This window comes from Calonectris borealis, chromosome 4 (genome assembly GCF_964195595.1).
Source record: "Calonectris borealis chromosome 4, bCalBor7.hap1.2, whole genome shotgun sequence".
Lineage (NCBI taxonomy): Eukaryota > Metazoa > Chordata > Aves > Procellariiformes > Procellariidae > Calonectris > Calonectris borealis.
In genome coordinates, this window is record NC_134315.1 from 8,697,710 (window position 1) to 8,840,590 (window position 142,881).

The 142,881-nt window shown below is 43.4% G+C and overlaps 4 protein-coding genes across 20 annotated transcripts; 1 reads left to right on the forward strand and 3 right to left on the reverse strand.

Annotated features, from left to right (window-relative positions):
- Positions 1–33,995: 33,995 nt before the first annotated feature.
- SLBP (stem-loop histone mRNA binding protein) lies at positions 33,996–42,493 on the reverse strand. Of its 2 annotated transcripts, XM_075148544.1 has the most exons (9): positions 42,149–42,491; positions 41,418–41,549; positions 38,888–38,992; positions 38,295–38,354; positions 37,900–38,031; positions 37,128–37,277; positions 35,702–35,786; positions 34,853–34,960; positions 33,996–34,526 (listed from the first exon to the last, which is right to left on the reverse strand). In XM_075148544.1, exons 1-9 carry the CDS (start codon positions 42,289–42,291, stop codon positions 34,497–34,499), a joined length of 945 nt encoding a protein of 314 aa, XP_075004645.1. In that variant the 5' UTR covers positions 42,292–42,491; the 3' UTR covers positions 33,996–34,496. The 2 variants fall into 2 exon arrangements, with proteins under 2 accessions (XP_075004645.1, XP_075004647.1); XM_075148546.1 differs by lacking the exon at positions 37,128–37,277 and having other exon boundaries at positions 42,149–42,493.
- Positions 42,494–48,356: 5,863 nt separating this feature from the next.
- LOC142081667 (uncharacterized) lies at positions 48,357–65,261 on the reverse strand. Of its 7 annotated transcripts, XR_012673421.1 has the most exons (13): positions 65,142–65,259; positions 63,232–63,348; positions 61,331–61,435; positions 60,476–60,607; positions 57,828–57,977; positions 56,872–57,009; positions 56,083–56,199; positions 53,548–53,655; positions 53,006–53,119; positions 52,589–52,702; positions 51,637–51,822; positions 50,908–51,105; positions 48,357–49,743 (listed from the first exon to the last, which is right to left on the reverse strand). XR_012673421.1 is itself a non-coding variant. In XM_075148539.1 (11 exons), exons 1-10 carry the CDS (start codon positions 65,204–65,206, stop codon positions 52,597–52,599), a joined length of 1,152 nt encoding a protein of 383 aa, XP_075004640.1. In that variant the 5' UTR covers positions 65,207–65,260; the 3' UTR covers positions 48,357–49,743; positions 52,589–52,596. The 7 variants fall into 7 exon arrangements, 1 of the variants encoding a protein (XP_075004640.1); XR_012673422.1 differs by lacking the exon at positions 50,908–51,105 and having other exon boundaries at positions 51,637–51,805; XR_012673420.1 differs by lacking the exon at positions 50,908–51,105.
- Positions 65,262–66,194: 933 nt separating this feature from the next.
- On the reverse strand, positions 66,195–85,675 carry TMEM129 (transmembrane protein 129, E3 ubiquitin ligase). Of its 6 annotated transcripts, none has more exons than XM_075148540.1 (5): positions 85,368–85,670; positions 84,254–84,728; positions 81,694–81,853; positions 70,268–70,527; positions 66,195–69,501 (listed from the first exon to the last, which is right to left on the reverse strand). In XM_075148540.1, exons 1-4 carry the CDS (start codon positions 85,570–85,572, stop codon positions 70,279–70,281), a joined length of 1,089 nt encoding a protein of 362 aa, XP_075004641.1. In that variant the 5' UTR covers positions 85,573–85,670; the 3' UTR covers positions 66,195–69,501; positions 70,268–70,278. The 6 variants fall into 6 exon arrangements, 4 of the variants coding, with proteins under 4 accessions (XP_075004641.1, XP_075004642.1, XP_075004643.1 ...); XR_012673426.1 differs by lacking the exon at positions 66,195–69,501 and adding an exon at positions 71,361–71,567 and having other exon boundaries at positions 70,449–70,527; positions 85,368–85,675; XR_012673427.1 differs by lacking the exon at positions 66,195–69,501 and adding an exon at positions 71,361–71,551 and having other exon boundaries at positions 70,449–70,527; positions 85,368–85,674.
- Positions 85,676–87,910: 2,235 nt separating this feature from the next.
- On the forward strand, positions 87,911–107,811 carry TACC3 (transforming acidic coiled-coil containing protein 3). 5 transcript variants are annotated; one of them, XM_075148534.1, is made up of 16 exons: positions 87,912–88,032; positions 91,764–91,944; positions 92,084–92,229; positions 94,629–95,723; positions 96,848–96,947; positions 97,401–97,593; positions 98,651–98,703; positions 99,606–99,739; positions 99,830–99,959; positions 100,649–100,801; positions 103,168–103,244; positions 103,334–103,377; positions 104,410–104,570; positions 105,912–106,018; positions 106,228–106,348; positions 107,637–107,811. In XM_075148534.1, the coding sequence occupies exons 2-16, from the start codon at positions 91,765–91,767 to the stop codon at positions 107,700–107,702; spliced, it is 2,760 nt and encodes a 919-aa protein (XP_075004635.1). In that variant the 5' UTR covers positions 87,912–88,032; position 91,764; the 3' UTR covers positions 107,703–107,811. The 5 variants fall into 5 exon arrangements, 4 of the variants coding, with proteins under 4 accessions (XP_075004635.1, XP_075004636.1, XP_075004637.1 ...); XM_075148535.1 differs by having other exon boundaries at positions 87,913–88,032; positions 99,830–99,941; XR_012673419.1 differs by lacking the exons at positions 106,228–106,348; positions 107,637–107,811 and adding an exon at positions 103,722–103,824 and having other exon boundaries at positions 87,911–88,032.
- Positions 107,812–142,881: the final 35,070 nt, after the last annotated feature.

Consider the following 142,881-nt stretch of genomic DNA (forward strand, 5'->3'; position numbering starts at 1 on the left):
ACACAGTTGCCTGCTTCTTCTTAAATTGAGCCATCTGGCCAGGATATACTTCGTTTTTCAGGGTATGAATTAGCCACAGGATTTCAAAAAGGGCAAATCAAGCTCCAAGCACTGAGCCAATACAGCATTGTTCTGCTTTTCACTGCAGTCCCCTAGGAACAGTCCCACTCATGAGAACTCTAAATTGCTAAGAGTTCAGCCAAAGCATCTTCTGCCTACTCAAGTTTCTAGTCCTTCCTACATACGTTTCCAAGTGCCTTGTTCTTTTTGCAATATACAGCACTTCCTTCCTAGACCTTCCCTACACTCGCCTGCTTTACCAAATGGCTTATTCACCTCCTGAGTGAGCCTTTTCTCAGCCCAGAACTTTTCCCTAACTTGTCTCTCCTTGAAAAAAACTAGGGACAGCAAAGGCGCATCAGTTACCTGCATCCTGGTGCAGCCAGGAGGGCTGCTTCAGTTCTCAAGTTCCCATTTTTTCTGCTAGGACAGGGCTTATAGAACTCTTGCAAACTCCTCTAATGACTTCCAATACAAGACATAGGGAAGACAGATCACTAACAAATAAATTTGATTAATAAGCACTGTTACGTAAAGCATGTTCTGCACAATGTATCCCACTTGTTATGTTTCACCATCCTTAATACAGAATTTCTGCATGAGCCATTTCATCTGCTTCTCATTTTTTATGAGTTGGGGTTTTTTGATTTTGTTTTTGGTTGGTTTTGTTTCATTTTGTTTTGTTTTTTTTGTTTTAAGGAGATAGTAGTTAGCACTGTTCTGTACTTTTCTGTTATTACTTATCCAGAAATCTGAGGGAGCAAGAAACAAATCAATTTTCCTGTGGAAAAACATTGGATAAGTACTTTCTTAGTGTAAGAATTGTTTATACCTGCATAGATATTATTTTCTTTTATTCTACCTCAAAATCTGCTGAGAAGTGGTGGAAGATGTGCAGTGGGCAGTGGCATTGTGTCAGGCCTTAATATCTTTTACCGGTTTCCCGGAAACAAAGATCTTTCAAACGTGAAACTTTACTGGAAAACAAAATGGTTGCAAACCAGTAATATCTCTATTTCACTTCATCTCATTTCTAAATTGACTGTGGTTAGATAAAGAAGGAACTATTTTAATCATCAAATCAAAACAAGGATTTAAGGGTGAATTTTCATTTGCATTTCAGCCGAGCAGAGTGATATATACCCAAGATTTTAAACATGAATTCTTCACATAGATTTGTGCATGCTAATCATCAGGTATATTCATGTATTGAAGGGTTTTCTTTTACATCTTGTATTTCTAGATAATTTCCCCTGCAAAAGGCAATTCAAATGCCTTGTTTCTACTCATGCTCTCAGACCTGCCTCCTCTGCTCAAACTAAAATTGCAGCCTGTCTCTCAGAAATCCCGTCCCAGATACGTAACTGACAAATTGAGCCCATTGTGACTCAGATAGAACTTTTAATTTTCTCTCACTTTTCTCCTCGACTAATACAATCTTGTCTCATTCATATCCATTCAAACTGCTGCTGCAATGGTTGTCTAGCCAGGTCCTTTAGCCACACTAGCCTTCTCCTTCTAACTCTCCACTGGCTTTATTTTTGTTCTATCAAACACACTCTCCCTGTCTTTCCATTCAAAGCCCTTCATAGCCTATTCCACCCCTACCTACCTTTCACTAAAGCAAAGGCAGCCTCTGCCTCTTGAGCCCCCCAGACACTATGAACTGCACTGTAAGATCACCTAGTGTGACCTCTACTCACCTCAGGCCTTTACTTTTAGCAAAGATACTCATATATTAAACCCAATGGTTTCAATTAAACTACGGCATTTTAGTTCTCAGGAGACTAACCTGTGTTTCACAAGCAGAAAACAAGAGCGATCACCATTGCTCGAGGCTTTTACGATGGCCCAAATGATTCAGGAGGTCAGCCGGGCCGTTGGCTGTAAAGGAAGGGGATAAAAATAGACAAATGAACCTTCACGTCCCTGCTCCCCTGACTGGGAGGGAAGTGTCTTCCTGACCCCCAATCAACCCTGTGCAAAGGAGCAAGAGACATCCAGCAGTCCTGTAGAAAGAGGGGTTTCCTCATCACTTCAAAGCACCCACTTAACTGCTCTGTGTTTCGAGCTACGAGACATCTAGGATGCTTCTGAAGAAGGGAGGAGATAATATTTGAGCTGATAAATTTTAAAAATCTGTTTCAATGAAAGCTGGTGTCTTTTGGATGTGTTTCAAGGCTGACTGATTAAGATGCAAGTCCTGACTGAATCTTTTTCTGCATTTGGGGTAGCTGAAAGCCTCACAAGTTTGGTTTTTTCCCTGTGTTCTCTGTTGTCTAAGACTGCAGGAGCTGATTAAGTGGCTTTGCCTTCAGTTGGAACACTTGTAGGGTGTCTTCTATTCAGCTGGCTACTTCCATAAATTGTGTGCCACCTCCAAAAGGCTTCTAAACCTTTACCAAATTCAGTTGAAGTTGTCCAACTGGTTTTAAATGTATTACAGCATATACAGATATGCATGGACAGGCACAGATGACACGCACTGGTGGCTATGTGTTGGGAAAAGGGAAGTGGCGGAGCCATAATTTCTCCCTCATCTCTGAAGCTGTTGGCTAAAGACAGGAGATTTGATTATAGCTGTTATTTTAACACTGAACTGGGATTGTTACAAGTATTTTGAAGGCTGTGCCCAAAGCCTTACTCCCAGAAAGAACGAACTGAGCAGGAAGACTATGATACAAGTACTGGGTTCAGGAAGAACCAGTGAGACCTTCCAGCCCCAAACCTAGCACCCACAGAGGCTCCATGGTTTCTTCTGGAAGCTAATGAAGCATCTCCTGGTTTAGTTTAAATCAATGGCAAGCACAGTGCACTGCTAAGTAAGCAGCAATGCATATTTACAATCACAATTAAAAAAATGTATGTGATTTCAAACTGCAGTATATCTAACACAATGGGGGCCACCAGAATCCATAATAAAGATCAGCCATGGAACCTCTGTCTTCTTATTAAACTACCGATGGACACCGCTTGGCTTTCTCCTGTGCCAGTCTTCAGGCTTCGGAGAAACTCCCTCTAGGTATCTGCAAGGTTATACCGTTATCTTTTCTCATATCCCCTCACAAGCTCTGATTTTGCTCTGAGATCTATAGAGGCTTGACAAAGCCTGGAAGTGGTGTGCTGAAGATGCTGCTAACCAGGCTGATCACCACGCGCATACTCTTTTCCTTTAACTCTGGTGGCTGCCTGCTTCTCTCCTCTTGCCTCATCCTTCCTTTGGTATTTCTTCAGGCAAGGACTGTATACTTACTCTGTGTTGGTGCAGTGCCCAGCGTAACAGGGACCTGGACCATCACTAGGGTTCCTAGGTACTTTGGGTCGATAAATAATAATGGTAATCTGCAAGCAAGAAATTGCTTTGAGGATTTGGGGAGGGAATGTTTTCTGTGAACCAAAAATTGTAGCTTGCCCTCCCCCCCAAATCAGTTAAAATATTACGCATACAGATCTGCAGATCCCAAATGCAGAGAGGCCACTGTAAACAGCTAAAAGAATTTCCCTCCCCCCTGCCCCGAGAGCTATCATCAAATATGTTTTTTTTGAGGAAGAAGTGCAATGTTTGAGTGTATGTTTCCTGTTTCAGTTCATTTTTAATGTCCTAAAGCCAATGGGTACTTCATTTATAATGAGCATCTCTAACTTTGTCAACAAGATAGCTGTTCTATTTTTAACAAGTGGTGCATTTTTAAACTCATTATATATATGTATGTCTGTTTGCTAAGGCCTTTTGTGAAAAAAATTAAAAGCAAACTTCACAACAGCAATGTAAGGCTCTGCCTGTTTTTTTCCTGGTTACCAACCTTGTACAAATTAAAAGCACATTAGCCACTTTGAAAATAAATCTGACTGCAGTTCAACCTCTTCTCTTTGGAGTTTTAGTTTGAAGATAGCAGTGGCATTCCACTGGCTAAGCCACTTGAGTGAATTTCCTGATTTTGCTTGGTTGCTTAATTTCCTGTTGGGCTCACATTTTGCCTAATTCAAGACAAAAAGACCCCTATAAATGGGATGAATGATTGAAATTGCAGAGCTGGACATAGTAATTTGATTGCAGTTCAGCATATGTGCCTCTCTGAACAGAGGTAGAATTTCTGAGACATGCATATAAGTAACTCTAAAAATGTCTTTAATTCAGCTTTTTCTCCCCTTATTGAATTACCCATCTATGCATCCAAATCTGTTATCAAAGGTCTTCTCCTTGTGTTCAGGCTTTAATGTGTGTCCATGACAAGTTTCCCCCTGTTATGACATCACTCTTAAGTCTCTAAAACAGGACAAAAATAAAACAATAGGAAGTGCTATTGTCTGTTACTCATAAAGCTCTCTAGCAGTACTTAGGAGTACATTTGAAGCAGATCTGCTTCTCTGCATCATTTTTCCAGTGGCAGGCTTTGCATTCAACTTTTAAATACTCAGGATTGTGAATGGGACTAAATATGCTTTAGCAAAAGCCTATAAATAATGGATACATAATACATACAATTTAAGTCTCTAACCTGATTGTTCCACAGATCTTACCTTTATATATTGCCTATCATGCTGTACAAAATTACTAAACTATAAAAGCTTAAAGTAAAACTTGGCTTTTTTCTGACGTTCCTTCCTCAGTGAAGAACACTAGCTATATGGGTTTATTTACCAGTTAGATCAGCGGAAGACTTTAGGAATTAAAAGATGCACTTTGCAGTTTTGTCTGAACACCATCAGCCTGGGCTCAGCCTGATCTGTTCCGGAAGAATGCAGTCTCTCCACAGCACTAGCAGTGGTCTGGGAGCTACCCAGCATATCACCTGTACGGGGCTGGAGGCTTTGAGGGTTCAAACTCTGCATAGATTGAAGCTAAACTAAAATCATGATGACACCCTGTTATAAGGTTATTTCTGGAATATCTGTTATTCAAGTGTCTTTTCTGTCAAGAACTTGCTGGTGGAAAGGGTACCGAATTATTAAGATAGGTGAGCTGAACACTCGTTGAAATAAAACGTTAGCTTGGCTGTGGATACTTGAGCCTGATGATTCTGAAAGAGCTGCTGTGAACCACATTTCCAGCAGCCTGATTTGCTTCAGACGTGACAGACGGATCCTGCAGGAAATGACAATGCTGTGTCTTCTTTCCTGAAAAATATTATTATTATTTTTAAGCATTACCCTTGTATGTGTCTTTTTTTTTCAGATGGTCTGGTAGTGGCAGGGATCTTGCTATGTTGTACATCTGGTTAATGGCCTAGAACATCATCACTGTTTACAGTTATTTCTAACAGGAACTGAGATCAAAGATCAAGTTAACGGAAGAAAGAACAATGAAAGATGAGAGCCAGTTCTCTGTTAGGAGGGACTATATTCTGCCCTTGCAAAGCTTTATCTGATAAGTATTTTTCCATCTCTGATGACTATAAGCCAGATCCTGTGATCTTTATATTGACCAGCTTTGTATTTAAAACTACATCAACAAGACCGCATTTAATTTGGGCACATTTTTAACCCACTGCCCTTTCACTTCTTGAAAAATCCATTTTACCGAGCAAGAGCTATATAATACTGCCTCTAAAAATACTGTGCCCAGGCATCCCTATGGCATGAAGCAAGCGTACCAGCTTTGTCATGATTATGGACTTGATCTGAAGGTTGCATCATCTTCTGGGTTCTTGCAAATAGAAGAATATAGGTTGAGACAGGGAAAATAGTTTTTCAGAAGAGCAGGTACGCATGGATCCAACAGCCTCTTGAAACCTTACAGACTAGGTAGCTCTGACACCGGGCTTCAGATTTCCATCTGTATAGCAGCAGATTTAAAAATGTGTATGTAACATAAACAGGGCGAAGGTACTGTGACTGATTTGGGTGGTTCTTTTTTTATGTTATTTTATTTTTAAGCTAGCTAGGAACAGCCATGGTTTAAATTAAACCCATCACTTCCACATAATTGAAGAGGGATTTACAGAAGATGCAGACGCTTTTCATGCCAAATGTTCAGCATGTACAGAATGAGAACCAACAATTACAATTAATTTCTGAGCCCTTATTCCGTACCCAGGAAGCAGCAATGTGCCTCCTTATCACCACAGAAGCATGGGGGAAGGGGTTTTGTAGGGTTTTAATGCATTTTTTTCAATGCTGTCAGAGCCTGGAAGTTGTGAAATGCCTCGGATTTCTTTTGCATGCATTTGTCCAGGCTGGCAAGAAGATGATCTATCTAGCAAGGTCTGCAGGCTGGGACAGCAAAGGGTCCAGCAGCATTTGAGAGCTTTAACTAAAAGTTACGGCAGACAAAAGCGGCGACTGTTGCATTCCACCTGTTATCTCTGGGAGTCAGCAGCGTTCCGTCCCCCTCCAGCTTCCCTGCAAGTCCTGGCAGCACCGAGATAACATTTCGTTCAAGATCTGCTCATGCCAGGTTATCGATAAAGTTAGGAAAATGAATACCTTGAGGGAGCAAGGCTAGATTTTCAGTTTGCTTAATTTATGGGCCAAGTCTAGTCTGGTACGATGGAAGTCCAGCTCTCAGTGTTCTTTGTCATTCAGCTTTTAGAGGATGTCGTTTTGTTGTGGCAGGACATGAAAGGGGGTTTGAAGAACACTTTGCAGTGATGGTGGCTGACTACTACGTTTCTGGTTACAATTAACAGCACATTCTCACCAACTCTCTCAGATTCTGCTTGTTCACAGGCCCGGGGCAACCGGAATATCTTTCTTTTGTCCCACACTCCTTCATCACCATGGCAACAAATGGGCAAATATTATAAATAATTTTTTTTTTCCAGCAAGTAGACTGGTAAGTTTTCAAGACCACACACACACGCAGAGTACAGGTAGTTCAAACTTGGGGATTAGCACGTTAAAACCGTGGGTTTAACCAGTAGCTTGGGCTGTGGCCCGGCTCCATGCTAATGCCCATGGGAAAACATCCTCACAAAGTCACATAGCTCATTGGTGACTACACAAGTATGTGGGCAATGCCCAATGTCAGCCTGTGGCTGTTGTCACCAGCAATTAAAGGGAGGTTGAAATCCTCTCCAGGACCACCCTGAGCTCATCCTAATTGTGCCACTGGTGGAAACAAAGGTCAGCCCTTGTGCAGGGGTTTAAAAGTTGAACTTGCACTCCCAGGGGGACACTGTCGCCCTTAGGGACACCGCAGTCACTAATCACCGTGGCCTGGGAAGCAAAGTCACCATCCGATTTAATAAACACTGGCCCCAAATGGAGGGGCAAAAGGAGCGACAACAGTAGCTCATCGTACACTGGGAATTGAGGGAGGGGATTCACCTCTGCCTTTGTGCAAGTCAAAACCCTTGCGTCACCCAGAGCCCCACGGGGCAATGCTCTGCTGCGCAGCAGCAATTACAGCATGGGGGCTATAGACAAACACGGACTTCTGATTTCTGGTTCGGAGTCTGGGAAGAGATCCTTGCCAGCTGCAGCTGCTGGAAGGTACAGTGTCTTGCCATGGTCATTAGACTGATGGATCGTCTGGCATCAGACCCGAGGAAGCTTGAAGGTGGTCACCTGCAGCCTCTGGATCCAGAAGCTAGCCAGAAGGTCTTGAGTCTCTCCCGAACCTGCAATTCGTTAAGCACCCTGCAACATCTGTATCACTAGGGTATTTCATGGGAAAGTTTTCTTTTTGTTGGTTACGTGTTGCTGCTTGCACATGTTTTTTTCCTCTGTATCTAGACCATCTATTCTTTTCAAGTGACAGATACTAAAAGTAGTAAGCTGTAAAAACATGTACCACCAGAGTTATAAAGAAAATCTCTTGGGAGACGGTAAAACAAACCCAGTCCCAAACACCCTCCCCTTGCCCACGGTGCCAAACCACCTCCTTTTATACCACCCTGCCAACAACTCAGTTCTTCCACAATACCTACAGGGAGGGAGGTGGTGGCAGATTAAAAAGCCAGGTTCCTCCCTCCCCGAGGTTTCCCAGCACGTATTGCCGGCCTGGGGAATACGGGGGAAGGGGAGAGGAAAGGCTGGCTCTGCCCTGCGTAGGGCCAAGCAAGTTTTCAGCTGTATAAAATATATTAAATTCCAATCTCGCTGGAGCCGGTGTTGAAAGATTTCAGCAAGGCCAACACTTGACCTTTAGCAGACAATAGCCCCGGCCCTAATTGGCAACCGCTCATTGTGCGTTTTCTTGTGTTTTGAACAGGCGGGTTTCATGCTCATTCCCCTGTAGGCTCAGGTCTGGGGCTGCGAGCGGGAAGCGGCGAAGGTTTGGTGATTTCTGATTGTTCTATAATGCCACCTGCTGACTCGAGGGCGACAGTGGCCAGTGTATCAAAAGTCCTTTCACGGAGCCCTGCTTTTAACTTTAGAGCTATTTATATTAATGGGATCATTCAATGCATTTCACTCATGTTCTGATTTAGAGTCCAAGGACAGGCCCGAGTTACAAATCCTAAGTGAACGCCGTAAGATATATTGGACACTAACTATACCGGCTTAGTGTGCTTCACTTGGGTTGCAACTACGAAATATAATGAGGAGGTGATTGAAAAGGTCTTGATACTCAACATATTAAAATGTCGTGTGTATAACGCACTATGTTTTTTCATGACTGATGCAAGCTGCAAGCATTTGTGTGCCAGCAATACACTGCATCTTCCCTAAGTAACCAAGATGATAGGAAGGGGGAAACGTAAGTGGCTACTTTACTTCCAAGGGAGGCCCAGATATTACTCCCCCTGCAAGGATGATTTCATCATCCATAGCATATTCATGCAAAGATGCATAGCATAGTAAAGAGGCCCCCATCCAGAAAAAGGCTCCAAAACATCTACTTTGCAAAGCCTGGGAAAGTTCAAATACAGATCTGGAGTGAATGCCACACCACTAATTTAATCTTTTAAAAACCTGAAAAATCATGACCCTTTTATCTAACAAAATTCTCACTTCCTGGACTCATCCCATTATACCAGTTGGTCCTTGTTCTTCACCACTTCCCAGACTCATCCCATTATACCAGTTGGTCCTTGTTCTTCACCACTTCCCAGACTCATCCCGTTATACCAGTTGGTCCTTGTGCTTCACCACTTCCCTGTCTTGACCAAAATCTGTTTTCACCCCCATGTCTGTCTGAACCCTTTATCGAAGTATCTCCCTTGCAGAGCATACGTGCTCCCAGCACATCTCAGCTCTTCCTGCTGCTCTGTCCATGCTCTGCTTCTCCCCTCACAACCTCTCATGTTCTCTTTCCCTTAGCTCCGGTTCTGCTTTTGCTCCTGGCACCAACCTTATTTGTCAGCTCCACAAATAACTATTCGTTCAGGTCTCCACCAGCACCCCCTACGTCTTGCTTATGAGTTCCAGGTTGATGCTCAGGGTACATTTTTCAGAGGGTTCCTGGCATGGGCAGCTTGATGCTCTCCAGTGCAGTGGAGACAGGCACTGCAAAGCCTTTGCACCACTCTCCTCCTTCTGGCACCTTAATGGGGTCTAATTTTTGTGCTGGCCTCCCACGCACTTAATAAAAGACGCACATTCAAGCAGGCTTTGTGCCCAGAACGCAATTAAGCATCCAACTGTCCGATCTGTGTGGCCAAATCCTCGGCGTTCCCGGGGGTTCTCAGGTGCAGGTTCACACTGGTTCATCAGGTTTCCACAGGGGGGAGGAAATGTAATTTAGCTCTTTCAGTCTTAGTCATTGAAAATAAAAGGGGAGTAAGTGAAGCTTGTCTTTGGCTGTAGGAATGGCAAACAAACCAGGCATGATTCTTTATCTTAAAGTGAAATTTGCAAGTGAACAAGGCATTATAATTGATGCAGATTTAAAGATATAAGGTGAGGCTATTCTGTGTTTAGGTTTAAATGACAAACCTTATCTCACTTTTCCCATCCCCTCCCTTTTTCTTCCCTTGCACAGCAGAATGCTTAACAATAATTTCTTCAGACCCAATCCTCAGAACTGCTGTTCCCCACAGCTCCAGCAATTTTTAGAACAGCTGGAGATATTTAGCAACCCTGAAAAAATCCCCCCCATCAAACCTCTCTTTCCACACACGCTGACCACAGAAATGTCATAATACCTGAGACGAGCAGTGCTCTGCGTCATTCTGTACCACTAACAAAAGGATTACATGTGATGAAAACAACCCAAAGCCACAACACAGAAAATAACTGGTGCATCAGCCCACATGGACATGCGAAGGGACACAAAGTCTGCCTGATGGATGTAAAGCTATAAATACTGAAGATATATCAGGTCTGTTTAATTCCAGAGCTGAATCAAACTCAAGCTCTGGACTAGTAATTGTGCACCCTGCTAAACTGGCAATGCCTTTCCTCGTATGGCTGTGGCCTGTGCTCATAAGTACCTTCCCAGGGAATGCCTGGCATGGCTTGGGGGATAGCAGGCATTCCTAAAAGGCAGAATGGACAATCCAGAGCCAGCTCTGGCTCCTTCCGTGGTCCTCCAGCACCATCTCAACAGGCTTTCCATCCTGAAGGATGTCTGGCCCTTCCTCGTGCTGCATGCCAGGGCTCACCGAACATACACACCCTCAGTTTCATGTTATGAAAACACCATCTTGATGGGATACAGCGCAGCCATTGCATTGCTTTGGACACTTTGAACCTCCAAGTGTGATGTCTTAGGCCCACAGGGCCACCACATGGGCCCAGAGAAGACCACAGCACCATAGACATACTGTATGTAGCCAGGCTGTGCCGCTTTTCTTTGGGCCAGAAAACACCACCTCCTCCTGTTTTATTTAGCAACGTAGATGTCACCAAGGAAAGGAACATTTCCACCTCCTAGGACTTACCGGGTGGCAAAGACTTATACTGTAAACTCTGTTATGAGTTTAACCCTGACTCTGAGACACTGAAAAACACCTCGGAAGACTTGGCCTCTTCTGTTTGTTTAAACAGTGAGAACAGGGAGGTTAGAAGACAACAGGGAATGACTGATGCCAGAAAAATAGTCTAGGACAAATGGAAAAGTAAAGAAAAATTATTTTATAATGGTGTTGCTAAATGACAGAGAGCCATTAGTATACAAATGCATCGCATACTTACTGTGTGAGGGAGGCTCTTCATCCATCCGGAGATGGATCCATCTAGAGATCGTAACCTTTATCTATCACTAATCACATCAGCTTCCTTTGCATGTAGTTGGGCATTGCCTTGATTTTGCCTCTCGGCTGTGACTAAGGAAAGATAAAGTTTGCAAAGGAATAGAAGCTGCAAAACCACTCCGACTTCAATGCAAAGCGAGATACCACAGGAGCTGTAGGTCCTCACATTTTGATTTGCATTTTCCAGCTGTTGCAGAGGACCTTGAAAATGAGCTATCATTTGACTGAAGACAACACTGTCCACTGAAATATTTGGCTGCACAGAGGCAGATCACCCTCTGATGAATTAGCTAAGGCTTGAAAGAGGTGCACAAAGAGGGAAACAACACATTGGAGAACAAATGGAAGCTAAGCACACCTTGGCATCCTGAGCTCTAGGGTTGGGGGTTTTTTTGCTTATAACTAGGAATTGTTGAAATTGCTGCAGAATTGTTGAAATTGCTGCAGGATTGTTCTGTTGTACATAATAAAAGGAATACCTCAATAACTGAGTGGGTCAGCCTTACTACGATACATACTTTAAGAGCAAGAAGAACCCAAGTCAGGTTGGGATAACAAGATTTGAAACAAGGTATCTAAGAAAAGTGCTTATTTTTGATCAGCGCCTTCGGTGATCGGTTCCTTTTGCACAAAAGCAGGAGGAGGTGGGAGTGACAGACAGTCAAACAATGAGGAAAGAGTGTTTCAGTATTGCATGGAAGTGTCCATTAGATTAGCGTTTCTCTGCAGCCACCTCTGGCACCATCCTTAATATTGCTAGATTCATGCAGGAAAAAAAAGGATGTTGCCCTCAGAAGCTGACCTGCAGGAACTGGGAGGAGAGGGGAGCAGTGGGGCTGTTGAGCAGGAGTTTTGCTGTAGCAGGTCTGACAGTGACAGAGGGAAGGGGTATTTGGAAGGCGGCGCGTGCTGCGGAGATAGGATGGCATGGCTGTCCTCTGCTGGAGTCACCAGGCTGGACAACAGTGACAGATATTGATAGATCACCATTCTCTTTCCAGAGAAGAGGAAACGCTTGGTAAAAGGGGAACCACCACCATTTTCCCATTTTTTTAAAAGGCTGGCAGCCTCTGCAAGGACGCCCAGCAGCTGCAGGTCGCACCACACTGTATCTCCAGCTTGCAGTTTTCCAAATCCTGTCCCACCTGGATAGGATATCCAGGTGGGATATCCTATATCCCTGCTGTCCCACCCTTTCATTTTACCCAGAAATGTAATAAACAGATCTTTTCTCCGCTCTTCTAAATCCTTAATAATAGTGCCAAATAAACCAAATAAACCAACTTTAGCATCCTCATTGACGGAAGCTAGGAAACACCAAGCCTGGAGTCTGAAGGGTTATGGGACAGCTACCCCACCTTAGGGTAGAGCAGATACCCCACGCAGTCGTACGTTGTTATGGCAGCAGGAATCTGACTCCGTTTCCATCTTCTCTTGCCCATTCCCAAGGCAGCCAGCCCTAAGGGTCAAACCGGCACTAAGTAGCTGGGCTTTTTGGCCAGTGCTCTTTGCCTCCTCACCAACCAGACTGAAGCCACTAAGCTTTAACGCAAGCGGGCAAAAATGACAGGTCCCAGCTTTGTGAGGTGAAGTGTGATCCCTGCTGCAAATAATACGAAGTGAGGGTATTTGATATTTTAAAGTGCCCATTAGGACTTCAATCACCTGGGCTAGACTTAACCTGGATACTCATAGGTGAAGTGTTGAACCCTCATTCAATCTTCCTCTTAATGTCGTGATCTAGCAGATGTTTATTCTGTGTATAACCACTGCAAGAAGCAAAAAAGGAAAGAACAGACTGTAAAGATTTTAAAGAATTCATCTTACGTTAAAAACTTACGTTTTTAAACTCACATACACTTCGGCATAGTGTATAATTACCAATCTGTGCGATATATACTATGTAGGTACATTTGCTTTACTGGGCAGATCTCTTCTGAGCAAACCACAAGGTTTTAGGTTTAATAAGGAGTTAGTGTTTAATTATATTTTTTATTTTATTAATTATATATTAATTATGTTTTCAGTGCTTGAAATGAGAGGGAGAGAGAACATGAGAAAAACTTGTTCTGGTTGTTTACTCTGAAGAACGAGAAGTCTGAAAACACACTTTGAACAAACAAAATTGCAGTAGTTTTTTTGCTTCTTTCTAAGATTATTGGTACAAATTAAAGCAATGCTGATATTTTCATTCCAGTTTGGAAATAAAGGCTGGACGAGGAATCACATTGGAGACCAAAAGTAACTACCTACTATTTGCAGCTAGATGGGATATTTTTCAGACAAAAGGGGAAGCACCAGTAAGGGACAGCCTGCTTACTTGCCTGGTTTAGAGCAATCTTAAGCCTTTGCACTTTGGAAATCTTCCCAACCCAACTCCAGATGTTAAGTCTGGCTGGCTGGAGGGAGGAAGGGAAGATACGCAGAAGAAAATGCACCAGATATCCAAGATTAGAAGTTATGCAGTCTCAGGCATTCGTAAAAGATGGGAGCTCGCCAGCTCTTCCACATATGGGACAGAGGTTTGAAAGTGGAAAACAGCTGCCATTGTCCTCTGCTACCTCTCCCAGGCCATGGAGGTTATGCCACTGGCCCACCACAGCTAGAGGTGGAGAAGGATCCTCAATAGGGAAACCCAGCTAGCTGGTAGAGTTAGAGGTGACATAGGACGATCTCATCATCTCATCCAGGAGAAACATCACTGACTACCAGACTACAGCTGACCTGCGATAATGGCAGCTGGGCTCCTATTACACCCACATCCTTCACTGGGGCAAAGAGCAAGTCATGTAGCTGGAAACTTTGGGAAACAGCCTTGAAAACAGTCAGCAGTGATGGACGAGGCATCACTGTGACTTACACAGAACCAGTGCCAGGCAGGTTGTGCTTCCCATCAAATATTGGTGAGGTCCCAGCGCTATGCCCGAAGCCTGCTGAGAAGCAAACTCTAGGTACCGAGAAACTTTGCAGGGCTTCTCTCTCTGTGGGGGGAACTGGACTGCCTGCCTTGGAGGCTCACTTACACTTCTTCCATAGTGGACTGTTGAATTCAGTGCCCCAAACCAAAGAAATAACCATTAACACTAAATTTTCAGGTCCTTGTGCAAAGCTTCTGCTAATTTTCCCTTGCAATTTATGTAATATAAATGTTACTATGGGAAAGGGAAGAAATGTAGGGTGGAAATTAGTGGCATAATTTATACCTATGGGAATGAAATGCTAGGGTGGGAGAAAGAGGACCTTGCATTTAAGACTTCCAGTGCCTTTCAGAGGCCTGGGGCTACCAAAATCACCGAGTTTCACCTCCTGAATAACACAGGACACAGGATTTCATGTAGCTGTTGTCACAGAAGCCCAAGAGAAAGATACCTTATATTGATTTAGAGACTCCAAGGGATTTAGCACGTATCTTGGTAAGCTATGGTCAGAGGTAGCCACCACCGCCACCAGTCTGTGCCTTAATTTTAATTAATTAATTCAGGTTTCATATCACCCAGCTATAGAGACCAATATATGATTGGGGAAGCTCTAAAAGAAACACCTTTACAGGGCATTGTGGATCACGGGAAGGAGGTGCTGCAGAAAGGCAACTTACAGTTAAAGTCAAGTCAGGAGGATCTCTGGGCTGGACAGAGAGAGGGGCATTTCTGCAGCCACTGGTCTTCGGTATCATTTTTGCAAATGCCTTAGTTGTATCCCGTTTCAGTTATAATTCATGTTACACAAGACAGAGGGAAAACTGAAAAAAGGTGTTTGTAGTTTGGATAGGTCAGCCAGAAGACTGACGGATTCAACACTTTCTTGGACGACTGACGAAGAGCTCAGGAGACATAACAGGAAAGGACGGACAGTTTTATGTCAAACAATGGAGACATTGAGAGGCTTTTAATATTTTGACTCCGCTGACAAAAAATTGCTGGTATTGACAATAAAATTGGGAAAATATTCCCTGAAGCGCAAAACCTGTTTTAATACTGAATGGTGCATTTTTTGTCGATAGGAATAATTAATACAGGACTTGCCTGAAAGAAGAGCAGCTCATAAGGCTGGAGAAGGTAAGATAGGATCTCCTGTCTGCAGACTCACCAGATAGTCGGTTCAGTTGATGTGGACATTGCCATGCCTTGGCATGGATGTTGACTTGCAGACTGAAGAGCCATGCTGAATTTGTCTCCTGGATCATCCCCTAATAGCTGCAAGCATTAGGTGCTTCAGAACAACAGGCAAGAAACCAAGGAGGATCAGCGTAACACAACCACAAGAAATGTTTGTTCATTTACAAACATGAGATTTATATCTCCTTTAAATTAAGGATATGAGCCACTGAGAGCAGCAAAACGAGACACTATTAACCTCCCCAGAGTGTTCATAACCAGCCCTGCCTGATTCCCTTTTTTTGAGAAGAGTTTCAATTGCAGTACTGGCTAGAGCTCAAGAGAGCTCTAAAAAAAACCCCTTATACCCTGATATTATTTAACAGGGCTATGGACAACTGATACTTCATCTTCAGTTTCTTCAACTATCTTTAAAAGAAATGTTATCTGAAATGCTTCCCAGATGATTGGATTCATGCAAACAGATGTATTAGGAAGAGTCATTATAAATGCCCCGTTGCAGCATGAACAGCAACGAAAAAAAACCAGTGCTCCAGCCACACCAGAACCACGTTGTTTACAACTGGCAGGAAAAAAAAAAAAACCTTGGTCTGTGGTGCAAGTTAAAATTCTTTTTTATTTATATTGTGGTATTAAAAAGAAGCATCTGTATTAGTTAAATATTTACTGCCTAAAGCAGAGGTCATTTTTGTCTTATAGATAAAGTACAAGGCAGAAGTGCAACAAGGGAAGCCGTCCCTGCCACGTCCCTAACCTCCCGTGAGACATCGGGCAAGTCGTTTCTCTTCTGTGCTTCAGATTCCCCATCTGTAATTGGGGTTGATGGTAACCACCTTCGTGGGGAAGCACCGGTATGTAAAACCCATGTATGTCTGTCACATGCATTTTCTCTGTACGGTAAGAGTTTCCTGAATCATTCTGTATGACTGATGAGATTTTACATTTCCCCAAACATCTTCAAAAGGAACGTGAGCCTTTCTCTGGCTGCGGTCCCATGTCCCAGTTCATTTCACAGGCAGCTCAGGCTGTTACTCTCTGCTACCCTGGGATGCTGAAATCTTGCAGCACACACTGCACTTTGATGTGGCATTGGCACAAGGAGGATGCTCCCCTCCAGCAACGCACAGAATGAAACCATGCAGTGAAATGCCGAGTCCAGGCAGGGTCAGGACAGATTCCACGGCTCTTGCGCTGCCGCCGCTGCCTGCTTTTCACTTTTCCCTTCCTGTAGCAATTACTGCTCATCAGCACAGATTAACGATTGCACAAGCAAACCCTCGGAACAAATGAATTCAGGGCCAAGGGCCAACTTTAGTCAGTGGAGCTTTGCCACCAACTTTAAATGGGATTGGGATTTAGCCCTGCAGCCTTCCCCTGTATTTCCTCTTTTCACCCATTCATGTGCTGCACATGTGTAGCTCGCTGGCAGCTCCCCCGGCTTTGGGATGAGGCACTCCCAGGTACGAGCTCCAAAAGTTGCACCCGTAACCTCCTGGCGTTCTTCTCCACCCACTCCCTGGCCCTGTCTTTCTGCTAAGAGTTGTTCCAGCCATTTTATGGTTTCTTTTAAAAGGTAGAAGAATAAAGACAAAAATAGATCTCAATTCATTCATACAGGTTTCTGTTGGGCTGTGAAGAATTTAAAGGTCCTCTCGCCTCATCTCTTGTTTATCTAGTAGCCTCAGGCCTCATCTACATGAAAGAGTTGCACCCATTCAACTGGATGTTCATTTAAACCAATTCATTAAACTAATACAAACCCCGGAGCAAGCGGAGGGATGGATGCTCCTGCACCGTATTAAAACCAGACTCCTATCGGTTTGCTTTAATCTGGTGAGAAACTAAACCAAAGTAAGGAGTGCCCATGGACAGGTTTGCTCTGGTTTTACTGAACATATGGAAAAGAGCAATGTAAATCACGCCAGGGAGTTCTCACTCAGCAGAGCTCTGCTGCTCATTCGCCTGCAGGGACCAAGTCATGACTTGAAACGAATGCCTTCTACTCCAACCCAGCTGTCTCTGGTGCAAGACTGCTTTCCTTTCTTGCAGAAGAGAAGCAATCTGTCTCCATCTTAATGCTTTAGAGAGGATTCTTCGAGGCGTTTGGATAAACCCGCTTCAGCAGACAAGCTCCAGCAGGTCTGGGAAGTGCTGCTGCTGCCCGCTGCCCGCTCCAGCCGCTCCTGGCTGGCAGCTCCGGAGAGTGGGCAGGGGGGGAAACGCGTCCTGGGCTGCTGGGGACACACAAACTGCCTTCACACAAACCGCCGAGGACAGGGTGGGAACTGAGGCAGCAGGTTTTGCAGGAGGTTGGTTGGAAAGTCGGCACACGAACTTTGCTGGAAGCGCCACGACCTTCCGCACAACAAGCAGAGGAGCGGGGAGCAGAAGCTTCTCGTGCCACCCCAGCAAAGTTCACCAGAGCTGATCTATCCGTGCCCTCGATCCTGGCCTCAAGCTCAGCCATTCGACGGAGATCTGGAACCACCGAAAAAATGGCTGGGAGCCTTCAGCATACACCCGGCTGCAGCAAACATCTGTCTTGCACTGGAGTGCATTGTGGAGGTCTGATACCTCTTACCCAACCCAGGGGCTCTGTTTCAGGTCTTTACTTCATGGCCAGTGTCCCTGCACGTGGTAATAAAGTCATAACAGTGTTTCCATACCATGGTAATGGGGGCTAAAAAAAAAAAAAAGGGGGCTGAAAAAACTGTGATGTCAGTGGGAGCCAAAAAAAAGGGAAGAAGTGCAAGAAACACCACCCCAAGGTCCCAACCAAAGTCACTATTCAAAGAAAACAATCCCAAAAAGGAAAAGGGGGAAGGATGGGACTGGAGCATTTCTGGTATACAGCTCTGCCCTCTTTGCAGTGGTTGGAAAGGACTAAATCGCCTGTTGTCAACATCTAATGAGGATTATAGAGAACATGAAGCCAGACCGCTCTCACAGGTGCCTGGTGAGAGGATGAGAGGCGATAGATCCAAGCTGCATCAATGAAATTCCAACGGATATTAAGAAAAAAATACTTCACGATGAGAGTGATTAAACACGAGGCCACAGAGATGGTGGTATCTCCATCCATGGAGATACTCAAAACTAAGCCGCATGAGGCCCTGAGCAACTCGATCTAATATTGAAGCTTTTGAGTGAGGAGGAGGTTTGACCTGATGGTTTTCTTAAGTCCCTGCTGACCTAAATTATTCTGTTTTACTCAAAGAAAATAAGGTAGAAATTGTTTATCTGAAGTCAGCTTCCCCCATGTTCCAAAGACCGGGGCTGTCACACAGCTGGTAAATTCACCTGGCTATTACCCAGGTGTTTGCTCTTCCTGAAGAGAGAAGACAAAAAGAATATTAAGAGAGCCAAGTGTCTGCAAAATGGTGCCAATCACTGCAGTGCAATTCCACAGAGTAACACAGAAGATTTTCCATCAGGAAGGTGCAAGCGGGAAAGTGGAAGCCTACAGTGAAAGCTCCTCAGCAGTCACCTACCTGCTGAGATGTCTCGGCTCTGGGGGCCCCATCTAGGCTAGGGAAGGTGCTAAAATATTTGCTGATGTTGATGATATGAGTTGGCTTTCCCCCGCCTTGGTAGGCACTGGGAGTCGGTGTAGGTGGCTGCGGGGTTGTGCTGGCACTTCAAAGCTACGTCAGTGAGACCTGCCCCGAGCAGCACTGCACCACGGTGCGTAGACCTCTAGTAGCAGCCACGACTCCTGAATTTCCATCATTGCAGGGATTCAAGGCAGGAAGAGAAACACTGTTGGGCAAAAACCCTTAGCGTGCGTAGGTAGGGGTGGTGTAAATATAATGAGGTTCTCATTATTTAAGGGGAAGAAGAGAAAAAGGGAGGAATGGTTTTGCAAAAAGTATGCAGATTTTACCAATATTTGAATATTTGGGGGTTTGTTTTGATTTTTATATATATATATTCCAGGAAAAACATTTGAAACTGTTGTTTACATGAAATTTTCATCATGCTGGAGAAATCCTGGTGTTTTCCACTAGAACTGTTTTTATATTACTATGGTTCTTTTCATCCAAGGATCTCAAATTATTATGCCAAAGTTTTCATGGATTCAAAGACACGATTAAATAAATTTGCAGGAGGAAGGCATGCCAAGGGCCATGAAACACGAAAGCATGATCTCTAACTCAGGAAGCCTTTAAGCCGCAGATAGCTGGAAGCTAGGAGAGCGTACCAGAGAAGTCTCAGAATACACTTCTGTCCTTACCTTCTTTTCTAGCATCCAGCAGAGACAGGATACTGGCTACCTGCCATCTTCATGTTCTTAACCGGTTCCTTACACCTTTGGTCAGAGGACGGTGATGATGGATACTCCCTCGACTGCACTCATCCATTCAGCCGAGGGATTGACTCTTGCAGTTTGTCCATCCTGCAGCACCTTCAACTCGCACAGAGGGTACAACCTCCCCTTTCTCCCCACCCCTCCCTCACATTGACCCTTTGCTGCGTCGATTCAGATCCCTTCGAGATGCAAACTCTTTTTTTATTCCCCGTGTGGTTTTCTGCCTGCTTAACGAGTTGATTCAACGTGTGCCAGAGCTGGCCCAAGGGAGAGGAAGGGAAAGCACAGCTGGAAGCAGAAGGAAGAAGAGCAAGATTTTCCCTCCCCATGACAAGCTGTTAAATTTGCTTTTGCTGTAACAGAACTTCTGCCTTCGGGCACAGCTCCACCCGACCTGAAGATCTCCGATGCATCTCCAGGGCGCTCTCTCAGCCTCCTGGTCCTTCTCCATTTTTGCACCGGCTCTTTTTGTGACCTTCAGTGAGCCAAATCAGCTGGCTGATCTACCAGTTATTTGGCTTACAAAGCGGCCTGACAACTACAAGAGATAGTACAAAATAAGTAGCAGGACCAGTGGTTGGCTGGAGATAAAAGGAGAGAAGAAAGAGTAGGAGAAAACAAGGTCCTCCCTTTCAGCAGCGGTGAGTTGTTAAACTGCTCATACATAACTTCATCTCCTTCTGTCTTTTGAGTATTTTCCCCTTTACAAGGGCCAGGATCTTAGCACGACAGCCCCAAAATCACTTGCTATTATCAAAGCAGCACCAGTCTTCACACAAAACTGCATCAGATCTTCCAGGCTTGAAGATTTCTCACACAAGCTGGAGAAGAGAGGCCACATGTACTTCCTGCGGGCACAAGGCAGGTTTGAGTACCATTTAACACCTTCTCATTTGGTCAGGATGGGGGAAGCTGTCCCACAAAAGAGATGAGCTGCACCAGGGACGGGCTGGTGCATCACGAATGGACATTAAATCACAGCAGCATTGCCAACCGTAATACTTTTGAACTGCTACGCTTTGCAAGAACCTAAACCATGGCTCTGGCAAGAAAAGAAGAAAAACATTTCCGTGTATAATATTTACTGCACAGAGATTCCAAGGGGCAAAGCACCAGAAATAGGTTATTAATAAATAGGTTGCAGACTTAACGTGCGAAGTCGCCTGTTTGGTGCATCTGTTAGATGAGTTGGTGGTCTCAGGACAACTCCCACACAGTAAGGTGCTTACGGTGTTTTCCAATATTCCATGCCCATGGTGGATTGAAGGAGAAGTAATTGGTTTAAAGTACCACAAGAAAGACGAGCATCTTTAGGAAGAGTTTTCATGATAGTAAAGATACTGAAGCACCGGAAAGGTTCCCTGGAGAGGTTTCAGAACCTCAGTCATGCATCTGGGGTTAGGAAGAGGTCTGGCAATGTGATGGGTGAAGCTGATCCTACCTTGGGCAAGGGCATCGTCTCGAGGTCTCTTCCAGTCTTAAATGATGTTGGGCATTTCCTAGACCTTGTTTCAGCTGTTGAATTTGACTCACCTCTTCCACCCCACTCCACAAAACAGATGTGGTTATAAATTATAGCCAGATTAGAAGAATCAGTAAAGAGTGTAAGTATGCAAGAGCAACCAACAGATTTTAAACTCTGTTGGGTTGTGATTTATGTAAACAATTTTCAAGTGGCTGTGACCTTCAGCACAACACAGTCCTAAGTGGTTGTGCAACAGGAACAGAAAATGAGTCTGCTCTGCTGCATTTCTTTGACAATACAATATAACTGCAAAGGATGAAGGAGCAAGTTCCCAGAGATCTCACAGAGCTTTCCAAAAATCTTTTGATAATTGCTGTGAGATGCCTCACAGACACCCTAATCTTGCCCCTAGCTGTTCATGGAAGATGCTAAAGACAATCAAATTACAATTGTAGATGCAAGAATTCAAATCTGACCACCCAGATGGGCCGGCTGGGTGCCTGGTGAAGGTCCATATTCAGCAAGTCCACAAGAAAAGCAGCCCAGCACAATTAAGACACTACTGTAGCCTAGAATAAGAAACCAGATAGAGGCAGAAAACCTGGTATAACACAACTTGAATTACTTCTCTGTCACAGGCGGTGTTTGTGGCCTTCCCAAACACCTGATCTGGGAGCCATTGGAGGTCAGCGGGAGGTTTCCATTTACTGCAGCAGACCTTGTATCAGACAAGTTGTCTATAAAACATTTATACATGAGTATCTTTCAGCCCCCGAAGTCTGTTGAACTAGCTACCTGGTCAAATTTGTACAAGTGCTGAAGTTACTTTCTAGTCCGAAGGCCAGGCATAATTGAGGGGAGAGGGTGCTTAGAGAAGGAATCTTAATGAAATTATTTTTAAAAGCATAAAAGTGATCCTCCTATTGCCAGGGAAACGTCATGATTTTTCAGACTCCACTGGTCGGAAGGCCAGTTTCTGTTTGCTCAGAAAGTGTTGCAGAAAGTTGACAGAGGCTTTAAGAAATTCTACTGAAACGGGTAGCATGGTTGTCACTGGGCTTGTCTTTTGTTCGGTTAAAGAGATTAGGACTCAGGCAGTGGTAAGCTTTTGACGGTGAAGAGACACTTTTCTTCAGATTTCTACACACAGTAGAAAATCTCGGTATTTTATGTCCGCTCCATTAAATATAGCCACCCCGATACAAGAGATTAAATCTTTGGACACAGAAGATAAAATATATTTCAATTGTATTTAACATATGGGGCAGTTATTGCATACTCACAGCTGTAAAATAAAGGAAAAAAGTGAGGATATAAACAGTTTCTTCCAGTCAGCCTACAAATGCTGACAGAAGAAACAAGAACTTGTATCTCATCTTGTTTGGACAGCATGGGAAAGATGGGGGGGACAGCCAGAGCAGCTGCAAATAACTGTATCTGTTTCAAATTCAGAACAAATCATCTCCTTGCTGTAATTCCCGACAAATAATTTTCTTGTTCAACAATTTTTAGGTTGATCCCGTAGGACTGCTGGGATAATCATCCTGACACTGCAGATAACAGGATTGTCATCATAAATCTTAAGATTCAAGTACGTTCACCATGGTTGAGTGACCACCAGCATTTTAAGAGAATGAGAATATTTTTCCCCTGAAAAGACGACAGCATGAAGGGCACATATGAAGAAAGTGAAGCCTCTGAATTACAGAATAATGCATCATCTTTATTTTCAATTTGCCACGCGCTCCTTATCATTTCACCCACATTCTGCCCACTAATCAAGGGAAGAAGGCTTGGCTGGTGCAACTGGTTCTGGATAGATCTATTTGTGGCTGTTGCTATTGCAGCAACAGCAAAAACGCCTTTTTTTATAGAAGAATCTAGGCTCTGTCCCAGAATATAAGTGACTTATTCTGAGAACAATTATTTTTGTCTACAGAGTGAAAGACCCTTTACTCCAGACCAGTCTTGTGTGGAGCTATTCCAGCCATGTACGTGTAAATGATGAGGGGAAGCACGCCTGTTCTCATTGTTTGGCCCCGGTTGGTACGGTTCTGCCTTCTCAGGTATTCAAGCAATATTAGTATTACAGAAATACGGAGCTGTTCTTTTCTTTAGGCACAGTGAATTTTGCCTTTTGAAGCTGGTTTGCCTTCTGCAGGCAAAATGAGAAAAAAATACAAAATAGCTCCGAGTTGTTTATCAATATAAAACACTCAGCTGATGAGATGCGCTAATCCACAGCCAAACCCTGGTAATGGCCCAGCTGACTCATGTATAAGCCACCACCTCACTACTCCAAGGGTTTTCTACGTGAATGCACTCAAAACCTTGACGATACGTACAATTTGAGCCAATTCTACAGTTAACCACAGTCCTACATATCCATGACGATCCAAAAAATTATCACCTTCCAAAATGTGAGGACTTTGACATTAATAAAGGCACGCTACACCCTCCAGGCAATACACTAACCTAGCAGACATGCCGCATCATCTCACTTGCAAACCAGCAGCAACACAGGGCAAGCACGTTAATTGAGATACTGCTGTGCAAAGGAGAAGGGGCTGAAGTCTGGATTTACTTTCTACCCCAAGGACCTCTCCAGCAACCAGGATCTTCTTCTTAAATAGTTGTCACGTACTGCGCATAATTCTCTTTTACTAGAAATACCTGGTAGGTCTTGTAATTTCTGTCCTAATGTTGCAAAGTGCTCTCCCCTTCTGCGCTCTGCGTTCTCAGATCACCGATTGTCATTCTCAGGCCACACAAGAGACCTTCTTTAAAAGAACACAAACAGCAACGGAGCTAAAAACCAGAAAAAATAGAACAAGGATATATGCTGTACTGCAATCTTAGCCAACGGGGTCTAACACGGGGTCCCCTTCGCTTCCATTTTCCCTGTGCTGCAGGCAGCCTGGTAAAGCAAACAGACCTCTGCAAACAAAGCACCGCTGCTACTTCACGGGATGCTCAAGCCTTTCTGGAAAAAGTTGGTTAAGTCAATGAGTAAACAGTTTTGTTCAGATTGCAAGGAAAGTGATTTGGAGTACAGTGAAAGCTTCTTACCTTCTTTCTTTGCAATTGCAAAGCTCACGCGACAGGACCCTTACACTCTCGCTGCATGGTTTATATATTCCACACGCGTGGGAGTGAGTGCTCAGGGATTTGGGAAGGGAGGGGGAAGGGGGAAGAGTCCAAACAAAACATTTAAATGTAATTCCTTTGATGGTGCAGCTGTGAGAGGGCAACTATCTGAGCCTATTCGGCTATGATATCTCAGAGGCTGCACGGTTTTACTGTCCTTTATTAAATATGCTCCAGAAGCAGCGTAGAAATCATGTTTCCACGGCCAGCCTCTCCGCAAGTCATCTCTCCGGTCTGCAGAGCGGACTTCTGTTCTACACACAACACCAACCGATGCTTCATTTTCCCCCTTTCTTGTGACCCCATCCGTTTCCCACCTTCTCTCCCAAACATTGCACCCAAGAGGTATTTCCTAACCAGTCTGAACAGAAAACCAAGAATGAGCCCTCTCTGTTTTGTGAGAAAACTGCACAATAGTCCCCAAATGAGAAAAATTAAGTCAAGGCGTTATGCCTGGGAATCGGGCAACCTGCTTCCTGGTTAATTCCTAATTCCTTTACGTGCCTCTATGCTCCTTTACATCATGCCTGACGGGTGCACCCCTGAATCCCGGTCTTCACAGCGCAAGGAGCCCCGAGCAGAGACGCCGCGGCTAAGGGCGATCCAGCAGCCCCAGGCGTTGGGGTTGTACAGCCGGATAACGCGGCCGCACTGCTCCAGATCCAAGCATTGCCGTGCACGGCGCTGTGCTGAACGACTCCTCCGAGAGCCCAGATCACCGCTAGCTTCAACGTGCCTACACCACGCTTCTGCACGGAGTAGGTATCTCCTATCAAATACCTGCCCCGTCAGCTGGGAACGACGGCGCTCAGTGACTTTACGGGGGATGTTTTTAGAACAAAACACACCGCAAGGCAGTTCTCTGTGCTTCGGTGTTCACTTCTGCGAACCTGCAACCCCTAGCTCACAAACTGTTCAACCCTTTCCCTCGAACGCGGGTTAAATCGGTAGCTGAGGTATGAAAGTTAAGGTTAAATGAGTAGCTAATGCAAAAGCGCTGCAGCACCAGGCGGGTGCCAGCGGACTGCAGTTTCTCAGATAAATGGCCACAGGCAAGGCGAGGAATCGGCTGCCTGCACTGTTTTATTGCAAGGGAAAGGGGGAGGCAGGGGAGTTTTTGCAGTTCGCTTTTCAGTTTTACCCTCCGCATTCAGTAACCTACATGAAGGCTTTTCAAGCTGATGCGCAGAAATCACTCTTCTAGGATAAATACAAGAGTTGAGCCTTTCCCGATAGGGCTAAACCCTTCGGAAACGTAGCAAAGAAACGCCGAGACAGACAGCGCAGAAGAATCTCCTCAACCACTAGCGCCTCGAACAAGCAGCCGTGTGCCACGCCTGACATGACCACAGAGTAAAATTTAAAAGCCCTCCCTCCCAAACCATTCCTTCTCATCTTCACAGCCTAGCACCTGGCTCCCTGGCTGAGCTGCCCGCTGCCTCTGCACGCTGGATATTTGCATCGTTTCCCATCAGGTTTGAGAAAACAAGAACCTTCTGTCACACTCTGAACTGCATCTGATAGCATCTAGAAGGGGGGAGGCGCGGGGGGGGACAGTGTTACCTAGGAGCTTCAGGATTTTCTCCGACAGACTTGGTTCATTTTCTCTGAAGCTTCTGTGTTTTCTTTTTTCCCCTTTCGCCCCACTTCTCTCAATGGTCTGGTGCCCTCAGAGAGTCCAGGAGCAGACACCAGCTGGCCCTAGCAAAGGCCACATCCCCCACTGCCTGTGTTGTTCTCTCCAGCTCGGCTATATGGATCCCTTAATTGCATGCATGTCTTTCAGGCTATTCTCCATGCATGAGCTGTCAGCAAAACCTTGCTGGAAACACTGGAATTTCACATTTTTCATGGAGATTTTCCATAGCAAATGGGCAGTTTTACATTTTCCATGAAATTCCTAATGACTGCAAAAAAAAATACGGCCACAGTGTTTGGAAGGACTGGCTCAGCTTGCCTTCAGGCACCATTTCAGTGTTAAATGCATGTGTGTGAATTTACTTAGCATATCATTTCAGGGATAGGATCGGAATATTTTTTTGTTGCAGATGACAGGAGAGAAGCGTGCATTCATCCATTCATTCATAAACCCAACTTGTGGCACTGCACGCTGGGGAAGGGATCTTTCGCATCATTTTTAAAACAGAAAGAGTGCAAAGCCCTGTCAACTGACAATATCCATCCAAGCTGTCATTGCCAATCACTTGAATGGACTGCAGCAGAGAGTATTTTCCACAATGAGATACCAATGGGGGTGACCATTAGGTCAGGAATCTTATTTTCTCAGCTCACCAACCCCTGCAAATAAATTCTCACCAAAAGGAGAGAAAAGCCTCATTGATTTGACAAGCGATCAGACACTGCAGTTGTCATTTTCCCAGCAGTTGCTAGCATATTTTTTGCCTGGTGTGCGAGATATGAATTTCCCAACTTAACCTATCAAGCTCTTAAAGGGATCATCCCTTTTTCATCAGCATCCGAGTGAAAAGCAGAACTCACGGCAATAAGACTCTGAAAGCAAAATACCTTTTTATTACCTCTGAAAGCGAAATACTCAGCTTTACTGTATCATTAGTTGATTTGCAACAAAGTTCACAGGGGGTCTACTTTGTCAGACATATTCGACCCGCAAGAATGTGGTTTTTCTTCATCAATACCCATCTTAATTTGTAAAACACATCTTTACAAAGTTCTTTTGTTTTTCTTTATGAATGCATCAAAACCAATCCGAGAGAGGCTATGGAAGCAAGAAAAACTGCATTCTTCGGTGAAAGAAGTCACGTTTTCAGGTCTCTGTGTTCTTAGACACATACATTGGGTTTTCATAACTTTTTAAAATACTGCACTAATATAAAAAAAAAAAACAACAACTTTATGCTGAATTCCAGCAAAGGGCCTAAATTCTACTTGTGGTTCTGCTGACACCAGATCGGTCCTGGAAGACAAAATATATCTTACTCCATGCTACCTAAATCCACTTCACCTCTAAGAATTATAGCTTGAAAATTCATGTTAGATTTGCTTAGGAGTTTTTTGGAGGAATATCTTAGCATCCTCCAAAATTAATTTATTTACTGATGTAAAAACATAGACAGGAAGGTTTTTCGGGTATATTTTGTGACCACAAGGAGAGCCTGGTTCCTCGCTGAAGAAAAGTGAAGAGCCTGCAGGGATGCGAGTCCTTGGTTTAACTGCCCTCTCCACGGCAGGCATGGCAAGGATCTGAACCCGAGTTCCCCAGAGCAACATCTTCGCTTTTCTCATTAAAAACAAAAGTTTGGTATACAGAAATTTTTCAAATCACGACAAGCCCGTCCCTGCCCAGTTCTAGACACTTTCTGAAGAGCTCACCGCCTGCCTGAATACAACTACTTCAACCAGCCCAGATTACAATTTGCAAAACCTGTAATTCCATCCAGCCATCTTTTATTTAGTTCCCAATAATGAAACTGCATTAGGTCTCGCTTAATCTCCGGCATGATTATTATTCAGAGAAATAATGGTATCCGCTAATACTGGAAGCACTTACGTCAACATTTCAGTAGATTTTTTAAATATTATATATTAAAAAAAATATTTTCATCCCAATAATTAATGGGTCTATATTTACTATTGGGAGGAAAAACTGACCAAATCAGAATGCTTCTTCGTACGCGTTCTAAAGAATGGTCAGAATGCCATTAGAAATAGATTAAGATCAGGTAAAGCCTCACCCTTCTGCTTTTACACTTCATGCCATACTTGGTCTAGCATAAAAATTGTTCCTGTGAGAAAGAGGGGAAGGAGTTTTATGGTCAAGTGTCAGAGAAAAATTGTAATTGATTATTTTGGTAAATTGGTAGTTTGATAGACTTAGTATCGAATGCATTTAGCATCTTCAGACCATTCTTTGTTAATCAGTACTGTATATTTTCTTGGTAGTCTTATCTTTGGAGTACACTGTTCCAGAAATTCTAGCAGCATATTGAGGCATGGATCTGCTTCCCGGGAGGCCTGGCTGGCTTAAAATTTCTTCTTTTTTCACTCCAGATAAGTGCTCAAGGACAGGGGACCAGCAGAATGACACTTTATTCCTTATGCATCGATTAATTCTAGCTTTGCCATGTGCTTGCATACAATGTCCAGCTACTCAGGCTATGAGCGGTCCCTAGATCGGAGTGACTGTCCTTCAATTACTTTTTCTAGTGTTCTTTCCTCTGTGCACCATATACGATAACCTTACCAACATCTTCTTTTCAGCTGTTGCTAATTCCCTGCTTTGATTTCACATCCAACACTCCAACTACAATGTACAATTTTAATTCATACAGCAATGCTTTTAAAGCACTGACGATTTAGTAGGTGTGAGAGACAAACACATTTTGACAAATGCCAAAGAATATGGATTCAACATTCAGGAATATTCTGAAAATAATTAATTGTGGATAAAATCCTGAAATTAATTTGCCCTGGGAAATCTCAAACCCTCAGGAAAAAAAATCAGTTTTCTCTATTCTTTGCAAAAGAAAAAAAAAGTGTCTTCATCAAGTGATTTAAATAAGCATTTTCAGATACTGCTATACAGTGGAAGTAAGGATTTTAAATGCAAGCAGGCTACTACTATCTGTCAGGAGACTTTCCCCTCCCCGAAGTCCATTTTTTTCCTCTGTCTGCTGTTAAGTTACTATTACCTTCCATTCCCTGTAATAATGGGCTTAAGATCAAGTGAAACTGGAAATGGAAAGAACAGTGAAAGATGACAGACTTGAAGGGATTTTATTGGAACTATGGGTTGCTCCTAAGGTCAGAATCAGTAAGTATAATTAGATTCCTGGCATTTACAGCAAATGTAAAGCAACTCTGAGATCGCTTTTGTGCGCATGTAATTAAACACGCACTGTTACTGCCCTCTGCAGTATTGCAAAGTGACTTTGATTCTAGCACATGAAAGCTGATTGAAAGAGCAGGCGCAAATCTTCATCTCTATATTGCACTCATATTTCTGAAAACAAAGCATTTTTCAGAAGAAATGGAACAGCCCCTTTCTAAAGAAACACAAAAGGGAACGTTGTGTTTGCTAATAGAGCCATGCCAGTACCTCCCAGCAACTTTCTCAATAGAAACTTGAATAGCTAGAAAGCTCCCAGCATAGACAGCTGAACCCCAGTTTAACCCACAAGGTTTTCCACTTAAAACTAAGTTATTTCTCAAGTATATGAATCAGCACTTTTTTGGAGAAATTAGTTTGCTCCTGTGCTGAAGCACAATCCAAGGGAGGTAAGTGGGAAGCTCAAAGAATGAATAGCACTGGTAATCCAAAAGTACAGTGGGGCCAGAAGTGACAGATGCTAGATCTTGATTCCTGGCATGTTTTGTATTTAGGTACTACCCAGATGCCACAAAATTAAATACTACACGTATAGAATAAATGCTGCTCAGCAATACTGCTTTCTCTCCTAACCAATTTATCATATACACTACATCCTAACTACATTGTTTTCTTTAAAAATAAAATGGATTTTTGACACTTCCCAAAGTAACTTCAATCTCTTAACTATTTATATAATATTTTGCCAAAATTATCCCTGTTTGTCAGGAAGCACTCAAAAAGTTATTCTTAAACAGTTATTAACCAATCTTCTCACATTTTGAGAAACCATAGAGAAGAAGAAAACACAGAAGAGTAAGAACTTCCAGGAAGTTCAAAATTCTTTCAAAAGGACCCTTTTACCAGTCCAGTTTTGATAAAGAAATGCCTGATCCCGCAGCAGGCTTCCACACAGATCCATGCTCAAGCATACACGGTTGCTCTGCCTGTGCCTTGCCTCTGTACCAGGGGTTTTATCTGCATCGGCAACGTGACAAAGCAGATAATCCTGAAAATAAATTTAGTAAACACACACGTGAACAAAATGTTGTTTGAATGGTATTTTTGACTTAAAAATGGATTCATGGAACAAAGATGGTTTTAGCTTGGCTTCCTTAAAGAGGCTTAAATCATTGTACTGTCAAGTTTTTTTTTAAAAACATCTGTCCTACCCCCTCTAATTTTTAAACTAGCTTTCCAGGTATTTAACAGAAGGGTACATATGTTCCTTTAAGCTTTATGTGACAACAGCTAAGTAATGAAGGAGGACCCAATTAATGCCCAAGTGAAGGAAAAGTTGGGACAGCTTAGCTCTTAAAACGTTCTGCTTGCCATCTTATCAGCACATGTATACCAACTATCCAGTTAAAACAGATGGAGCTTTAAATTAGCCATAGCTAAGACTACTGTCAGTTAGCCAGGCATGGTATGAAGGATGCTGAAAGAGGACAAGACTTGGTGTGAAGGGAGTAAGAGAAACACAAAACAGAAGGCACAAATCTATAAAAAGCAGGGTTGACAGGTTCTGCTGCCTACGGAACAACCTGTTCATTTTTATTTTTAAAGGAATTTAACCTAGTAAATGTAAAGTTTGACAGCGGTACTTGCCAATTCTCCATCTGAAGCAAACTCCACTGTATGCAACTATGCACAACTGAACATATGGATGTTATTTTTCCATAAGATTAGTCTATTACCAGAGACAACCTAGATGGATTCGGTTATCCCACATTTAACCACTAGAGGGTTTTATTCAATTGCAAAATAGTTGTTTTCCAACTCGGTGTTCAGCACTTTTGGAAAAACATCCAAGACACCATGAGCACTCTCTTTAAATGCAATCCATAAAAACTAAGTTCTCCAAGTAGTTGAAGCAAAGGGCAATAATTCATAGGATTAAAGATGCTACTACAGATGCCCAGCTGTTTCAGGATCAATTAAAAAAAATCTGAGCCTGTTTCACAAACAGCTACTGATCACAGACCAGCTACATTTCTAGGCTGAAATGTTTTATCAACACCACCTAGTTCCTTGCTGAGCACGCGTGCTGAACAGCACCCAAGGTTTGCTTTTAACAAAGCCAGCAGAATTAAGTTCTCCAAGCTAGCCGAAGCACATTAGAGGAAAAGAAAACAAGGAATAAGCACAGAAAAAGGAACAGTAACATAGGACCTTACACTCTGAAGCAAAAGTGACACAACATAGCTTTGAGAGGTGAGAGGATGGAACGTAGATTGAACTGAGTGCAGCACAGCGAAAAGCGACACTAATCTCAACAGGGCGGACAGTTGTGTATGCAAGTGCAACGCTCAGGTGGCATGCAACGCCAGGAGCAGGATGATCGTACCCCAAGGCCTATGCTGAAAATCTTGGCTGAGTAGTAGCAGGTTAGTTAACTTTGTCTCAAACGATATATAAGTTTATGGACTAACCACTGAGAAGTTACTCCCCAGAAATTTAAAAGCATCTCCCCCATACCTGGATCTTTAGTCACAGGAAGACTCCTATATTTCCTCCTCCAATACAGATTCCAAAGAACACAAGTCACAAAATCATAAGGACTGGTCACAGAGAACCCAAATTACTCAAAAAGGTCATGTTTTTGTTGTTGTTGGGTTTTTTGTTTGTTTTGCTTTGTTTTTTTTTTTTAAAAATAGTATTTGTTGATGTATTATCAACATTATCAATAGCTCACCATATTAACAGTCTCAGATACCATGCCAAGATGCTTTCTGGAATTAATGTTTTTTGTGAAGTTATGGAAAAAACCTAATAAAAATTGATTTTCAGAGACAGACATTTTACAGACTAGTAGAGTAACAAATTATTGTACAACAAGCCCTGAAATGTATGCATCTCCTTTAGCTATCTCAGTAGGTATTTACTGGGTTCAATATTCTTATTAAGAAACCACGTGTAAGTAACCTTACCCTCTGGAAGCCTCTAAACAATCTTCTGAATATTCCACTGATCCAACCTGTTTGGCTAGCTACAGTGGCATAGAAAAACTTTTTTTAAAAAAAAAAATCATTCTACTGGCTGTTCTGATACTCAGGTACAGATCAACCCCTGCCCCCCCCACTCCCCCTTAAAAATCTCATCTAATTGTTTCTCTTCTAGCACAGGGACTCCAATACTGCCTCATTCTGGTTCTCCACAAAAAGGATTAGAGTTGCTGATTCACTCCAGGATTATTTAAGGTGGTATTTCATGGCTCGTGTTACTCAGGAAAGCAGATTACATCTGTTAGTACCTCAAGACTTAAGCTCATTTAAGATATCCTCAATAGCCTGGGTGTACCCTTAAAAAGTTCTGCCACTTTATTTGTGCAAAATTTAGATGCACCCTGAGGTTGAGAGCAGCGTGAATAGAAGCCAATTCACTGATCACCTAATTCACTGCATAGCCATTCCAGTATACCACCACCAAACCAGACAGCTTGAGTATTACTACTGGCTACAGCAAGTCTATAAGCAGCACAAGCCCCTGGTGTCTCCTGATAACATGCAAACTGTGACATATTTAAGTGTCAACTACTAACCTGCACTTCAAGGTTATGAAGACAGAATCAAGTTGACACAAAATACTAGTTTCCAGGTATGCAATATGTAGTCTTCTACAGAAATCTTGCCTTACTCATTTTACATTGGGGAGAAACACATCCTTTAACATTAATACTTTATTCTAGACTGTTCAGCTGTGTGAACTATTCGTAGCTTATTTAAGACATGAATGGTTTTGTTCTTGGCTTCATGTTACTCATGACTAAACCTTTAAAACATTGAGAAGTAACATACATATTCGCAAAACAACATTCTTATGAAAATAGTTTAGTACCACCAGTTACTAACGGTCAAGTGGCACAGAGACAGAACTGCGTTAAGCTTTAAGTGGCTGACTCAAATTAGATGCATTAACCATTAAAAAACCTAATAGTAAGTAGCCATGACTTGAAATAGTGTTCCCAAGTAGCTTCACATGCAATTGTCTGTCAGGCCTATCATCAAAGTTAAAAACTGAGACCTCAGAATAGTTACTGTGCTACCTGGGAAGTCTAGCTTAAACCCCTTTCCGCCTTTATGTAGAAGCCTTAAGGCATCAAATGATTCTAGTTAGACATGGAAGAGTTTGGCTTGACCTTAAGACCACTTTTATTGAAGGGGATATAGGAAAAAAGTTCAAAAGCAAATTGCGGCTCAAGCTACAATTAGGCATTAAACAAAACCACTTAAGAACAACCAGGTACAGCGTGGCCAGAAAGTGTGCCGTGAGAAAAGCAATCTGGGGAGGGCAGAGAGGGCTTACTGCAGGTAGTAAGCAAGACTAACTATCACTTTGCTGCCTTCTCTGGAAAAAATACATTTTAGGAAGACTGTCGCCTTAACACTAGAGCATAGCTCCATCCTTGTCCCTATACCACTGCTTCCTCTTGGAAGTTTCCCCATCAGATCAATCTACCAGATTTTAAGAGTGCCCAACAAATTAGATAGCCAGCAATATTGCTTGCAGCTAGGATACTCGCTTGAGTTGAAAAGTTTAAGCGTCTGCATTGAGCCTGACAGTGTTATAACACCAACACCCAGAAATTCCATTTGAGAGATAAAACCAGGTGAGGTGACTTTAACAAAAGGTGCTGTATAGTAAACAAGACTGAAGTGTCCACCTAGCCCTTCTAGCAGTCTTTCTAGAGAACAGCGCTTGGTAACCAGCGAATGGACCTCTACTGAACTAAACTGCTTCTAAGCAGTCTGCAAAAGGTCGACAACAGGCTTACCCATTATAACTAAGTCTTAAATTCACCCCAGTGGCCTGCACACAAATAAATAGTTTTTAAGGTCTCCCTCAGAGGATGGTGCTAACACACACATATCCTAGCCTAGTATCAGTCTCAGATACGTGGCTTTCAGTATGTTCCTCTATTTTGTTATCCACAGAACATCACTAGCAGGAAATGAAGTTGAAGAGTCGTAAGTAAATGCAATTCCATTTATTTTCCAGCAACATCCCATACAAAAGTAATGGAAACATTAACTGCTTTCAGCAGAAAATCTGTACAGTGTTATCATTTACAACAGTTTTACATTTAAAATCAGCAAATTAAAAAGAATCAAGCACGTTACCTACACATTGTTTTCTTGACTGTATTAACAAATGACTCATGACTATTTACAAATTTCAAATTCAGGCTACTGCTTCTTAAAGCGTTATTGCCTGGGCTTTAGCATACTGACCTCCAATTTTTTGAGAGTATTTAATTTCCAATCAGTTAAATTTCTGCAAATAAAAAGTATCTGCTTTTTTTTTTAAAAAAGGTAAGGCAGTTTAATCTTACAGTAAGTAACTGCAGTAGATGAGTTTACAAGTACTAATCAGCAGTGTGGTTCAGCTACCACCTGTATTACTTTAAGTCAGATCCTTGTAGTAATGTCAGATGGAAAAGCAAGGTAGCATAGAGATGCTCAAAAATATCTCCCTACTTTGCTCTTGATCTGCAGGTGGACAACTGAAATTATGGACACAATGAGAAAAAAAAATCAGTAAGATCTTGCTGAACTATTTATAATTACTTGAGGATAGCATTGCCTTTGGCTCTTTTTTTTTTTCTATTGAAAGGTTTTATAAAAAAATCTGATATACATAAATTAAAAGTTAAAAAGAAGTCACACAACTGTATTTTTACATAAGTTTGGTCCAGAGAATATGCAGACCAACCACAACTTAGAGAACAAGTCTTCAACTTTGCTTAAGCTTTCTTACTATTAACAGCTAACCTCTCAAATTTAAAAGAAACTTCCTCTAAAACAGCGTGCACAAGACTATTTAACTCACAGTATCGAAATCTTTAAGTGGTTCACTCAAACACACTTCCAAGTCAAATTCACCTCCTGCTTGATAGTCAACATGTCTAACTTTGGTGGGGGTGCCAGCACAGGTATCCTGGAATACAAAGGCAGTTAATAATTAGCAGCTAGGTACAGGTTTAGTTATACAATAATTCAGTTCACTTCTGTAACTTGTTTAGATGACCCTGTAGCAGAGGCTTACAAACACTTTACAGGCCATATAAAACCCCAAGGCTAGTCTTAAGACTGAAGAGATTTAAGAGAAGGCTTCTGCCCATTTAACCACATTCTAAGATTTCCTGCAAATGTTTTAAAGATCTATATATGCACACATTAAAACATTATACAGATCCAATATTCACCAGAGAAACAAATCCGGTAAGAAAAACATTACTACATCTTTACTGAAGGTTACTGCTCAGCTGTACTAAATGCTTTCTGGATATAAAAAGAGCCTACTTCAAGAAGTCTGAGTGTGCCAAGAAAATGATGTCCTATTTTAACATTAGATATTGCAATCTAAAGTAGTATTTTCACTGTATGTCACAGTTCATAACTGACATGCTTTAAACAGATAAATTTTCTTTTGCAGGCTATGAAGAATGAGATACCTGTCATTTGAGATGGTCACTTAAGTTCTCTCTAAACTCAGACTACAGCCAGATATTGGCTATAGCTGGGAAAATGTCCGAATTTAAAGATAGCTCAACTTTATAGACAGTCCCTAAACACAGCAGATTATGAAATTTCTCACGTGTTCAGACTACTCAGGATCTAATTCCAAGTAATGGACCAATTATTAACAAATATTTATGCAAGTGACAGATATGCTTACATCATTATCTTGACAGCTTGTTTGAGATTCAGTAGAATTGCTTCCGACAGATTCTGTCTCCATCTCACCAAGGTCGACAGGACTACTGTAAAATAATTACAAAGCATACAGCTTAAAACAAATGCATTTTTTTAGTAGGAAGTTACACTTTGTAGGTGCAGTTCTGAAAACGATGGCCAAACAAAAACAGGGACAGTGGTAGCAAACTGCCGAGACCAAACAGAACAGCAGGTCAATTCAATACAGCCAAAATGGATGAGGACTGAAGTCTTGAGATTGAATACTGCAACTTGTCAAAGACAAATACCCAACACTCAAACAATGCCTCAATACAAATGATGACAAATGCTATGGAAGAGCAAGGAATTTCTTTTCTTCCAGACACGGTTTCCATTAATTTGTTTTGCAACGTAAGATTTAATATCCACTATACACAGAACTAGACCCCAGCATCTGAAAATAGATTTGTATTTCAACAACAACATATACAGTAGGCTTCAGGCCGAAATACCAACTCTCCTCACATCAATTACAAGTAAAAGGAAGGTAAAAGCAAGCCTTTGCTTTTAGATCCCATTGCTGTTAGGGAAAAACAGTAGTTTATTACCACAAAACTGTTTCCTGAGGAATTAGTTACATCTGTGTCCCCTTCATTCTGTAGTCCCACAGTTTTATTTTGGATGTTCCCTGATCAGCTTTATTAGTTTCTATAGAGGGAAATAACTAGCTGCATTATTCTAGATCTTCTAGAGCAGAATACCACAGCAGCCTGGACTGTGAACACTTTTCTCCATGCTTTTGATTTAATGGTACCTTGAGATGATTTTACACGTACTTCTTTCCTCCCATCTGCTCAAGAAACAAGATTTTATACCACTGTTCTTGAACTAGCCAGTGAGATGGCTATGAGGCAGGTTCTGGTATATTGTATTGGTCCAAGCTCAATATTCATGAAATCTGTTAATTAGCGAGGACTCCCCAGCACTGCTTCCTCCACAGATTAATCTGCAGACTGCTCTGAAAGAATCAGTTTGCCTCGACGGTGTGGTATTTTCTTTTATAGAGCACTGCAGAATGAGCTCTGATTTCACCCAGTGGACATACATTAAAGAAGTGGGGGATATATATGTATACCCTTGCAAGGACACTGGGTAAATCTAATCCCACCAGCTAGGTCCAGAAAGCTATTAGATATTCTGACTGAGAATGAACTGAATAGCACTTAGTGCGGACAAGTAACTAATGAAAACATTCAGCAATCACTGACTTGTCTCAAAAAGGGCTATGCTGGGCTTTTTTTTTGTTTGGCTTGGGTTTTTTTGTTTGTTTGGGGTTTTGTTTTGGTGTTTTGTTTTGTTTGTTTGTTTTTAAGATGAGATTTTATATATTAATTTCTATAAAGGTATCTTGAATACTGCATACATACATTTCTTGCAGATCACATCCTTCTTCAGTAGGTGGATCCCAGGAATGCAATGCAACTTTCCATAGTTTAATTTGCTGGTCCCATGACCTACGGCTGTATTTCTTAAATTTATTTGGAGTTCTGGGATGAACTCCTGGTATACGATGGCATCTATTCAGATATTAGACACGAAAAATTCATTAGTGTTTTTTCACACATACATAACATGTATTCTTAAATGTTAAGACTGATGGCCTGCTACACAGACTCATTATAATGCAGCAAATTCTAAGTTATTGCATTATTTATGAGAAAATAATACTGTGCAATTCCAGCACGCAAGTGAAAAGTTGTCAGCTCCATATGAACTTTTTAGTTTTTCTGTCTTCAAGTCAAATGAAAAAAAAAAAAGATCAATCATAGGTCTGAAAACCTTATTCCAAACTTCAGAGCAACTGTAGTCCATTTTGTCTTTTAGTTTACTAATGAGGAAATTGACTGCAAAAAGCAGTTTCATTTCTTCTAGTTGACAAGCACAACCAAAAGAACTTTCACTTCTGTTTCTGCAGCATAAGAAAGTTTGAAGGAATATTCCTCATGTACCAACTAGTTAAAAAAAAAATCCACGTCTCATTTGACTTATCAGTTAAAAAATGTCTTAGAAAGTTTAATTTCTAGATGCCTTCTATTTGAATGTGTCTCACATACCAAGTTTAGTACATTAATATGCTTATAAAAAACAGGTATGACTTATAATCAAACATTTAGTTTTCCAGAAACTCAAGCAGCTTACCTAGGAACTTCTTTAATGTATCTATCATATGCAATTGTGTTTTTTCCATAGTTTATCTGTTTTTGTCTTCTCATCAAAACCACTTCATCTGTCTCGAGTTCTACTGTCACAGTGGACTCCTTTGAATCAGAACTAAAGAAAAAACATCGTAGGTTTAGGGCTACTAGAAAACAAGCGACACTCAAACAAACCCACATGTAGAAGACTATAAAGAAACATGTTTGTCATGGTTTAACTTTTCAAATGAATGCTTGGGATGTTACTGAACTATGATGTTAGAGCAGACTTGAGATGAACTATTTCAAACTGAGCATTTTCAGAAGCAACAATGGTATATGTGAAAATTCAGACATATTGTCAGGATTTTCCTCAGCTAAGCTAGAAATTTAACCTACCTTCCAGAGGAGGACTTCCTTTCTCTTGAAAATTCATTTATCAGGAGTTTTCTTCTATATCTGTAAGAGTTCAAATCCACATTAAGAATATACACAAAGAGAACATGTAAGGCTGCACTGTCACAGCTCACAGTTGATTTTACTTCAGTTTTGAAGAAGTCAACCCCGACACTGTAAACACCTTTCCACTGTGGAACTGATGTTTCAGTTTTCCCCTAAAAAAAACAGTTTTCCCCTAAAAAAAAAAAAAAATCTGAGAACTTTCTTTTCCTAAGTCTTTTCCCTAAAAATCTTTTTATAGCAATAATATGCAAAACCAGTAATTAGTAAAAGGACAAAGTAACTTAATCTAAGAGATTTAGGAAAGGATTCTTCCAAAAGGGAGATACTTAGTGATACACATCAGCTCTCCAGAGTATGCTATGACATTCCTGCAGGACTTAAGCCAAAGCTGACCAAAGCAGCACAAAGAAGCTAAGGTTGGTCTGTTTTTACTACAATGGTGAATTTAAAATGACAAGTCAATACAGATTCTACAAGACAACTACTATTTCCCCTGCTTTCCCCACTTCATCTTAAACACCCATGGGTACCTTGCAATTTCTTTGTTAACACTGGTCCTCATTTCATCTTCTTCCACAGCAGTTCCCCAATCTGAACACCGGGAAAGGGGTCCAGGGCCTTCTGGTGTTGTAAAACTAGAAAGAAAGAGAGGAAAAAAAAAAGGCCTCTACATTACAATTTTATTTTATTGTACTTCCCACCCCACCCCCAGCATCTCCCCCATTCACAGCTTGATAGCTATTTAATATATTCATTTATAGTACTCACAATGGCTGTGAAAATCTTGTATTGTTCTATTAAAATGTCATCATTATAAAATTAAGCATCAGTTGAGAGATCCACCTTGAAGTTGTGTGGTTTGGGGTTTGTTTCCCCCCCCCCCCCCCCCCCTTAAAAAGTTTATGTAGGTATCTATAGAAACATACCACTGTAGCATGTAACCTAGCCTACACTTTCAATAACTTTAAGCTGGTGTCCTTCAGAAAATGGTATGTGAAATACCAACTGTACTCATTTACTCACTTATTTTCACTCCACTAAATGAGTTTACAAATATTTATTCTTTCATGATTGCAGACTCATTAGCTATATAAGAGACAAAAATTAGAACACAGAATTCAATTGTACAGTTAATTAATTAAAATTACACGATAGCACCGGGAGTTTCTCCATGTGAAAATATACCTAGCAGGGAAGGCAAAGGCACAAAAAAAAGCGGTCAATTTTTAGCTAGTAAACTGAGATTTGCCATGACTTTACAAACTGGTATTTAACAACTTTATTGTAGCCCATGAGCATCACGAGCAGATTCAGACTGTTGCAGGGGAATAAGCTTATATCCCTTCCCAGCCAAGAATAGTTGACTACATTCAGATTACTGAATATGCTTTCCAGTTTCTGTCCTCCTGATGACCGATTTTCCTAAAGTACAAACTCAAAACCATATCCTACAGACCAGAGCTTTTTCAGTAGATCTGGAAATGCTCTGAAGACTTACCAGGATTCTGCGCAAAGAAGTCCTTGAAGTCAGGGAATTAGATCCATCTGCGCGAAAACCAGTTCAACTCCCTCCCTGCTCCCAGCTCAGAAATCAACTTGCACTACTTTGAAGTTTTTGTTAAATTCAAACTAGAAGTTCTTTTTAGATGAAACCCAGTTACCAACTCAGAAAAATTAAAAACCCATAGTAAACAGTACAGGTCCCTCTGCAAATACCTGTCCAGCCTCCAAGGATTTTTAGCATTTGCTTGTATTGATTTCTAACATTGCAGAAAATGCAGGCCACATTCAATTATTGCTCGTCCATGGTAGAGAACAGCGCAATCCCAGAAGTTCCCGGTTAGTCCCACCATCTGACCTTTTTCCTCAACACTGTGTCATACTTTTTTATACTTGTTTGATTCTGTACCTCTCGATTAATTTGCTCTGTGACAGTACTGGTGCCAGACATACTAAGCTTAGCTGTCTTTCTTCAGACCCTCATCCCCACATGCCATTTCACACTTGGCGAGAAGCTCTGGTGCTGTGATAGGACGGCAAATGGTGCTCAAACTCTGCCAGAGGTGCAGACAAACAAGGCAGCAGCCCCGCCCCAGACTGAATCTGTTGTATGACCCAGCCTCCATCCTGATCCTCTTCCCATTTTAAAATTTTATTTTGACAATGTTGAATTGGCATAAACAAAAAGTAGTTTTAGCGCAGGAAGAGAACCACTTCAATCAGAGCTGAATCCAAACTAAACCAGAAAGTACGCCTGTTCAATTCAATACTGGAAGACAGACAAAAGCATTGCTTATTTAGGTGGAAACTGATGAAGCAAATCTGTAAAGTTTCATCTTTGTACTTCTATTCAAACACACGTCCTGAAATTAATTCTGGATATTGTAATTTGAGCCACTGACCAATGCCTTCCCTGCTTCTTATCAGCAAAGAAAAATGGGTAATTACAGGGCACAACCCACCTCTTTCTAGATTAGAAATCCAGATTCAATCAACAGGGCTGCAGGCCACAACTCCCATCCACTGATAAAAGGGACTAAAGGGACCGTGGGACCGCAGATAGCGATACAAAGTAAGATACTTGCACTAAACTAAGTTTACCTGTGCTGGGAAATGGTAAGGAAGGCAGCGAGCAGCGGTATGAACAGAGTGAGTGACCTCAAAGCAGACCCCACTTTTCAAGGTGGTCTGTACCGCCTTTGGAAATATGAAGGCAGATGACATTTAATTTTACCACGACAGTACGCACAGCCTATATCCACAAACATAATTGGCTTGTGCAGTTACTGCTTCATGATAAATGGCAGTAAGCAAGCATGAAGTAAGACAGAAAATGATGAAGAATGTAATTCAAGCCATAATGAAAAATGTTTATTCTTAAGAAGTGACTCCAGTATAAGAACACTGCACTTGATCCTTTTCCCTCCTTTCAGACCAGCTATTTATGGTCGACAACTGATTTATAAACAGCCAGGGCTTGGAAAACTGAGGGCGATAGTCAATTCAGCAGCTCCTGATGAACGAAAGAACAGAGTTGTTTCCATTGCGAGCACTGCCTACCTGTCCAGCCTGTTGTCAGAAGGCCTGTACTTGTTTTCATCAAAAACAGATGAATCGGTTTCGTTCTGCTTTCTCCGCTTTCCATCTGCGCCACGTTTCCGTCCCTGGGACCAGCGAGGCGGGGGCTGCGGGCTGGCGGCAGACAAGGCAAGACAAGGTGAGCACGCCAGGTGGTTTCAGGTTAATTAAGCTCTTTGAAACATCCCCGCGCGCAGACGTCGCAGCCTATTGACTCATTTTACTTCAACACATCCAGCTGAGGGACACAAGCGGCGGGGGGCCTCAGGAGTCCCTCAGAGGGAGCCCTCCCACACAAGGAAACCCCGCCACTCGCGGCCCCGCAACCTGCCCCTCACCGCCCGGGGGAGACAGACCTTCCCCCCGCCGGAGCTTCCGCCCCGCTTCCCTCCAGGCGGCCCAGCCCAGCTTCGCCTTCGCTGGGGGACCCGCACCTCAGCGAGGGGCGACCGGCTGCCCCGCGGGCGAACATGGCGGACCGCGGGCGGCGGCCGCGCAACGGCCCCCCTGGGGGCGGGGAGGCCGCGCGCAGGTGCGCGCGGGCCGCGGTTGCCCCCTCCCCGGCCCGGCGCGGGGCCCGCCCGGGGGACGGGGAGCGAGGGCGGCTGGCCGCTGCCCGCCGCTCCGCCACCGGGGAGCGGGGAGGAAGGGGAGGGAAGAGTGCCGGTGCCGCCGCTGCCGCCGCCCCTCGCCTCGGCCCGCGGCGGCCCTACCTGCTCTTCGTGCCGCCGTGCGGGCTCCTCTGGCGGAAGGACATGGCGCGGGGTGCCCTCGGGAGGGAGAGCCGGGCGGCCAGGGGACCGGAGCGGGCTGCGAGGGAGAGCAGCTGCCTTTCCTCCCGCTCAGCCCTTCGCATCTCCCGCCGGCGCTGACTGACACCGCCCGCCCCGCCTCCCCGCAGGGCGCCTGCGCCGGCCCCTCCAGGGCGACAGGTACGCGGGGGGGGAGAAGGGGGAAAGCGCAGCCGCCAACCCGCGTCCCCGCCCCGTCGAGCCGAGCCGAGCCGAGCCCGCTAGTGGCCGCGAAGCAAGCACGCTCCCCGCCGCGGACGGCCCCGAGGACACTTACCACTCCCCCCCCCGGCCGGTGTAATGGTTTAGCCCGCTCCCGCCGGCCCCGCCCAGCCCCGCCCCGGGGCGTGTTGGCGGGAGAATCGAGCGCGGCGGCGCGCGGTTTTGGCGCGCGCTAGCTGTGGGGCGGGGCCAGGGTAAGCGGCGGGGCCCACACCACGGCGAACCTGCGGCCCGCGGCGTGGAAGCGAAGCGTTGCCCATGTTAAACAACAAAAACTAGCCAAAACAAACGGAAAAACGCGAGTTCCCGTGATTTAAAGATGGAGGATTGCAGTCGTCAGCAGGGCCCTTTAGTCCACGAAGAGCACACGGTATTTCAACGGCCAGTTCAAACCCTACAGCAGACTGTAATGACATAAATTTGTACTTTATGAAATGACATGGCATTAAGTAACATTTCATATCGATATTGAATAAGGTTGGGTAATGCCATGAGGTTGCTAGGCTTTAGTAAGTGGAGTTTTCAGGTGGTTTTAATTGCAAGTGGATGGTGTTTCCACAGACCTGGCGTATACTGACGTTTCACAACAGGAATTTAGAAATGACTTGGAGAACTCCTGCAGCAGAACACGAGCGCAGCTTTAAATAAAGTACCTGGACTGCAGGCTGGTGGGACTCTGCAGAGAGATGCATGCCAACCGGGCAGCCTTTTCTGCTGCCCTCGGCACTGCTTCTTGGACACTGGACGTAGCTATCGCAGTAACAAAGGCACAGGTGGTAAAGTTACCTCTAGGTAAAGTGATTTTTATCTCCACAAGCAAGCAAGAATTCATATTTAGAAAGGCATTAGATTAGTTTTGGAACGTATGTAACGGTCAGGTTTCTGCAGGAATGAGCAATGAGAATGGGGTGTTTCTCTTGTAGAACCAGATTAGAGTTTTCTTCCTTTTTTCAAGAGGCATTTTTCTTGCTTCTCAGACCAGCACACATATCAACTGTTGTCAGATTAAGGTTAAAACAATCAGCGAAGAGGTACAATATTCTTAATTTAATAAAATTTATTGACATTAGTAAGATATAAAGCAAAGGAAATAACACTGTTCTCAAAGTAAACTTTTGTTTTGTTCTAGAATTCAGTTTCTAAGGTATGCAGTTACCCCTGCGAGTGTTTAATTATGTGTTACATTTCTGCTTGTTCAGATGCAAGCTTTGCGTATTCTGATTCAGCTTTACAGGAGAGAGTCTGTTTTCAGTATACTACAAAAAATCTGTCGGGATGCCTCAACTGAAACCTTAAAAATTACGAAAAAGTGCCGCCTCCTGCTTCAGTTCACAGGAGCAACATGCGAGAGGAGAAAGCTCACAGTCAGGATATTCATCCTTTTTTCCTCTAACAAGAGCCCCAGCCTATTTCATTGAATCAATTTCTTCCCAGCACACTTAGGTAATACCCCTTCATCCTATACTTTCTGGTCGTAAGTTTTCTGCTGTCAAAAGTTAAGTTCTCAAGAATTACAGGCTTTGTAAGAGCTATTGTCACCTATAGCCATAGTAGCTCTCGCTTGCCATAGCAGCTGGCACAATTTTGCATTAATGCTGATAATGCAGTTTCTTCTAACCACATCTCACCTGTGTGTCATGAACTGAATCATCTGTTGCACTGGCCCAGCTGGCCTCTCCATTACTGCCATTTGGTTACTGCCTGTGGCATGCATTAATTTCTTTTCACTATCAATATCTTCATTGCCTCTTCTTAAAAAAAAAAAAATTACCACTGTACAACAGCTATGATAATAAAAGTTCAAAAAAACCAGAGCAGAATTATTGTCATGCTATCAGGATACAGAAAATAGGATTTTAAACTTCGTTTTAGCAAGCTTTCTTCTGGATCATACATGGTTTGCATGTCAGTCTGCATTTTTACTGAATCAGCCTCCACTTTCTCTCACAGGTAGCAGAAAGCCAGCAAACCTTGGCTCTGGTTACTTGACAGAAAGGCAGTTACACACTCATACCTAACCTAGCTCATGCAAGGTAATCGCATGGAGTCAGTGTAATTAAGTTACTGAGCTCTGAAAACAATACAAAAATTCTGCGGGTTTCACCAGTAAAGCTTTCTAGTGCAGATGTGGCCGTAGTTCAAAATACTTCTGATATTTAGGGATATAAGACTATTTCAAAAGCTGCAATTAGGTATTTTTTTTTCCCTTTAACTTGCACATTTGTTTAGTAAGATTGCAATAACCACTGCAGTTCTCAAGAATCTCTGCTTTTTGGCTCAAAGACCAGACACTTAAACAGCAGTAAGGGAAAATTTAACTGTCAGCTGAGCAGGTGCAAAGCAGCCCTGGAGTAGGTATTTGACAGATTAAAGAGCATAAACCCAATGAACCTGGGTGAAGTGAACCTAACATTCATTACTATGACAGGCTGTATTTCATCAGCAATGAAATGTGTTTGATGGATGGCGGAAGTACCAAACAAAAGGTTGTTTGTTTTTTGTGGTTTTTTTTGTTTGGTTGGTTTTTTTTTACTTTATTTTATTTTTAATTTTGAGCAGCTTAACAAAAAAGCAACTACTAAAGCCCAGCAACGATTTTCGGAGAGACTTTCTGAGTACATATTGACAGGTGGTGTTTTGTTTTTTTTTTTATGAAGATACTTCACGCATAGCAAGGTTGAAGTGTATTTGAGAGGGAGAATTTGCATGTCTACTGTAGAAATGAAGCATGGTTTCACAAACTACAACTTTCTCATGTAATTATTTACAAAAATGAGAGATGCCTGCTACTCCGACTTCTTTCAGGTCATCACTTACATAGAATTGGAGCTCTTCACAAGTTGAGTAGAAAGGACATAGTCACCAGGCAGAGCGGGTGGCAGTACACACCTTCATGTGCTAGGAAGAAGGAATTGTCCAAACAGCGTAATTGCAGCTGAAACATACATTGCTTTGGATCCGTATTATTTAAAGTAATCAAGACAGTCATCAGAGGAACAGGACCTGCAATATCCAATACATATCTTAGTCTTTCTGCCTCTTCTTCACCACATGGTCCCATTAATTCCAGGTCTCTAAACTCAAATCTTGAGTAGTTCCAGGAACACATTTAGTTTCTTCCTGTTTCCTGATTAATCTTTTTTGGAGAGTTGAATAGAATGGCCTACAGGAACATCCCAGCTGAAGTCTGGTAAATAATCAGGCATCCCTTCTTAGCCCTTTTTCTATTTGCAGATACAAAAAGGGGCTTTCTTCAAGGCTGTGCAAAACCATACAGCACAGTATCTACATCTGCTTTTAACTCTGGGCACAAGAGCAAGGGTAAGAAGGTAGAGGTCAGATATGGGTCCCAGATCAGCAGAGTAAAAGCTGCTGAATTTTCTTCTACCAGAGATGACCACAGTATTACCTATGTGGTCTGGAAGGCCAAGAGGAAGCACCTGTTCAATGAAGCTCAGGGTCGCTCATATGTGTTGAAGATCCTCTTCATGGTGAATTCACAAAGCTCATTGCACATTGTCTTGTTAAAAGTGGGAGAAATTCACACTATTTTTTCCAAAAAGGCACAAATACTATTCAACCACTTGGCTGAATTTTTTTTTTTTTGCAAAGCTGCACCAGGCAACGGATGGATGAATACACACAGACACTCACACTAACTTCCTAGCAAAACTAACAGCTTCAGAAGTGGAAAGAAGACTGCTCTCCGCAAGCCTGCCTTGGGAACTGCACCAGGCCAGACCAAGACTCTTCAGACAATACTTTGCAATGGCTTTTAGAAATTAAACAGTTGGAAAACTCAGCAGCTGGCTTACTTTCTATTGATTTTTTTTTGCATTATTTTGCTTGACTTCTCAAGAGTTTTACACTTTTTTTCCCATTTGTGAACGCACTGAATTAAAATGTTTCACTTCTACAAAATTCTCATTATATGTATGTACCTCATTATATGTACGTATGTATTTGGAAGTGGTGTTTTAGCTGTTTAATAATGCTTTTTGGGTGGAATGTCTACATACCTAATGCTCCTGGCTGAAATCAGTAGTATTTTGAGAAGAGGAAAAGGAGAACTGTGTTCACTTTCCATCAACTCGTTGGTTTTTCCTCAAAGGTTGTACACAGGTCCTGTACTTTTCTCCTCAGAGATCTCTTGTAGGATGTCTCCAAAATGGCTGCCTTTGGCCGATAACAGTCGGGCTGGCTCTATGCTCAGTGAAACACTAAGATCTGAAAATAGTACAATGTAAGGGATTTACCTTGGAAGTTCCTTTCCCTTTGCCTGGCCTTACTGTAATTGTACAAACTCACACATCTTCTGTGTGGCATCTGCATACACATCCATGCTCCTGCAGGGAAGTTTGCTACGCTAGCACCTCTCCTTTCCCACGCACTGCTATGGGAAACAGAACTGTGTTCTTGTGAATGTGAACTTGAAGTTCAGCATAGGTTCAAAACACGTACAAACTCCATTTCCTCCAGCTTTGCTCTGAGATAAGATGGCTTGAATGGCATGTTTACCTCAACACATCCAAGCAAGCCAGATAGAGGACAGCTCCAGCCTGAAAGCCACGCAGTACTTTTTAGTGTAACACTACGTACAAGTTAAATTCAATTTATCAAGCGGAGTTATCTGCTGTAACACAGTTTAGGGATGACAGCTGCCTCACATCTTTCTGTCCTCAGCAGCAGAGAAAATCCTTCAGAAAAGCACTTTCACACCACAGTGGGAATTTTAAGGGGAGGAGGAGATATCCTCATCACTGTGACCTCAAAGGAGCAGTTTTAAAAGCAAAACAAAGTACACATAAACAATGGCATTTCACAACTGCTAGTGAAGGACTGTTCTACAAGCACAGATTATTTATCACCTGTAAGGAGATTCTCCAAGTGGAAGCATGCCAGTAGAAGATACCTGTCACTTCTTGGAAGAAATACAGACCTGGCGTGTGAAGTTCAGAGTTTATTTTGGCTTAATTACGAACTGAGCACAGATTTATGCAAACTGGATTTAATTAAAATAGGTAAAATTAATGGAAGGCTATCAAATACAAACTGGGGGTGGAGTGCCAAACTTCAGGTTTGCTTACCTCAGTTGTAAACTCTTATGTCAAATAGCCTTAGATAGATAAACAAATGAATGGATGGATTTCATTCCAGTTTTAACTGATCTCTTTAGACTGATGAGGGTACTGTTACTAATTAGAAGACGTTACAATGGCTGCCATTGTAGTGGCAGCACTGCATGAAATAACTTTAGCAGACCTCAAACCTCGTCTGCTCAGTATCATTCCTTTCCTTGTGCTAGCATAGCTTGTCCAAGCATACAAAACCTGGATTAGGGAACAAATCTGCCCAAAATTTAACTGCTGCAGGCAGATCGTTTTTTCTATTTCTAGTCTAAGTTATCTTCAATCAAGAAATAAAAGATCTTTTAAGGACTGCTAAATTTCCAATCCTATGGATTTGTGTCCATAAATCTGCTGCAGGCCCCATCCATCGTAGGCAAAAGCTTAAGGGCTCTGACAGCTGAGCTCAAGTATTTCATGACAGCCTACTACTCTCACCTAACAGCTCCATCCTCTCCAGGAGGATGCATTTCTCATGGCAGAATGGGTGCTAGGGCTTCAGCTGCTCCCTTCCACTAGGTTACAGTGCACTAAATACAAGTTCATGACAAGACGTCAAAATACACTAAGGGGCTGGACACAACCCAAGCTGTACTGTAAACTCCCTAAAAGAGTTCGATTTAATCTCCAGAGAGTCCTCCTTCCTCCTTTTAGCAAGGGCTAAAAAAACCCCCAAAGTAAACAAAACACCCTAAAACAAACAAAAAAAGGGCTACTGAATCCACATATTCCTTTTATAATGAAACTCTGATGACATAACAGCAAAAGCAGACCAACAGGGATTTTTAAAGTTAAAGTCTTTAATTCTTCTGCATAAAGACAAAATGCCAAAAATGTAACACATTCCCTTATTTACAATCATCATAAATCACATGGAAGCATGCACAGTGGAACAAGGTTCTAAATATTACTTCTTAAAAAAGTCCTGTACAGACGTGTTCCTTGTATACACACACTCCATGCTCTGTGGTGTGTGACTGAGCCACCCTTGTGCTGGGACACTACCGAACCCCATGCCTGAGCATGTCTGGAAACAACGTTTTGGAAGGGACTGGGAGTAGTTTCTGGGGAAGCAGCTTGCTTCCACTTCAGTAGCACAATGGGCTTTTGGCCCTTGGGTACACTGCCAGACCCACAGCAAGGCTGCTGTGTGTTATCCCTAGTACTGCCACAGTTCTGCAGCGGCCCTGTGAAGAGCCAAACTGAACTACTGCAAAGAGATAATTCGCAGCTCTAACAGACATTGCTATCCCAGTACATGCTACATAAAATGCAACAAGGACTGTAAAAAAAAAAAACAAACCAACTTGTAACTGACACATGAATCTGGTCTGAACTCCACTGTAGCCTCAGCCCTCACTTTGACCTTCTGAGCACAGTGCTAGAGTAAAACAAAGGAGAGCGTATCTCAACACCATCACAACCCTTAGCCTGGACACCTCATGCCCAAGAGCAGCTCCAAACCTGCAAATACTGCTGCTCACCTCCAATTCCTGTAGGAACAGCAGGCACTGAACTCATCCTCTCAGCAGCAGATTGCCTCTTCGGGTCAGGCTCCAATACACATAAAAGTAAAATCCAGGTATTTAGGCTGTGTTGCCATTCAAACAGTCACTCATCCCGTTAAAGAGAGGAGCTGATTTTGATAAACCATCTGCCTTTCCTTTCTCTTTTCTCACTAGGCAAATGCTAGCTTAATACATCTTCTCTCAGAGAACAGTAAATAAGCCAAATGGATGATCACCCAATTCAAAAGCTAAGAACAGTTTGTCTTTAACAACTGGAGAGAGGTTGGAATTATCTACATTATTTTGAAGCAGTTTTCAGGTTGGATGTACAATTCTGGTCCAGTAGAGGAAACAGGGTTTAACACCTTGGTTTAAGGGGTGGCATTCTTCAGTCTGACTTGATACTGGACCAATTCACCAGCATAACATTAGCACACTAAGTAGCATGAACTCCAAACAGCAACAGCAGGACCCATCAACTGAAGCAGCTTTTACAATATGATGTACATGGCATCTGGCAACGCAGGTAAAGCAGAAACATTCTCACAAAAGCTTTAAGAGACATCCATCATGATCGTAGCGCTGGCTTAATGAAATCTGAAGTTTTACACTTGAGGCAGAGCTTGCAGAAAACAATCTATCCTTAAAGATCTGGAGAAACCTAACAAAAAGATAGGTAACAGCATTTTACAAATACGATATATGTAGTCATTAACAGCAAAACATTTACTCTCTTAAGCTGTAATATTACAGTAGCAGTAAATGGAGCACAGTACTGCATATGGTGAGCTTAAAGCACAGTATAAAAGACAAAGCCATACTGTCCATATTAAAGAAAGTGTTACAGATAGGATTAACACTTTGAGAACATAATTTATTCGAAAAACAAAGAAATACTACATATCCTATATTGCTGAAGTATTTGTCAAAGAGGAAATGTAGTTAAGCCTATCTTTCCTAACTCGTCAGATCATTTTCACCTAAATGTTGATATTAATTAATAAAATACATTTTTCTCTCAATTCTAATTAACCTGCCATATCTTAGGCGTCCTACTAAGTTTTTTACCTTTAAAAAGCAACCAGATACATTCAAAATTAGAGACATTTAACCGGGCTCCAAACAGCCACATTTATTTTTCCTGTTTAAGACAAAAATTTTCTTTTAGCAAAAAGATGGGTGGTGTGGAATTCTACCATGTAACCTACTGTCTGGTTTTCAAGCAACATTCACTTTCCACAGATGAAGTACCTCCCATTTGAGAGTTAGAGCTCATCACACCTAAAAACCATCATTAAAGGCAGTGCCTCTCTCTTAATATTGACCTTTGCATCCCACGAAACCAATGTTTTGCTCCATAGAGAAGCTATTTAATTCTCTTTATAAATTCTACATGTCAAAGACAGTTTTTCAATTAGAATGAGTGATTATGAACCCACTGAGTATATACACTCCTCATTAGAGACTTATTTACAACAAAGACAACTGCAAAGCAGCTAAATATCAACTGGCTATCTAGAAGACCAGACCAGAATAGAATAATTTAGGTTGGAAAAGATCTTTAAAATCATCCAGTCCAACCATGAACCTAGCACTGCCAAGTCCACCACTACATCATGTCCCTAAGGGCCTCATCTACACGTCTTTTAAATACCTCCAGGGATGGCGACTCAACCACTTCCCTGGGCAGCCTCTTCCAAGGCTTGACAACCCTTTCAGTAAAGAAATTTTTCCTAATGTCCAATCTAAACCTCCCCTGGTGCAACTTGAGGCCATTTCCTCTTGTCCTATCGCATGTTACTTGGCAGAAGAGACCAACACCCACCTCGCTACAACCTCCTTTCAGGTAGTTGTAGAGTGGGATGAGGTCTCCCCTCAGCCTCCTCTTCTCCAGGCTGAACAACCCCAGTTCCCTCAGCCGCTCCTCATCAGACTTGTGCTCCAGGCCCTTCACCAGCTTCGTTGCCCTTCTCTGGACACGCTCCAGCACCTCCATGTCCTTCTTGTAGTGAGGGGCCCAAAACTGAACACAGGATTCGAGGTGCGGCCTCACCAGTGCCGAGTACAGGGGCACAATCACCTCCCTGCTCCTGCTGGCCCCACTAGTTCTGATACAGGCCAGGATGCCGTTGGCCTTCTTGGCCACCTGGGCACACTGCCGGCTCATGTTTAGCTGGCTGTCAACCAGCACCCCCAGGTCCTTTTCCTCCGGGCAGCTTTCCAGCCACTCTTCCCCAAGCCTGTAGCGTTGCCTGCGGTTGTTGTGACCCCAGTGCAGGACCCAGCACTTGGCCTTGTTGAACCTCATACAGTTGGCCTCGGCCCATCGATCCAGCCTGTCCAGGTCCCTCTGCAGAGCCTTCCTACCCTCCAGCAGATCAATACTCCCGCCCAACTTGGTGTCATCTGCAAACTGACTGAGGGAGCACTCGATCCCTTCGTCCAGATCATTGATAAAGATACTAAACTGTTGGGGCCAGAACTGGCCCCAACACTAAGCCAGTATAATGAGAAAGGCTCTCTTAACTGATGTACAGAGGCATGCTTCTTTTACCTGCACATTTCACCTTATGTTGATTGCACATATGCTGACTGTAAATCTCTTCCTCTTTCAGTGCAGATCTTATGCAACTGCACCAGTTTTCCAAGGATGATCTCAGACTATATCCCTATTCTTCAAATCATTTTCTGTCACAGGAGAAAGTCCTTCTTCTTCAATACTTCTATATACAAAGAGAGACTAGATATTTTCAAATATTGAATTAGCACTTTAGAAAAGTGAATCCATATTAAGTGTTATTCATGCTCAAAGATTTTGAATTTAAAAAAAAAAATCAATAAATTCAACCATTAGCACAATTTTTAAAAGCTCTACCTGCCTTCTCCTCATATCGCTAGAATTCAAATCCTACATAGTGTAAAGCTAATTGTGTGCCACATTCTTAATGAGTTTTATTATGCAAAATATTCCAAGATCACTGTTGAACAGACATTTATATCTTAGTTCATAATATTTCAGAGCCTGCTTAAATGTAGATCAAAGACGATCAAATTACACAAACAACTATCTGCTAATAAAAGCTGTTTGACTCAAGATACTACCCATCCTATTAATGCACCACAGGAATCTAAACTCCAAGAGAAAATTTTCATTGAAATCTACTGCTGCAAATGCAAAGTTTTGACTTCATCACAATAATATTAAAAGGCAGAAAAGCTGCTACTGAAATAATTTAAAAAAATGGCACTTTTCATTTGGGTGATAAGATAAAACACATGTTTTCTGGCTGAATGGGTAAATATTTCAATTTACTAAGTCTGAAGTATTAGATCTTTTAATTAAGGTGCTGCATTAAATACAAGAGGATGGGATAAAATACTAATATAATAAAGGAATAAAAAGAAAAACTGATCTACTTGAACTGAACAGTTCGATTCTGTAGAACAATACTGCATATGGACTACTGAAATGGAATAAGTAAAATAAGTAGTCAGCATGAACTCACCTTGGTATTTAAATTTTTTTTCTCATTATTCTGTCTTCAGCACTTGCACTTCCCCATCCCCTTTCAGGGTATTCTGACTGATGTCCTTCCAATAAGCTGCTACAAAGTTTAAGCCTATAAATAAAAAGCCCCCAAAGACCCCAAAGTGGCTTTATTACGATAACCTTTTTATACTAAATACAGCTACAACCTGCTATTTACTCTAATACAGACGTGTATCAAACATGAGAACATAAGGACAAAATTTTACCACGCAACATATAGATACTGGCCAACACATCCCTAAGAAGAATAGCAAAAAGAAAAAAAAATTTCCATGTTTATAATAAAAGCTTGGATTGAAATACAGCAATAAGGCAACTATGCTTCTAACTTAATACACAAAAAAGGCCCTGATTGACGAGCTGCATTTTATACCTCTCCAGCCTGCAGTCTGTATCTCTGCAAGTTTTGCTGTCAGGCAGAAAGAAGCTGGTTTTTTTCTGTTTCTGATTGTTCCATCCTGAAGAACAACTGGCTGGAATTGGGTCACTGCATAAAAAAAAAGTAACTGTCATTGTTGTCAGCTACAACATAACTTAATCTCTCAGGAGACAGAGAAGAAGCTTTCAGCCTCTAGGCTTAGCAAGTGAGAGGCTAGTAACAACCACGGAGACCAATTCTTTAAAATGCCATCGCTTTTCATATGACGAGGGTGAAAGGGGCTCAGAATCTTCCAGCATTACTTAACGGCAGAAGCAGCAGAAAGCAACAGATGGAGAGTCAGACTGGGAAAAGCCACGTAAACTCAAAGAACAAAAAGAACAACCAAACATACCACACATTGGAGGAAGTGTAAGGAGGGGAAAAAAAAAAGTTGTATTAAACAGTGAAGGATAAGGAAGATAAAAAAAAACCAAGAACACCTTCACAGCACAAGCAATAAACAGAAAGAACATAATAATCATTATGGTATTTACCTTGTTATTTCTATACCATGTTGTACTGTCATTACTTCATCATGTTCACCAAAGGCTTCCCACTCTGAGCACTTTGAAAAAGCCTCCTGATGTCCTGATTCAGTAAGACTAGAAAGAAAGTGAAAAGGTCTGAAACCAGGGATCTTTGTATCACAGTTCCTCTTAATTCTTCTAAAGATAAGGGGGCTAAGTAGAGAGAAAAAACCACACCTGTATAAATATTTTTACTAAGGTTAGAGTGAAAAGTCTACTGAAGCCCAAAAAACTTAAATCGTTGTTCCAGTTTTCTTGTGGTTCTGACAAAACTTTGTATAGAGTTAAAACATGCTCTCCTCTACACACCCTATCACTTCTCACTTATAGGAAGACTTCTTATGCAGCAGCTAGGAAGGGGGAAAAAAAGGAAGTATGATTAAGACCAATCACTAGAGGAGTAGTTTAATTCCTGAACAACTTAGAGTAAAGAAGGTGTTAGCCTGAAAAACTCTACCCTTGTTATCCATTTCTGAACATTAACTTCACCCTGTCCCAGTCCCAGGCTGGGTGACCAATTCCTTGTTCCAACAAGCATTTTCTTGCATACTATCTTTCATAAGGCAGGGAAAAGCTTAATCAAAATATACAAAGCTTCTTTCACATCCCTTCATGAACACATAATCTCTGTAATACCTGCAGCAAATGTAACATGGCAATAATTAAACAGGCAGTGAGTTTCAGTATTCACTGACAGACTTATGACTGCACATTGGGCTCCATTCCTTTACTATAATATTCATCAACTTGTACACACTGTATACCAAAAAGCAGAATGCAGTGCATTTAAGAGGTATGGGAAATAACTATGAGAGACACATAACAATTTCAGAATTACAACCTCTGAAGCAGAAACCGGGTTCCACAAGAAATCAAGAAAAACACATTAGTTTTGCTGTCACGGATGAGTGATTTAGATCACTTAAAGAATCACCAAAGGTGCTAGCAAAAGTGGTTTTAATAGGAATTTATAAAAGTGCTATTTAACAAAGTTCGATGGCAAGGTTCACTCTATCACTTACTACATGGATGAAACATACAAAGGAAAAATCGAGTTAGAATTGAGCTAGAATGATTTATACAGAGACTGAAGATGCAAAAGGGTAAGGGAGACTCTCCCATTGAGTCATGAGGTTCAGAGAAGACCCCCTTGCTTTCTAAACCCCTGATGGAGCTAGGACCAATCTTAGTCTCAGATTTGGTCAACAGTTTATGTCTAATGGAAGAAATACAAAGAGTAAGGAGACCCTCCCGTTGAGTCACGAGGTTCAGAGAAGACCCCCTTGCTTTCTAAACTCCTAATGGAGTCCAGGTGCGGCTGGATCCACTCCTAGACCCAGACTTGGTCGATGGTTTACATCTAAGAGATGATATGTGTTTAGTAGCAGTCTAAGGTCCCCTCACAGGTTTATGGTGGATCACAAGATTTTAGCAGCACTTAATCATTGACTGATTTAACATTTACAAAGTGAGTCAACAGAATTTACTACAAGCACAATAGTGACTTAATTACAGATTTGAGATGGTAATATTTATAGTATACTTGCTATCAGGTACCTAAATAAGTTAACAAACGCACGCATACAGACACAAAGATACATAAATGTACAAAGACATACCTGTTAAAATTTCCTTTCAAGTTCAGTGAAATACTCACTTTAAATGTCTCAGTATTTCTCAATGGGAGAGGGTTGAGCCTCAAGGAATGAAGGGTTTTGGCCCAGGTCCCATTGTCAGCTTTCAGCGATGGTTCTCCAAACTTCGCAAACTCTCAAGCTTGCGAGCTCTGAGAAGCGTCCCACTCAGAGGGAGATGCTGGTCGCAGCCCCCTGCGGTCCAGCAGTGCTCAAAAGGCCTCACTTAGGACTGGTGTTTATAGAGTCACAAGATGATTGGCTTTAGTCATCAGTAAATTTCCATCCTGGCCACAATCCAGGTTGGTAATTACTGAAACTCTCAAAATTCCAGTAAAAATGGTACTGTTCCACTCGAGCTACGATCCAGGTAAGGAATGTTTGAAGACTGTCAGGGGATGATGAATTATTCCCGCTCTCGTTCCCCACCTTGGCCAGGCAACAGGGGTTCCTGGCACGGTCAGTGCTGCTCCCCACCTTAGCCATGCAAGAGTTCCTGGTACAGTCAAGTGACGCTTAACCGCCCAACTCATTACACAAAGGCCAAGGCCTAACGGGAATTCCTGAGATCGTAGAGCGGGCCAGGGGAGCAGGGGGAAATGCACCACCACAGTTGCCTAAATCTACACACAAAAAATAACCTGTTGTGTCTTCTGACACTGAAGTTTCTTCACCTTTGCAGTGGACCACTGTAAATATTTGCTATCATACAGCAAAATTATTCTGGCATGATTTCCTTTCCTCATTAAATTGCACACACATTTAGATACAATTAAAGCTATTAACAAATGGAGGGATAAATACTAGTCACATTCCAAAAGTCAGTTCATAACGTCAATGAATCTCCATATGGAGAATCATTTCATACCTTTCCAGTGTGTGGTACATATGCACATAATGGTTTTTGCTCTTTGAAACCACAGAGGAGTCAGAATTGTTTCTTTTTCTGCGTTTCCATACTGGAGAAGAATCAGGAGAACAGGAACTACAAGAATAAGACGTAGATTTTATACACAAAACATTTTTCATCTCTGTTTAAATGCTTATCAGAGTTCTGCAAAATAATGGCACGTGCTACACAGGAAGACTTTTTTTGAGGTATGATTCTTCAGTCACAACAGAGGAACACAGAGAAAATGGCTCAAATAACCCCAGTTATTTTGGAAAGCAAGCCCAGTCACAATCGCACAAGAAACTTGGAATCAGAACCATTTTCAGCTCCACACGCATGCCCCCAGATCAAGATATCTCAGTAAACAGCAAAGTGCATGAGGGGCTTTGCTGTTAGTCTCCTTGCTGTTCTGCAGACAGGCGTAACACTTAATTAAGGATGGTCACTCCTGCTTCTGAAAAAGATATCCTACTTTCAGCACTTACCAACAGTGGTTAAAGAAACATCAGTACTCCACTGTATAAGCAGAGAAGCTGAAAAAACACTGCCTTTTTCTGCTGTTAATCATGCAATTCTGCAATGCTGGTAATTTTTCCACATTCGATGCTCTGTACCAGCGATGGATTACATTCAACAGCAAAAGTGCCAAACTCCGAATCTGAGCTTTAACTACCCTCCCTCATTAAACATTTCCTAAAAAGACTGACAGCATCAACGTGTATTGAATTATTTCAGTAAGTTAACCACAGAAGTTTTATCTCGTACCTCTCCGGTGTGTAGTCAGTCTGTCTGCATTCATCTTCACACTCATTTCTCTTCTGCTTTGCGTCAAATACAAGGGAGCCAGAAACATCCTGATCTTTGCAGAACCATTCCTGAGAACTGCCTGAGGGTTCTGTACTACTAAAAACAGGAAAAAAAAAAAAGAAAAAAAAGGATTTAAAATACTACCCATCTAGCTTACCACTCCAAGCAGAAGACAGTTAAATTGCAGTAATAATTAGCAGTTCATCTCCTATGACATGCAAACGGTGCAAACAACTGCAACTTCCACCGTAGGTCAATTACAACACAGCTAAAACTATTTACTCTCTGCCGTTACAGAGCTAACAGATTTCCACTCTTTTTCTCCCAATTTACTAGTCCAAACCTCGTGAAGTATTAGGTGGTGTCAGTTAACGGAGCTAGCCTTGTTATAGAAATTCAAAGTTCTGAAAAGATATTAAAAAAAAAAATCCATCATGAACACAGTTGCCACTCTCCTGCAGAGAGCACAGAAATCTCTCTCTAATCTTCTCACACTTCTCAAATCCTCTAACATATTGCAGAAGAAAGGTGTTCCACTGACATCAGAAAAAGGAAACATGGAAAGGTTATCAAGGTCAAGGAACAGTAATCACTGAATTTCTGCTTATGCCTATGCCTTTCTAGAAAAATAATTTTACCTTGTGCTGACCACTGTAAACACACAGGGGAAGGAAGTGTACTACTGTAGACAGACCAAAAGTCTTCCTCCCCACAGTGCCTAACTGAAGATGTACTTAGACTAAATAATGGGAATATCTTGAAGACTAGCAGAATTCAAAAGGAAAACAAGGCGTTCAAGGAGACTTCCATTTCTGAACCTGATCTCTTGCTCCGCGTTAGGAATGCTCTAAAGGAAATACAGAGTCCTCCTGTGAAGCAAGAGACAGGTGCTGACTTAGTTCACTTATACACACACTGGCTGCAGATCCCAGGTTTCTTCAGCAGGAGGATCCCAGGCATGCAGTGCTATCTTCCACAGCCTGATCTGCTGGTCCCAGGATCTACGGCTGTACTTCTTAAATTTGTTGGGAGTTCTAGGATGAACTCCTGGTATTCGCTGATTCCTGTAAATACACAGTAGCATTTATATTTTAGGAGATGATCTTCATTCTTAAAAAAAAATCCTCAGTCCATTAGATCACACAAGCATCATTAGCCTAATAAATAAAATTTGCATATTTTTAAACACTTAACTGAAATGGGTATATTCTAAAACATTGTCAAAAACAGACCACACAAGCAACAACTAACAATAACATGCTGAGTCAGACCAGAGGTTCATCCAGTCCAGCACTCTGACAGGTGCCAAAAGCAGATCCCTACTGCTCATGGACAAATATGAAACAGAAGAAGCATAATTCATACCCCTTCAATAGTATCCCAGCCTTCAGCTATTTCTATCTCAGTTTTGCTGAGTCAGGTGCAGCTTCTTTGTATTTAGTATTGTACTGAGTCTGGCTGGGATGGAGTTAACTCCCTTCACAGCAGTCCCTGCTGCTAGTGCTGTGTTTTGGATTTATGGCTAAAACAGTGCTGATAACACACTAATTTTTGGCTCTTGCTGAACAGTGCTTGCACAGCTTCAAGGCCTTCTCTTTTTCCCACTCTGTCCTCCCCCCTCCCGCAGCCATGAAGTTGAGGGTGAATGAGAAGTTGAGAGGGGAAACCGCTGGGACAGCTGACTAATTACCCAAAGAGATATTCCACACCATATAATGTCATGCTCAGCAATAAAAACCAGGGCAGAGGAAGAAGGGAGGTGTCTTCCAAAGTGGCCACTGCTCAGAGACTCTCAGGGCACCACTCTTGTGGGAGGTGGTGAGTGACTGCATTTGCATCTCTTGCTTTTTCCTCCCTTTCTTTCCTTCACCTTAAACTGCCCTTATCTCAAACCATCAGTTTTCCTGCTTTTGCTCTTCGTATTCTTTCCCCACCGCACTGGGGAGAGGGAGGGAGCAAGTAGCTGTGTGGGTACTTGGCTGCTGGCAGGGATCAACCCACAACTATCCTCACTGAACTTCTATTCCACCACTGTCCATGCGTTATTACAATGGATTGCTATAATTCTAAACAGCATTTGTCTTTTGGGAGTATAGAAAACAAAGTACCCACACTCTCTGGGTAAAATGTAAATGATATATATCCCTTTCCACTGAATCTACACTAGGCAGACACTGCAACAATGCTGTCTGGGATCACCCAATGGCTGCAAGTGCTATTTCTCAGATGGTATCCCAAACCCAGATCCTGCCCACCACAGATTACTGGAGAGTTCAAACTGTATCTTCAGTACAAAATAATCCTGTTTATAATCCTACCATACTGGAATCAGCTTTAAGCCTGGGGGTGGAAAAAAGCATATTACAATAATGCTTCAGATCATACAAAGTACCTTGGTCTCAAGTGGTTCCCCCTACCAGCTTCACACATCAACATACTTAGCCGTAACACTCTTTGTAAGATAAACAGATCCCTGCTAAGTAACAGTATTATAAACCATCCCGTTAAAATGCCATCCAGAACACTTTTTTTTCCCCCCAAAGTTTATCCCATGTTTTTCTGAACATTGTTCTCACCCTTTTCTATTCTCCACCTATGATTTAACTGATCACAGCACAGCTATGCAAGTGCCAGGCATCACCATAAGACTGCCTGCAGTCCTACCACTGATGACAGTGACAAAAAAACCTACAATTCACAAAGCGATCCCAGACTTTTTGAAGAAAAAAGTGTTACCGAAGACATGATCATGATATTGTGCAATATTTGTGATAATTTATGATATCTGTTGTTGATTTTTAGTCATCTAGTCTAATCTTTCAAGTTTTGCTCAACAAGCTTGCAGTGTCCGCTGCACTTGGCTGGCAATTTTCACAACAGACTCTTACAGCTAGAATCCATGGAAAGCTAGGAACTATAAGTAGCAAGCCATATTTAGAAAAACACCTCTAAGAAATAACCCTCAAAACAAAAAAACAAGAACAGATGCACATCCACACATTAATACAGACTAGCTTCTGAATCTCAATAGCTCTGCAGTAAGCAGAGGGGGCTGGCTAAGAAATCTTGATTTAAGTGCCACAATTCACAGACTCTGAAGCCCAAAGTGGAATGACAGAGAAAACAAGAAATCCAGGTTTTGATTTGTTAGTTACCGATGAATCATTGAAGACTGTTTTCCCTTACCGATACTTAAATGCAAGGCTTTATTCACTCCTTGTTCAAAGCTGTCATTTCCTGGTATCAATTAACTTCACACTGGCCTAGCAAGACAGTCACCAGAAGTGTCACAGGGAGGTGATGAATACAGAATTTACATAAAGTATATTTGCTACTAGCAACAGCAATACACAAAGGGAACATTTAGCTTTAAATTTTCCCTAACTAAATTTGCTCATATGCAGAAAATACCTAGTTTCTCTTTAACAAAACTCAACTGATTCAAGTTTTCTTCACTTACTGTTCATATAATTTCAAGAGAACTAAAGCTGTGTGCTGATCTACACACACGTCAGGAACAAGTAAGAGTTTATTTGGAAATGTGCAACATAGTGCAACTTACTTTGGCACTTCTTTAATGTATCTGTCATATGCAAGGGTATTCTTTCCAAAATTGATCTGTTTTTGTCTTCTCCTCAGAACCACTTCATCTGTTTCCCTTTCAGCTGCATTAGCAGAATCACCTGAAACAGAACTTAAAAATAAAAATTAGAATTAAGTTGAAAAGAACCTTAATAGCTTTACAACAAGTTATACAAACACATACTCTACAACTGCATGTATTCTTATTCTCATAAACAGTAAGCACAACTCTTACTTCACCAGTTTACAGAAGTGAAAGTGAATGAATCATTATGACAAAAAGAATAGGTTTTGCAAGTTCACGCAATTGCTCAGGTTTGTAACAAGTAAACATATACCTGAGGGTACTGGTGCTAGAGCTGCCTTATAGAAGTTTATAGCTAGTCTTACAACAAGAAAATCAAATGATACATGATTATTGCACATACGTGTAACAACCTCCTAACGTAAATATGGAAAATCTTAAACTCAATAAAACGAAGATAGATAATATAAAGGAGGCTAGCTTGAATGATCTAATAGCTATTTCTCTCCCCAAGTCTCGATGGCTGGTTTTTGTTTTTCCTTCCACTATTCCAGTATTTTCTCTTATGGAAAATTGTAATGAATGTGCAATTTAAGCTGAAAAAGGAAGAGAATCTGAAATGATCATACAAGTAGCTTTTGAGATAAGACTTCTCAGTGCTATTCTCTCTTTAAGGCTTCCTTCAGGCTTGATATGAAACAGCCTGGCGGTGTTTGAAATCTTCATTAATGCATGTAAAGTAGTCGGAGATCATCAGATGGCTATTGCTAAAACCAATGCAACAATAGTTAATAATTACTCAATACCTACTTCATCTTTTTTTTATTTGATGTCCTCATTGTTTTGCCTTCTTCAATTCTACCTTCCCAGTCAGGGCAACTAGAAAGAGGTCTAGAATCTTCTGGTGTTGAAGAGCTGGAAAACAATGAGAACTCAATATGAACATTTGTTGCTCATAACGTATTTAACGAACAGAAACTTCAATAGTGGACAAAAACAGCTCCACAACTGTAACACCATGGGCGCGCCTCTAGTCTATGTCAGTTCAAGTCAAACACATTGAAACATTTCAGCTCAAGTCACCTTCAGCAGTGATGTAAGATTATCAGTTTTACTTTGCAGGGAAGGAAAGTGGTCATGAAGAACATAGACCTGAACACCTATCAAAACACTCCCAGCTCAGCCAATGCAAATGCTTCTCTCTATTACTTGTGGACCTTCTCAATACTGACATTCCACCAAAGAGCACAATTCATGAATTTACTTGAGGTCAAAATCTTCAGTCTAGTCACTGCTCTCTGTCATCAGCTAAGGACTTTGTAAAGGACAGAGGAGATGCTTAAGAAATAGAAAAATGCCCATCACATCAGCAGAACTAACATTTTGTCAGACACCATCATATCCCAACATAACATTTCAAGAATGTAAACTCTGCTGTGTAAAGCCGAAAAGAGAGTCAGGAAGCTCTTCCTTAAATAATCAGTTGGATCACCGATGTTCTCCGAGTGAAGAAAAACTTACTAGGTTCCTCACTAACTTAAAAAATATAATAAATGAAAACTGTATAACGCTGTAATATTCTGAAGCGTTGAAAACTTCTCCTTTCAGTCTTACTGCTTCTTTCAATGTTAATGCCTCAACATTTAACGTAAGTAACACAGAAGTAGATTTAGCTTATAGTCTTACTTTCCCTAAACGGTTTCACATCGACAGATGAGACTACCACCCATGCTGCCAATGTCATTTTAACGTGACATAAAGATTCCACACTAAGAAGGAACACATCTACTCAGCAAAAGAGACAAACAAAATGCTGCTAGCACATCCAGTTTGACTCGCAATCGTAACACACTGTTAGTATTTTTTATGATGGTATCAAAGACATAGAAAACACTCCTGAATACAAGGTCTCTCCTAAGCTCTTCATTTATTAATTTATTAACTGAAGTAATATTAAACACACCATCAGAAATGACAATTGCCTTCATATAATTAATACTCAGAGATGTATAAACGATAAAAAAAAGTTTTCATGTGCCCTCAGTATAATATTTTATCTCTTCTAACTTACATTCTACTTAGTTTTCTGCACATATCCAAGAACTCACCACTTTTCATACTTCGTACCAGACATTAAGATACTAATCTCAACCACTTCCTCCACCTGAGGTCTTTAGTCTAGAATATCCAAAAGCAAAGCAAAATACTCCTATAGTCCTAGAACCACCTACCTACAAAACTCGATCTTATCTCAAATTGTCCTCGGTACTGGACTACAAAAAAAATTGTACTACAGTTGTTAGTAAAGCTGAATATACCGAGTGCACTGTCAAGTGAAGAGACAAACACCACGGTTTGTCCACACTTACACATAAAGATGTGTAAGCAAAGCATAAAAAGTAACAGCATATTGCTTCAATGGGAGTTTTATACTAATATTGAAGATTTCAGCAATAAAGAGCTTAAACTACTGCCTCAGTATATGCCATTTCCTCTCTTTCATATGAAATACTTGCTAATATTATGGCATGTATTTCAATTAGCCGAACTGAATGGTCTACTCTTGCATAATGCAGAGATCATTTGCTAACTCTGTGCTACTGTATTATTAGAAAACATTTAATTTAATCATGTCCAAGGTTTTGTTGGATTCCTAAAGAAAAGAGTGCAGCAAAGCGAAGGTTTAAACAAACTTCACATTTATTCCTTACCTCTCCAGCCATTGGTCTAAATGTCTACACTGATATTCATCAAACACCAAAGAATCTGAATCATTCCAGCTTCTACATTCCTGTTCTTGATGCCAGCAATGTGGATGTTGCCCAGAACTAGAAAATAAGAATCCTCATCAGAAATCAAGTCACTGGTAGTCACTGATCATTGCCTATACAAAACAAATATGGAGAATCTGAGTATCATCATTTATAGTTACAAAATGCTGATTTGGCATAGATATGTGATTTGCGTCAACTTACTAATTCAGGCAACATTAATTTAACAAAGGTGTTAGACAATGCAATTGCTGGGAAAAGGTCTTTGACTAATGCAATTAAGACATTAGAATTTTAAAATAAACTGTTAATACTTAATAATCAAAAGTATATCCTTCCTCTATTTGCAAACAAAAAGGGGAAAAAAAAACAACTGAGTACTGTCACCAGTGTTTATGGAACTGCTGACTTGTGCCAACATTCATAGACTGTCCTCTGCCAGCAAGGCATTTTTTGACATTTATATACCATTCTATCCAGCACTAAACTCGTGGCAGAGGCAAATACAGAAACATCACTTCAACACAGGAGAACAGCATGTCTAAAGACAAGCAGGTCAAACATTTATGTGGAAACAATTTTACACAGGGAATTCTTTACCAGACACTGCTGCGGAGTCCTCACAAGTAAGCATGGGACAAGGAGCTAGAGTGGGGTGCTTGCAACATGCTGGAAGGACAGCCAGAGATTGCTTAAGGATTAAGAGTTATCTACGTTTTCCTCCTCAGTTCTGGCAGCTGTGACATCTTAAATGATAGGTTACTAAACAAAACACTGTCACAACATCTACTAACATCAGACTTCTGGGCTAAGGACCACAGCCGCAGATGAGCCACCACCTGCCTGAGAGATTGACCCTGTATTGCAGATTCCACACAGTAAACATACTGGTGTTCTGTATGTGCGAGTAAACAGTAAACATACTGTTCTGTACGTGCGAGGTCTCTGCACTTTTTAAGTCAACAAGTGAGAGGGAAGGAAGGTTTTTGTTATTTTAATCCTGGATTAAGAACCTATGTTTTCTTTCCCTTCCTTCTCCACCCTGACTGGCTTTGGGAGCTTCCTGCTCCCAGAGGGCTCAAAGTTACTAATACATAGCACAAATAGCTTACTCCTATCCATGGATCTAGCCAAAAGGACACTTTCAACACATTCGGTTTTTGCAAAGGCAGTGAACGGATAAAACCTTTCTCTAATCACCCTCAACAACAATTACTCAATTTAAAGACTTGAAAGAAACAAAAAAAAAAAAAAAGAAAAAAAAAAGAAAAAGCACAACACCTAGCATGCCTTAGGTACTACACTCTTTGAAAATCTAGGCAAAAATGCTAACGAAAATTATGCTTTTTAGAAATATTCCAGTATTTATCTCCAGTGCTTTGCACTCCCCGCCCACTTCAGCGTCAGCCTTAACGCAAGCCCCAACGACTCCCAGCCGGACCCACGGCATTTCACCCGAGCCCACACGCTTCTGCCCGGGCTGCGGCGCACCCTTCACCCCCAGCCCAACTCCCTCCCCAGTGCCAGGAGAGACCAAAGCAACCTGTGCCAGGAGACTCCCTCAGCGGGGCGCAGGAGGAGGAGACGTCTGGTGGAGGGCGGCAAGCTGCCAGCAGCTGCCTCGCCCCGCTACCCTTCCCGGGTACCGAGGACGACGAGGCTGAAGGCGGGTCGAGGCGCGACGAGGCTGCGACCTGCCCCCCGCCGACCCCCACCACAGGCGTCCTGGGACAGGCAGCGCCACACCCGCGCCCCGCCCACACACCGGAGCCCCGGGAGCTCTACAGAAGCCCTGAGGGAGCAATACCCGCCACGCCCCAGCCACCCCGGCCCTCCGCGGTAGCTCCCACCTGCGCAGCCCGCCCGGCTCCCCACCGCCGGCGCGGCGCGGCAGGCCCCGCTGCCCGCCCAACATGGCTGAGGCGAGCGGCGCCGCCGCTGCGGAACATGGCTGCGCCCCCCGGGCGGCGCGAGGCAGCACGCAGGCGCCGCCCTGCCTCCCGAGGGGAGGCCGCCGTGGGTAGCGCGCATGCGCGGCATTCCCGCCGGGCGGGGTGCGGGGAGGCCGCTGCGCAGGCGCAGAGAGTCCCTGTCGGTGGTGTCGGGGCGGTACAGCCAGAGCGCGGGGAAAGGGCCGGGGGCGGAGGCGTTCGCAGGGCGCTCCTGCCGCAGAGCCGGGCAGGGAGGCGTCGCGTCCGGCAGCCCACGCTGCTGCGAGGCGGCGGGGCGCGGCGTCCCTCGCGCCAAGGGCGCCGTTTCTCTCAGGCCTTGCCCTCGCCCCCGCTCCGCTCGCTGGGCTGCGAAACCCCAGGCGTCAGCGCCTCTCCACGCCTCGGCCAGGGACGCGGGTTTGGCCGAGCTGCTCCTCTGCCAGGGGCGGGAGAGAAATCGGCTCAGCAAAGGGGGTTGACAGGCACTGCAACCTCCGCCCCAGAGAATTTCACACCATTAAGGGAACGGGCTGGGTTCCTCTGCTGCCTGCGCTTGTTCACGTACCTCGGCAGTGCCACCGCCAAACGTGCGGTTTATACGGGACGCGTCATTGCCATGTGCCCGTGCTCCCCTGGAGAGACACCTCCAGTCATCGCCCCTGCTGATTTCAGACAGCCAGTGTCATTCCTTCCCCCTGCTAGCTACGGAAAGTATTTGTTTTTTTTTTTCCTGAGATACATACATAGATTTTACACACCTCCTTTCATTTATGCAACCCTCTGGATGCACGTTATAGTAGGGAAATTCATCAAAGAAGGAATTACCAGGTGCGCCTTCAGGAGAATTTAAGCCCTCTTTGTATTCACATTTCTCAGCTAAAACATTGTATACAGAGCAGTCAGACTGATTTCCACCCATATAAAATTTTAACTGGTAAACATGACTTTAAAATGAAAACCAGAAGTCTTACATAAAATCAATTGTATTTTTATTCAGCTCTTTAGAGAGTTTTAAGATTAATTACATGTATTCATTAAGCCTTTTCCTTAAAGGCTATCCAAATAATACTGTCCATTTTAAAATAGGTAAGCTATCTAGGTAAAAAAAAACCAACCACAGATAACAAACCCTGTGGTGTATCTTTGGAAGAAAATATCTTGTAATGCATGTAAGAGCTTGAATATTTATATCTCAACTCCTTAAATATCTCAAAGTCAACATTTTTTAAGAAATGGCACTCAGAACTTCAGTCCGTTATGTCTTACTGAGGTTCACCCTGACTGGAATGGTACGTAGCTGCAGTCTACCAAGTTTTAACACAGTAAAAATACTCATACTGAAGAGATCACATAATAACCTGGTATTTTGGTTTCAAGTTATGGTAAGCCTCGTGGTAAACAACCGCATTCATATCATGGATTCAAAATATATCCTGCTTGGACAAAATGCCTTTTTTGGGTTAGCAAACTATGTTAACCTAAAAAATCAACAGATAACATATTTTGCCAATATTTTCTGGAATGCTATAATTACAGAAATAACACAACTGTGGAAATAAATAATATAGCCACAGCCCATGTTTTCAGAAACAGCTGTTCAGCTGCAGCACATGTGGAAATTTGGGCTATACATGTATACATACATATGGGGTATTTATACTGACACTGTGCACCGACACATAGATTGTCTTATTGTAATGACATTACATTTACATAACGTACTTCAGTTTACTAACATTGCCTACCCACAAGTCAGTGATGTGGAAAAACATACACACAGCTGAAAAAGCAACACTAAATCACTAATAATTCAAGAAAATTCTTTAAGTAAATATTTTAGCGCATCACATTACTTGGTTTATTGTTTTTCTTAGAAAAGTGCTGTAAAAAGACTGATCCTAAACCCTACCCTTATGTTTAAGAAACGTATCAAGATCAGGTGGGAGGCAATGTATTTCTTTTTACTGCAGAGATGTTCTATATGTGCATGTGGTTCTTCGGATGATGACCTGAAGCTATCACGAAGACAAATGCCTATTTTTATACTCTATTATTTTCATGTTCAGTGATTTATTCAAGACAAATAAGATATCACATGACTGTGCAGGGAGAGGTCACAGTTTCTCTTACTGTCTCTAAGAAGAATACGTCATATGGATTTTTAACAAGTTGGTTCTCTAACACAGCCTTTAAGAAGCTTACAAACTTTGGAGGCATGCCAAATTACTTTGAGAATTTAAACTTGGAAAAAAAACGCTTGTTTTAAGGAATTTAACCCAGGCACTATTATTAACATAAATCAAAATTTTATTTTGGTAATTATTACTAAGTTTTCTAAGAGGCACTTCTGTGGAAAGAGCACTACCATTAAAAGATGCAAGAGTATTATACATTAACGACTGTTACTTTGTTGTACTGTTATATTGGCAAAAGAAATAAGATGAATAAAAGCAAAGTTCCACTGAAATGAAAACTTCCAATCAATTCAAAGTCAATTTTTGTAAAGAACAACGCCACTGCACAAGCAATTAGGAGACTAAAGCTCCTATCACATGAGATACTATTGGCAACTGACCTGTTTTTCTTGCATAAAACCATCCGCAACTATATGTATCTATTATCTAAGTTTCTCAAGGCCTTTACGATGTTAACTTCACACATCTTTACAACAAATATTTTATTCCAAACAGGAAAAGAGCTGTAGGAATTGAATGACTGTCAGTGGCAAAACCACAACTCCAAAATCCTATCCTCTCTTCTGCAACTATTTCAAGGACAACATCCCTTGTATCTGTGCCACATTATGTAAACTTTCCAGAATTAAATGGTACAAAATGCTTATTTGTGAAGACTGCTGTGTAGTGAGGAGATGCATGTCAGATAACACCACCCAGCCCTGTAAGAATCTTCCAAAGGTTAAAAAATCCTGTAGAGACCATTTCAAACTTCCAAATAACTTTCCCACAGAAGTACTGGAAAATATTTTAAATTCAATACCTGATCAGCTCCTTGATTTTTTATTAATTTTCAGACTTGCCAACAAATCTGTCTGAAACTCAGGAACTCAATCTTATTCAGATGAAGAAGGACATGCCATTTCAGATCTCTTTGGGAAAGAGAGGCGAGTCCAGTCTCAGTGTCAAATTTTCACTCTATACAATCCAAAACAGGTAATGAAAAACAGAAAAATCACCCTTATTAATAGGTAGTACAGATAATTGCATAGTAAATGTTGTCTATGTAACAACTGACATACGCTCAAGCAATTCGTGTCCTTAAACCCAAACAGTTTGGACTTTTATAAGTGCATGTTATTAAAAAAACCCGAACAAAAAAGCCAACACCAACAATATAACATATATGTTAGTTCTCAAATGATGCTGTCAAATCTGTTCTCAATTCCTTATCCCTCTCCAAAATACGGCTTGCAGCCACATTCGTAACCATTTCCTGGCTGGCTGGCTCTAAGCGCAGTTTGGTACATTCACCGCACAACAGGCTGAGACTCTAATGAAATCTGCCATGGTTGTGCTGCCAGTACTTGTATTGTTTTTAACATCCTGCCACCTATTCCTGCTCAAAGCAGTTTTCCCTGTCATGGTAATCAAGATGTGTTCAGTTAACCACTGGCATGTCATCTCTGCTAGCGATTTACTGATAAGATTCTGATTATACAGGTGGGAGGTATTAGGGCTTTTATTCTCCTAGACTGAAGCATTAAAATATTTCTTTCTCTCACTATTTGACCCACCTGTCTGCCTGAGGTTACTACCGCTCTGAGACGGACAACCCAAGCAAGCAACCTGCATCTCAGCCCCCGCAGTGCACGGGTCAGTGTAAGAACTCACACATCCTCCAGCAGCTTGAGGCTTTCCACCAAGCAGTATGCCAAATAATTGTTCATTGAAGGGTGTGATGGACAGCTTGAACACTAAGCATTGCATTAAGGTCTAGGGGTAGGGCTCTCTTAAATGTATGGAAAATGCTTTGATTTTCATTTACAAATTATTCTGATGCAGATCAGATCAAGAAGTATGCATTAGTACCCTATGAATATTCAAACAGCCACTACTGCTTATGATCAGTCTTTGAATCGCAAGCCTGAAAAACTTTTGTTAATGATGGTCATTCTTTGGGCATTTAGCCTGGCAACTTATATCTTTGTGATCCTGGCATCTCTTGCAGGGGAAAGGTTACCCCTCAGAAAAAGCTTACAGGCCTTGAAACAGCTGAGCATTCTTTCAAAGTATTTAGACAGTTCAGATGTTTGCTGCACTCCCTGCAAATGAATAAAAAAAGTCCATCAGCTAAAAAGCATCGAAACCCTAAGCAATGTAGCTCCTGGAAACCAACAGATTTAACGATCCATAGCATTAGCAGTATAGGTAAATGGGGTATGTTTCTGAATCTTTCTGTTGTTTGAAATAAATACATCCATCAAAAAATAAGCTAGAGGCAGATTAATGGAATAAAAGGTCCCTATGGGAGTTGCACGTCTTGAGGGATTAAATTCCTTAGCCTACAGAAACCGATCCCCTTTATAAATGGAGGGGACCAGCAGAAGGAACAGAACTGGTATACTTGTTTGGTGAACACTTGCAAAGATAAAAACCTTACAAATGGATTAAAGAAGAACAAAAGTATCAATGAAGTCTAACCAAAGTAATTTTCTCAGTTAGCCCTTTACTAAAGAATCAAAACCCAAGTTAAATTTAAAAATTTAAAGAATTTAACCTACGTTAAAACTTGAAAAGGGAATAGTAATGCAAATATAGAGGGATACCCTTATTCCATCCAAGACATAAGAAAGCAAAATATGGGTTAAAAAAAAATTAATTCCAGGAACTGACATCTGGTGAATAAAAACCAAAGATACAGGTAAAAGTGGAGAGGAACTGAAAAGATGTACATCTGTTTTCAACACTGTGAAAGAAAGCTTTGGAGTTTGCACCCCTGTAGAACATGAAGTCTCAGCAACAAATCTAACCGGTCTTTTAACCAAACCCACTATGAAATACAGTCAAATTTAAAAAGTTAAAACATACCCAAGTATTATTCATCGTATTATGCAAACATCTAAAATGCAAAATTTGGCTCGGCAAGTCGGACAAGGCACTTGGCTCGACAGCCAGGTCTCTGGGTGCTGCTGATCCTGTCGGCTGGCAAACCATTTGCCCATGCAGGTGAGGCACCACATGGGACGACAGTAGCATTGCTGGCATTCCCCTTCGTTTGGCTCCTGGCAGTTCTTGATGAGCTTGATGTTAGCGATAGTCTGCATACACCCTATGCACGGCTCCAGCTCCTAAAGGAGGAGAAAAACATCAAAATTATGAACTGCACAGAATGGTTTCTGTTATTGCTCTTCAAAGGCTTTTAGAAAATTATCTGCGCAAAAGCGTAGCAGGAACCTGAGCGGGGCAAAGCCTCAAGGCAGAACTGCCTCACCAGAAGATACCAAATGGTTTCAATCTCCAGAGCCATGTTTTGTCAGAACACCCTCTAATGAATAAGAACAAAGTATCTCTTTAAACAGAAAACCCAGAACTGCTGCATGAGACCGATTAAACAAAAGTGACTGAAAATAAACGTTCTCTCTCTGAAGAGCTCCACCTGTTTCCAGAGCACAACAGCCAGAGCAAGGTAAGCAAGCAGCCATCTTTATCATTCAGACATACTATTTTTGAAAAAACATACCAATATAAAGTAAGGAAAATAAACAAAGCAAACAGTTCTTACCACTTATTACAGCAAATGGCTGTTCCTATCTTCCATGTTTGTAAGAGACATAAATAACAGAGGAAATCAGGGCTCTACTGAACACAATGGGCACTCATTTTAAGGGACCCGAGATTTACTTAATTTTTCTTGGATAATTTGGAATAATTGATATTTCCCCACTGTTAATTATGCCACATGAACTTGCAGTTGCATTTAGAGGGATCATCTTGCTATGAAGTGTTTTACAATTAATAAACAATAATTACGATTTCCCATGTGTCTTCCAGCCAAAGCTCTCCAAGAACTTGACACAAGTTCAAAAGACAACACACTGAACAGGCATGGAGACCTGAATCCTATTCATACTGCTACTAGTGTAACAAAAAGCAGCTCTGCTTTGTGCTTTCTAGTTCCCACCTCCAGTGTCTCTTCCCTTGTCAACTGAAGTGTCTCTTCAAACACAGTGGCAGCTTGACTGTGGAGCAGATCATCTTTCTTTGCCTCTTTTCACCTCGATCATTTCCCCCAACCAGGTTCACCGCAGACAAAGTTGTGTGTCAACATGGGGATGAGGAGAGTGCAGGAAGCAGGACTGCTTCTTTCAGAAGCTGTATCAGCTTTTAGCTTGCGAAATTGGGGCTTACCTTAGTTTTTAGGCAGGAAAAACTCTAGCATAGAAAGGATAACTAAGTTTTTCAACTTATTCATGGAGCTTCAGAATAGGGAAGAATCCCATGTTGTATTTTTAACATCCATATCATAATTCCTGATGTTATTTATCACTCAATGTCAAACCAAAATTCAGTAGCTCAGCTGACACTTAAATGTGTCACAAATTAAAAGTCCTGCAAGAAAGCAACTCTCTCAAATGAATAGTATCTTCTCTTTATTTTGAACATCTCTTTTCACTATGTGCTGGCACTGCAATCAGAACACACAATCACATTAAGTGCAGACATATCTGATCCAGTTTTATTTTAGCTAGTTCATGTAACCATACAGTGAAGACACGATGTAAGCTGCATGACACTACCAAAGATATCAAGTACTTACTCCATTGGCTGGAACATCTGACACAGACTCACTGCAAGGTCACCAGAACTAGTTTAATTAGTTACCTCTGGTACATTGAACAGCGCTCTAGTCACACTTCCAATTGCAGCACAAGTATAATAATGACCAGGTCTCCGCAAATATTACTGAAGGAAGGACTCCGTGGCATTATTTACAATTAAAGCAAGCCACAATTAAGAATAATTAATTTATTTCAGCAGAAGATCCAGCAAAACCTGGCTGTCTAGAAAAGCAAGCTGTAATGGAGCAAACTGCCTAAAGAACAGTAACAACAGCTATGATTCTAGCTCCCCATAAACTTTCTGGAAATGTAACCTCATCATTTCAAGTGTTTTCAAGTAAAATTTTAATGGAAATTATTATAGGGGATTTCTTCCACTCTGCTATTCCTTATGTCTCAAAAACGTGATGTTCACAGTACAGTTCATCTCCTCGTAGAAGGAACAGAAGCAGCAGCCAGAACTACATTTATTACATGTTTACTGAAATGGAAGTGAGCCCTTGCGACGGATGCACCCGCCCTGACTGAGTGAACAGCACTTTGGTTCAGGCGTCACCGACAAGCAGGCCCGACTGGAGTGTGGTGGTGCCTTCCCCCCGCCCCTCCTGGGCTGCTCCGTGATCTCAGAAACTCCCGTTAAACCTTGGCCTTTGTGTAATGAGTAGGGGGTGAAGCGTCCCCTGCCCGTGCCAGGACAGTCCTGCTGCCTGGCCCAAGCGGGGGACGACAGCGGGGATAATTCGTCATCCCCTGACACCCTTACCTGAGTCGTAACTCGAGGGGGACGGTACCATTGTTACTGAAACCTCGAGAATTTTCATGGATGACTAAAGCCAATCATCTTGTGACCCTATAATCGGTGATCCTAAGTGAGACCCTTTGAGCTCTCCTGGAGCGCAGGGGGCTGCGACCAGCATCTCCCTCTGACCGGGACGCCTCTCAGGGCTCGCGAACTCTTGAGTCTGCGATATTCGGAGGACTGTTGCTGACTGACAACAGGACCTGGGCTGAAACACTCCCCGAGGCTCAACCACTCGCCTGTTGATAAATGCCAAGACATTTGATGTGAATATTTCACTGGACTCGAGGGGAATTTTTAACAGGTATACTTCGTATATTTATCTATCTTTGTGTCTGTGTGTATGTGAATTGATGGAGGTACCCGCTAGCAAGTATAGTATAAATATTACCATCTCGAATCTGTAATTAAGTCACTGTTGTGATTGTAGTAGACTCTAGTAACTTACTTTGTAAATGTTAAATTAGTCGATGATTAATTGCTGCTAAAATCTTGTGATCTACCTTAAAACTGTGAATGAACTTCAGACTGCTGCTAAACGCATATAATCCCTTAGACATAAACCACTGACTAAGTCTGTGACTAGGAGTGGATACAGTCGCACCTAAGCTCTATTAGGAGTTTAGAAAGCAAGAGGGTCTACTCTGAAACTCGTGACTGAACGGAAGGGTCTCCTTACCCTTTTGTATTAGGCATAAACCGTTGTCCAAGTCTGAGACTAAGATTGGATCCAGCCGCACCTAAGCTCCATCAGGAGTTTAGAAAGCAAGGGGGTCTTCTTTGAACCTCGTGACTCAACCGAAGGGTCTCCCTTACCTTTTCTCGACCTCGGTCTCTGTATAAATCATTCTAGCTTGATTCTAACTCGATTTTCTTTTGTATGTTTCATCCATGTAGTAAGTAGTGATAGAGTGAACCTTGCCATTGAACTCTGTTAAGTCACGCTTTTATAAATTTCTCTTAAAATCACTTTCTGCTAATACCTTTGATGGTGATTCTTTAAGCGGCCTCTTAAACCACTCACTCACGACACTGGAGCCAGCCCTGCTGTGCAGACCTTGAGAAATTGTGCTAGGCCATATTTTCTCAGGAAGTTAAGGAATTTAGGCTATGTCTTATCAGGAGCTAACGATGCCAGCCTGAGCGGGAACTACACTGAAACTAGAACTGCTACAGCTGCACACCCTCACCAAAGGGGAATTTGACTACGAGTAAATCACTTTACTATAAACATCTGTAGTATCTGCTGGACCCCAAGCGGGCAACCAGAGAAACACCACAAGGACCATTCCATGGGACCCCCTTCAGCTGGCCAATATGCAAGAAAAATATGGGCGGAAGCCTGGCGAGAGCGAGACTGAGTATCTGTGGCGTGTCTCCTTAACTGGAGGAGACTGGTTTATGTTAGATCAAGGCGAAGCAGATGGGTTTTGGGGAGCAAGAGTGCTCTTGAACAAGGGACCAGACCCTAACACTGAGCCACACTCTATCATGCGACGAGTGGCCTATTGGGCAGGGGGCGTAGACCCTCAAGATAGAGGGGAGCCCACTGTTATACCAATAAGATCATTAAACGAACTTTCTACTGCCGTTAAAAAAGCAGCCTGCCTTCAGGCAATGAACAACAGGGGTGCACATGGTAATTACCCTATTGCTGCCCCTGTAGACCCTCAGGCTATGAAACCACTGATAAGGGGAGCCCCTGCTATCTTAAAACTATACCTCATTGCAAAAAGGGACAAAATAAAACAAAACACACATAATGCTCAAGAGGGTCAGGACCGCCAATTCTGCCTCCGATCCACCCTGACCTGGGCAGAACTGTTGCATGACATTGTCTATCGTGGTCGAAAGATGCGGTGGAAGGAACTGATACCAACTAGGCAATCCCGAGCTGAAGCAGACAGTAGACGGTTCTGGAAAGTAAAACAGACTCCCCAGAACCCCCGACAGCTTCCCCGACCTCATAAACCCCCTGGTGAGGTAGTGGACCCCAAAAAAGGTGTAATGAACTATGGAGAAAAGCCTTAGCGCTAGGCATACCTCAGGTAGCCATACAGGGCCAACCGACGGGGACTATACTTAGTCTGATCAAGGTTTTCCAAAAACAAGGGGTATCAAGGAATCCAGAACAAACCAAACACCCGTCCGCCCCCAAAGACCCTGCGAATAACCCTTTTAGACCTCTTAGGGAGGATTTGCAAACCTTGAAGCCAAAAAAAGAGTAAGTCCCGGATGGCAACTTGGGCTGCCTGTCTGGAGGATTGGAACTTATCAATGGGATAACTGACAGCCCTCACATTTATGTCCCAATCAGCCCCCAAAGACGGCTAGTAAATTTTTTAATCGACACAGAAGCTCAAATTTCAATAATCTCAAGTTTGGATGCCCACAGAATTTACGTTAAGCCCAGTCAACGGAGGGTTAAATAACAGGATTTACCAGCAAAAGTAAAACATGCCCCATAGCTAAAGTAAACTTGTTATTGCCAGGGCAGAAAAGGATATCAAGGCACCAATTAGCAGTAGTTTCAGGGAAAGAAAATGTATTAGGCTTTGATGTATTACAAGGACGCGTTTGGAAATTGCCAGTGTTTGGTCTTTTGGCTGCCCAGAGTGTCCTTGGTTAGCTGAGTGAAAATTAGCAGCTACTCGTGGGCGTCAGTGAACTGGCGCAGTTCGCTTACCGCGAGCTGCACCCACGCTGCCCGACTCAAAAATAACTAACTTCCCTCAGCACCTGCCACCGCCCGGATGGGTATTGCGAAGGCCATAGGTGACCTAGAAAAAAAGACACATTATCTCCCAAACACACTCCCCATAAAATTCACCAGTGTGTGAAAAAACAGACAGGAGGTGGCGCCTAACCATGGACTATAGAAAGTTAAATGCAAAAACCGCCCCTCTCACGGCCACCATCCTGAACATTGCTACATTAACTGCCACCCTCCAGGCTGCCACTCACCCCTGGTTGGTGGTACTAGGTGTAAAAGATATGGTTTTTTATGGTGCCGTTGCAGGAGGAGGATAAAAGAAAATTTGCTTTTACCTAGGATGGGATACAATTTACTTTTAATAGACTTCCTCAGGGCTATAAGCATTCACCCACTATAGCTCGGTGGAGCTAAACATCATATTAGCGCTAGGTGGATATATCCTAGCTATTTATCAAACATATATAATTTATACATGTTCCTTTTCCAGGTTAAGTAAAGGTGGCCTGTCCACCTAGGTAAGGCTGGTAATTGGTGTCTGCGGGTAAGATGCATCATGATACTGAGTCCCTTTTCATCCCCACATACTATCAGGCCTCTCCCACCTCTCTCCTTCCTTCATCATTGGGGTCCAGCTCCTGCCTTACAAAAAAATAAAAGAATCCGTTTATTTACAGTCAGTTAAGATTTTACAATAGCTCTTGCTTGGCTCGCAAATATATGTTGTGGTGGGTTGACCTTGGCTGGATGCCCACCAAGCTGCTCTAGTCACTCCCCTCCTCAGCAGGACGGGGGCGAGAAACTAAGATGGAAAAAACCTCGGCAAAGGCAGCATGCGAAAGCAAAGGAAAACAAAAGATTTATTCTCTACTTCCCATCAGCAGGTGATGTCCAGCCACTTCCCGGGAAGTAGAGCTTCAGTACACATACCGGTTGCTCCAGAAGACAAACGTCGTAATAATGAATGGCCCCCCTCCTCCTCCTTTCTCTTAGCTTTTATTGCTGAGCAGACGTCATACGGTATGGAATATCCCTTTGGTCAGTTTGGGTCAGCTGTCCAGGCTATGTCTCCTCCCAAGATCTTGCCCACCCCCCAGCCTACTGGTGAGGGGGGACTGTTGGAGGGACAGCCTGGATGCTGTGCCAGCACTGCTCAGCAGTAGCCAAAACACTGGTGTGCTATCAACACCTTTCTAGCTACCAATACAAAGCACAGCACTATGAGGGCTTTTATGGGGAAAATTAACTCCACCTCAGCCAGACCCAACACATATATACAATGTCCACAGATGTAAATAAAGCCCGATTCAAAAGACAGCAGGCAACCTTCTCTTGCTGGAAACTTGAGAGTCCTAATTCTGCTAATAGTCCATAATTGCCCTCATACCACTTCCCCCATGCACCTATATGAATCATAGAATGGTGTGGGTTGGAAGGGACCTTTAAAGGTCATCTGGTCCAACCCCCTTGCAATGAGCAGGGACGTCTTCAACTAGATCAGGCTGCTTCAGCTAGTCCCGCCTGACCTTGAACATTTCCAGGGATGAGGCATCTACCACCTCTCTGGGCAACCTCTTCCAGTGTTTCACCACCCTCATGGTAAAAAATTTCTTCCTTATATCTAGTCTGAATCTACCCTCTTTTAGTTTAAAACCATTCCCCCTTGTACTGTCACAACAGGCCCTACTAAAAAGTCTGTCCCCACCTTTCTTATAAGCTCCCTTTAAGTACCAAAAGGCCACAATAAGGTCTCCCTCCAGCCTTCTCTTCTCCAGGCTGAACAACTCCAACTCTCTCAGCCTTTCCTCATAGCAGAGGCGTTCCATCCCCCTGATCGTCTTCGTGGCCCTCCTCTGGACTTGCTCCAACAGGTCCATGTCTTTCCTGTGCTGAGGGCTCCAGAGCTGGACGCAGCACTGCAGGTGGGGTCTCACCAGAGCAAAGTAGAGGGGCAGAATCACCTCCCTCAACCTGCTGGCCACGCTTCTTTTGATGCAGCCCAGGATACGGTTGGCTTTCTGGGCTGTGAGCGCACGTTGCTGGCTCATGTCCAGCTTTTCATCCACCAGTACCCCCAAGTCCTTCTCGGCAGGGTGCTCTCAATCCCTTCCTCCCCCAGCCTGTACTGATACCAGGGGTTGCCCTGACTCAGGTGCAGGACCTTGCACTTGGCCTTGTTGAATCTCATGAGGTTCAGACGGGCCCACTTCTCGAGCTTGTCCAGGTCCCTCTGGACGGCATCCTGTCCCTCAGGCGTGTCAGCCACGCCACTCAGTGCGTGAGCAAATCTGCAAATTTTCTAAGGGTGCACTCGATCCCACTGTCTATATCATTGATGAAGATATTAAACAGTAGTGATCCCAATATGGACCCCTGAGGGACACCACTCGTCACTAATCTCCATCCAGACATTGAGCCATTGACCACTACTCTCTGGATGCGACCATCCAGGAAATCCAATGAATTTTATATTACTGGCATTTGTCACCTCCTGGACTTGCTCCTTAAGACATTAGTATTTTCTAACTTTCTAAGCCGCTGCATCAGCAAGTGATGATGGTTTACTCTCATATCTAACAATTAAGTCCACCACAAAAGCCTGACCTCCCTTGGAAAATATCAGGTCAGGTTTAAAAGATCATCAAAATGAATTATATAAAAGTGGCTCCTGAAATATTACCCCTTCTTTCTTTTCAGCTTCCTCTGCCAACAGTTCACATAGTTGGTTGTCTCTTTATTCTAGCATCTTGAACTGCAAGGCAATATCCAATAATATGTGAGCAAGACTCACTCTCTGCTACACAATGCCAACAGTTCTTAATTTGAGTGTCGTGCCTACCCCTTGCCAAATACTCTCTCGTGTGGTAGGCGTTAGCTCTTAATTGTAATGCAGTCGTCAGCTTTCCATGAGGAATGCCCCTATAATATTCAATCCAGTTATTACTAATTTTATCCTTTTCAAAAGTTGGTAATCCCATGGCCCTGGGATGGCAGCTTGGTCCAATTAAAAAATTCCTGCTTTCGCCAGTCACAAGATCTTGGAAAGATGACCTTCAGAGCAGACATCTCCCATTCCGAGACTGGTTCCTCACCGCCCACAACTTCTGAGATCACCATGACAGCTCTGGGGTCCCGAATAGAAGGAATTTTCTCTTTATTCCCACCTGCTGCAATCCACATTTTTTCAAACTCTTTCTCTATACCTTCTTGCCAGACAACAGATCTTATAGCTAAGACTAAGCAATTTGGTGCAGGGGCCTGCACACTAGGAATTAGTCCAGAGAGTCTGGTAATACCCAGCCCTCCATCCCGAGTGCTGGAACACAGGATGGCATCACAGGTACATGCAGGTAGATGTAACCAATCCTTGATGGCTGCTCGAATTGCCAAATCAAGGGTCTGTAAGTACATGGCTTTCACAATGGCTTGGTCTGCTAAGTAAATCAATTATGGGATAGTATATCCCTTCAAGATCTCCACTTTCTCAAACGGCTTCAGTGGAGCCTGCCCAATCCGCCTTAACCATTTGTTCAGTTTTTCTAGTAGTTCCGGCTTAGATATTCCAATCCATGTGTCTATACGTAGTCCCAGGTATTTTTCTGAACTACCTGGATCAGTCATATTGAGGGGTGTGCCATTTATTGTATATGCCGGACAGTCATTAATCATGTAAGAGTCCTTTGTAGGCTGGATATAAAAGCCATGGCACTTCTCCCCTTGTGTTTTGAGGCCTGTCAGATCACAAAAGACCTCTAAAATTTCAGTATTTTTCTGTATTCCATCCCAGGATTCACTTAATAGGACCAAGTTGTCTGCAAAGACTGCTAGGTGAATATATCCTAGCTACTAACTAAAAGGGGTAACCGGTCCGGAGTGACCCCGCCGAGACTTGTGTTATCTTCTCTTTCCAGGAACACTACCGGGAATGATACCGGAATGCCTCCCTTGGAGATCGGATTGGTCATCAGAGGAATATTCATCCTTCTCGCAGGACTAATCATTGCCAACATGGACCAGATCCACTGTACACCTCAACAAGCCCAGCGCACGGGTTGGAGACCCTCACTTCTTTTATTTGTGCTAATCAATACAGTAACTGTAGTACATTCTGTATCATACATGTTTAAAATTGATGGGAGTACAGGCATATTGGGAGAACCAGCAAAAAACCTAATGATGATAATCACTGGTAATCACACAACTGTAAAAGCAAAGAGTCGTCACCTTATTTCTGCTAAACCAGGTGACAACATCTCTATTGAATGTAATGTGACAAATTATTCAAAGGCAAACATGTACACGATCGCCAGGAAGATAAATCAAACTCAGTCGAAAAGCAGAGTAGGCTGTCCCTCACACCCCAATTGTATAATCAGTTTCCTCTTTAATGACACAACTATAGAAGCAGTGTGCCTGTGGGAGAGAGAGCGAAAATGGACTATCCTTAAAGGTCATGCCAACATCTACTCCCAGACCTCACACTATACCAACAACTACCCCTACTACCTATCAACCTACTCCCTATGCTATTACTCCCACAACCGACCAAGCTACATATCCACAAATTTCTGCAATTGGACCCTATGCTATTAAATGTACAGGACAGCAACAAGTCCTATTTAACCTGTCACGGGTCCCTGAAAAGGATAGAACTGTCCATGTGTACTAATCTTACACTAAAGTGTAAGAACACTTTGTGAAGACTTAATTGTTGATAGACATTTTGTCCATAATGTGTCCAATCAATCAAATGTATGTGTTTGTAACTTTGTAAACATTACTGGATGTGACTTTAATTACAGAGCCCCAGTGACCTCATAAACACTGTTAAAGGAAAACTACACACTATATCAAGACCTGTTACCTTCCCCCATCGGAATTAACTTGATGCTGTTTCACAAGCTACTGAAACATAAAGACTTACAGGCCTTATTACGAAAAGTACAACAACAAAGCAAAACACATTAATAACTGTACATCATGATGGAGGAGAAATACACCGTATACTAGGAAGAGTGAAGAAGCATGGGGAACACCACTGGTGGGAAACCCTATCAGGATGGTCTCCAACGGCACAGGTGTATTGGACACCATGTTAATCCTGTAGTAATAATGTTTGCCCTTCTGGTAGTTTGTATTGCTATTATTGTCTTTTTATACATTCGAGTCTGGTTTTTGGCCCAATCAGTATATCTCATTGTAAAACGTACAGAATATCTTGCTACTGATTGTGTGGAACGATCTTATAATTAACGTTAATTAATTTTATATTTATCACTTAATCCTCCAGTAGACAACATGATGCTATTACCGCCTCATATTTGTAGCACAGAGGCAAGAGGTGACCGTACCACCACTCTGTGAAGTAAAGTGAATTGACTGTAGTCACGGGGTGGCGTGTGACAGATGCACCCACCCTGACCGAGCGAACAGCACTTTGGTTCAGGCATCACCGACAAGTAGTCCTGACTGGAGCCAGCCCTGCTGTGCAGACCCTGAGGAACTGTGCTAGGCCGTATCTTCTCAGAACTAAGGAATCTAGGGCATGTCTTATCAGGAGCTAACGGTGCCAGCCTGAGCTGGAACTAAACAAAACTAAAACTGCTACGGCTGCGCATCAGTACGTACACCGAAGGGGAGTTTGACTACAAGTAAATCACTTTATGCTATAAATATCTGTAGCCCACCCGAGCCCACTGAGCTCTCCTGTACAGCAGCAGACTGCATGGCAGTGATCTCCCCTTGGGTAGGACGCCTCTCAAGGTTACTCCTTGAGGTCGAGAGATCCCTTACCTGGCATCTGTTATCTACGGTGAGGTAACCGACATTTCGTATTAGACCTAAAGCATACTGTATACAAGCTAGCTTAATTATTAGAAGTGCAGTAAGTAGTAGAGTGTTTGACTGCAGTTTAATTATTGTTTAATTACCATTTAATTACAATTTGATTACTGTTTAATTATCATTTAATAATCATAATTTAATCATCATTCAATCATTGTTTAATCAGTAGTTAATAAAACCTTATGGTTAACCCCACAACAGTGACTTCTCTTAATAATTCGCCTGCGATAGCCCTAAGTAAACAGTTACCAATTACACAATAATCACACGCTTGCCTATATTGAAAAGTATAATTATTACAGTGGATAGAAAGTCTCACCTGAGTGCTTGGAACAGGATATGTCTGGTTAATTTCCACCAGAGATGTAAAAGTTTCTAGAAATAAATCACTAAGGCTTTGATGGATCACAACATTAGCTGCATTGCTGATGGGAGCACGGAGCTTTTCTCGGAGCTCCCCATACTCTGTGGAGTTCAACCTGAAGAAGAAAATATGGAACAAAATGTTACCTTGATTATCTATTCAAATACCTTGATAGTACATTGCAGAGGTTAACATCAGAGAAGTGAATCCACAGAAAAGTTATTTAGGTTGATACATACTAGCCAGAATAAATACACAATGAGCATTTTGTTTTCTTTTGCTGTTTAATTGTTGTTGGTTTTGACTCAACTTAGACAACAGAACACCCTGTTCTCCTTCATATCTGTGTCAGATTGCCGACAGGATATGCCAGAGAGTAGCTAAAACATCATACAAAAATAAAGGAAGGCTTTTGAAGTAATCAGCATGAACAAAAGCAATACAGGTATATAAATCATGCATTAACTGTAAAGTACTGCATGCACAATTTCTGTCCACCTTTTTAATGCCTATTTACTTACACCATATCTAAATTCTAGTTTATAAACTCCTGAGGACAGAAATTAGAGTTATATCATGTGGCATGTATCACATGATGATAGTACATATAAGTATCAGAATAATGTCAATCAGTATCAGTTTCTGTGATTTTACGATAAAATTTTAGATAAAACCTGAAATTTCACAAAGGTTACAAATAGCTGCTGAATGTGACTTACACTGTGATTTAAGGCTGTAACAAGCTGCGTTTCACACTAGGTTGCTTCTGCTAAAGTGAGTCTAAGTGAGGCCCACAGACCTCAAGTGACACACGAGACCTTGCGCAGATCCTGACGCATTACTGTTGTTACCCCTTTTTAATGCAACGGTTCTGCACTGTAGATTCAGAGCTCCCCGTCTCGATGTTTCTACTCATTAAACAGCTTTCATGGAGAAGCCCTGGGAACATCGCCCTGAAATTCCTCATTGTTCCTACCACTCGCTGAGTTTCCGGAGCCCAGTACAATGCAATGCTGGCTTAGCTTTAGCTCCTGGTGGTCTCCATTGTTTTAACTATTATAGGATAATGTTTGTTAACAGATACTATCTGTGCAAATAACAGAGACCTTTGTATCCAGAGGAAAAATTCACCTTGAACACGCAGGGAAATGTGGCCTGCCTACACAAAAGCATTTTTCTTCCAGAAACATCCCACTGTATTTAATTCTGATTCTGGACATATACAATGATCCTCTATTCTTAATAGGGAAATTCTGTCCTATGGCACTCTTCTCAAATCCTGTATGACTGCATTCTAGCAGAGATTTGCCATTTCTGGCACATCTTATTACAAGAACTTTTAAACTCTCTTCTCAGTGCTGTTCTGCTTAGCCACAAAATAAAATTTTGGGGTTTGGATTTTTTTTCCCTAAAAGGAATTGCCAAAGAAGCCATTATTTTCTCAGCTGGGGATGTAGTTTTATCACTCTGGCACTGAAGCACTTACAGAAGAAAATCATTAGTTGTTTAATACTTATTTGGTCACCACTCTCATAGGTCTATAAAAGTCTCCTCTTTCCATAGGATTGTCACATTTACTTTAACTAACCTCTTGTTCTGAGCTCTGTTCACCTGGATATCTAACACAATCACCTCTATGCCTTCCTCATACTTGCCAGGACCCCTCTGCTCACCTACAAGTCCGGTGATCTGCCTACTTTTAATTACCTAGTAAATAAGTGCTGCTGACATACAACTTTACAGCAAACAGGCACCCAAATGCCTTTTCAAAAAAATAGTTGTAGGAGCACCAGCATGGCTTTGTGCACTCCTTTTAATGACAACAAAGACTTCAGCACCATTCTAATCAGTGTCAACAGGTTTCTGCAAAACTTGTACTTTTGCCTATTACACAGAGAGACTGCTGAAAAAAATAGCATGGGCCCTTGGAAAACAAGCCCTAACAGTCCACAGCACGTTTGCTGTGATTTACTGCTAAAAGAACACACAAATCAGAAATGGACCAAAATTACTTCCTTGCTTTAAGGGCAGTTAGCTTGCAATAGCTCAGCGAGAAGTCTTCTGAGCAATGACAAAATTATGAGCCTTGAGCAGAAGAAGGAACAAAAAAAGTCATGGGTGAACAACAGCCAGTTTTAGACAAATAACTATTTCTCCTCCCCCAAAATTTGGAAGACTGAAGATTCTTCCTCTTATTCCTATTCTCCATCCTTCACCTAAGTTTTTCCAGTTACTTCTTTCTGCATCCAGCACAATCCTCTTCCTAAGAATGGATCAAACAGGGCACTCCCTCTGTTTAACCATTGTGCATTCAATACTGTAGGTGTACGAATCTTTCTAAACCACCTTTCTTCACTGCACTACATGGCAGAACTGTGCATACAGCATCTCTGAACACCAGGCAGGGAGCAAAACGGAAGGGACGAGACCCAAGGACTCTTCAGATGTGCCACAAAAGCACTCCATTAGCACTATCAAATAGCATATCTATAACATAACAGGGTAGTTGTTTTACCGGATATCAAACGCCTTCACGTAGGGATTAATACTGGCAACACGGATGGTGAGGAACTGCACAGGCATATTTGAGTCTGGGGTGAGTTCATGCTGTCTGGAGTCTGTCACTGTCAAATGAATGTCCTGCTGCTGAGCAACGTGTAAACAGTAGGTGGTCACTTTAATCACCCATGTGTCCGTAACAATAACCCTCGCTCCTGGGGTTCCCGTAGCAAATTTGTCGATTCTCCTAAATTCTGTATTGATGGAAGAAGCTACTGCCCTCCAACCCGACTGTGGGAGAGCATGAACAGCGAGTGTTCGGGCTAACGGATGATTATTCCAGCCTTTCCGTGACCAGTAATATGCCAGGGCACTGGTGACTGCTGGAAAGAGAACAGCAAAGAAGAAGAAAGTTTTCCATCCTTTCGGAGCCAGGTAGAAAAAACAAAGATGTTTTTCAGGTGCAGCAAAGCACATACCAAGGTAATAACCTGCAAGGAAAAAGACTTACTTTCAGAAGCAATTAAGTACATGCATAAACACATGACTCACATAGTTATCTAACCAGTGACCTCACTTCCAGGAGAGCTATTGTACTTCTGGATGATAACTCAAATTCAAGCCTCTTGTCCTAAGCAATCTGAAGTAAATTCTTACCTGTCACTGATTTTTACCAGAATTATGTAGTTAAATGAAGCTGATTTGAATTTGCAGGTTAAATAAAATTACCTGTAAGATGACACTGACTTTTAGCAGTATTACATGGCTAAAGGAAGCTGATTTGAATTTGCTGGTTAAGTAAAATGCTATTCCTTTATAATAGCATGCACTCCGATGCAGCCAACTAGTTATAAAGTTTAGGGCGCACATTACAAAGAAGCTTGAGAGATACTAAAACACTGTATTTCCAAGATGTATAGTGTAACCTGACTCACCCGCCCCTGCGTGTCCCATGACATGCGGACCCGGGGCTCGCACCGGGCACAACAGGTTCTCGGGTGCAGGCTCACCCCGGCAGCGGGTCTGCCTTCCACACTCGCGAGGCTGAGGGCTGCCGTCTCCCCCGGTGACCTGCCCGTGGGGACCCCCCAGCCCTCCCGCCCGCCCGCCCGCCGCCGGCCGGGGCTCACCCAGGGGCAGGAGGGAGTGCGCCAGCAGCGTGCCGGTGCTGCGCCGCAGGTGGTACTGCACGAAGGCCGCGTCCTCGCTGCCCAGCCAGGCGGCCAGCAGGCTCTGCACCGTCAGCCCCGCCGAGCGCACCTCGTCGGGCGGGAAGACGAAGCAGACGGCGAACACCAGGTAGGCCAGCGTGAAGGTCACCGCCGGGCTCTCCATCCTGCGCCCCGCCGGGCACGGCCCGCTCCCGCCGCGGCCCGACCCGACCCGGCGCGCCGCCCCGCGGCTCCCTGGGAGCGGTAGTTCCCGCCGGAGCCCCGGATGGACGGCGCGGCCGCGGGAGGGGCCGGCCCGGCGTGGGCGCTGCCGGGCTGGCAGTTCCGCTGGGGCGGAGCCGGCCGCGGCTGTGCGCGGGGGACAGGCAGGGCCCCGGCAGTATCAGCGCGGGCGGGTCCCGGCCGCTGGTCGGCCCGGGCGCGGGGCCCCTCCATCCCAGCCTCCCCGGCGGCGGGGCCTCGCTCCAGGGGGTGGTACCGGCCACCTCGGTCACCCGTTGGCTCCCCAGGGCTGGCCGGGACTCGAACCTCCCGGTAGCCGACCCTCCCCGTGGCCTCACGCTTGGTAAACGCCTGGGGTTGTGCTTCACAGCCTGGCGAAAGAAACGAATTCCAGCTCTGAACTGAAAAGAGCTCTGCGGGATGAGGGCAGCCTCCGTCTGAAGTAGGCGAATGGCATGTTTCATCAGGGTCTGAAAAAACTTCCTTGTTTTTCCTGGTGTATTTTATGCAATATTTCCTTCAGAGAATGATCAAGATCTTAAAACGCCTTAAAGGGAGACCTTTAGACCTTAAAGGTTTTAACATCTCTTTGTACACTCCCGAATGCAGTAAAGGGAGAGGCCTGACCGGGATCTCTGGTTACTACTGGAGTACAAATAATAACTAATAGCCACAAGAATCGCTGTTTCTCTTGGAATGCAACAAAACCCCTGCTTGCACCCTGTAATAACCATAAACTGCAATATTTGTCTCTTTTAGAGAACGGGGAAATTGCATAATTGGAGAAGCACGGCAGAGAAAGCAACATGCAGTGTTACACGCTGCTACTGATGGGGAACTAAGTCAATAGGAAAAGCCGCCCCCGGAATGTGGAACTTTACGCTGGCAGATGGCTGATGTGTGACTGTTGTTGATGGAGATGGGGAGTTCACGGTGGTTTAGTGACTCTTGAATAAGACAGTCGCATCAGTAAAATTATGCTTGGATTACGGGCATCTTACTTGATTCTAAAAGACATTGTTGGCAAGTTTATTGTTTTAAAAATAATTTCATTTTGCTGTCTAATGACTCAACAGTAAGGACTTTTAATTTGCGGAATGGACTATGAAGTTCAATAATAAAATCAGCTTGTGAAGCAGCAGGTTTTCTTTCTGTGGTTTTATTCAACAGATTGTTGAAGCAGAATAACTGAGATGTCGGGGCTACAGGGGACTGATGGGTTTATGTTGTGAGGGGGGAAGAGAGGCAAGATGCTCTAACAGCTGCATGGGACAGGTGTGCAAAAGTCCTGCAGATGATGGAAGTTCATGTGGATTTATTTATCACGGATCTCTGAATGGAACCAAAATTTAAATGTGGACCTTCTTCTTCCAAAAGCTTTCCAGCTTCTGAGCTGAGCCTGCATTGATTTCTATATCAGCAACTTTAATTCCCTTTAAAGAGTCCTAATGGTATCAACAGTATTTCATAAATTCACCACAGGACTGAGTCTCAGGGGACACTCCAATTTTACTTATATTGACCTCTTTTATGAAGCCTGTGTAGGCCCCAGACCCAATTCCTCCATAGCAGGCACTTACAAGAAGAATATTGGAGTCTACATCTCAAATTTGTGCCCAGTTCTGTTTTGCGTGGAAATGTGAACGTGTGTAGCACAGAGCGGTGTGAACGGGCAAGTGCCTGCCTGGCCTTCCCCGGGCCACAACGCAACGTGATGGAGGCTGGTGCCCAGGTGCGCTGGGGGCCGTCAAAATCCGTGGGGGCCTTCAGCACTTTGCCCCTGCCCTCTTATTTCACTCTTTCCAATGTTTTGGGTATTGAGAATTTGCTTTTCTAAAATTTCATGCCAAAGGGTGAATTATTTACCTCAGGATTTGCAGACACAAGTTTCTGCCCCCAGAGACAACAGAGTCGTGCGGGGCCTGATCTCGGGCCAGCAGTGACACCAGATACTTCACACTTTGGTGTCCCGAAGAACACCAAACACGCAGTTTTTCCCCTAAAGCCTGTACCCGGTTCTCGGAGCGCGGCTCTGAAGCGGGACGTCCCTGCTTGCCGCCGCCGGGCTGAGGCGTTCTGCCGTTGTTCACGTCAGCGCGGCGCCATGACGAACCCTGCGCACTACACTCCCCAACATGCCTCGCGCGGGAGCGCCCTCTCGCGGGGGCTCATTGGCCAAGGGTCGCGGCTGTCCCCGCCCCCCTGCAGGACGCTTTTCTGATTGGTGAACGCGTTCCAAATGCCGCTTTCTCATTCGCGGGCCGGGGCTGCCGTTGAAATTTGAAATCCTGTGGCGGTGGCGGAGGGGGCGCTGCGCGGTGGCAGCTGCAGCGGTGGGGAGCCTGCGCCTGCCGGTCCCAAGCGTCGCCTCAGCCCAGCGCCCTGCGGGCCCCGCCGGCAGGTAGGGGTCCTTTGAGGGGTCCTGGGGAGGGGGCAGGTCCCCGCGGAGCTGCGGGCTGCCCCGCTGAGTTTGGGTGTGGAAGGGCTGAGGTGGGGGGGGGCTCGGGGACCCCCCCTGTGAACTTGGGGTGGGGCTGGGGTGGGGCGGCTCAGGGACCCCCTCTGTGAGCTTGGAGTGGGGCTGGGGGGGCTCGGGGACCTCCTCTGTGAACTTGGGGGTGGTGTGGGGCTGGGGAGAGCTCTAGTCGAGGGGTCTCAGGGGCACTTTTGTAAGCTTAGGACTAAGACACTTGGGGGGAACTTCTGAGTTTGGGGATGAAGCGGAGCTAGGAGCTTGGGAGTAACGGGGGGGTTCGGAGGTGATGGCGGTGGAGCTCAGGGCCCCCCCCCATTAATTCGGGGATGAGGTGGGGCTCAGGAGGATCTTGGAGCATCTCTATGTGTTTTGAGGGTGGTATGGGGCTGACAGGGAGTCGGGGACGTCTCTGAGTGGGGGGGATGGGGAATATACGTGGGCACTCTGTGAGCCTGGGGGCTTTATGGGGCTGAGGGGGGCTCTGGCAGCCTCGGAGACCGGAGGTTGCTGAGGGCACCCCACTGCGTTTCGAGGTGGGCGATGTGGGGCTCTTGAGGCCTAGGGGATCCAGAAGTGTTGGGGGCACCCTGGTGAATTGGGGGGCTTGGGGAGAGGAGGGTTGGGGGTGGGTTTTTTTTTGTTTGGGTTTCTTTTTTTCACTTAAAGCATGGCTAGGTGCAATGATGGGCAAGGACGGTGCTTTCCCGGAAAGCCCGCGGCCGTGCTGCTCCTCCTCTCCCCTGCCCGGCCCGGAGGAGCCCCTCCATCGCCGCCTCCCACCCCGAGCGCCTGCCTCTGACTCAGCCGCTGAAGGCCAAGGCCATCTTTTGTTCCCCTGCAACGAGCTGCGGGCCCGAGTGCCGGCTCCGGGGGTTAACGAGGCCGGCTGGGCCGGGGCTCCGCATCTGCTGCCTTCCAAGCTTATTTTTTGGCTAAAACTGCTGCGAATTGCCCTTCTTCAAATGGTCTGTGAGAGTCGGGAGTCTTCTGTAGTCAGGGGAAGGTCGTGATGATGGAGTCGGTTAACCAGAAGAGTGTTTATTTGTTCTGAATTGAGATGTTTGCACTAAAAAAATATATAGCTGTCAGCTCTGTGTCAGTTTATATGGAAATACTCACAGCACGTACTAAGTTACTCTGCCTGTGAGCAAGTGCATCTTAGCTGCTGGAGGAGTTCAGAAGGATAATTAAGTAGAAAAATTCCATCTTTGCCCTACTTGTTCAGTGGCTTTTTTACGCATTTGAGATCACATTGGTGTTCTGGATGTTGTGCTCCATTGATCATTAAACAACAGGTAGTTGCCATGAAGCCCTCAATTTACAAATGATAGGTACCTGAGGTTTAATTATATGATGTCATTGAATTTATGTTCATTCTCGTATACAGAATGACAGACTGCTGCCTGTGCCTGGATAAATACTCTTCTAAAACGTGGAGCAGTTTCATTTTTGTGAACTTAGATTGGCCATAGTGGGAAAACTTGCTGCCCTTCATAATACTTGCTTGCATGCATTGGACACTGACCACTTTAAACAAAAAGATGTCTTTAATAAAGCCTCCCTTTCACTTTATCACAGCTACTAGCTAATGAACTTGTGAAATAGAATTTAGACCAATTCTTGGTTGCAAACATTTTAAATAAATGCTGAATTACTTTTAATGATTTAATCCTAGGAAGGAGTTTGATTTTTACATTTAATATCTAAAATGCTGGCCAAATGTGGTGTATGTATATGGTGTCGATTTCTCGGGTATTTTAATGATCTTAATCTGGTTTAGCAATGGTGCACAACTAGCTCCATGACAAACTTCCTTTGGAGGAAGTCTCCAAACAAACCTCCCCTGCTTATGGAGCTTGTTTTAAAGGTGTTGCCAACTTTTTCATGTCCTAGGCTTAATTTCTAAAGTAATTACAGTAAATGACTATGGTCTGTAAAGATCCACTTGATCTGTTGTCTCAATTTTAGTTTGGAATAAAGGAAAGCAGTGACGTTCACTTCAAGTTCTACAAGTTGTTAATATAAAAACGCTTCATGTATAAAATAACTTGGGCTAAAGTATGAATATGATGAAGAATAAAGAAGGAATGAAGAAATAACTAATACAGGCATGCTTTGCTTGTCGTTGCTTCTGTAGCCATTGTTTGCATTCCATTGCTGATTAAAAGTGCTGTAGTTGGGCTTGCAGACAACGCAGCTGAGTTCAGTGGAGAGCATGAAACGTGTGCAGAGACTTAAATACAGAAATTTGAATACATAAGGGCAATGAGATTGAAAACATGACTTAAAATTTTCAGTGGGAGTGTTCTTGTTACCTCTTTCTGACAATGAAGACAATCATTTGGAGTCTTTCTCAGCTGATTTTCTGGATTAATCTTGACTGCATGATGGAGGATGGAGAAATAAGCTAAGGATTAGCTGTTTGGTTAAATCAAGCATTTGAGATCATTTGGAATGGTTATCCATTTCAGAAAGCCAACATCTCCTCCACTTGATGATACTGTTTATCTTGCATAGGTGGTACAAGATAACACATCGGTTCTTATGAAAGAAATCGCTTTGTTAGCAGTTTGACAGATAACTAACTGCGCTTCTCAGGAGTCATCCTTGATGGACAGTGATTATGCCTAGATCTTGCTTAACATGCCTTCTGTGCTCTGGTCCTTTTTTGGTTTTTGTCTGTTTCTGTTTTAAAGAAACAGCAGTAGCATCACTGAGTATTAATGTTAAACCTTTAAGAACAGCGGAGGCTCCAATGGGAGTAAAAGATAGACAGAGTTCAAGTACCTATAATGTGCTGGCTTGCCTGGGATGCTTGAAATGTGTTCTTTCTCCATTTCTAACTTATTTTCATCCTTAATCTTAGATGTGATGCAAGCTTTAGTTTCAAGTCCTTCACACTTGAAATACTAGTAAAATTACATCAGCCTATATGGTCTACTAAAGCTTGCACATGTCCAATGTAAGAAAAATATTTAAGAAATATCTTTTTAATTACAATTTTTTCAGATTTGCATACCAATAATGTCTATGCTGCAAAGGATTCTTAAGTACTATGTGTCTTAAAAAAGCAGCACGTGCTCAGACAGTGCAGGAAAAAGCTAAATAATTTTATTCAGGACTCTGATCCTAAACACACCCTAACTAACCAAATTTGTTTTTGCTGTTTGCTGATGTACAATGTAGTAATGAGACCATGTGAATAAAACAGAGAAATGATTGTCATCAGCCCCTTGCAAAAGCTGTAATTTTGTTTAGCTAGGTGCCCTATTACAGGAGACATGACCTTACATCCCTACTGGCTTTAAGGGGTTGGGAATGAAGAAACTTGCAGATGACGGAGCTCCCTGTAAAGGACGGGCAGCTTAATTAGTAAGGTTATAATGTTAACTGTGGAAAACATAATACCAACAATTAACTTCCTAGACCCCTAACAAAAGCATGGAGGCTGTGCAGTGCTGCATTTAGATGCTTTCAGAGTCTTCTGAGATCTAACTTTTCATGTGAAGATTTTCAATACTTTTAAAACTTCTTTTGAAGCTGTTAATCTTTGCTAGCCAGTGCCAGGCTTCCAACTTCCTTGATTATCTGAAAGTGCATCTGGCTGACCACACCCTCTCATTCATGCTGCGATGTTGTATGTGTTGATGTTCTAGAATGAGTCTGCAGATTTTAAATGCAGAAAATGGAGAAAACGGAGGAAACACCAATGATGATCTAACAGCGGAAGACTGTGGCTTTTTCTTTGCCCCACCGGAACCTACAGGGAGACCTTCCATTCTACGCCTGTCCCAGAAAGAAAACTTGCCACCAAAAAGTGTGGCAAAAGCTATGAAGGTAAACTGTTGCTATTGTATTGATTGTATTCTTTCTCCTTCTATGATCTCTGCTACTGAATGCATATGCTGTTCGGAGCTTGAAAATACTACGGTGTTCATGTTCTTCCCTTTTCTTCCTCCCTGCCCCTTTCTTAAAGGTAACCTTTCAAACTCCTCTAAGAGATCCTCAGACTCGAAAAATCTTAAGTCCTACTATGATGGACAAACTTGAGACTACTTTCACACTTGACGATTGCAGTGAAGCCTTGGCGGATGATCTTTTATCTGCACCTGTTGATGTTGAGTAAGTAATGTATTCACCACTAGTAGTATTAACAATGTGGGACATACTCAGGTTAATTTTTCCCCATTCTAAACCTGTATAGTTAAAACGTAATTTTGTATTTTATAACAAGATGTAAACTGCATAAAAGGACCAAAATTAAGGCTGACTTTGCATGAGCTCTTTTTCAGGATAAAATTTTCTTAAAAGTAGTGACAATTATCTTGGTTGTAATATTGCATACCGAACTCTATTTGTAACTCCCCAGTAACTGATTTCATAGAGATGACTTATGATATGGATAAATAGTTTAAGAGAAAAGAGACAATTAGGCAGAGAATACAAAACTGTTTCCTACAGTAAGGTTTTCATGTGAGACTACAACTATTCTGAAGCTAATCCGTAAAACCTAAGCCTTAAAATTTCTTCTCTTGTATGTTAAGTATGGTTTTATCTCTTTAGATTTTTCTCCTTAAGATGCATCTTCTGAAGGGTTAGCTTGAATTGACACCTTGAGTCAATTAAGATTAAAGAAAATCTAGCAACACAAAGTGAATATAACATCAATCCCAAGTACAAACAAGTTTGTGCACCTTTATAGTCTAGCAGCCTGGGTCTCAAAGTGGCTTGCAGTAGCTGTCTAGAGAAGAGCGTAAAGCCTGCAGTGTTCCGGTTTGGGGTTTTTCAAGTCTCCTTTACTAGAAATAGTTATAATGGTATAATACAATATTATTTAATAGGCGTCAGCGCACACCTCTGTTACTGAGTTTTTTTAGCCCCTTTTAAAACTTGTATAAACATCTGACATCTCTAATTCCCAAGAAGTCACAGATCTTAGCTTTGTCTTCTGCAAGGAAATACATCCTTTTGCTTGTTTTTAACTACCCAATACTTTAATTGGACCCCTATTCTTGTTTTTGGGAAGGGGAGAAAGGAGAAAGATGGGAACACTTAAATGTTCTTTAAATATATAGATTTGCTTTAACTGCTAACTTGCATGTATGCTCTAGTTTAGAAAAGTACTTCTGAGCTAATGACTTAAATGACTTAATTGCATTTATGGCCCAAACTTACTCCTCACAGGACTAAATGAAGATTTGGTACATATAAGGTTCAAGTGAGTTAAAAAGAGCTAGCACTGAATTGGTTTTAGTTAGGGCATAATTATCTGTCAAGGCATAGCTTTTACTGTACATGTCCTTTCTGCTCTTAAAATATAAGGATTTGTTTGTAGCAAATGAGCTGAAGGTGTCGCTTTGAACCAGTCTCAAGTAGTTCAAGTTTCAAGCAGGTGCCTCGCTCCTGACTGGCATTTATTAGGTTAAACGCTGAAGGAGAATGGGAGGGGCCTGAGTGGTTGAACAAGCCTGGGGCTGAACTATTGCAGGGAAGAGGCACTCAAACCGGGTGAGAAGGACTTCCTGAACTCTTATCTCCCGCCTTTGCTCTCGGGTTTATCAAAGTGGTGTTTTTAGTGCGTGGCTTTTAATCATGTTCTGTTCTACAGCAGATACGGATGGCACACGGAAATAATAACTTTACGAAAGGACAAAACAATGGGAGGAAATCCTGTTTCAGGAAGTAATGGCTTAACTCTCTGTAGTCTGAGGCTAAGCCTCAAAAGTTGAGTAGAGTTTGGGGAAATAAAGTGAAGAGGCATAACTTGTAGAATAGCCAGCAGTAGTGAGTACACAAACTCTTTCTTTAACCTGTTTCTTCTGCTAGAGAATCTTATCTTTCTCTTACTGGAGAAGTATTTTCTTGTATATCACTTTGCTCTTCAGGTCCGCTGTTGTACAGAGTTTAGTGCCTGAAGTCCAGGTTCTGTTTTGGTACGTAGGTGCCTCATAGGTGAAATGCTGATGCATACTTTCAGGGGAAAAATATCTGCCCGAATGACAAGACAAAGTAATGACTAGAATGGGAGAACCTGGATCATGTGACTCAGTTTGGTCCTAGGCTTGTGAGTCCTTCATGACTCAGATGGATCTACATGAAGTTGTGCCTGTGTTTGAGCTGCTTACTGTTAATATCTTCTCCTAAGCACTGTATATTTCACTGTCTAGTGAAATGGAAATGTCTATATGCTGTAGCGAGTAGAGCAGTCTCCAGTGATGACTGGCATAAGGTAACATAGCTATGTAGAACAGATAGCTTAAGAATACTGACTAGTTTCAAGGATTGATCTCCCAATAGTTCATGTGTACCAGAGCTCATAACTTCTGACAGTTTAGGTGGCAAGTGAATTCTTGTCGTTATGATATTCTTTTGCTGTTAGCTGCCTTATGTCAGAAAAAATCAGATTACTCTGAGCATACAAAACTACTTGTGCAAACATCTTTCTAAAGATGACTTCAAATGATGTCTAAAAAAATAGCTATAGCATGTGTGATCTGTTTGGTTTTTTTTTTTAAATGCAGCATATGTCAACAAAAGATTGAAGCTGAAGCAGATAATACAGTGATAAATACACAAATGCCTGAGAAAGTCAGTGCAGCTCCTTACCCGGATGATGAGATGCCAGTGAAGAGTCGAGGTTCCTACAATCTTGATTTTGATAACTTAAATGACATAAATCCCTTTCAAAGTTCAGTGCAGTTGCAGCATTCTCCTGGAAATCTGCAAAAGTCTCCTGTAAGAGCATCTAGCAGCCCTGAGAGACCTTCTGAAAAAAGTAATGATTCTCTTCTGGATGATACAGCTTCTTTTGCTTCAACCACAGAAAGTACAGAACGCTCAAGTGAAGAGGAGAAGACTCCTTTATCTGGACAAGAATCTGTATTGAGAGAGCTGGAGTCTAGCAAATCCAAGCTGTCCCCTAAGCCAGCAATCAGTGACTCTGTGCAGGATGCGAAGTCTGCTTCCACAGATGTGAACCAAACTGATAATTCAGTGGGATTAGCAGAAGCACCTACACCTTCTGTACAGTTATCTGGCAACTTAGGTCCTAGTAGTTCTGATGTAACTAATTCTTCTAAAACTGGGGAATCAAAGCTTCAGAATGTTTCAGGAGCAGAAAAAGCCTCTGCAGAAGAGTCAAAGCCTGCAGAAGAGCTGGCTATCTCCAAAGGGGAACCTGCAGAAAAGCCTAGTGTCACCAAGGCTGGACCAGTAAAACTGGAATTTGACTTCGATAATACCACTGCTAGAAAGCCACCTCCTAAGAAACTGGGTAAAAGACCTGGAATTAAGCCACCTTCCAAAAAAACTCCTATTACCAAAACAAAAACAGAGAATACTGAAGTGCAAAATAAAATTAATGTGGAAGATGAAATCCCTGTTCCCAAAGCATCGTATAAGTTTGACTGGGACAAACTTGATGATCCAAACTTTAATCCATTTGGAGGAGGCTCTAAAATTTCCAGCTCACTCAAGTGTTCTAAACCTAGCCCTCAGAAAGTTCACCTGCAAGAGGAGCAGGATAGTATGTCATCAAGAAGGGAGCCTCTTCCAATGGAGCAGGATAACAGACCAAGTACCTGTGAAACTCCTGAGGAAAGAGAACCCAAAAGTCTGTAAGTAAACTGAATGTAGAAGCACCTTGAACTCATGTGAGGAGAAGGTAGTTAGATGGTATCTCTAACTAGTCGTTTTTTACCTCCTTTACTTCCTCCCTCCGAGGTTGGCTAAGTCTGTTGCCCATTGTAACCTTTAACACAATACGTTGCAACAGCAAAGATCTCATTGGGGAAACCATCTCGAGATGGCTAGCTCTGGGCAAAAGGTGCTCTTGAATCTGGAGGAATGGGAGGGAACTGGCTTATATGGGAAGAGCATTAGTACTTTGGTCAAGAGTAAAATGTGGAGAATCAGGTGACTGCTGCTGTCTTTCAAAAAACAAGTAAGTAGGCAGCAGTGTTGCACATCATGTAGCATGTGAAGGGACTAGGCTTAGTGTCCTGGCTGAACTCTGAGGTGCTGTTTTTTCCTTGCACATGCTTGGTATCTGCTATCTCCAACAAAAAGACCTGTCACTGAAGTTGCATTTTTTTGGCACCACATAAAACATTTTTGAGAATGCGTGATGTTGTGTGGCCTTTCCTAGAAAGTCTAACTATTAAAATGTCACCATTACTATAGATAGGGAAGTGCTTACCAGAACTAGACTGACACAAGATGTTAATCTGACAGAAATGTTTGTTCTCTTGCTCCCTGTGTAACATGATCAGTTACTGTTTAAGTTTGTGCTGTCAGCAGCAGCTAAAGTATTGGACTTCTCTAATGAAATTCTGTGCTTTACACCAATAATCACTGCATTACTTTGGAAAGAATAGGAGGCTGCTTGTAATTCTGTTCTTAATTAAACAAAAAGCCTATATTTAATTAAAAAATAATAATGAGCTTAACAAATGGAAAGAAGAGAACAGTGTTAAGAAGTGAATAGGAGTAAGTGATACTGCTGTGACTTTTTGCTTCCCATATAACATTGCTTCTGATGGAGGGAGAGCTCTCTGTCACTTAAATTGTCACCAGGCAAGACAGTGAATTTACATCTCCACCCTCTGTAAAGCTTCCTGTTACCGTGGCAGTAAAAACTCTCAAAGAAGCTTACTTTGTTCAATGCTTCAGTATATCTGGTAATATAGAATTCAGAACTGTCTGTGTGACTTGAATTTTGTGTGGGTTTTTTTTTCTTTAGGGAAATCGGCAAACAGAGTGTGGTAGAAGACAAGCCAAGAACTCAAGAAGATAAGCCAGGAGTTCAAGCAGAGGCTGAACTTCCAGGAGAGATAGCCATGGTAAGGTATAGGAAAGATAGGCAGTTCTTACCAAGTTGTTCCATGAAACAGAGTTCTTTGACTTAACCTTGTCAAACCCATGTTTGATATTTTGTCTAAGAATTAGTGTTTTTATGCATCTTCAGCAGCTCTAGAATGAATATCAACTGTGCAGACTTGTCTTTTGAAGGTAACATCAGAGACAGCCAAATTGGTACCTTGGTATTTAGAATCTTTTTTGATCAGCAGTCACATATAAGGACAAACATAAGGGTGTGGACTCTAAAAAAGTGACTCCTGTATAATATGAGCTGTACTCAGTGTTGGTAGTTTAGTTTCTATGCCTATGAACTCTTGGTTTATTATACTGGCTGCCCAGCTAGTTTATGACAAACCAATTTGATCATTATTGTGACTTTCATTGCATTTAAATAATTATTTTAACAGTAAAAAGGATTGTGTTTTTCTCATCAGGAGAAGCAAATGAGCCCATCAAAAATGTCTCCAGCTAATGTCCCCTCTCAAGATAATTTGGTTTCTGCTGACAGTGGAAAAAAGTCAATGTCTGGAGAAGAAATTAAACCTAGTTCCCACAGAACTGAAATAACAGCAGATGAGCAGACAGCTAACACTGAACCTGAAGAGCTCTTCAGACCATCATCAGAAGGTAAGGGCATTTCTTTAGAACAGACTGAAAAGATATTGTTACAGTAACCTCTGTGTATGTATTTCTCTACTTCAGTTTTGGCATTGATTCTAATTCTAGTTTTTGTCTCCTATTTTGCTCTTCTGAAAGGACTGTAAGACCTACAATGACTAGCAGGGGTGGGAAATGTACTGAAGTGTATTTCTAACTTTCTCTGGATTAAGCTAAATTCAAAAAGCTGGCTATTAGCATTCAGCTGCCTGGAAGGATGAAATTTAGGCTGGTACAGAAACAATCTTTTTAGAGTTTCAGTGGCAGCTTTCTGTGCTGAAAAATTGCTCCCTTAAAATCACTTCTGGTATTAAGCACTTCCTAAATTGAGAGCACTAGAGCTCTGCAACTGCCTTTATTTGTGAGTCTTGTAGATTACTGCAGGCCTTAGCACTACTTGAGTACTGATTTCATATTGCAGTGTGGATGGTCTTTCTGCACTTGCATGCCTGCCTTGAAAGCTTACTACATAGCTGTGACTTAACCACCTGGAAGAGTTATTCCTTATAGGAGCATTGTGGAAGGATGAGGAAATGATTTGACTGCAGTGCAGTCTGTCACTTATCTTAAAACTTGAGTGGAATCAGTGTACTGAGAAATGGCTATAAATTCATTGTTCAAATCTGAGCTGTGTGCCAATTTTAATGGTGAGATTGCCTATCTTATTCTTTATGGGGCATTGTGTAAAAGAGTAGAATATCTGAGTGTGCTTGCCACTTTAACCATAGAACAACAGAAGTTCTTCGACTGTGTGTTAAATTCTACGTATTCTTATAGGTATTTGGGGACAAATGGAAGCTGTAAGTTCGCTTAGCTTAGAAATCTTTGCCTGATTTTTGTATTTTATTTTTTTCAGGTCCAGCTGGAAATACAATATTTTTAGCAAATGAAAAAATAGAGCTCATAAGATGGGAACAGGGATTTATTTGCTTTATACACATAGCTATTTGTTTCTGTCTGTGGGTGCTTCACTGTAAGACAATATGACAATATTGCATCTTCATTGTATCATTTCCTTCTTTTCCAGTTCTAGGAATGGGCATAGAAATAGACTATCTGGAACAGTTTGGGACTTCATCCGTAAGTATGACATTGAAATGTCTTGTTTGCCTCCCTGGCAGAGGGGAGAGGAAAGGAAAATGAAACCGTCAAGCCTTAAAACTTCTCATGAAACAACTTCATTTTGAACTTGCTCACAGAAATATAGGTTCTATTCCAAAGGAATGTGTTGATAAGGCTGGGCAGGGGGTGGTGGTGGAAGGATAACTCATAACTTACATACTTATATGTAGTTATAAGCAATTCTGCTAAGGATCAGAGGTCTCTTGCTTTCAGTTTGCGAAGGTGCTATTTTTCTTTAATAACGGTGAAACTGAGATGGATGATGTTTCACCTCTCTGGTTGCCAAAACTGCAAGAACATAATGCTTTGAAAGTGCAGGGTCATTGTTTTGAAAATGTTTTTTTTCAAAGCTCGTTTGTTTTATGGGCAGTTTCAGGAAATATGTCTCTAAATTGGGCATGTCATGTTTTAATCAGTTCAGCTTAGTTATTCTTTCTCCTACTTTGGTCCAGAGTAGGAGTGGCTCTGAATACACAGTGAATACACTGAATTGAAATTGTTTTTTGATCACGCTGTGTTTGTTCTTACGGTTGTATGAGCAAAGACGGAGAATGACATACACTGCTCATTCAACTTACAATACTATCTTTCCCTTCAGTGTCTTCTGCTGGTTTTGACTAGTTCATAAACGTTTGCCCGTTTGGTTCTGTCTGAGCGGACTGAGATCACTTGATATTACATAAGGACTTAAACGTGTGGGCACTGAGTTCTCTTACGTAATTTTTCTCCTGAGAACAATGCTCTGGCCACTGAAGAATAGGCTCACCCTCTCCCCAGAGGATTATTTCTGTGCATGTGTGGGATGTGGGTGTTATGCTATGAAGCAGCATATCTGCCAGTTTATGCCTCTTTCCTCTCAGTTCAAAGAGTCTGCCTTGAGGAAACAGTCGCTGTATTTGAAGTTTGACCCTCTATTGAGAGACAGTCCGAGAAAACCAATTTCTGGTACTACTGAAACAACTATAAATGTCATGACAGCTCCACTTCAGCGTGGGTAGGTATTGACTTAGTCTAGGCTGTAGTACGTAGCTTTACAAAGAAAGGCAGCGCTTGAATATAATGGTGTATGTTTGTTCATTTTTAGTCCTGTTGCTGATGTAAGTAAATTGCTTGAAGAAGCTGAAAAGCCTGCAGTGAGTCTTCAAAATGAAGAAAAACCAAAAGGACTAGATCTTCTGGGAACATTTACAACTTCTGTAAGGGTGTCTGGAATGGTATCAGGTTTCATGTTGATATTATGGGAAAGGGATGGGCTAGGTTCTGGACTTAAGACTTGTGCAGATATTCTAAGGATCGCAGAATACTTAATGCGTATTTAAACTGTTATCTTAAAAAAACCAGGTTGCATACTGACTTATATCAAAGTTGAACTTTTAGATGAACTTTTCATTTTTTTAAGTATTAAAAATCTTTTTAGTGGAAACTGGTGGCACTGCACATGGTCTAGGAGAATTTGAGCTGTTTTTAAGAATGCTTTAATCAAGCAATCTTTTTCATGCAGCTGAAGCCACAAAAATAGGACAAGCTTGTATTTTAATTGCACTGCTGGGATGAAAAGCAATTCTTTGATTAAACTTGATGCTCTCTAGTCTAAAGTTTATAGTTTGAAGCACCTTCAATGTTCATCCTGAAATGGTGCCTTTTTTACTGGTGGGGAACAGCGTGGTGTCACCTGCTTTGTTTCTGATAGCTATAACTGGTGGATAGCAGTTTCTCTTACACCTTAAAGATAACTACATAGTTTTAAAACATATATACAAAGAAAGTAAGTTACGGTAACTAAGTTATGGAGGTATTTTTGGTGTTTAAGTAAAATATGTTGACTTGGCATCGAATAATCTGCATACAGTTAATCAATGGCATGAAAATAGTCTGTTGAAACTCTACTTTTTTCTCCTCATAGGACACAGGTCCCCTAATTCCGGACTCCCTGACTAATGATGTTCCTCCACTCCCTTTTGCTGCTTCCACAAACACTGCAGTGGATGCTATTATAGATGTGCTAAAATACAGCCAAAAAGACATGGATGCAGCTGTTGAACTGGTTAAGAGAGAGGTATGGTGACCCTTCCAAAGCAGAACTTTGCATAGCCTTGGAATTCCCTTTGGTTTAGATTATCTGGAATAAACCTCTATACTTGGTAATTCTTTCCATCGTACTTGACATAAGCATCTTATTCTGAAAAGCTTGCTGTGCACTTGATAGGAGCAGTAGGTATAGAACTCTTCAGAGTTAGTATCTAAGGAAATACAGTGAACTTCACTATTAGTTCTGCCTTAGAACTGATCAGTATTAAAAAGCATCTGTTATCAGATGGAATGGTTAAGCTTAATATCAGTGATCTGAATACTCTTTATATAAAGGTGGGCAATATCTGTTCTTCCCAATGGGATGGAGCGGCTTCTTCTGATATAATTATTTCCTTAAAACAAGATAAAACTGTAATGTCAATTCAGTGCAGTGATCAATTTGTGTTTGTGGGATGGGGAGGCACAACAGTATATTCAGCTAATAAAATAAAAGTGAGATCTGGAGCTCACTCTGGAGGAGAAAAACATTAGTGGAGGAGGGAAGAAGTAGTTGGTGGGATTTCAAGTATGTTCTGTAACTATATCACTACAGAAATTGCTTTTGAACCCCCATCTTACTGATGCAAGAAGAGTTATGTATCCACTCACTTCAAAAATCTGAGTACTTGATTCATTACGGCTTCTGGGTTATGTAACCTTACAAATACTAAATAATGTAAGAGGAGTACTTAAGCATAAATGTCCTTAAAGCTAATCATGTTACTTTAGAAGAAAATGGAGGATTCCAAATGCCTGACTAGCTATACTGCAGGCAGTGACAGTAAGGACACCAAACGAAGATGACCTGTGATTATTTGCTGCTTAAGTTATTCTTTCCCTTTGGAGTACGAAGATACTAGAATTTCTAGGAGTAACTTTTGCTTTCTGTCATTTAGGAGGATACTTTTACTCAGACTATTGTCTAGTACAGGAAAACAAGTGCAGCTTTGACAGGGACAGCTCCTAGTGCATTGATCTAAAATGAAGAATTTATATAATAACGGGGTAAAGCTTGTAATACCTTAAAATGCATGCTCTAATCTCTCGTTTCAAAGAACTATTTTAAACATGCAAACATAGTTGTAGCAAGACAGGTGTGACTGGATGACTCCAGTTGTGTGTCACAAACAAATAATGCTTGGAATTTACTATATTAACTTGAAAGGAAGACAGACTAAATTTAAAGATTACTTTTTTGGTGAAACAACTCAAGAGTAGAAGGAGAGGAAAAAAGAACTGTGTTCCTTCTGGGCAAATACAGCACTTCATGAAAGCATGTTTTTTTGGGTCTACTGAACCATTTCTGCTGGGTTTGCAAATGAAAGTTTCTAACTAGTTTCTATCTTCACACGTTTTTGTTTTTGTAACATTTGTTTCTAGCATTGTAACTAACATTTGTTAGTTCTTTCTCTTATATTTTGGTACGTTCTTCTTTCACATGTGCCCCACTTCTTGTCATCTGAAATAATACAAGACATTTTAATTGAGTTTACTCTGAAACAAATACCGAAAAATCAGTGTACTATAGTATATCATGCAACTTCGAGGGGAAATCAGCAGTAATCGTGTGTTCTCACCTTCTCTTGTTTAAAATTCCAGGTTGTTTTATGTATTTTGGGCCTCTGTTGTCATTGAAGGCCTCCCACACTGCAGTCAGCTATCAGTGTTACAGTTCTTAATAGAAACCCCAGGACAAAATTAAGTTCATGGAGTTTGCTCAAAGCATTTAGCAAAGACTGCTTATATTGCTTAATCTTGTTACTGTGAGGTCTGCTTTATTTCAGCTGATGTGAAATAGGTATGGTTATTCTTAAATGAACTGAAGTGTCTTTAAATATGGAAACATGGTAAGGGGAGGATTGAGTGTTGAGTACAAATGACTCCCAACAACAATTTGATCTTGACTAGAATAGCCTTCTGGTATTTGCTCTTTCCTGTGTTAAGATTGGCAGATTTGTGTGGCTTAATTTGCCTGCTGTGTAAATAAAAGGGAAATATATGTTCCTTGAGAGAATGTTACTTCTTAAGAGAACATACTGGTCAAAGAACAATGATCTACATATATGATGAATGAGAGTAGCCAAGAGGTTGGTTGAGTTGGCTCTGATCTTGCCATTTGAGAGATATTGGTAACATTGAGTGGGAATCATGTATGCAAAATCTATATAATCAATCTACATCTTATTTGTCTCGACTGTGTATTGAAATACTTAATTTTGAATCTGCTAGGCAGCTAGAACTTATTTTTCTCCATATCAAGTTATAAATATACCTAGATACTAGACTGTTCTGGGTATCAAATCTTGTATTTCTCCCTGTGCAAGAAATAAAGGTTTCCTTTTTCCCTCAAAGGTTCAAGAGAAACAGTTGGAGACACAGGAATGGAAAAATAAGTATGATAAGCTTCATATGGAATACAAGGAAATGGGGTATGAATCTGTCTTGATTTTTGTATCTACTTATTTACTTCAGCTGCTTTTTCTAACTTATGTTCAACATTGGGTTTTGTCTTTTTTAGGAAAATAGTTGCTGAGTTTGAAGGTACAATAACACAAATGATGGGTAAGTTCCATATTTACACTTGGAATGGCTTGGGAGGGGTGGGGCACACTTAGCCTAAGGTTACCAACTGAAGTTAGACTCTTTCACTTCTGATGGCATTAATATTCAAGTGCTTCCAGGGTGAGTGTAAGGTTTCAGACAAGGTATTGAGAGTAACACTTTTACGGATATTCATACAGACATGATATCACTTGGTAGGTAGTGATGACTTCCTGAATCAGGTGTGAGACACATCTAACTCTTTCTTATTCTCCAGTGGAGTGTGAGCTGTTGACTTATTAAAATTGGCAGATCCAGTTGTCTGCATCTTGCATTTAACTGTTTATTATCTGATGCCATTTAAGTGATAAGATGTCAATAGGAGTTCTTGCTGGACAGACCTGGCCTTTGCTTCAGCCAAGTTTGTGGCTTCAAACTGGGAAGACATTAAATGAAACTCTCATATAGGTACATTCTCCTAGCTCAAAGCTGAATAGCCAAGTCTGTGCCTTGCTTAAATTTAGTTCTGTAGGAGACTGAATATTATGTCAACTTTTGTGCTTCTTTAAGCCTATGGGAAACATAGCTGAGGTGTGCTAACAAAAACTTGTCCTGAAAGAGTTTGCTGTGCTAGTTTGGCTTGTTATCCCAGTCTCCTCCAGATCGTCTAGCTATTGTGTATATTTAATGAAAAGAAATATTTTTGGATTCCTTGTTTCTATCACAACATTTGAGGCTCCTGTTTTGGTAAACTTGGGTGTAGTATTTTGAATACACTGCAAGAGACACAATGCTTTGGGCAAGCACCTTATAATTGGTCTTTAATGGCCTTAGGGTTGGTGTGAGGTAGTATGTAGCAAATAAAGAGAATATGACTGCTTCCTTAAAAGCAAAGGTATGGTGTCCTTTCAGAGGAGAGGCTACATTATGAAATCCTTTTTTGCTTAAGAGGAAGAATTGAAGGTGTGGGGGTTATCTGTCCATACTATGGAACTAGTTTTATGCTAATGCAATAACTATCATATGTAACCCTGTTAACTCCACTTTCTTTAGAGGATGCTCAGAAGCAGAAGGAATTTTCAAAGAAAGAAATGCAGAGGATGGTGGAAGAGAAGCAACAAGTTATTTCAGATCTGAACTCTATGGAGAAATCTTTCTCTGAACTCTTCAAACGATTTGAAAAACAGAAAGAAGTGCTAGAGGGTTACCGCAAAGTAAGATGCTATAATGCAAATAATATCTTTCCAAGATAAATGAGAGGAAATGATGAATTTCTAGAGCAGCCATTAATTAGCTACTATAGGCACTACCTGTAAAACCAGGTGCCAAGTTGTTGTTTATTTAAAGATTAAAAAAATACTGTTTTGTTGTATTTAGTGGCTGGCTTAAGGTATGATAATGATCTCTCTGTTAGAAACCAAAGTTTCTTCAAACAGAGGAATGAGCTGTTTCTTGCTGCATGCGTATCATTTTTCTGTTGGTCGTAGAGACACTCTCATGTAGCAACTGCTGTGTAAGGGCAGCTGGTTTCCCCTACATGTTGAATGGATGCTGAAGAGGATTTGCTATTACAAGTCAAAATGATGATACTTTATTAGGTGTTCTTTAGCTTAAAAAAAAAAACAAACTTGGTAAAGTCAGGCCTTCATTCTGTGGTGTTTTCAGAGACTGGAGGAATGAAGCTAATGAGGAGCATAAGCTATGGTTTCTTATTACATGAAAGGCATAGAAATTGATTCAGCTGGAGTTTAAAAAACTGCCTCCAGATTTTTTCCTTCAGTTATGTCCCCTATTTACTCAAGCTTAGAACTAGCCTGTTATAAGGTTCATGGTAGTCTGGGTTTGAGAAACAGGCATGTCTGCATTATGACTTATGTGTTAGTAAAGCAGAAACTTGACAGGCTTCCTTTATCTTGTGTCCGTTCCATCTCTCCACCCTAAATTCAGAAGCCCTTTCCTTAGCACAGAGTTAAAGCATCACTTGGAAACAGAGTTGTTAAATGCGAGAGCTGGAATTAGTAGGGAGTCTTAGCACTTGTTCCAAACAGTTCCAACTTGCTGTAATAGCTGATAAAACAAGGTGTCATAGTGTCTGTGCCTACCAAGGTAAGTTTCTTGCTGTTAGTGTTGGATTCATTTACATCAGGGTCCAAAGCTTCAATCTTTCCATGGATTCTCTGAAGTAATTGGATTTCTAGTTATTCTTAGGACAATTGCAAGCTAAGACAAAGCTGATTTAAAAAAAACAACAAAACACACAAAAATGATTAGTGGCCTTAATTTCAATGACCTTTTCCCTTTAGTAAAGTTTGCTACTAAATAAACAGAGTATGTTGGGAGGGAAATGGATGAATAAATGTTAGTTTGCAAAGTTAAGAGAATTGGAAGGGGGAACTTCAGTCCCTATGTAGGTCTGTGGGTCTTCGCAGTTGTTCCTGTTATTCTGATGAGCAAATACTACCACTTCAGTGTAGTCAAATAGCCCCTTTGTGAAGTGGAGAGACTCTTCCATCTACTAGCACGTAAGCTAACTAAGCTGCTTGTTCTTGGGACAGAATGAAGAAGCTCTGAAAAAATGTGCTGAAGAATACCTGGCTAGAATTAAAAAAGAGGAGCAGAGATATCAGGCACTAAAGGCACACGCTGAAGAAAAGCTGCATCAGTAAGTACCGTGTCAAGAGGCCAAGTACTGGGAGTGAAATGTCTAGTTTTCACAGTTGCTGCAAAATGTGGTTCATTAGTGCCAAAGCTTGGCTTAAAACACTTTTAGTTTGGAGGTTAATCCAAAGTACAAGAATCTAGTGTGATTCTATGAACAGTTTTGCTATGCTGTTTGAAAGGAATGAAAACACCATCTTGCTTCCATTTCAGAGCAAATGAGGAAATTGCCCAGGTACGAAGCAAAGCTAAATCGGAGACTGCAGCACTACAAGCTAGTCTCCGCAAAGAACAAATGAGGATCCAGTCTTTAGAGAGGAGCCTTGAACAAAAGGTTAGTCAAAATGCCACAAGTGAGTCTCTCCAAGCTATTTTCTTAGACTACATCAAGAACTGCCTTGTACCACTGCTAGAAATAGCTAGGCTAACTGTGCTCGTTTTGATGGCTACTGCAGTGGCAGGCTTTGGGAAATAGGCATTGAAACTTAAGGCACAACTGTGTTATGTCAAGACTCGTCCGTATGTTTAGATTTTCTGGAGCAACAGGTTTGTTCCCATAGGTAGATCACAGAAGTCATCAATCCAGGCTACTGTTATCGGGAGGTTATCTGAACTACTGAAGGAGATGGTGATCTAAAACTTAAACATGTCCCAGAGCAGAATCTGGGAATGAATCTAGAATAACTGTCTGGTTCAGCTTGTTCATAAATATGATTTGTAATCTATTAGCACTAATACAGACTCTTTTGTATTGACTGAACTCTTTCAATCTTGTTCAGGCCATTAATCCTTGTATTTGATTGCAGTGTTTCATATTGCATAGATAAAGTCTTAGAATGTTTTGTAGAAGGCTCATTGGTTTCCTTTCTTAGAACCCTTCAAAGGAAAAAGCTTTTTGAGGGTTAAAAGTCATATGCTATTAGTTTTACTGCATCATGGTTGTATCCTTGCCAGCATTGAAGACTCAAAAATAGACAATGCTTACACATTCCTGTTAGGCAAAGGTCCCATATATGTGTTAGTCTTCAGGCTTATGGCTAAGGTTTGCATAGCTGGGGAAACAGTAGGCCTGTAACTTGAGAGATGAGGCAAGCCATTTAACACAGAACTAGTTTTGTTCCTGTTGTAAATACAGTAACATTTTATGTTAAGAACTCTTATTAAAACAGTTTGACCCATATATGGAATTAAACAAACTGGAAATTATTGCCACATGTTAGTAAAAGTATCAAAGCATCATCCTACAGAGTTGTCTGTTTTGTGACGACTAAAATCTAAACTGTCACTATCTTGAATTTCACTATATCTAACAAAAAAGACTTTGAGTCTGAAAAGTCTTACTTCCCTGGATCAGTTGGTCTCCACGTATTATGGGAAAGTCTGTAGAAGTAGTAGAGACAGTGTAGTGGATTCTGGCTTGCTGCCTGAGGCTCTTAAGGTTGCCACGTGACCTTGTACAAAGTGGACTGTCCTTTAGAGTAAATTTGCATGAGTCACTAGCATGTAAATGAACTTTCTGTTCCATGTGTTGGCAAATGTGACTTGTTGCAACTCAGCTCGCTACATGGATGTAACATAGCTTAGGCATACCTGAAACTCACTTCTTTTTTTGTCTTCAACAGACTAAAGAAAATGATGAACTAACAAAAATCTGTGATGACTTGATCTTGAAGATGGAAAAAATTTGATAGCTTAACTGTCTTGTAAATATGTCTAGTCTCTCTGACTTCCTGTCTTGTATGTTCACTTGCTTTTTTTAATTATGTATGTGGGAAAAAATAAAACTCTTGATTTGCACTTGTCTTGCATATTATTGGCTGTATCTTTTGTTGGAAATAAACTGACAAGTTCATGAATACTTAAGTTCAGTTGCTGCTTCCGGTAGGTAACAACGTCTTGCGTAACATTTTCATGTGTCACTCGAAGGAAAAACTTTTAATTGTCCCACCCTGAGTCTTTTTCCCTGTGTAAGAACACCAAGGTTCTGTACTCATGACCTGGCTCTGCTGGTGAGGGTCAGCATCGGCCATGTCTCTATTTTGCACTTCCTGCTGTCTCACTTAAATTAAAACATTCCAGAGTTACAAGATTGTAATAAAACTTGACCTGTCACAAATGCTATAAAGTAAAAACTGAAAGTTTAAGCAGACTAGGTATCATATCCTGGTCAACAACCACCTCTAGTCCCTCTTTGTAAGAGACATTTGGTTATTGGTGTGAACCTTCAGAGGACTTGCAGTAAACCAAGCCAACTACTAATCTTGAAAGTGAATAATAAGCAAAATATCTTATATGGTTGTTTTGTACTTTATTTGCAAACAAAACATGGGGGAAGGGGTGGGATGATTTTTTTAATTTAGTGATGCAAAACAAAAATTTGGAACTTCAGGTTTGTTTTTTTTTTTTAAAGAGGAGCTGGAGTGATTCTGTCTTTGCAGACAAGCTAAGCAATGTACTGAATAGCAGGACAGATTGTTTGCTACTCTGAGTTTTTTCATGTCATTAGGCTGTCTGATGCTATTGATTTTCCAGTCACCAGTCAAGAGCTCCCTGCCATTTGTCTGCAATGGAAAGCCTTGAGAGATGTAGGCTGCAGGTCACAGGTTATGATTAAGTCACCTTTAATTAGGGCAGTAGCAGACATCTCAGATAAGCTGTTATTACCTAACAGACATTAACAGGATTGTCTCATTGCAAGCTACAGCTTTTTATTTCTAATATTACTGGGAGGTCGTTCCCTCACTTGGCTGGCTGGTAGCTGCATTTTCCTCTCAGGAGGGCTGTTGCTGCTGGGTGTGCCCTTAGCTGTGCTTGGAGCCCTTCCCTTGTACGTAAGGGTAGTCTGCCAGGGCAGGTGGAAAAGTGAGTGGCAGTGCTTAGGAGATCTGGGGTCTGCTGTTCGGTTAGGTAGCTACTGATCAGTATTGTTACGTTTATTGGCAACTGTATGTAGCAGGAACACCCTATAGAGCAGAGCAGGTCTACAGTTAACTAACACACTTCGGGTTCATGGTATGTGATGTTTTCTTTGCGATTTCTGTATTAACCTGACTGTGTCAGTATGAAGTCAGTAGCTCCTGCAGAAGTTGCTCTGCTCTATGTTTTCCTTAACTTACTGCTTAGGAAAGTGCCAGATGGTAGCAGAGAAAAAAATTAGTCATAAAACAGTGTACAAAAACAGAGTTTACTTCCTGCCTCGAATTCAGATAGCAGGGATTACTCAAGGCTGTGTCTTGGAATGTTCCTTTGTAATAGACTTAACCATACAGATGAGAAATCTTGTACTTGGCCTAATTTGTGAACTGTCTTGCCCATGTGTGTTTAATTATGGAAACTGATTTCTATTAAAGTCCTCAGTGAATCCTGAGGTTGTAGGCTGATGTAGCTTATGGTTAGATAAGGTTAAGCATGCAGCCATCAAGGGTAGGCCTGCTCTTTCTCCCCGGTGTTGGATCATCTCAGTGGTGTGATGAGCCAGACAAACTGGTCTAGGCGAAAGGGTGTTGACTGGATGAAACTGCTGTTTTGCAGTGGATCAGTGCGCTGTGCAGGTTCACTTTGTACATCTTGCACAAAAAGAGGGGTAGAAAAGGGCAGAGCATTGCAGCAGAATCCCTGGCTAGATTAATATAAAGCTGAACTTGCATTATTAACTCTATAAACTCCCATTATTAGGAATAAGCCTGCAATGCTAAATCGTTCCACAAGATGTAGCTGCTGCTCTTTGAAATAGTGGCTGTACTAGGCTGGGCTGTCCCTTCAGCACATTGCAGAGGTGGAGGTTGTCTCTCTCTTCTCTAGTTGCACTTAATGCTAACAAGAAAATTGTTCTGGTAAATTTCTGTTGGAAACAATAAAGAGCTGCTAAGTGATTCTGTGCCAGCGGACTGCGTGTAAATAGTGACAATGCTATCTGGAGTTCTTGTGCTACAACTACCAAAGTAGGAGTGTGCCACTGCGTGCGCCTTTAGGCAACTGCTGCATAAGGGAGCACTGGGCTCTTCCTTACCTTCCTTTATTCCTTCAGGGTAAAGTGGCTTTCTACTATTCCCTCTGGCTTTCTACTATGTATGCAGAATAACTCTGGTCCAGTAAGTTGCTGGATGAAGGGAGGAGAGACTTTCAACCTATTTGTTCTGTTGCTTCTGTCGCTGTTGCGGCCTTACAGACACCACTGTCCCCAGGCTGCTGATCGAGGTGGATACAGAGGAAGAAGTGCAGTAGAGACCAGCATACCAGATACTGGTGCTGTGGTAGTGTCAGTGCCTGACAGTTCTTATTTGGTCTGTTATCACCCATGTTATCAAGAATCACACCTTCTGTGGCCAGTTATTGCCTGTTATATTAGATAATGGAAATTGCACATCAGTGTAATGTGGAAAGATGGCACACCGCACTCCTACTGCAATCTGGACCACCGCCTGTGAAATCCGCCCCGGGCTCTCCTGTTCCCTGATTGTGTCAGTGCTTACAAGAAAACTGACAGTATGTGAAAACCATATGAATGGAGATTGCTATGAATGCCTGGCTACTGAAAAGGATGAGTGAGCAGTTTTTGAATGTGTGAGTCCCCAGGGCTGCTCTTTTCCTTTCCAGTACACCTAGTGCAGACAAACTAAATCCTCAGCAGGAGCGAAGGGGAAGGAAGTTCCTTGCGAGTTTTGTCCTATTTTTGATGATAGTGCCAGTAAAATTAACTGCAGTTTACATCAGATATTTGCTTTTCAGTGCTTGCTGCCAGGTTTTTGCTAATGATGTCTTGCTGTTTGAAAGTCTCTCTAGCAGTTTGCAGACTCAGAGCCTATGTCAGACCCTGATTTTTCTCTCTGTTGGGAGAGTTTCCCAGTGGTGAAGTCCTGCTGTCCTTAAGAGGGCTACGGTGTAACTTTATCCAGCTCCGTGGAGTCTCTCCTGGCTCTTGCTGTGCGAGAGGACAGTCCCTTGTCTAGTGTCACCTGTCAAGGACTGCAGGAGTTGATGGAGCTGAGGACCAGCTTGTCTGACTATGTTTGTAAGATAGGTCTCAGTGGCCCAGAAGCAGCTGTGACAGTAATGGGGCTAACACATGTTAGGGGTTGCAACAGAGCACCAAGTGTGCTCACGTGTATCGTATGGCTTGTTCGGCTTGAGGAAAGAGCCACTGGGGACACAAACATGTGGTGAATCTTCCTCCCTGCATCTCTTTAAGTCCACTTAGACTTGCAGCCCCGCCTTCTTGGGGGGAAGATCTTCAGACCCTTCCAATATGCACTTCTGTATTGCCTTAGTCCCAAACCTGGTGTCTAGACCTTTAGTGCAATGCCAGGGTCGACTTGAGACACTCGTGGAGGAAATGTGGCAGGATGGCATGGAGTTATCTAATGAATCATTTAAACTTTTAATTCTCTTTCTGTTTTCCAAGCTTGCTGAGCAATATTGCATCCTGGAGCCCAGTTAACTGCTTTACTTTTTGCTTTTTCATTTCTCTTAATGTCTTAAAAAGAAGATCGCTTTCTATTGTCTGATTTAACTTGATCCTCAAAGAAATAGTTTCCCTGCAGTGCCATGCCATTTTTTTTATTTTTATTTTTTCCAAATCAAGAACCTACATCTCTCCCTCCTAACACAAGTAAATGTTGTGCTTCTCAAATTCAATCAACCCATTTCCTTTTGTACACGTTCTTCAAGCTGGTTCTCTATTATTCACCCTGGGGAATGCACCAGCCAAAAAGAGAACAAAGCTGACAGAAAGGTGATGCTGGCTTTGGGGGCCAAGCAGCACATTTAATCGGTGTGAATGGGCTGGGTGTCCCAGAGGGCAGGAGGGTGCCAGTCAGGCCCTGGTGGTGAGAGAATACAAATGTTTTACATTAATTTCTTCTCTGGGATTTGTCCCCAGTTTAAGTGAACAGGTACCATTAAGGGAAAAAAACCCACCATTGGATTCTAGACCCAGGAACTGAACATTTTTCGGGAAGTTAGTTATGCAATGTTTCATCATACAGAAAGTTCCACCGCTTGTCTGTCTTTTGGCATTTAGAACAACATCCCCTGCCTTTCTTTCCATTAGCAAACCCAACGGGACTGCGTTTGGGAGGCAAGAGACAAGTGCTACCCTGGCTTGCACTAAGGATTTGCGCGGGAGCCCGTGCCTGACAGCTGATAATTTTATTTATAATCGTGGCGCCATGATTTGCTGTTCCATTTGAAATTGTCAGTATTACAAGGGAGAACTATGTTTGGGTTGGAAGAGAGGTAAATGCTGGTCTAAAAATACATCCTCAGCCTAGCTCCTAAACTGTGCTCAGCAAAGCCAGGGAGAGAGAGATGCGACGGCTGCTTTGTTTTCCCAATCACGGTATCATCTGCTGCTACCCTGATTTTATTCCTGCTATTCACAGCTAGGCCCCCAGAGCCTAGATGCAGAAAGTCATTGGATATAATCCCTAATATTAGGGATATAATCCCTAATAATGTTGTTTATTGGATCTTGCAGTAAAGACGGGGTTTAGTCTGTTGCAGGGTATAATGGTCTAGGTAACGGGAGCTGAATTTGAGTGCTGGGATCTGAGTGCTGAGTAGCAGCGTGCTCTTGGAGAAACCACTTTGGTGGTGGTTTCTCTGCGCCTCTGTTTCCACGGTGGTGGCTAGAGATTAGCAATGTCTGCTGCTTTTACACAACGCACTTGGAGATTTCCAGTTCCAAGAGCCGAGTGTGTTACTAATATTTTCCATCTGATGGGCAGTCTGGAGCTAGCACTTCAAATTTTAGCTGCCCAGATCCTGTGATAGGAAAGCCGTTGTTCCGATAAATGAACTAATTAACAATGAAGCATCACATCTGGTTGAAAAATCTCTGCTGTAGTTTCTATGGAGATTTCTGTAAATAAATAAAATCCTTTCCAAAACAGTGTTTTGATCAGCAGTTTCTTCCAAACAATGGAACTTATATCTGGGTCCCAAATCTGAAGTCTCCAGATGAGATTTAGTCCCACTGGAATCTGGGGTATTGGGGCTGGAAGATTTGCTGTGGATTTAACTCTTTAGTGTAGGTGAGGTACAAGAACTCCCCCTTCCAAATAGAAACCCGATTTAAACTGGCTTGGGGCTTTTTGCATTACCTGTGACAAGCAATGTAGGAGCTGTCTCTGTTCATAGTGCGACGGTACCTCTAAACCGGAAAGCACAGTAAACATCACCCGTTTATAATGAGAAAAATGTGCTACTTCTAAATAAAAATGGAAACAGCCCCATGTTTTCTGTAAAAGGAGGGCTTTTAAGGAGTCTGTAAGTGGTGGCCGCTGTTAGGACCCCGAGCGGTCGGTGCTGGGAGCGAGGCAGAAGCATCTCGCGGACATCCTGGAGCCCACAGCAGCTGGTGTGTTATCGCACGCCCTTTATTTAGCTGGCACTGGCAAATCTGTTGCTCAAACTCGTGACATTTCAATACTTGGAGTGACTCAACACAAGCACGGAGTGTTATTAACCTCTTTCTGGTGCCTGAGGTCCTTCCAGTGACAATTATGCAAAGCGGAGCCTGGAGACAGTTTGTCTGCCGAGGATCTGTAATTCATTCCTCCGAGCGCTGCTCTCATCTTTTACCATAAAGCCCATCTGAGGAGCCCTGGAAAAGCCCTTGTGCTTTCGGCTTAGATAACAACGGAGCACAGAGGCCGAAGGAGGATACTGGTGGTGACACCAGCTGGTGATGTGAGACGAGGTGACTGAGAAATGTGTGTGACTGATCAATAGCTGGACCAGGTGAGAACGCACCGTGAAACGTCTTTGGCTACTTCTGTAGGGACTGAGAATATTACGTCCATCCAGACTGCACATAAGAAGTTAGGAAGTATCTACATATACTTGAGAGTAAACATTGGTTGTGTTTGGCTGGCTCCTGAAAGGGAGAGAGTCCCATCTGGAAGGAAATGAGCGCTCTCGGTGCCCTTTGGAGTTAGGGGTACCTAATCCTAATTTCCAGGACTAGGTCTAGTCTGAGCATCCATACTAACCCAAGCAGGAAAAGAACTGCGATTGGAAATGCTGGCAGCATATTTGTCTTTTTCTGTTTACATGTATGCCTATATATATATAGAGAGAGAGGTATACATGTGTCCGTATGTATATGCACATTTCTATAAGTGTCACTTCTTGCTTTCTGATCAAAACATCAGGACAGCAGTATAGGACATCAGCAGCAGTATAGATGATGCCTGCATGTGTCTGTTGGGAAGCACAGCTAAGGATTATTTTTAATATCCACCTACTCATTTTTATCCCAGCACTCACTGGGCAAGTTACTGCCTGTTGCAGCAAGTGTTATGCAGAGCTGGAGCTGATGGTGGTCCTGGTATTCTTGTTCTGTAGGGAATCTATGAGGATGAGGCTGGCTGCAGAGAATTGACTATTCTCGCACAAGAAGCATAACTCACTCAAAAGAGAGATCTTCGAAGCCATATGTGAGAAATAGGCATGCAACATTTATTGCTTTGCAATTAGACTCAGGGTCCAACTGTCTTCTGAGAACAGGTGACCAAGCTTCTTGACCCTAGAGGCGATATCCCGAAATCTTCATGTGCTGAAAGCCACCAGCCTTGAGCCGCACGCTGTGGAGAAGACAGTAGTTCACAGGCAGGTGATAAGTTTATCTCAGAAGTCCCATTGCAAAACAGGAGTGGTCCTGTCCTGCAGCCTGGTCTCAGCTACCAATGCCCTGCACCGCTGGGGATGTGGCGTGTCCCTCGCGGCCCCCCTTACCAGCTTGGAGAAGTCCTGCCTGTAGCTAAACAAGATCCACTGCCAGGAAAGCACTTTGCATGGCTGCCAGGTGTTTTTCGGCTGATTTGTGTGGATGGACAGGGAGCAAAGCAGCTTGATTGCTGTAGGCAAGAAATTTGGCTACCTGTACTGCCTGTCCAGGTGTGAAGCTGCAGTGCACTTAATTACATGCTTTGCTCACAATGATATGCAGTTTCTCAGCATTGTAAGGAATATTATTTACGGGAACTTTATTCTCCTGGCAACCAAGAAAGTAATTACTTCAGACTGCCTCTTTCAGTTGGATTTTGCTGTGATTTGTGGCTGTGAAATCCAGAGGATGTTAAAGAAATGGATAAAAGGGATTTACATTGTGGATTCTTGCAAGTAAAATGAACTGCAGCTTGGGTTTTAGTTTGATTAACAATGAGTAAAATATAAAGGAAAGGGCTGTAACCCAGAGATCGCGGGAGAAATTAACTGGATGGGCCAATTTGAGTTCCAGGTCTTCTGGTATCAGGTGGGGTTGTGGGTCCCTGTGTTAGCAGCGAGCCTGTCTCCAGGTCTATGCAAGTGTGCTGAGAGGGGTCTGAGCCATGAATTCAAGGTAGACGATGGTGATAGACCCCAGAGCTCGGGGAAGGCCGTTGGCAGCATGCTGTCTGTTGGACACAGGGCAGGATGAGCCAGCATGATTTTCAGCCTGTGGTTTGCAAAAGGTTGGGGCTCCATGAGAGGTAAGTACAGGCTGCAAGCGGGTTTGGATTCTCCAGTTACTAGTTCACGCCTGTTTTGGTGTGCTGGTGGAGGGCTGCAAATAAGAAAAGATGAAACCAAGGTTGCTTCTTCTTCCTCCCTTGGAACAATCAGGACAAGGCAAACCAAACTGCAAGGCAGTGTATCCACACCATCTGCAGCAAGGTGCGGGAAGGAGTTAGGTTTTCGCCTTGACTGTAAAACTGTATGCTCTGGACTTGCTTTATTCCCACTGCAAAACTTATAGGACTGGGTTAGCACCAACAGAAACCAGCATCATCTCAATAATAGTGATAAATAGATCCAAGGCACGTTTCAGCATGACTCTCATGCGTGGGAAGCTAGAAATATCCTGGTACTGTAAGGCCAGATCCTCAAAGGGGTTTAGACATGTCATTGTCATGGATGTCAATGGGAACGAGGCACCTACGCGTGACGAAGACCTGAGCACTATTCCTCCCCTACACGCTGTGCTGGGCCCAAGGGGAGATGGCAGACTTGTGATGAACCCCTGCCACTAAGCTGCACTCTGCTGCGATTTCCTTCTGCTGTAATACCTTTTAATATAAGTTATGATTCTAAAGGTATCTTTAAAAAATATATGGCTGAAGCAAGCTGGTGGAATCAAGCGTTTCCTCTGGCCGAGAGCTAACCTGCCTCCCAGCTGCTTCCCCCAGTACAAAATGCCCTTCTCCAGGGCGGGAGGCTGGTGTCACAGCAAATTGCCTTTCCTTTCCTTTTCATCTCCCCCTTCACAGCTCTGCAGATGGCTCAACAGACGACTTGCAACTCTCAGCTTTCCCTTCAGGCCAGTGGAGAGATGATCTCTCCTTTAGAAAGAGAACTAGGGAGGTGACACAAGAAATCCTCCTGGATTAGAGCTGCTGATGGGTTGTGGCAGGAGCAGAGAAATGAATTGCAGGAAGGAATCGATAGATTTTAAGGACTCTGACTTTCAAAGACTGGTAGGTTGGGGCCATGTTAAAGGTCTGCAGAACACACCCAGGACTTCAACAAGGCCAGGTGCCGGGTCCTGCACTTCAGCCACAACAACCCCAGGCAACACTACAGGCTTGGGGAAGAGTGGCTGGAAAGCTGCCCAGTGGAAAAGGAACCAGGGGTGAACATGAGCCGGCAGTGTGCCCAGGTGGCCAAGAAGGCCAACGGCATCCTGGCCTGTATCAGAAATAGTGTGGCCAGCAGGAGCAGGGAGGTGATCGTGCCCCTGTACTCGGCACTGGTGAGGCCGCACCTCGAATCCTGTGTTCAGTTTTGGGCCCCTCACTACAAGAAGGACATGGAGGTGCTGGAGCGTGTCCAGAGAAGGGCAACGAAGCTGGTGAAGGGCCTGGAGCACAAGTCTGATGAGGAGCGGCTGAGGGAACTGGGGTTGTTCAGCGTGGAGAAGAGGAGGCTGAGGGGAGACCTCATCGCGCTCTACAACTACCTGAAAGGAGGTTGTAGCGAGGTGGGTGTTGGTGTCTTCTGCCAAGTAACTAGCGATAGGACGAGAGAAAATGGCCTCAAGTTGTGCCAGGGGAGGTTTAGATTGGACATTAGGAGAAATTTCTTTACTGAAAGAGTGGTCAGGCCTTGGAACAGGCTGCCCAGGGAAGTGGTGGAGTCACCATCCCTGGAGGTATTTAAAAGACGTGTAGATGAGGCCCTTAGGGACATGGTGTAGTGGGCATGGTGTGTTGGGTTGACGGTTGGACACGATGATCTTAGAGGTCTTTTCCAACCTGTATGATTCTATGATTCTATGATTCTATGATTCTATGACTTTTCATTCCAAATGTTCTACCTGACTGAGGGTCTGACACATGAGCCATGAGCTCCATGGGGTGAAGTCCCAATTCTTTCCCTTCATCCTATTCCAAGTCACATCCATCCTGACAAAAACAACGAAGAGCCAACACCTCCTTGCACAGAAATAAATGGAGTTAAGAAACCCGCCTTGCTAGAATAAGATAACAGAATCTTTCTGAGCCACAGGACGGCTCCATAGAGCCATGCCTGTCCTGGGGCATGTCCCTCGCAGAAACCCCCCAGGTGCTGGGGTATCTTTGTCTCCAAGAGTGGAGGAAGCCGAATTACAGCAGTAAGGGTCCGAGGCGCTGTGGTCTCCAGCCCGTGTCCCCATGTCCCTGTGGCTGCCCAAAGCACGTGGTGTGTCCATGGGCAAAGGCAGTTTCTGGCGGGTGGCTCCAGCCCGAGCAGACTGGCCGCGTCTGCTGCCCACAGGTAACAGACACAAGTCCTGGTGGAGCCGGACCTCCTGAGCCAGGGTGGAGTAAAGGTGGGGAAGGTGGTCTGGCAAGGAAAGCAGACATCTCAGCTCCTGCTTTCTGTTACAGGTGGGAATTCAGTCATTTCCCGAGCCCAAGAAATTCTTGCAAATGACCTGAATTTTACCTAGACTTGGAATTTTCAACTTCTTAAATGAGTTCTAAGAGGCGCTCTCAGACCAAAACTTGCTGAGTGAGAGGGAGAAGCAAACCAGGGATTTTATTTCCTCCCTAATCTCCTTTTTGCAGCCACTGGTGAGGAAACAAGAAGCCTTTTTTTTAGCCCTTTTTTGCTGTCAGACTTTTCTGCTGGGAGAGAGGGTGGTTTTTTTCTTACGCTTATTGTGACTCAGGGCTGTGCACACCAGCAAGTGACTGACTCTGCATAATAAATTGGAGGCGACCTGAAAAAAACGGATAAGCTGCGGATTCTTGGGAGTTCAGAAAACATATGTTCCAAAACCTGTTTGTCTGTATATTATCTGTTATTTCCAATTGCCAAGGAACTGCGTGTACGCTTCTGCTTTTTCAAAAGCACATTGTGTGTGTTGTTGACAGGAGGCACTTGAGGTCCAAAATGCTGCCAAATAGCCTTGTCCAAAAGGGAGAGATTTTCCTCTCCCTTTCCCTTCTCCTTCTCTCCTCTCTCTCTGTCCCTCTCCCCCCTTCTCTCTCTCCTTCTCCCTCTCTCCTGTCCTCTCTGCACCTCTCTCCCTCTGATACAGGATCTGGGGCGAGAGGCTGCTCTGTGCAAAGGGAGGAATTTCAGACCCTGCATTCCACAGTGCCGTTTGGGTTTCTGACTTTTTAACCTGTTGAAGGACCCAGTGCAATGGCAGTGACCTTAGGAAGGTGACAAAGCCCTCAGTGTCAGCCATGAGCAATGGTTGCCTGCAAAATGGCATGAGAAGGTAGCAGCCCTGATGCAGAAACACCAAAGGTCAGGAGATCAAGGCATGCACCTAAAGGCAGGCATTGTTGATGGGGGCCTTAATCTTTAATTAATATAAAATTCTTAATTAATGTTATTGTGTTTAAATAGTTTAAATACAAAATTGTTTTGAGTCGTGATTAGAAGCAACAAACGTTACTGAGAAAGTCAAGGAGCTAAAGTTGTTATTTTGGCTCAGGAAGTGGAATATGAAAGGCAACGGTAGATAGCCTTTTCCCCCTGGATTTTGTGCCTCTGGTTGTAACATTCTGGTTCAGGAATGTCTATTAATATTAAATAATTCACTTGGGTGACTTTCATAGGTGGAAACCAGAACTGATTTCAAAGGAGTCCAAAGGAGGCCCTTCATAAAGGAAACAAATAATTACACATTGTTTTTTATTTTGTTATGTTTTTACCTTATTTGTGTCCAAGAAACTTTAAATAGTCTTTCTTTGTTTGTCCACACTGGAGCAATATAACTAGGGAATTTGGCAGAGTCCCAGATCCTGTCAGCAGCTGCCAATAAAAGCTCGCTGAGCAAGTACAAAAAATAAAATCACACAGTATCATTTTTAACTTTGATTAAGTTGTGCTGAATTGCTCCAAGGGAGGTAGTGGCGAGCTCCAAGGGGTTAGGACCAGCACGGGATGTGAAGGATGTTTATCTTGCAAGTGTTTGCTTTGTGCTGTATATGTAGTTCCCACTGCTGGGGAAACACTTTGTCAAAAGCCCAGTATTAAAAGAGTTTGGGGAATAAACATTGCAACAACAGGAACAAATAAAAACCTTTATACTGCAATGTGCATAGCAAGCCACTGTCAAATAACAAAGCTGAATATGCTCTAAAATGCTCCCTGCCATCCAGCGATGGGACTGCTTTGGATTTGCCAGCAAGTGGCTGAGCAATGCTGGGCACCGTCGTCCTCGTCTGATGTGCCGCAGCTGATGTGCCACGAGGCGCAAATGGGCGAAGGGCATGGTTGCACTTTTGCTTTAGGATGCCCACAGTAATGCTACTGCTCCTCTGCGGTGTGATGCTATTTAGCGTGGGATGCTAGGGAAATTGGCACCTGCTATTTTGACCTTGTGTGCTGTGGAATGTGGGGGTTTGGGAGGTCTCCTGGAGAAGGCACATCTGAGAAGGGGAGGAGGCAGCCAGCTGAGCAATGGGAACCACCACCAGCTCCTCAGGTGGTTATCTGTGGGTACTTGAGGAGCAGCGCCTGGGACATTTGGCTATTTGTGTCAGCCAAGCTCATGTCTCATGTTTGGCGTGGTGGAGAGTTAACATGGGTCCACGTTCATGAAGTCAACGGATTGGACCCGTTTATGGGGATGTCCCCCATCCTCACCTGAGGCCCGGTGCTGGCTGTGCACTGAGCTATCCTTATGCCTCTTCCCCACTCCAGTCCTCGGTTGCTCTGCACTGCTGCAGTAGTTTAGGGCTGGTCTCTTGCTTAGGACCAGGTGGCTCCTGACTGTCTCTGTAACACCTCTTTGGGAGTTATTTCTGAGTATGTTCAGAGAGCTGTCAGCCTTCAGATGCTTCACATTTACATTTTCTGTAGGGTACAGGCTCTTCCCCGGGGACATCAGGTCAGCCTGTCCCCCTCTGCTTCCATGGGGGAGGCAGCACAGCTTCAGAACCATGGTTCAGGATTGCCGCTCCCTTGACTTGTCCTTGTCCTGGACTAAAAACATCTTTACATGGAGGGGAAAATCCTCTAATCCCGTGTAATTCCACCCAGCCTTGAGACCTGCTCGGACACCTGCTGTTACACTGGAGAGCCCCAAAGCCTCAGTCACCAAAACTTCTTTTTTCTTGCCTGACTTCTGGCAAAAAAGGACTAGCTAGGGAGAGAAAGTAAGCCTCTTTCCCCCTGTGCTGCTGTCCAGAATTTAAGTACTTTTTTCTTTTCTACATCACTGCACTGCCCTGTGACAGATGATTTCCCCATTCACCTCTCTGTCCTGATTCCCAACCTCCCTTCTCTTGAAGCTGTGTACTTGCTCAGCTCGAGTGGTTGCCGATCGTATCCTCTCCCTGGACATTTCTGCTGGCCTTGCTTTGGAGATTTAGCTCTGCTGCCGTCAGTAACTCCTTCTGAAAATCTTGGGTCCTGCGAAGAACTCTCTTGAGCCAGGAAGCGTTTGTGCTTGCTGGTGTGTATGCAGATGCCAAAGTTCTCAGCCGTGGAGCAGAAGTCTCTACTCTGTCCTCCACTCCTTGGTTTCAAGTGAAAAAAAGAACCCACAAAACCAAACCACAAACAGTTGTATTTCTTTTCATTCTTGCAGTTGCTGGAGTCTCAGTGCTCATCAAATGACTCCTCAGCCTTTGCATTCCTTTGGACATCATTCTCCAATGCCCCACTCAATTCACATGCTTTTCATCACAGTGAGACAATAAAATTGGTTGTGTTTTTGTTTCCACCACTTTATCCCATCATCAGCCTGTTATATACATTGTGCTTCCTTCCACATTGGTCTGAACATTGTTTTTTCTCTCTAGAAATCCATCACTCCCAGGAGTCCTGGCACTGGTTTGCTTCGTTTCCATGTGGTTTGCCCGCTAAGGCATTGCTCCAGAGCATCTCTGGCCCAGCTTCCGTCATCACGTCTCACAGACACACAGTCTGATGTAACTTATGTTACAGTGGAGATTTTTCTCTTTAAAACCAAAGAAAGAGAGTAAAAACTGTGGTGAAGACACGGATTTTAACTGGGGTTATATTTCACCTTGCTGCGTGTGTCCCGGGCACGATAGGACCACTCCATGTGGGGCTGCAGATCAGTCCTTGCACCAGGAGCTTCCCTGAGGGTGGTGAACTCCCTGCTGACAGCAGGGGAGTGATCCCATCCCCAGATATGGACATCTTGTGCTGGTGAGATGAACTGGTCCTGAGCAACCTGCTTCAGCTTGACCTGGCTTGAGCAGGGGGTTGGACGAGAGGGTCTCCAGATGTCCCTTCCCACCACACCTGTGCTGTGACTCTGTGATAAGCAGAGTTTAAGGACTGTCTCTGGGGTGCCAGTGGGTTAGGACTAAGCCCAAGCTTCAGGCATCCAGCTGTGAGGAGATGGGGTCCCACTGCAGTGTGGAGACAGGGGGTCAGTGGGAAGGACGCTGCTTGGGGCAGAGCTCACCCGCATCAGCTCGTCACTCATACAAACCTGTGTTATCGCAAATAGGGAATGGCTGTACTAATCCCTCTGTTTCTGGACAGACTCCACTCTGATTTTATCTTAATTTTATATCTTAGGCTCCCTAAAATGACCTGACCCTGTTTTGTTGTCTTTTCTAGCTGTGGAGGTGGAAAGCTCATTTCTTTCCCCTCTGCCTATACTCATTTCCTTGACACTTCATCCCTTGGCCTCTCTTTTTCACCTAACTTAAAAAGTTTGACCTAACTTATAAAATTTTGTCGCCATTGCTATATCCTGCTACAGCCCCTGTGTTCATTTCCTCCTTATTCTCTCTATTAGGAGCAATATTTTTACTCTGATGGGGCAGCATTTGGTGTCATCACCTTCAGGACAGAAAAGGAAGGAGCTCTGTGTGGCCACACCACGTTCCTCAGGTTTGGGGTGGTTTATCACCCAGAGGAGGCATGGCACAGAGCGAGGTGGCCAGCTCTGGTCTGGCCCCGTGGCTGAGCAGGTCAGTCTCCAGGGCAGTCTCTCCAATGATGCAGTCAGCCTGTGACTGTAGGCAATACCGTAGAACGACTCAGAGCCACGAAAAACGCTGCCAAATCATCATAGGGAGAATTAATTGTCAAAGTGTTGGTTGTAGCTACAACTCAAGGCATGGACACACTGGATTCCTGCTCCTTTCTCTGAGCTATTCCCTTGGGAAACCTGGGCTCCCCTGTCATTCCTGGGCAGACAGCAACTGCAGGATCTGACCATCCGTTTGCTACCCAAGGCTGCTGCAGCAGTAATTTGGTGACACTTTTTTACTTTTCCAGTAATGTCCCAGTTCTGTCAGATCATCTTTCCTGGTTATCTCCAAAACCTACTGCTTGCAGGGCTGGAAGGGGGCTGTTTCAGGGTAAGACACCTCCTCACAGACCTGTTGCAGCAGGGTCACGTCTCCATGCTTCTCCCCCCCCACTTATCTACAACGTTGTCACGACAGAGAGGATGCTGTTACCACACTGGTGACCTCTGACTTTGGTCTGTCTGCGCCGCAGTTAGGGTACAGCTTTCAAGCCCTTGCATGGGGTACCCCCAACTGCCCACTGAGCAGCTCTCCTCCTCCTTTCTTCTCCACCGCTCACTGGGTTTTGCTCCCAGACTTCAGATCTGTCATGTTGATGTGTGGAGTTGGTCCTCTTCCCTGCTAGGTCAATGGCAGCACACCTAGTCAGGCAGCCCACAGGACCAGACTCTGTCGAGGTGTGTTTCTGTGTCATTGATGGCATCTACTAAGCCACCAAAAAGCACAGAGCCAGATCTTCACGTGTCGTAGCTAATGGGATTTCTCTGTTGCTGTAAGACCACGCTGTGAATGCAGCTGGCAGATCTGCTCAAGGAGATTCGTTATGTGTCTGGGTGCCCAGAGAACAAGAGAACCCACCTAGGAGAAAGCAGGGAGCACCCAGTGTCCATGCAAGTTGAATGAGAGCCGCCAGCAAGGCCATCAGTGGGTGCATGGCTCCAGGATAACCCGTGATGCCTGTTGTCCATCGAACCTGGCCAGGAGATCAGAGGAACCGGGGCTAGTAGTTTATGGCTCAGCAGATTCCCATTATTCCTGTGCTTGAGCAGCAGCTTCATTTAAACCTTCACCTAGGGCTTGTTTAGACAAGAAGGGGCACGAACATCTGGCCAGCCTGATGTCTCTGTGGGCAGCCTGGCTGGAGATCTGCCAGCCAAAGGGTGAAGGAGGCACCTGACGTGAAAAATTTATCATGAGGCTTTGAATGCGAAATTCTTCTCGTGTGAGAGCACCAAGGAGAGACGTTTGCTCTCATTGGTTTTCTTTATGAAAACCCACAGGTTTTCTTTGGCTGCTTCTGTAGCACGTTTGAAAACAGAAGAAACCATTTCTTAGGGAGCAGGCTATGTTGGGCAACGAGCCCGTCAACTCCCAACGCGTTTCCATTGACTTTCACATATTTTTGTCATATTTCTTTTGGCCTGTGCTATAATTTAGGCACTTGCTTCTATACCTCTTTGGTAAAGGTTTAAATGGAACTAAAATCCCATGGTGCTTTGCTGGATAGACTTGGGCCTGGCTAAATTTCTTAGGTTCTTTAGCTCTGCTGACTTTTTTTTGTGGGCTGCATAGTGCCATTTGTTAAAAGCTCTGTTTTTGTAATAAATGGGAGCCGGTTTGTATTTATTGTGTTTCCTCTTGCAGAAATGCCAGTAGTCATGAGAAAAGCTTGACCAGCAAAGGTTTGCGTGACTGGTATTTTTGTATATTGGTACTTCTGCTTTCAGTAGTGGTGGATAGGATGTATATGTGTTCAAATAGCATCATTCCTGTGCCCCCTGCAGTGTATCTGTGGTAAAATGACAGCAGGGTGGAAATCTCAGAGCGAAGCCCTGATTTTCAGAGGTCATCATCACAGGGGACAGACATACAAGCAGATAGAAATTAAACTGACTTTCATTTAAAGAGGTATAATATCCCGCAGTACAATATATTACCCTTGGGTGTTTAGGTTGATAAACATTATAAACAGCACCTGGTCAGCTCTGTGGCTTTGAGGAATCCAAAACTGCCAACCCATGAATATTTAAAACTGCAACCTATGGAAAAAATGTCCTCCTCGCATGCGTGCATTTCCCATCGCTGTAACCAGGATGCAGCCAGCATCTGCCGCACATGCCTTGGTCCCTCTCTCAGCCTCTCCCCAAAGGGAGTGCTGGGCACACCAGTGGGAGTTTTGTTCCAGCAGAGATTGCCCATTTGTTTAAACCTGTATCGTGGTTTAGGAAATTTCAAGACGCACCTAAAAACTCCTAGAGCCTAAAGAAATAATCAATTTGGGGTTCTCACTGTGTATTTTTTTTAGCCTTTATGCCCTGCTGTGATGTCCTGAAGCTTTTGCTGTTCATCAGGAATTGAGCATCTCGCCTGCGTACTTGGCTGCAGGGGTTGCAGCTTGAGGAGCAGAACCCCATGTCAAAGTACATGTTAAACTAGTGAGAGCTGGAATCAGTGTGTGGCTGTGAACTGAACATAAATCTGCAAGTCTGAAAAGCTGGCGTGTTAACCCACCTTGCCACCCCCTTTTATAACGGCGACTGACAGGGCTTGAAAGGATGTTTATACTGGAGCCAGCTCCCATTACGCGAATTGAACTTCTCCTCCCCCCTTCCCCCTGAATCTGGCATCAAAACACTTCAGCAGAATAAATATAACAACTATATAGAACCTACTCTTTACTTTTGACCCACTTATTTGCTACTTTACAGCATGCTTGCCCAGTTGAATCACTGGCCACTCCCTTGGGGAGCTCAGCCCACGCTTTGCTGGTGGAGTGCTTGGGGTATGTCCATGTTGTGAGCAGGTCCCGAGCTGTTGGGGCTGGGGGGAGCGGTGGGCTGAGTGCAGGGGGGAGCCTGTTCTCCAGCCGTGCCTGTGGCAGGGTGAGCTCTTGAAGCCGTGGTTGGAGGTGAGGTCCTTCTGCTTAATTTTTTTTAGCAGCTGAAGTTTTTCTTTGGTGAAATGTTAGGAACCAGATGCTTTTCAGCCCATGTTGAAGCTGAAGCATGGAGAAACCTGCTAACCTCCAGCTGGAGTCAAGTGATATGTACATCTTTCCACGGCCGTGTAGGGACTGCTGGACCTGGGGCTTACTGCTGAAGACACCTCCTGGTTCTAAAAACCTCTGTGGGCCTGTGTCCTCACCCAGGATTTGACACATTCCCCCTCCTTTGACATTTCTTTTAGAGGGTCCTTCCACACTTACAGAGGATGGGGGGGGTTAGTCTTGCTGGATGTAGCTTTTTAAAAGTGGGGTACATGCTTGACATGAGTTAGTTGTCTTGCCCCTTACCTGGTCACTGGGGAGGGAAAGGCATTTCCAGAGCGGGACTCATCCTGCTTAGCATCCTTGTTTAGGATAGGATGAATCACAATGCTAGCAAGGCTGGGGGGAAACTCAAAGCTGTTTTTTGCAATCCCATGCTCCAAGACAAGGCTGACTCCATAATCATCTGAAACGTCCCTCCAAACAGTTCTGGGAGGAGGTTAGACTGGTGGTGGGGAATCCAGAGACAACCTAGCACTCCTCTTGCTCTCTAGCCTTTCCCTTCTCATGTCCCCATGGGGCTGTGCCCCATGTACCTGCACCAGTGTCACTGAGGACCACTGTCCCAGGGTCCTTGGGGACTCTTGGGTCCCACCTGGATGTTTCATCCAGCCATAAGGTTTCTGCCGAAGAGACAAAGCCAGACTCTGCATAAAACTGCATATCACAAAACTGAAGAGCAAGTTTTCCTATGCATGTATATCTAATGTGTCAGAAAATACATATTTTAGAATCTTAGAATAATTTAGGTTGGAAAAGACCTTTAAGATCATCAAGTCCAACTGTAAACCTAACACTGCCAACTCCACGACTAAACCATGTCCCTAAGCACCACATCTACACGTCTTTTAAATACCTCCAGGGATGGTGACTCCACCACTTCCCTGGGCAGCCTCTTCCAAGGCCTGACCACTCTTTCAGTGAAGAAATTTTTCCTAATATCCAATCTAAACCTCCCCTGGCACAACTTGAGGCCATTTCCTCTCGTCCTATCGCTAGTTACTTGGCAGAAGAGACCAACCCCCACCTCGCTACAACCTCCTTTCAGGTAGTTGTAGAGCGCGATGAGGTCTCCCCTCAGCCTCCTCTTCTCCAGACTAAACAGTCCCAGTTCCCTCAGCCGCTCCTCATCAGACTTGTGCTCCAGGCCCTTCACCAGCTTCGTTGCCCTTCTCTGGACACGCTCCAGCACCTCCATGTCCTTCTTGTAGTGAGGGGCCCAGAACTGAACACAGGATTCGAGGTGCGGCCTCACCAGTGCCGAGTACAGGGGCACGATCACCTCCCTGCTCCTGCTGGCCACACTAGTTCTGATACAGGCCAGGATGCCGTTGGCCTTCTTGACCACCTGGGCACACTGCCGGCTCATGTTCAGCCGACTGTCAACCAATTTTCATACACTGCCATCAGCAGTGCTGTAACGTCCCACCCTGACTCTACAGAGGAGAAGACCTGGAGAGATGCGACTTAGCTGATTCAAGTGCACAAGCCTGTTCATACCCCTGTGTTATTACAGCTCCCCCTTAAAGAAGAAGATTAGCACTCCGTTTAACAGCTCTTTACATGACAACACACCATAAATTACATTCAGTATAGAAGGAAGTATGTGAAGCCCTCCTGGGCTGGGGAAGTTGGCATGGGAAAACCAGTAATCCCCCCCCTGACTCCTCTGCATAGGGAGGAGTGGTAACAAAGCAGCACACACACATACACACACACACACACACACATATATATGTATCTCACACACACAAATGTATATATATACACACCAATATGTAGGGTTCATAGTTACAGACACTTCATAGGTCTGTGCTCACTCAAGAGTGTGGTCACTGCACACAGGCATTGAAATGCCAATTACTTGTCACTGCAGCGTTGCTCAGCCAAGGAGAAATGGAACGGCAGTGTATTTCTGCCTCTTATTAAAAAGGCACATTTTCAAATACAGAGCCCTATCCTGACCTCCATTACTCTGAATGGCTCCTCCATGATAAGGGAGGTAGTCTGGATTATGCTGTGATATAGAGATCGGGATCTGTCCTGTTACCTGCCTTTATATTTTAACTTAAATATCAAAACCATTGAAAGGATGATTGATCTTTAAAATAATAGCTGCTCTCATGAATTGTTCCAAATGTGGTTCAAACTGGGCTGTAGAATTCATAATTAAAAGGAATGTGCAAATTTTAGTCTATCCCACATTCAGCTGCAATTAGCATCCCCATTAATATGCTGATTTATTCCCATACAGTCCCTTGTTACTCAGAGAGAGAGACAGAGTGAATGAGATCAAAGACGCGTGGTCCTGGCACTTCAGAATCTCCTGGGAAATCTCTGCTCCCTCTTGCCAGGAACTTTCGCGTTGCAGTTGTGGCTCTGGGACCTGGTCGTTGCTACTCCTGAGTACCCTAGACCGTGGTGTCCCACTGCATATAGCAGCTTTCCCCAAAGTGTTCAAAGCAATTCCTCAGGAGTGGCAGAGGGTTTCATCCAAAATACCTTTTAGGAAAGCAGTTCCTGGCCCATGTTGCCTTGTTGTGTCCTAGCATCATGCGGGAGGCCATGGACACCCTTGGGACTATGAACTGTGTCTTGGTCCCATCTAGGTTATTGGTGTGGATGTAGCCACAAGGTACAATTTGTGCTCCAGAGAGCTTTGTCTAATAAGTGCTGGTGGGGTCTAACTCAGGTGTTGCCAGTGCAGCAGATCCCACCTTCTGCAGAGGAGAGGGAGGAAGAGGAGACGAGGGAGAAATCTCTCTGTTCCCCTGGGTTCGCTCATCCATGGCTCCTGTAACAGCAAAGCAAAACATTTGTTGCAAAAACAGACAGGATAGATTAGGACATTTTGTTCCATTTTTTTTGTGCATCCAGCTCTTCCTCCCGCATTTCTGTGTGTATCATGATGCAGATGTGCGCAGCTGCTGTAATGTCCTCAGTGGTGGCGTGCAGCACCGGGGACATGCAGGGCTGTCCTTTCCTGTACAAGCATCAGTGCTTTGGCTAACCCATTTTTCAGGATATGACGTCTCCAAATCGTTTGGGGAAAGGCAGCCCACTGCCCCATGCTCGTTTCTAGGGTACTGGCTCCCCTATCCAGCCGAGTGCTTCAAAGGTCAGCCTGGTGAGTATAAAGTGATGGGGCGTGAGGAAGGGTTTTCCCCTAGACCAGAAGACAGAGGAAAGTAGTTTTTTCACTTTTGCCCTCCTCTGTGAGCATTGCTAGCGTTATCTCAGAGCTTTGTCTTACAAATTCCTTCCTGTTGCAGAGGTCTGCAAGAGGCTATGCCCTGGGTTTCTCCCGCTCTCTCCCAATGGCATGTCATTTCGTATGGTTCTGCTGCAGGTTATAAGTTTGCCCCGTAAGTGGCCCTTGGAAGCACTGCACAGCGCCAGCGCGTGTCAACGTGCACGGAGGGACTGTGCCATGGGCCCTCGTTCTGAACTGAGTGGATGTTTTTAGGACTGAAGGCAGTGACCCTCTTTCTTTGCCTTTGGAAAAGTAGCAACGACTCTGCTGTTGGCTGTTGGCTGGGAAATTGTAAGCCAGGCTCCGATCCTGGCTCTGTCACCGGCTGTTTTTGTAAGTCTGCCCAAGTTGCTTCGCCACGTTCACATCACGGAAGCAGTACACAAGGCTCATATACCCCCTGGCTGTAAGAGCTTTCTTCTCCAAATACATGCAGTGCTATCTTGTATCAGCAGATAACCTCTAACTGTACAAAGCCTACCTCCCTTCTTTTAGTACAATACACCAGCTGCATATGACTGTATATTAGCTTTTCTAGCCCCAGAGGTGCTGTTCAGTCTGCCACCTTCCTTTTTCCAGCCTAACACGTGTAAATTATTTTTGTCTCTTTTTTCTCAGCTGGGGATGGAAGGAGGAGGTACATTCCTGCAGGCAGAAGCCGACTGTCCATGTCGGAGCAGGCTGTAGATGGTGCTGCTGGCCCAGGAAAGCAAAGCTGGGCTCTTTATTCACAGATAATAGAAGCTCCAATAAAAGCAGTGTTAAATGAGCAAGTCAGAGGGACTGAGAAAACCAGGGCGGCTCAGAGCTGTGGGAGCACCTTGACGGGTAAATCCTGAGCTCCAGTACCAAATGCTGATGAGTCAAAAATGGGATGCAGAGAGATGGCGTTGAGTGATCAAGGACCACCGTGGGATTCACAGGGACAAGGGGTTCTCCTTTGGCTGTCTTCTGCAGAGCCATGCCTGCCTACGGTGAAGCAGGATAGTGCTTTGTCTAGGCCAGTACTTCTTGGGCGAAGGCTAGAGGCTCTGGCAGGACATGTAACAAGCTGCAAGAGATTAGGAATAACTGAACCTCAGAGAAATTTCTTCCTAATCCCCATTCACTGGTTTAAAAAAAAAAAGGATTTTTATTTCTTCCAAACCTCGTATTTTTTGTTTGTTTAATATTAGCTCTTATGACCAGCTAATCTTGTTAGCTATAAATGCAAGCAATTCTCTTTTGGATTCCTGGTAGATTTGTTGGTTATGGGAAGAAAATCACAAGCAATTGAATTATCATGACATAATGAATTACCACTTCTCCACTGAACTGTGGCCACTGGCTGTTTGTGAGCTCTTAGCCCTTTGCAATCGCACAGCGGAGCTCAGCAGCAGTTTTAACTGAGATTTAACCTGCATTTACAGAAGGGTAGAATCTCTTCCAGCACCAGACACTGTTTCAACATCATCCAACGTGCTAGGGAACAAGCCATGATCTGCTTATACTCAGAGTCTTGGTAATGCCTTATAGCAGCGAGTTTCACAGGTCAATTGGACAGTATTTAAAGTATTTCCTAATGCTGGTAACATGTCTACAGCTGGCCAGGTGCCTCTAGCTTTCCTGTAACCTTCTAGCCCATGCAAAAGAGAGCCAAGATGACCACATGGAGGCTTGGACCTAACTGCTGTGACCTGCCAGGAGGTTTTCTGCCCCAAACCACTTGCCTAGCACTGCACAGCCTCACCCCTTTCTGTGTGGAGATGCTTATGGAGCAGCTTTCTGAGCCCTTCACATCTGTCCTGTGCACAGTGCCGGTATTCGTGCCAATAGAGCAACCGTTGGGGATGGTTCAGATTGGGCATTTTTTGTCACATGGCTCAAGGAACACTAGGTAATGCTGAAACTTCGGGGCTGAGTCGTTATTTAAAGGCTGGCAGGACTCCACAAATCCTGAATAAACACCTTCATCAGTCCCTTCAAGTAAATCAAGAAAGCCAGCCCTCCTCGACTCCATTTCAGGCTTGCAAAGACTTTTTCTTCTTTGCCTTCCCTCTCTCAGAGGAAGTTTATATCAGAATACTGCTGAAATTCAAGATTCCTCATCTGCCTCCCCCCAAAAAAAACAGAGGCACAAAAGAGGCATTAAAGATACCGAACATGCAAATAATTGAATGTTTTCATATGCAGAAGAACGGTTGCTTTTAGTAACTCATCCTAGAACACGACGGCATTAGAGGTTTTGGAATGAGGGCCTCCCAACTGCATCAATAAAGGGAAAAGGTCCAAAAAGTAAGCTAAACAGTGCTGCTGCCTGAATATAGCCTTTCATTCAGCCATCCCCACACCGTTTCAGGCTCATTTTGGAGTTTTTTTGATAAATGATGGAATTTGTATTTTTTGGCTCCCGTTCAAGAGTTTATATTTTTGTTCTATAATTTCCTTAAACATTTAATTTCCTACATTAGTTGACGGTCTCTTGCATCTGCCGGAAAATTAGGTCTGGTGCTTCTGTACCTGCGCTGGGAATTTATTTTTTTATTTTCATTTTTGAAGCTGCAGAGAGAGCGAACCCATGTGCGGGTAGATGCTGTTGTATACACACTCACAGCTTTGCAGATGATATAGGAAGACATGGCAGAGAAAAAGATATTTGAGTCAAAGGGCTCAGTTTTTAGAGTTATTGAAGGATGTTTTGTTCTGTTTAGTTGTAATACTCTGGCCACCACCAACATATCTAACTCAGAGGTGACAAATACATGGGAAACAGAGTTTTCTTACAAATGCTGCCATTGACCTGTGGAAGTTGGTGCTGCGAGGTATTGGTGTCACCTTCAACCATCGGGCAGAGTTTCTGCGAGGTCTCCCCATTCCTCCTCCATCTACGCTGCTCTTGCTTCCCAGCGCTGCCTCAGCAAACAAGGTGTTCCTCCTTTCAGGCTGACCCTCCCTACGATGGTGGAGCCAGCACTTCTGAAAAGTGGCAATCCCAAAAAACTATGAGGAAATATTTTTTCTAGCATCATTTAGGACTCCAGGGAAAGAATTCATTTAGCATGGAGCATCAAAGGCCTTCAGCATCATTGGAAGAGAGGCTATGGTAAGGTCTAGGAGCAAAAGTATGAAACAACTGTGTAGACAACATTAGTTAGAGAGAGAGTAGAAAAGGTGAGAGGTAAAATTATGCTGGAAAAGTGTAGTTAGGGAGCAGATCACAAGAGTGATTTTACCTGATCTGTCAGCCAAGATGGGTATTCTGCATGATCAAAGGGGATCCCCATCTAAAGCTGGGGCCAGCAGTCAGCACAGGGTTGCTCAGGCTGCTGTTGTCCCTGTCTGTGTGTTTGGACATTTTTTCCTGGAGTTTGTGAGGGGACTTTGCATCTGGGAATCCTGATTCCTACAGTCCTGGGAAATCACATACTTTGAGAAGCATCGTTTGACTCTCTGGTGTCTTCACTCACTCCCTGTGTCTCAAGCAAACTGAGACAAGAGGTTTTTGTAGCCAAAACCCCTGAACCCAATGCCACAAATATATATTTTCGTGCTCCTGCAGGAGTGGGAAATAATCAATTCTATTGCCCTGACACCAGCGAATTACTCCCCACATGGAGTGACTCCTATCAGTTCCTACTGGGCAGCTGTAGGATGAATTCGCAGTCATACAAAATGACAGAATCTGTCCCAACTTAGATAAGTTGTGCATTATTTAAAGGTTACTGAAAGGTTGAGAATTCATGATTTCCTTGATGCTTGGCTGGAAAGAAAGCCATGTGCTTCAGCCTTTTGCAGTGCAGAGGACTGAGTGTTCTTGGCACTACGGCAAGGAAAAAGAGGTGAAGTCCTGGCCTGATATGGGATCGGACATCTGAATGGGCAGACCTCACAGCAGTGGGAGCAGCTGAACCTGGCCTGTCAGCGAGTCAGGTGCTTTTTGGCCAAGTTAGAGCATTTCTAGGATTTAGTTCTGGTCAGGCGAGTCTGCTCTTACAAACAGTCCTGGTTCTTGTAACAATCTGAGCCTGCCACCGTGGTGTCCAAGGAAATCTGATCGGGTTTGAATTAGCATAGCATTGTAGGATATAATGGACCCCTTCCAATTAATATCAGCTGATATTTGCTACAACAGACGTCTTTCCCAGTCTTTTCTTACATAAAAGCTTCCACTGATTGGACCTGAGAATGTGTCATATCTTGGTGGAAATGATCTGATGGAAAGCACAACAAATGCATTGTTTATTAAGCCCCTGACAAGCACAGCATGTTTGCGGCCATGGAGACTGTGTATCAAAAATCTTTCTACACCCTGAAAATACTGGGAAGAGAAAGAATTTTTTGTAAGTAGAGAAAGTGTTTGCTGCAAGAGATGCATGGAGGGCTGCGGGCTCCAGGAAGGAGCTGCATTTGCTGGCAACACCTTTTGCTGGGTGAAGAACTGCCTTTGGAACAAAACAATCCCCTTCTGCAAGAACTCTCTCCAATGTATCATTTCCAGCCCTTGGTTAGGTGCATCCTCGCGGCCTTTGACATATTGACTTATGAGTTACGGTGGAAATCAAGCCTTCCGTTACATCAGAAGGTAAGTCCACAGTAAACAAACGGTTGCGATCCTAACTCAGCAGGGTGCGATGGCTTGGCTTGCCAGGAAACCCACAGGAATGCAACACTTATTTATTTCTAGCCAAGCCCCAGGGACAGCCCCCTACCCCACCAGAAGCCCTGCAAGGGGCTTGGACCAGCCTTGGGGTGGCTTGAAGTGGCAGTGTCCCTCACTGGTCTTAAGACTTTGGCTCATGGAGAGACCTATAAGGGGTCTGAGAGGAAGCAATGGGCATGCCAGCCTGCACGGTCTGCCCAAAATGGGGCTCATGTCTGGAGGAATCTCTCATGCACAGCTCTAGGATGCAGATCATGGGCCTCTGTCTTTATTCAGTCAAAAGCTCCACTCATTTCCATAGGTTTTTTGATCTGAGCGAGGGCTTCACAGTCCTTTCCTCTTGATGGCTGGATTTCATCTCCTTCCTTTCTGCACAGTGTGCTGGTTGTCTCCTCCATCCCCCCCTTGTTCATCAGGCTGGGATATTAGAAGAGCTGTGTGTGGTCCTGGCCAGTTCCTGATCCATGCTTGCTCCAGGAGAAATTGAGGTTTCAAAGGTAAAAAGTGTGTGTGTGTGGAGTGGGGCTTATTTTTCTTGATACCAAAAATGTCTGGAAGAATGAAATTTGGCAAGGAAATTCCTGCACAACCACAGGTCACCTGAATTCCCAGAAAGGCAATGGTCGTAGAACACGAAACAATATGTGAGAAAGTATCAGATGTGGAAAATGTACAATAGCAGTTCTTAGGTCAGACGCGTTTGAAAAATTAAAACTCACAATCAGTTCTGCCATCCTTTTCTGCCAGGTGATGTGAAATCTGATGCTGAGACTGGCCAACAGAAAAAGGCACAAGGGCCCTTGTACCGCTGGGATTTTTCGTTACAGCTCTGTGCTGAGAATGAGGGTTTTCCTCTTTCCTCCAAAGGTGACTTTCTTCCTGGTGGCCCCACTTGCTGCTCTGCTCCCTGACCCTGACCTCCCCTGGAAAACTCTGCGAGGCAGGACTGGGGCAGATGACCACAAAAGGAGGACAGATTTAGTGAGAGAGTTGAAAAGCTTAAGCTAGAAGCTTGATCTCTTGAAGATGGTGATGCAGGGAAGAGACGGACAGATCCAGCCCCCAGAACGGATCCAGGCCAAGGACATGCCGGTGTGGACAGGTGTTCCCAGCGTTGACCACCACAGCCCCCCTCTCCTGCCCATCTGCCTCATGGAGAAGACAGCAGGGGTGCAGTTCTGCTATGCAGTTTGAGGTGGGGATGTCTCTGGAGTGCTGACAGACCAATACACTGTTACAGCTGGCTGAGAATTGTCCATCTTTTATGCTAAAAAATAAACCAAGCCAACAATACTGAAATGAAACATTTGGGCTCAGCTGTGTTCAACATTTATGTATGCTCACCTCACAGAGGATGGAGATCTGATGGCCCATTCTCTAATGACCAAGTCATTAGCTGGACTACGTATCCCGTGATGAACTACCTTCTGCCCTGTTGCATTTCTGTATTGTGCTGTGGGACCGGGTGATGCATTTTGGGTGGGAAGTCTCGGATGTTCTGAGGCTGCTCTATAAAGGAGCCTGGGGCCATGAGGCACTTGCATGGCGACCTCTCAGCAGCTCAGCCAGGTGCAAGTTCAAGTCTGAAACACATCAAAATGACGTACAAAATATTGCTTCCCAGAACACTTCATTCTATGAAAATGCTTTGATATTTCAACATTTTGTCCCAAGTCATAACGGAAACAAATACTAAAATATTGGAAATTCCTGTGGGATGAAATTCCTGTGAAGTTCGTTTTTGCACTTAGTGAAAGTAAATACAAAAATGTCTTGTGGGTGGTTTTTTGTTTTTGCTCCCTTAATTAAAGTTTCCTGATTTTTCCACAGTGTCAGGGATGGTTTAAAGAGCTTACTCCTTTCAAGAGCCATTGCACGCAAATAGGCCTTGAGATTTCCCCATGGTGGGGAGGGAGATGTGCGTGGAAATCCAGATTACTAGTGAACATAGTCCAAGGGTGGGGAACAAAACCTCCTCCTTGCGTGGTTATGGGCACCTCTTTGCAGAGCTCTGATTGTTGCTCTACTTTGCTTGCTGCTTTGCATCAATGGGATACTGTCAGGAAGAAACAAAGATATGCATTTTTAATTCATTTTCTTCCTGGCATATATAAAATGTGCTGCTTTGTTGGAAACCTTTTCGGTTTATTTTTAATAGCAGTGTGGGACGTCAGGAAACATGCAGATTTCAAGCCTTGCACAGTGGCAGAATTCACATTTCAATGAGGTTTGAGGGAAGCTTCCTTTGGCCAGCAAGGTGCTCGCCAGCCCTAGCGTTCATCTGCAGGGCCTCTTCCTTCTCCTCCCCGATCCCCAGCTCAAGAGACGATGGCTGGTAAGTTTATTGCTACCTCCTTTGGCAGGAGTTTAACACCAGACTGGGGCTTTACAAAGCAACTGGCATTTTTGGCAGGCTTAGTCTGTCTGCCTCCTGAGATTCCTAGTCGAGGTCGACACTTTGATTTTTGTTCTGCTTCAGTGTTCACAAATATTAGTGAGTTGCGATGTCACCTTTTTCTCCAGAATATGCCTTTCCCATCAGCCAAGGACCCTTAACCTCTTTAGCACTCAGCAGCAAGGTCGTTACCCCCTTTACTCCGTACAGCAAATAGCAAAGCATATAACGGGCATGTCGTTGGCCTTGTCGTAACCGGCAGTGCGTGGCTGTCTGGCAGCTGGACGCCGCTTGTTTCTGGCCAGCCCTTTTCGATGTACATAAGATGCTCTGATCTGCTCATTACAGCTTTACTGAATGGCTACATGGGTGAGGAAGGTCTCTGGCATCACATCTCCATCTCTCGATACCCTCCTCAAACTTCTGCATCTTTGCCATGTTTGGAGTTTGCAGGTGGTCCTCTGAACGGGGTAAGTTTGGGCGTGTCTGTGCTATAGGGTGGATTGATGCCACACAGGTCCCCTTCTTTTGCCACTTTTTCAGCATTAATGCTCCCCAGCATCAGTGAGTGTTTCCCAGCCCGGAGCCAAGGGAGCAATTTAGGATGGTTGGCACTCAACACAAGTGGACTGTTATCTTGAACACAGACTATTCCTTAGCATTTCCAGCACATTGGAAACCTGCTTATTATGTTTGTCCTTGGAAAGGAAAATATTACGTATAAGAACAAAGTCCCAGGTTCATAATAGCTGCAGGGTATAAGCACAATATTTACAATGTGGTGAGTGCAGCGAGACACAGAGGGAAATGAACTTAAGGCTCTTTGTACGTTTGGTGGGGCCGTGGCCCCACACCAGCACAGGTCCAGAGAGGTGATGTTCCCAAGTGACTTTGAATCCACTCGCAGACACAGATTCTCTTGAAAATTGCTGTGCTTCCTGTGTATCTAATTTGGGATTAGTGGGTCAATACTGCAGTAATTTGAGCAAGTGGTTTTGGGCGTACGGCCCTCTGAAGGAACTGGGGTGGCTCCAGAAGGCACAGCTGTTTTTGAGCTCTTCTCTGCAGACTGATAGGGGACTACTGCTCCTCAGGTGGCTATCGCTGCCGGCGAACTGACCCTTGCAAAGACAAGTTATTTAGGGGAAAAGCTGGGAAAGTGATGTGTCCGAGCCAAGGAGACAAGCCAGAGAGTCTCTTTTGCAGGGGCAATGCCTGCTGCAAGCCAGACCCTCTGCCGGTAGCACAGCCTGCAGAGGTGGATGGTTCGTGGTGATGCGTGCCACTCGGGTCTCCACACTGTCCTCCCTCTCCAGCAAATTGCAGTCTGCTTTCCCGGAGCAGTCGGAGCAGTGTCCCCTCAGGACCATCGTGTCAGCAGGTGACAAAGCTGTTTCATTGTAGACAAGCCATTTGTCTTGTCTTTGCAGGAGAGCAAGCAAACACAGTTTTTGTGAACGCCATTGTGCGCAAGGGAGGTGCTGGTTTGGGAAGTGCACATCACGCAGGACTGTCTCTGAAGGACCACTGTAAGTTTGACAACAACTGAGAAGATGCCTCAGCACTTTTATTAGCCAGAGCAGCAAATTCAGTGTAAATGCCTCCCTCCCCATTGCCACTTCAGCTTCTTACAATAATCCTTCTCATCTACGCCAGCGATGAGCTTATACCTGCCTGTTGCCATCCCTTCGGTTCTCAGGAGGAGTTAACTGTAGGAAACGTCAGGCAGCAAAAAATATTTAGTCATGTGGGATTATTTCACTGCATGGCAAAATAACTTGAGGCACAGACTTACCAAACTGTTAGACATTTTTCACCCTTGGTCCCCATTAAAATGCAACGCGTGGTGTTTTTTTAATACAACACGTGCTACTAACCCACGGTATAGAATCATAGAATCATGGAATCATTAAAGTTGGAAAAGACCTCTGAGATCATCGAGTCCAACCGTGAACCCAACACCACCATGCCCACTAAACCATGTCCCTAAGCGCCACATCTGCATGTCTTTTAAATACCTCCAGGGATGGTGACTCCACCACTTCCCTGGGCAGCCTCTTCCAAGGCCTGACCACTCTTTCAGTAAAGAAATTTTTCCTAATGTCCAATTTAAACCTCCCTTGGTGCAACTTGAGGCCATTTCCTCTCGTCCTATTGCTTGTTACTTGGGAGAAGAGACCAACCCCCACCTTGCTACAACCTCCTTTCAGGTAGTTGTAGAGCACGATGAGGTCTCCCCTCAGCCTCCTCTTCTCCAGACTAAACAACCCCAGTTCCCTCAGCCGCTCCTCATCAGACTTGTGCTCCAGGCCCTTCACCAGCTTCGTTGCCCTTCTCTGGACACGCTCCAGCACCTCAATGTCCTTCTTGTAGTGAGGGGCCCAGAACTGAACACAGTATTCGAGGTGCGGCCTCACCAGTGCCGAGTACAGGGGCACGATCACCTCCCTGCTCCTACTGGCCACACTAGTTCTGATACAGGCCAGGATGCCGTTGGCCTTCTTGGCCACCTGAGCACACTGCCGGCTCATGTTCAGCCAGCTGTCAACCAACACCCCCAGGTCCTTTTCCTCTGGGCAGCTTTCCAGCCACAATGTAGCAATGCTCTGTCAATATTATGGTACAAGAATACCTTAATGCTAGATTAAGCACAAAATAATTAAAAATTTTCCACAGAATAATTAAAATTCTCTGAAATCCCATGTGCATGGGGAGATTTCATCTCCAGCTCAGATGTGGTAGGGCCAGGAGGGCAGATCTGATAAATGAGTGATCCTGGGCAAACTTGTATCCGCTGACAAGCACCTTCACACACACCCTGAGATCATTGCTGCCATGGTCCAGCCAGCAAGAGAAGCAGCCGTGCCAAGTCCCTTTCAAGTCACTTCACTTTTTTCCTTGTTTTTCTATTCAGTGTCCAAGAATTAGTTGCTCTTTTGTGCAAAAAGCAGTGTCTAACATAAGACCCTAGTCTTAATTGACTTCTGGAGAGATAATGCTAACAGTAATAATATTGATGCTAACTAATGGTTCAGAGAAGGGACACATTGCAGAGGAGATGACTGTAGATTAATAGAAATCACATAGATATACTATTGGAGATTTGTTTTCATTATTTTTTTTAAGGCTGCTAGAATTCAGGTTTCAATACACTTGCCAAACACAAAAGTAGTAAAAAGTTTAAGCATCAGGACAACATACACATTACAAGAGTAAGAGGAACGGAGAGGTGGCTTTTAAAGCTGGGTGGAAGTTGTGAGATATTGGTATGCTGAGCATGCAAAACTCATCAGCAAATTCAAAGAGTCCAGGGGTGGGGGACGGCTGATATGGCCAACATAGCCTTGGGAACATACTTCAAAAGGTGAATGCATGGGACGCTGCCAGGCATCGTGAGAGAAAACAAGTAGTAGCAGCTATCGCTGTCTGCGAGATTTTCCTAAGGGGACCAGGCGGCTGGGAGGCGAACGGTGAGTCCCCAAAGTCTTGCTCGCACAAGCCTTTCCAGGAGGCCCCTCTGCTCCCCCCACTCTCAGGGGCACGAGGTGCGTGTGTCAGGGGGTTGTGATCAAATGCATCGCCCTGAAAAAGTGTTTTCCTCCCCTGTGTATGGACATGCCCAGCTGAACGGTGTTTGGAGCTATATAAATTGACTAAAATAAATAAGAGTGGAGAAAGCAAAGCTGATGCTGATGACTGTGAAAGAAATTTTTTTTTTTTTTGGCAAAAAAAAAAAGTCTTTTAACATATCTGTTCCTCCCTCAGGCATTGAGGAATTTGCTCCCTGCTTCATTAGCTTCCCCGCTGTGCTCTGGTGCATGATTCAGAGCAGACCTGTCCCACCATGTACACTTCACCCTACTCCAACCTGACAGGCTGAGCAGTCTGCGGGGTGTTGGAAACAACTCCAGGACAGACTATCCCACCTGGGGAGGTGTTCCTGCTGGGCTGGAAAGCTCTGCATCATTCCCTGTGTTAGATTTGGCTTTGAGAAGCCACCCATTGCCTCTTAAAGGCTGCACTGACTATGCACATGCATCCTCCAGCTGGAGACACTTCCCGGATTCACAGATCCCCTTGTGAGAAACCTCCATTTGAATCCACACCTGGAGCACGCCTGCCCATGCGGTCAGCGTGCATCCCTGCTTCTCCTTCACCTTCACAATGGCAGTGTGCCCAGCTGGCCAAGAAGGCCAATGGCATCCTGGCCTGTATCAGAACTAGTGTGGCCAGCAGGAGCAGGGAGGTGATCGTGCCCCTGTACTCGGCACTGGTGAGGCCGCACCTCGAATCCTGTGTTCAGCTGTGGGCCCCTCGCTACAAGAAGGACATTGAGGTGCTGGAGCGTGACCAGAGAAGGGCAACGAAGCTGGTGAAGGGCCTGGAGCACAAGTCTGATGAGGAGCGGCTGAGGGAACTGGGGTTGTTTAGTCTGGAGAAGAGGAGGCTGAGGGGAGACCTCATCGCGCTCTACAACTGCCTGAAAGGAGGTTGTAGCGAGGTGGGGGTTGGTCTCTTCTCCCAAGTAACAAGCGATAGGACGAGAGGAAATGGCCTCAAGTTGCGCCAAGGGAGGTTTAGATTGGACATTAGGAAAGATTTCTTTACTGAAAGAGTGGTCAGGCCTTGGAAGAGGCTGCCCAGGGAAGTGGTTGAGTCCCCATCCCTGGAAGTGTTTAAAAGATGTGTAGATGAGGTGCTTAGGGACATGGTTTAGTGGGCATGGTGTGTTGGGTTGACGGTTGGACTCGATGATCTTAGAGGTCTTTTCCAACCTTAATGATTCTATGATTCTATGATTCTTCTGCTGGTGGGCTTTAAGCCATTGGAACCCATCCTGTAAGAGCTGGAGTGAAGTTATTATTTTTTCAGGGTGCGAGGCGCTGTGCAAATGCAGAACACGTAGGAAAATGAGCAGAGGTCAGTTGGCGCTGAGCTGGGTGAATCAGTAACCATGCACATTTTTCTTCGTGGTTTGTGTTTCTTTTTATCACAGAGAAGGTGGTCTTTGTTCCTGAGACAGGGGGAGGCTGTCTACAGTACTGCTGGTGTATGCTTAACTACCTTCCTGCCAGTGTAAATCTTCCCTCTTTCTTTCTCTCTATGGGGGTAAAATATTCAGCAAATCCCCTTTTTCAAATCAAGGATCAGCTACATCAGCAGACACAAAATGAATTTTGCACTGAGTTTGGCTCTCCTCCTCTGCAGGGTTCTCTGGGTCTGCTAAACTTTCACACTTGATAGCCGAAATCTGCTTGTGATTAAAGGAGAAAATGAAAAGCAGACGGCTGAGGTGAAAGGTGCAGATTGCTCCGTTTTACTGCCCTGGACGCGAAGGGGGTTGGTACGCAGGCCACTGTAGAGAAGCTCAAAAATTTCTTTCCTATTTGAGACTGAAGGGAGCATCACATCTTCCAGACGGTGTTGATGAAGGGCCGTATTCAAACTCTCTAGCTACAGGATGCGCCTTTTAGCATCATAGCAGCTTCTCTGTACAGGGAGCTGGGGCAGAAAATCTGGGTAGTAAGTGCCCTGAATTGCCCATCACGCGCTGAATATCGGCCACCGTGATAGACAGGCACCTACTGGGGCACTGTGGGCTAAACCCGATCCGTACACCATTCAAACTGCTTTCACAGGTGGAAGTATCAAAAGGAGAGTGAAACGGCAGGATCAACAAATTAGTGAGTGATGCCTGCCCAGGGTCCTGGCACTTCTTCCAGAAGAGGTACCTGAGACCCTGGGCAAAGGCTGGCACATGAGCAGTCCGGGCAGGAGCTGGGAAGGCAAAATTGGCTGATGCAATTTTTAAGCTCGGGCCCAGGGTGATGGAGTGGGAGGAGCAGACACCGGCCGGGTACTTTGGTACCCGCTGAATCGACTGCAGTGGCAACATTTGTAAACAGAGGTGGAGAGCTGCTTCCAGCCTCCACTTACTCCTTTCCAGACCCTTCCCCTCCTGATTCACTTCTCCCAGCTTGGCCGTGCGCTGAGATCGAGTTGGGACTTGCGCTTTGCCTGGGCTCAGCGATTGCTGCTCCGCGCTGCAGACTTCAAACCAAGAGCCGAGCGAACCCGCCCCGACCGACCAGCGCAGCCTCGCAGCCCCGGGGCCGTCGTCCCCGTTTCAAGGCTTATCGCATTCCTGAAGGAGCATCTCCGGCTTGAGTGATGAGACATAGGCCAAAATACAAGGGGGAAGGTGGGAAGTTTGGATTAGACAAGTGAAGCAAACCTTTGCCTTGACTTTTGTGCTAGGCACCTATCACCAAAACAGATGAATAATGTTTTTGCATGAGTTAGAAATCGTTACTAAACCTTCCGGGACAGGCACTGACGAGCACTCACGCAGCACAGTCATCGCTCTTGCCTCAATCAAAGCAGACGGGCGCTCGTGGTGACACGGGATGTCTCTCTAGCTCTCTTTTCAGCTGGGCGGATTTAAGCATATTAAACTGCTGTGTTTTTACAGGCTCTCTGAAGTGCACAGCCCGAGAGATCCTACTATGAGGATCAGACAGACACTCTGTTCGCGTCAGTAGATGAAGTGGTGAGAAATTATTAAGAGGATTAGCTGCTGGTCCAAATGCACGTCTGCTGGAGCAGCCAAAATACTGCTGTTGGTTCATAAGCTTCCTTTTGTATTGTCTACGATTTCATAATTTGGGGATTTAGAGTTCATAGCAGAGTTAAACCAGTGAAGCAGCAAAAGGGTAGATTTCTGTAACAGATCCTTGAAAGAAAATAAAATAAGGAATGTTATCAAAATGTCACTTGCTGTCACTATCCAAGGAGTCAAATCCTGGTACGGACCGAGAAGGATCAGGCCAGGACTCTGCCAGGTAATTGCAAGAAGCACGGCTGAACGGAGCAGCACCCTCTCTTCCCTACCCCTTGCTTCAGCTATTTTTATGGAGGGCTAAACTGGTATCATCCAACATTTTCTGAGGCCCTGAAATATTTGCAGAAAGAGTATTCTGGCTGAGTCGGGAAAAGTCCCAGGCCTCACAGAAGAGGCTTCAGCTCCTCTTCTGCCCAGCTGTCCTCCCTCCTGCCAGCAATCTCCCCCTTCAGGTCCTGGGACTTGCTCAGGAC

What these genes read in the sequence shown, in the direction of transcription:
- SLBP (XM_075148544.1), bottom strand. Translation starts at nt 42,291, where the DNA reads ATGCGAAGGGCTGAGCGGGAGGAAAGGCAGCTGCTCTCCCTCGCAGCC. An exon ending in AGGAAGTCCTCCTCTGGAAG is followed by an intron (nt 38,032 to 38,294) that starts GTAGGTTAAATT and finishes TTTTTTCTTTAG; the next exon opens with TTCTGATTCAAAGGAGTCCA. An exon ending in GGATGTGATCTGCAAGAAAT is followed by an intron (nt 35,787 to 37,127) that starts GTATGTATGCAG and finishes ATTATTTTACAG; the next exon opens with TAGTCCTGTCGACCTTGGTG.
- LOC142081667 (XM_075148539.1), bottom strand. Translation starts at nt 65,206, where the DNA reads ATGTTGGGCGGGCAGCGGGGCCTGCCGCGCCGCGCCGGCGGTGGGGAG. An exon ending in GAGCCGGGCGGGCTGCGCAG is followed by an intron (nt 63,349 to 65,141) that starts GTGGGAGCTACC and finishes CTTATTTTCTAG; the next exon opens with TTCTGGGCAACATCCACATT. An exon ending in TACATTAAAGAAGTGCCAAA is followed by an intron (nt 57,978 to 60,475) that starts GTAAGTTGCACT and finishes GTGTATTTACAG; the next exon opens with GAATCAGCGAATACCAGGAG.
- TMEM129 (XM_075148540.1), bottom strand. Translation starts at nt 85,572, where the DNA reads ATGGAGAGCCCGGCGGTGACCTTCACGCTGGCCTACCTGGTGTTCGCC. An exon ending in GCACTCCCTCCTGCCCCTGG is followed by an intron (nt 84,729 to 85,367) that starts GTGAGCCCCGGC and finishes TTTTCCTTGCAG; the next exon opens with GTTATTACCTTGGTATGTGC. An exon ending in ATCCTGTTCCAAGCACTCAG is followed by an intron (nt 70,528 to 81,693) that starts GTGAGACTTTCT and finishes CTCCTCCTTTAG; the next exon opens with GAGCTGGAGCCGTGCATAGG.
- TACC3 (XM_075148534.1), top strand. Translation starts at nt 91,765, where the DNA reads ATGAGTCTGCAGATTTTAAATGCAGAAAATGGAGAAAACGGAGGAAAC. An exon ending in TTGAACTGGTTAAGAGAGAG is followed by an intron (nt 100,802 to 103,167) that starts GTATGGTGACCC and finishes TTTCCCTCAAAG; the next exon opens with GTTCAAGAGAAACAGTTGGA. An exon ending in TGCTAGAGGGTTACCGCAAA is followed by an intron (nt 104,571 to 105,911) that starts GTAAGATGCTAT and finishes TTCTTGGGACAG; the next exon opens with AATGAAGAAGCTCTGAAAAA.